Source organism: Schistocerca cancellata, chromosome 6 (assembly GCF_023864275.1).
Source record: "Schistocerca cancellata isolate TAMUIC-IGC-003103 chromosome 6, iqSchCanc2.1, whole genome shotgun sequence".
Taxonomy (NCBI): domain Eukaryota; kingdom Metazoa; phylum Arthropoda; class Insecta; order Orthoptera; family Acrididae; genus Schistocerca; species Schistocerca cancellata.
The window spans coordinates 92,457,618-92,601,796 of NC_064631.1; the positions used below are offsets into that span (position 1 = coordinate 92,457,618).

The following is a 144,179-nucleotide window of genomic DNA, read 5'->3' on the forward strand; positions in this document are numbered from 1 at the left end:
CAACTACTATAGTTGTGGAGATTGCACGCTAAAGAGTTTCTTGCTGTCCAGCTGCGCTTCACTTCACTTCAAATACTCTTTGAATCACAATTACATTTATGGTATTTACATATATTACTGAGCTTCTCAGCATAAGCAAAAAAAAGGCAGGGAGGCACATATAACATTAGAAATTATTGATCGAAGTAATATAGTTAAGAAATATTAATGCAAATGGAATAACACATATTATGACATAACGTTTCATAATTGTGAGATTACAAAAATTCTATATTATGGTCGTAGTAGGGAAGACCATGTTATTATGTAAATTATGAACAGTAAAGTCAGCCCATTAATAACATAAAGATGATTCGGTATCCAGCATTATTTATTAACTGATTAATTTTAAACCTGGAGTTGCACAGCTAGTGGCGAGTGTATGTCGTATTTATGATAAAGTGGTGAGCGACACCAGGCAAGTATAAATAGCTGTTATAATTATATATTACAGATGTTACATGAATTGTTGTACGAAAGGTGCTATGTTTGTTCTTTATTTCATGCTCTACGATTAAGTCCAGGGAAGCTGTTCCTGTGCTGTTCTGATGATGTGGTAATGGGGTATACAAGGTGCTGTTGGAGTCCAACCATTGGCTAGTGGGCGGCAGTCAGCCTGGAAGACATTGTCAAGACTCAGTTTGATTATTAAAATGTCTTTTTAAATAAATGAAATAACGGAATTGTAACCCATTATTGTATCTGTTGGCTAATGGTAAACATTAAAAAGTTATGTTCTACCAGATAACTGTCTAAGTGATTTATTTCATGTGAGAATTCCTTAGACATTATGATATTTTGGATAGGAGAGATACAGAATACGAGGATATTTAATTTTGAGGGTTTCTAGTTGCAGGAAGATTCGCTAAGCATCTGTAATGGAAATTCTCATAGCTCATATGGAATATTAAGGAAACTAAATGGAATTTTAATGACAATAAATGTTATTACACATGGTGTGTGCTCAGAAGTGAAAATAATATCTCTGGCGGTGTAAGTGGGAAGACATGATTAAATACTTAACATGGGAGTATGCAATCATGTACAGAACTTTAAAAGAAGTTTCCTGAATTGCAGAGCCTCATTCAGCCATAAGTAATGGTGAATTGATAGTAAATTGGAACCAGAGAACTATTTTACAGCAGTTATGAATTCAGTGCACTTGAGTTATGCCGAGTGATCATAACTGACTTATTAAATTAGGCTTTGACAAAGAACTTAGATGACCAAATTGTACCTGCTTCATGTTTGCTGTTATCTTTCAAGACCACTGTAACAAACATTGAGGTGATATTTTAGCACACATTGTCCTAATTCTTAGTGAGAGTGCTATCTGAAGTGAATGCAGTGAGCTCATTGAGTGACCATAGATATTTAACCCATATTAATGAAGTTCAGATAGTGATATCAAATTGTAGGTAGATATTTATATGCTTGCAGACACAGAAAATGCTTACCAGAAGAAACTTTCATTCTAAATGTACATGAGAGAAGACCATTGTCTATGGTCCATGGAAAAGACAGTGTCACCAGACATTAGGTAATTGTATAAATTTTGATTGACTGATACTTCATTTGCTTCATAAAATTGCAAACTTTTTTTAACGTTGTACCTCCAAAATTACCTCTGGGTCTCCTGCTTGTTGAAAAGAATCTGGCATTGAAGAATAGTATTAAACTAATGAAAGTTTTTAACCTTATGAAGATTGATGCATGTTTGTCTAGTTTTTGGTTAGACTACGATTTGTACAGTATCTGTGGTGACACATGTTCACAACAGGAATTACATACACAAGAAATAAATGTCCTTATCCATCAAATAATTTGTCGCAGGCAGCATATAGTTGACATTAGGAGAAATGTAACAGTACACATATCAAAACATACTGTAACAAAACTCGCTAAATTACGCATGTTAAGGACTTTTGGGGTAATTCATATGGGTTTAGAAAGACAAAATGTTAAAATACACGCCATTTCAGTACTCACCATACATATAAAATCATACTTCACATTGTTTTCTTGTCATTATAACTGTGCACTTACCATACAACATAAAAGATCATTTACTGTAATGGTAATGGGATTATTTTTAGCAAGCTTTCGCAGACATCTCACTTATATGTTAAAGAAAATGTGGGAATTTTTCCTAAACGCACATAAAAGAAAGTGCTACAGTTATTAAGTAGATTGTAATTTATTTTTTACAACCATAATTTTCAGAAATTAATCCTTTTGAGTGAACTATTGACACACCACTCACATAAGATTTTAATACTTCGTTGTTTCCATTGATGTAGGGACTGTGAATGCTTCTTGTTTTAGTTTTTGCAGTATGTAGATCACAACTGTGGCTGTTTCCTTACATATCAGCTACTATTTCAAGCCTTTATAACACTCGTTTGTGTTTTCCCATATACAAGGTACTTCTTGTGCACAGTACAGTTGTTGCTAACAACAACTTACGAGACTTTTTAGGTACTTCAAAACACACTCAGCAAAATTACTAACACGAACACCAAAATACTGCTTCGGAATCGTCTAGTCAGGCCAAAATTCTCTTCAGTTCTTTCCAATAATTTGTCAATGATTAAATTAATTTTTTTTTTACTATTTCAAGGTTACCTGCTTCTGGATACATATCCTTATATTTACAGAACTATTACTTTGCTCTGTTCTTCTTTTAGCGGTTGCTATACTCGTTTCATTTAACATACCACAAGACTAGCAAACCTCACTACACTTCCAACGACTCTAACGTGAATGTACATTTCGCTGATTTCGAAGCCATTTACACTTCACAACATAACAAACTGCGCAAAATTAAGAGTTTAACATATAAACTGATATATGACAAAGATATAGAATATTGATTAAAGACTATACAGACTAAACAGTATGCTCAATACAGATTTCAATAGATCTGCCAATATGCTGCACAACTTTCGGTCTTATTTACAGAGAGGCAATAATATCGTGCAATATGAACTATTGCACAATATTATTGACAGTCTAGGGACCGCTTAAGCTGTCTTTCATGTGACATCATGAATGTCAGGCAAACAAGAGACCCAACGCCTGGCCACCACTCTTCAGTCCAGAATGCAACGACGGATACCTTTTCAATTCTCACTCTGTGACAACAATCAGTGGACCTACCTCAAGAATTCATGGGCCTAATCACCATGATAAATCGTCTTAGACGAAACTGGCAGCAAACCAGTCACCTGTTGTATAAACTGCACATTAACATGCTACAGGGAATTAAATGCTAGAAGATACAAACATTTAGGAACACACAATGGGACTAAACACTTGCTGAGCTGGATACCACATGAGCAGGTGTGTGGAATCTAGCTCGACACTTCACTATGGAGTGGCACTGTATACCCTCTCTACAATACCTGATATACTTGCGTATTTTACTGAGGAGAAGACAGAACTTATGGGCAGGACACTAGCAACGTCTTTCACGCCGAATCTGGCTGTTTGATCCGGTATTCACACTTGTAACAGACCAGGAGGACATTTGACTTGTAGCCCAACCCGTGCGCAACGATATCAGACGTGCTAGCAGCCTTGAAATCAAATGGGCTATGAACAACACTTCAGACAGGAAATTTGCTGGTCCTGATTGCATTCAAAACTGGTGCTCAAAGAGTTCACGGATAAAGCCATTGAATCACGAATGTCACCAACATTGTTTGTCTCTTGGTCAGATGATGGTTGTCATCTATGCAAATGACAGCGCCATCTTAGCGCCAGATTGGAAGCCATCAAACATTACCTCATGACTACAGTCAGCCTTGGTTAGAGAAATGAGTTGTCAAGGAAAAGGTCGACAAGTGCGATACAGTTTCTGCAGAACAAAGCATTACGAATCGTTAGCAGTGCTCCAACATACAAATGCACTACAGACTTACGCAATCAATTCCGCCTCGAGATTCTAAGAATATTCAAAAGACTCGCCACAGGACTATACAAGAACCGAGACACTCGAACAACCGCATCACTCTAAATCAGGTGGAAGCATGATCGCCCAAAAGCATGTTTCCTTCGCGATGATTAACCACCTACAGTAGGCTTAAATTAAGCTCACAAACAACGCAATATAGGCAAATCAATGGACTTCCAGCTGCGCTGATACAGCTTACTAACCGACAAAAACATGGTAGCGGAAAACACGAAACACAAACGAATCACAAACAATTCTACACAACGAATGACAGATTGCATAACCAAATTGGCCTCTCTGATGAAGTCTTTGGCATGTTACAGCTACGCTGACGCTGCAGCTGGCCCAGGAGATATCGTCAATGTCCAACTACTACGATAACACCCCTCTACCTAATATTTCCTAACACCCACACATGAAATATCGCTACTGCCACAAATCTGCCAACAGCCCTACTACCCATCCCAACTGTCGCAGGCTGTCTTTCCCACGCTGCTTGCCGTGAGTCTTTTTTGCCTTTCTGTCCTTAAAAAGTACTACCCTGCAATTGCCTTTCTGTCTGCTATCTCCTCGATGGGATCGTATTAGTGGGTGATCGCACCCAGATGTACGGACAGTATCACATTCCTGCATCCTGTGACTCCTTGATTAGCTTACTAACTCATTTTTTTCGTAGATGTGGCAGTAGAACTTTTTGCATTGGTCACCAAGTGAGTGCGGGCGCTAAAAAAATATAAAACTTTTCGCAGCTGCCAGCAATATCTGCGTGTAAAGGTGTATAACAACATCTTTGATGCTCGTGGTCTGTAAACAAATGCGGAGAGTTGAAATTGCATGTGATGTTTTGATCCGTGTTGGAAGTCAGAATAGAGTCAAGATTGTTTGATGATATAGCGCAGTAAGATTTGATGCAGTTATGGTGCTGTCATGTAGTGTACGGCTGCGACCGGTGTTGTCGGTACGTGTCATGCCAGGGGAATTCCAAATGTAGTAAAATCAATCTTTTAAGTGCAACGTACTTGTGATTTCAGGCTGCTGTTGGCCGAGCTGTCAGACTCGCACCGCAACATCAAATTACAACATTGCAGATCAGATGGAAGTCGTACACACCCATGAACACTGTAATAATGTTCGTGCCTCAACAAGAGGTAAGACCATTAATTGCGAATCCAGTTTTTGAATTGTGGTTCCTTCTTTATGTTCTTACGTGGTGCCTCTGTCTCTCATTTCACCAAATATCTAACAAACTTTTCATGTATTTCTCCAGTTGCATGCCCAGCAAAGTCGATCTATGATATAGAAATGTTTCGGAGAAGGCATGCAGCATGCATTGATGAGTTACAGGTGTATCGCCATACTATAACTTTGTGTAACGCGGCTGACTTGGGTATGATTTTCTTATGAAGTAGTCTGCACAATTCGGTCGTGAAATCAGGGTTTGGAACACACAGTGTACACAAATTTATACTACATAAAAACATCTCTCGGTGGATATTAACGAGTGATGTTTTGACTGGCAGACATTAATGTAGAGCGCTCGGAAATATCTCAAGATGAGAACGTTCTTTATATTTCAACAGTGTTGTTACGTATAATTTATGATAGCACACATAGATATGTTTGCTGTACTGGAAAGTACGGAGGTTTTCTCTGTGTCCTAGTTCCAGCAGCATATTCATATAAACTGAAATGAGTGTATGTACGCTACCTGATCATAGCCTTAGAGATACACCTATGTAATGTGGAGTTTACCGATAGATGTCATGAGAGGCAAACCTGCCAATATATAAGGAGATGGAGAGTATTGTGTTGTCATGAGAAAAGCAGTAACAGTGTAGTGGAACAGTCAGAAGAGCTCATTGACATGGACTATTCAATGTATGTCACCTGAGTAACAAATCAGTTAAGGACATTTCAACCCTTTGAAAGTTGTCCAAGTCGACTTGTTGGTGATGTGACTGTGAAGTGGAAACATGAGGGAACAGCAGCAGCTAAACAAATAGCAGGCAGAACTATTGTAAAAAATCACAAAAATCAGGAAGGATTCACTTATGAGTTCTAAAGTGGTGCTGGCACTACAGTTGGCACAATTGCTGTGTGTAGGAAGTTAAAAAGAAGGGGATACAATGGTAGAGCAGCTATTCATAAGCCACTAATTTCTATCACCAGTGCCAGGCGACACTTGATGTTTTGTAAAAAGGGATGCCACTGGATGGTGAATGACTGGATATGAGTGGTTTGCAGTGATGAGTCAGGTATACCTTGTGGCAGTTTAGTGGGAGTGTTTTGGTTTGGTGAATGCCTTGATAAACATGTATGGCTACATGTAATGCCAACAGTGAAGTGTAGAGGAGATGATGTTAAGGTAAGGGGTGGTGCTCATTATTCGGGTGTAGTCCCTCTTTGTGCTTAAGAAAACACTAAATGTGGAAGGACAGGAACACATTTAACAGCAATGTGTACTGTTACACTAGAGCAGGGGTGCTGAATCGCTTTAGACTTGAAATCTACTACAAGTAATTTGGTCCGTTTACAGGTCTACTGGCTTCAAAACTCATAAAGGCTTAAGCATATAACAACACTGTAGCCAAAATTAACCATTTTAGTTACACAAAACACATAATTGACAATTTTCCAACTATTTAAACTTGTACACATACTACTAAATTTTCTAGATATTACACATCTGAAAAAAATTAAAATGTATGTCGTAAATCTTGAAAACAGTGTTGTGATATACTTGGCTTTGCATATCATTGGCAAGTTTATTAGAATCTGGTGAATAATTTGTCAGAGCCAACCTTACACAGTCCGAAAGAAGAGGATGTCAGTCAGTTTAATTCCATAGTTACAGTTTACTATGTTCATCATTGAAAACACTGCCTTACATAGACAAATTGATCCAAAAAATAATAAAACATAGAATACCATTTTTACAATGTGAGAGTATCTTTTTACTCTCACCAGTTTCTCAAAGTTATCTTCATTGTATTCTGAATGTATGAAAATGTCATTCTGAAATCATGTTATTTCCCCCTTCCAAGTTCAGTCACACTGGGGGGGGGGGGAAGGAATACTAATTTTACTTACAATATCATCCGCATCCCTTTTTGGAAAGGTTGCGCTATGGAAGCTAGAACAGGTTCCATTGCATTGAAATCTGAAAATTGGTTTTCAGGCTCTGTCCTCAGTGCTGTCAGGTTGTCCATATAATTCTTTGCAGCTTCTTGATCCAATGAAGGTTTGTGACTGTTTTTGAGAAAAGCATTTCACATTTAATTTCTATAACAAAGCAGGAGGAATGACTGTTGGTTGTGAAATGCAGATGGAGGAAAAAAGAGGTGGAATCAATGTTGTCATATCTACCGCCTACAAATGCTGTGCGAACACTCATTGTCAACAAACTGGTATTTTACTAAGCAGTTCATTTAAACAGATTTTGGACAAAGGTTTTGAATGATTGGCTCTTAATGCCATGGCAGTTGACTGGTCAATTGTGATCAATGGGTCGAGCACCCTAGCAGTAGAGGAACAGTTGAGAGAGATTGATTCTTTGTATCAGCATATAAATGCACCGTGTCATAAAGCAGCATCTTTGTGACACTGGTTTGTGGACAATAACATTCCTAAAATGCTCTGATCTCCCGAGAGTCCCAACCTGAGCTGAGTGGAATACTTTTGGGATGAATCACAACATCGAGTTTGCTCCAGACCCCATCGTCCTACATCATTACCCTCTCTGGATTCAACTCTTGAGAAAGGAAGGGTTGCCATTCCTCCAGAGACATTCAGACACCCCTTTGAAAGTGTCCTCCATATAGTTCAAGCCATCATAAAGCTGAAGGGTGGACATGTCCCATATGTACTAATGGGTGTCCCAGTACTTTTGAACAGATGGTGTATGAGTTTCTGGCAGTCATTTTTTGTTCAGAAGTATCTTTTTAATTCTCTAATGATCTTCTTCAGTAACGACAAAACGTTCTGAACAGAACTAGTTGCCCCACGAGTTGATAATATGTGATATAATTCTGTAAAAAGTGTAAAATAAATTATTACAACATACACTTCATGCACTCACTTCCTTACAAACCATTTCAAATAAATTGCTTAATACGACTTGCCACTAGGCAATGGCCTCCATACCTGGGAGAAAGGGCAGGCACAACCCCTCCTCCCTCCCCCATTTCCGCCCCCTCCGAGGGTTTTTTAAGTCTCCTTTTGTATTCCAAAATGTTAAAAATACTCTATACATCCGGGTCTTGCTCACCCCCCCCCCCCCCCCCTCCCCCAGCGTACCATATGGACACCCTTGCTACTAGGTATTAGATTTCACATCTTGTCCACATGGTAACTTAGCTTCTAAATATACACCCAAAGGAAGTTGTGTTTTTAAACTAAAATCTGTGTATTGTGTTTTATTTCATTCAAGCAAAAAATCTGTTTCCTCTATACCAGTAATATGCTTACAGTGGTGGATTAAAGAACTGTTATGGGGGGGACTGGGTGCCTTGGAGAGAAAGAGAACCTGGGGTGTCGCCAGAAAACAAAGGAAAAAAGGTCTTTCAAATGTAGTATTTCAAGCTTTTTGAGACTTAAAAAACATATCAAAGACTGGGAAAGATGTGCTTTATTTTGGGGATACATACGTGTAAAATTTTTTCAAACGTTGGGCATCAAAGTCGTTACATAGGTATTTACATTTACATAATTGTTAACAGGAAAGTATCAAGTTACGTTAGCATTTTGTAAACACAAATACTTCACTTTAAATCAATATTAGTAAAGCCGTAAATAAATCCATAATTCTTTTTACGTTTTCAATTTTTAAACTGTTCAGGGTGATACTCATTCTGAAATAAATAATAGTATGAGCAATAGTCATTACAAACTTATATAAGAGATATAAAACAATAATTTTGAATATAATATGATATATTTCTGTGTAGTGAGAGGTTTAAATTTTGGTAGAAGTTACGTTAACAATTTTTGTATTACCTCTCCATTTGTAAAGTACATATTTGATCCGTTTTATGCATATTAGCAGGTGGTTTATTGTTCTTACAGTTCTTACGAAAGCGCAAAATCTAATATAGTTTTGTAATTATTAATTACTCTATCTTTTCTCATCAGGTGGCTTGACAACATCTAGACCTCAGAAAGCATACATCTTCTCCTCTTTCCACCCTTTGCAATAAATCTGTCTATGTCTAGAATGAAATTTTCACTCTACAGTGGAGTGTGCGCTGATATGAAACTTCCTGGCAGATTGAAACTGTGTGCTGGACCGAGACTCGAACTTGGGACGTTTGCCTTTCGCGGCAAGTGCTCTACCAACTGAGATACCCACGCACGACTCACGCCCCTTCCTCACAGCACACTTGCCCGCGAAAGGCAAAGGTCCCGAGTTCGAGTCTCGGTCCGGCACACAATTTTAATCTGCCAGGAAGTTTCATATCGGCGCACACTCTGCTGTAGAGTGAAAATTTCATTCTAGAAACAACCCCCAGGTTGTGGCTAAGCCATGTCTCCGCAATATCCTTTCTTCCAGGAGTGCTAGTGCTGCAAGGTTCGCAGGAGAGCTTCTGTGAAGTTTGGAAGATAGGAGACGAGGTACAGGCGGAATTAAAGCTTTGAGGATGGGGCATGAGTCGTGCTTGGGTAGCTCAGTTGGTAGAGCACTTGCCCGCGAAAGGCAAAGGTCCTGAGTTCAAGTCTCGGTCCGGTACACAGTTTTAATCTGCCACGAAGTTTCAAATCTGTCTATGATTTTTTTCTTTGTTAATAACAATGTCCCTATGTATGTACAGTAAAGCAAGCCCAGTTAAGCGGTTTTGCCCGCAACGATTTCTTAACCAAGTCTTAATCAATTTCAGTGTAGAGAAAGATCTTTTGGTTGTTGAAGTTGAGACAGGAAGACAAGAATGGATCAACATTGAAGATGTGATCAAGGGGAAAATGTCTGTAGTACAAAACTGCAAACTCTCAACTGCAGAGCTTGGTAGAAGTGTTTTCTTTGCATCTTCCCTTTTCCATTTTGTCACCCACAACTTGACTTCTGCGCCTGAAATTAGAGATGCAGTCACTTTCAACCTTTCCAAACAGTTTATAATATTTTCTAGCCACTGTTTCGGTATCACTAATCACCGACTCCATGGACCTTGTCGACAAAGAACAGACTTTTGGTAGAACCGTGTTCAGGTTGAAGAGAATTAGAACGTTTTTAGAGAATCTGCTTTCAAGATCGTTGCTAATTGTGTCGAGAATGGTGATGAAGACATTAACCCTAAAATAACTTTCTGGACTCGATGGAGCAGCATTAGATCTGTTAATTTGGCAAGATGTACGTCTGGATGTTTGGATGGTGTTTCCAACAATATCTGCGATTCTCTTGGCTTCATCATAAAGGAGACTGAACTCTGCAACTGCATTATCTCGCTTTGTTTTTAAGACTGGTAAAGTGTCGTTTACGGTATCAGCTGCTTCTGTAACATCAATAGTTTCTTTTTGGAAAAATCTACTGAGAGGTAATGTTTGACAGAGCACATGAGCAAGGCATACTAGAGTTAAGTTAAATTCTCCATTACTGAGGCGCTGATAACCTCGTTGTTGTGCACCCTAAAACACTAATCATCATCATCATCTACTCATCATTCATTACTGATAGCATATAAAAGCATTGTAGCTGTTACACTAGAAGTATCACTTGAAAAATGTGACCGTTGTGACATTTCCTCAAGGCGCTACGAGATTTTTTCAATTTTTTTAAGAAACAACACTACAGATAACTGCCTTCCTAACCATCTTGCTTCACACATGCTTGTATACTTAACGAGTACAGCATTTCTTTTTGGATAGGCTGTAAAAAATGAAACAGCCACCTTAACGATACCTATTGAGTTTCTCACTTGTTGCACACCAGAACACATAGAAATAGATAAATTCAAAGAATGGTTGAAACTTGGGGCTCTTTCAGCTGTAATACATTCTTTCTTTATTGTGGCAACTGCTCCAACAATCTCGGAACTCGTGACAGAGCAGCCATCGGTTGCAATACCAGTACATTTACCAAGATCGAGAGTAAGGTGTCTCGTAGTGTTTATCAAAGTTTTACCTAAATATATTCCAGTCATTCTGGTATCTTTATGCTCTTCATCTGCTCTACCACTGTTACATTTATTCGAGAAGTGTCTTCAAAAGACTCAAGTTGATCATTTTCATCGTCAGATGTTGAAGAGAAATCTTCGTTTTTATTACTTTTGAATCCAGCTTTGAAGTTTTATTTCCACAGATTTGTCTGTGGCTCCCGTGGATTGATGAAACCTATGAAATCTTCTCTGATCACATCTTTATAAACATTTCTTTAAAAAATTGACATCTGAGTTTTTTCTTTGATTCTGTTTGCTACCTGAAAAATAATTTCTTCACCACAGCATTCAATCAACTCATTTTGAACAGTTTTACTTAAAAATGTGCATCTTTTATTACCAGAGCAATACTGTGCTTCTAATTCAATTTCCCCACGTTCTTTGGTGCGAAATTTCATCAACTCTTTAAAGTTGTCTTTATTCGATAGTTCGGAATCATTAGAAAAAACAGAGCCACCATCTCGATGTCTTCTAAAAGGCGTGTTCTGCCTTCCAAGAAATATGACGTTTTGCAAAGGAAATGACAACAGTTTTTATTTTTTTTCCATTCTCTTTAGTCGCTAGGTGTCAACTTGATTTTCAACCGATTTATTTGGATTGTGGTAAGAAACCAAAAAGTCATTGGCACGTCCTAAAGCTTGCTGATGATATACTGCTCTACTTTGGTTTTCCAGGTCACCATCTTTACATAATAACTTATCAAATTTTGTCAGAGGTGCAGCCACTAATGTGTTTAACTTCATTCCCACATGATACCCACCCTTAAGAGTAGGTACAAAGAAACGACACACTTTGCAAAATAGACCTTCTTTGGATGGAGACAAAACTAATCGTGCTTTATATTTATCTAAGTGCTCACTTTTCAGAAACCTTCTTTCAGTCTTCCCACCCTTATTATGAGTGGAATGTGGGTAACTGTATTCAGCAGGAGGTTCCCAGTGGATTTATAGTATGGTGGCAAGCGCACTATCAGGTGGTTTAGTCCCAATATGTCGACCGATGTCATTTTCGTAATGTACCTCTGAAACGGAAGTGTTATCTGCAGGTAATGAAGTTGAAGCGCAGCTCATCTCATCACCTGGATCATTCAAAGTGGCAAGCATTGGCGGTGCTGAGTCCTCAATCTCATCATGCTCATCTGAATAGATTGCACCAATGTCATAAACGATATGTGTTTAACCCTCCTGCCTCGCAAACGTACACGGCTGCTCACACTGCTAATAGACTTTTAGCCTAAAGGCACATCAGAGACTTAATACTATCTACATCTACATCCGTACTCTGCGAGTCACCGTGTGGTGTGTGGCAGAGGGTACTCTGGGGTACCGTACGTTAAGGTTTCTTCCTATTCCATTCCCAGATGGAAAGAATGACCATTTAAATGCCTCTGTGTGAGCTCTTAGTCTCTTACTTACCTAATTTTGTCTTTGCAAGATAGATATGTAGGGGGATGGAGAATATGCATCGCTTCTGCCGAGATTTTGCGTCTGGAATTTTTCCAGACGGTTCTGGCGTGATATAAGTCTTTCTTCGGGTGTTTGCCAATTCTGACCTCTCGACACGTCACTAACGCTCTCTCGCCAGTCAAACGAGCCTGTTACCATCCGTGCTGGCTTTCTTTGTGGTTGCTACGTGTCTCCCATTAGTTCAGCCCGATAGGAGCCTCGCACATTTGCTCCATATTACTGACCGAAATGTCTGTGGGTCTGTTCTACTTCCCTTTTTGTGTGTCAGTGTGACTTGTGCTCCTTTCCATTCACTGGGGATAACTCCTTGTTCGAGAGACTTGTGGTAAATTATGGTCAAGAAAGGGGCTAAATCAGTCACAAATTCTGTGACAGGAATTCCATCGGGCCCTGGAGCTTTGTTGTGTTTTATAGATTTAAGCTGTTTTTCGACATTATTTTAATCTAGCTCTTGCTGAGATCTTTAATTCTGTACTGCGTAATTTTATATAGAACCTAAGGTTCGTTCAGCGTACTGCAAAAGAGTACACTGGCTGGCTGGTGTCAAATGTTTGGCCAGCTTGATTGACTATAATCTACATTGCTTCTTCCACTTGCTACCTAAAGTAGCAAAATAAATATTAAAACACAGCAAGAGTATTTATCCATTAATTAAAAAGATTCTCATCAGTCGCATAAGTGGTTCCAAATTTGTGATAATTTTTTTATAGACTGTAGTGATGGAATAAAGCTTTGTGTCAGACATCACATCTGACAGAATTTACGCCATAATTTAGTAGATGTGGAAGACCCTTCTGTTTGTGAATTTCTAGTTAGTTGAGTGAAATGAGGGGGATTATTTAGAAAATTGCAAGAAGCACATCTAAGCTGTGGTAATAACTGTTGTCTTGTAGCGGAACCATTTGACATATTCGAAGGTGTATTTACCATTTTAAAAATACATACATGCTGCATATAAAAAGATACGCTTGTGTTCATTTCCATTTGACACTGACATTTCAGGTTCTACTGCATCAAAGTACCTTACCTGTTAGTAGTCAAACATTTTGGTTTTAGATCACGGTGTGCAGGAAATGAGCATGTTTTCGAAAAAAAATAAATTACCACATTTAAGTGATATATTATAATTAGGCCTAAAGGTCACACATTGGATGATTTCACATGAAAGGTGAGATTTAAACGCGTCCTGATAGGTAAATTGCCATGATACTGACAGAATGACGAAGCAAGAATCCAGTTCTGTTTCTGTGTAAATTTGCTACCATGAGTTGTTTCTTTTCGTTTGTTAATTGTACAGTTTTATTTTATAGATTAATATAGAAATCGTAGTGTATTGTATTTATATCTATCGGCAATAAAAAAGTTAAGCAGGCAGTTCTTTGCAGGGCCTGCAACTTGGCATGCAAGCACAGTGCCAGTTGTTTGCTACTTTAGGAACAACTTGCGGAAACAACAACCTTTCATAATAATACATTGTTGAGACTTCATATTCAAATATGACAATCTGATGTATCCTCAGAAACGGTCAATCTATCCGCAAATCTCAAATGAGACTGACCACTGGCAATTTTATCATCAGAATGCCCCCTCCCCCAGCTGAAAATAACTTCCGAGGCAAAGGTACTTGCCGTAGATGTCATTGATACCAAGTTTAACAGTTCATAAAAATACAAGGAAACAGAAAAGATAAGGCTATTCTTTGCAATATCGTACAATTTCCACAAAAGGCCTCCTTAAAACAAGTACTTCTGCCCATGAAAATATATTACTTATCACTGTCTCGAACATAAAATTAATTTGGTTTGATTCATTGATCACGATGATGATGGGTGGCCATAAAAATACTTTATGCCCAATAAGTAAAGTAACATACATAGAAAAACTGTCTACTTTCCAATTTAAGTAGACAGCCGCAGCATATAAAACAAGTTAACAACTGTGGAAGAAAATATACAAAATGCTTCTTCCTATAAAAATTGTAGTGTAATCTCAAATAGCTTGACTTTAAGAACTCAATTGCAAAATTAAGTAATACATATACATGAACAAGCAACTTTTGCCCATATAACACCTCACGAACCATAATCTTACGCTATAATAAACTCACCTGTTGTCTTCTGTTTTTTAGAGAAAAAAGATGTTATCTTTGAAGCTCGTTTCGTGGTACACAGATGACAGAAATGAAACAGTCTACACCAGTAAAAGGAACTGTTCTTATCTACATCTACATTTATACTCCGCAAGCCACCCAACGGTGTGTGGCGGAGGGCACTTTACATGCCACTTCAAATCGTTCCGCACGCATACTCCCAGATATTTTACAGAAGTAACTGCTACCAGTGTTTGTTCCGCTATCATATAATCATACAATAAAGGATCCTTCTTTCTATGTATTCGCAATACATTACATTTGTCTATGTTAAGGGTCAGTTGCCACTCCCTGCACCAAGTGCCTATCCGCTGCAGATCTTCCTGCATTTCGCTACAATTTTCTAATACTGCAACTTCTCTGTATACTACAGCATCATCCGCGAAAAGCCGCATGGAACTTCCGACACTATCTACTAGGTCATTTATATATATTGTGAAAAGCAATGGTCCCATAACACTCCCCCGTGGCACGCCAGAGGTTACTTTAATGTCTGTAGACGTTGATAACAACATGCTGTGTTCTGTTTACTAAAAACTCTTCAATCCAGCCACACAGCTGGTCTGATATTCCGTAGGCTCTTACTTTGTTTATCAGGCGACAGTGCGGAACTGTATCGAACGCTTTCCGGAAGTCAAGAAAAATAGCATCTACCTGGGAGCCTGTATCTAATATTTTCTGGGTCTCATGAACAAATAAAGCGAGTTGGGTTTCACACGATTGCTGTTTCCGGAATCCATGTTGATTCCTACATAGTAGATTCTGAGTTTCCAAAAACGACATGATACTCGAGCAAAACACATGTTCTAAAATTCTACAACAGATCGACGCCAGAGATATAGGTCTATAGTTTTGCGCATCTGCTCGACGACCCTTCTTGAAGACTGGGACTACCTGTGCTCTTTTCCAATCATTTGGAACCTTCTGTTCCTCTAGAGTTTTGCGGTACACGGCTGTTAGAAGGGGGGCAAGTTCTTTCACGTACTCTGTGTAGAATCGAATTGGTATCCCGTCAGGTCCAGTGGACTTTCCTCTGTTGAGTGATTCCAGTTGCTTTTCTATTCCTTGGACACTTATTTCGATGTCAGCCATTTTTTCGTTTGTGCGAGGATTTAGAGAAGGAACTGCAGTGCGGTCTTCCTCTGTGAAACAGTTTTGGAAAAAGGTGTTTAGTATTTCAGCTTTACGCTTGTCATCCTCTGTTTCAATGCCATCATCATCATCCCGGAGTGTCTGGACATGATGTTTCTAGCCACTTACTGATTTAACGTAAGACCAGAACTTCCTAGGATTTTCTGTCAAGTCGGTACCTAGTATTTTACTTTCGAATTCACTGAACGCTTCACGCATAGCCCTCCTTACGCTAACTTTGACATCGTTTAGCTTCTGTTTGTATGAGAGGTTTTGGCTGCGTTTAAACTTGGAGTGAAGCTCTCTTTGCTTTCACAGTAGTTTCCTAACTTTGTTGTTGTACCACGGTGGGTTTTTCCCGTCCCTCACAGTTTTACTCGGCACGTACCTGTCTAAAACGCATTTTACGATTGCCTTGAACTATTCAGCCCGAGATGAGATGTCTAAGAGCACAACACTGACAATAAGGGATGCACGGCAGGTAGCAACGGACGGGCTTAGTGCAGTGCACGCCGCTGGTCGGGGGTACGGAAGTCAGGAAATCTTAGCGGGCAATTCCCAGAGAAGCTGGGCAGTATAGCTGTGCTGCGGATGGCTAGGCTGTTCTGGCTGGGGGTTAGAATCCACCCATGGGCATGGATGTGGGTGTTGCCCTGCGATTCTACTTTGATTAATACAGTTGTATAGGATAAGTCACAAGCAGTACGTGGACACAAACTTTGACCTGAAATAGATCATAGAAATGATCAGAAATATAGAGATTAGAGAAAAGCAGATAAGAACAACAAACTGTTACACTCTATATCTGGCTAAAATGGGGTACCACTTGAAAGGTCAAATTTTAATTTTAAATAAAAAAAGTTCCCAGAGTGTACAGTAGGGTGAAAACATAACATGATGAAACTCTAGCTAATCCAAAAAATAAAACTTTTTTCACTTAGGTAAAGCAAAGTAAAGGGGGCACTCCCGCCCTGCCTCCTCCTTCAATCTGCCAGTGGATGCTTAGGCTATTGTATCATCATCACAGTTCGTGCTGATGGAGTTTGCTTGTGACAGTGGCTTAATGTCACAGTGAGCCTTCTTGTTGACCACTTCATTACCTGATATAACAGTTCATGTTCGTGTTGTAATATGATGAATATTTTTACCAGTCTCAGGAGTCTGTGCTGTGGTAGGAAGCTTGAGCTGCTATGTATCCTTCAGGCACTTCCTTTGGTCTCCTTGTCATACATCCCATTTACATCAACACGCACAAGTTCTTGCTTTGGCAGACATGCTAAGTGCTCAGCTACAGATGATAATGTTCTGGTGTAGTGTTGAGAAATTATTGAAAGATTTAAAGAATTAAGTGAATGTGGGCTAAAAGAATTTTGGTGCAGTTTTTTGTTAAAAATCTTCATTGAGGCAGGCATTAGGTTGACTCGAGGTATATGTGCTAATGTACTGGTTAAACCTGGCAATAAGTGGACTACTTTGTAGAAAATGTGTTACATAAACATTGTGAATGATCATCTGTTATATGTTTTTCTTCTATACTACTACTTGTTCATGACAGGATATGTTCGTTAAAGTCTAGACTGATTCAGTATTTCTGTACTGCTCATAAGTTGGCAACTAATCAATTTGTGAATCCATGGTAGTTTGATGTAACAAGTGACAGGTGAGAAAATAGACATTTCACTTCAGAGGTTGAGTGAACTGCTGCTTCATGATAGAAGAAAGTTTTACATATCAGTCATGGCTTGTCTGCCCAGAAGTTCTAAATGAAGTTAATAATGGCCATGAAAGCCTACATTGTATGATCAAAAAGACAGTGTTTTAATACTTAACTTTGAATGGAGGTTGTGAAAATAGATTGATTTCTAGCAGATCATGACGTCTGGGTTATGATGGAAGGTGTTAATTTTGTTGGGAGTTGGTGAACCCAACGAATGCATACATTAGAAAAATAAATAATAAAAAAAAACCTTACTCATGGAATGAAGGTTGCATGATAAATTGACCTGCAGCATAGCCTGAGGTCTAAGCTAAGTTGGAAGATGATAATTTTATTGGAATCTGACAAAACGAACAAATGTGACATTTTGACAAAAAATTTTAGTTACATTTGTTGAAGGGTTCATCTAGGTATTCAGAAGACAGTCGGTCATATCAAAATTAGGTATGTCTCATCCTTATAAGTTCTTATTTCAACTATATCTTACTTGCCATACATTTACTTCATTTACTATGATAAGTATTTGGTCAATTTTTGGGAGTACAGTAGCTGCTGATTTTTTCCCAAATACATAGTGGAATTTGCTTCTATGTTGATGTGAGAATGTGACAATATTCCTTTACTTTTTGCTAAGAAACATACTGTCTGCTTGCTGCTCTCTCATTGGCTGCATATAACCAGCAGTTGATATATCCCCCTTGGGCCCACCATATCTAACAGCGAGCACTGACAGTGTTGCTACATAAAACACTCAATGCAACAGTAGCCCTAATCTAGACTTGTAACATATACTTCTGTCTTCTGAATGAGAAAATTATTGTTTGTTTGCAAGACAAGCACCTCACCAAGTATTGATACTAATGTATTTGATATTGTAGGCATGGATTGTTGAAAGAATGGGGAAGTTTCATAGGATCTTGGAGCCTGGACTGAATATCTTATTACCAATTGTGGATAAAGTTAAATATGTTCAGAGTCTAAAAGAAATAGCAATTGATGTCCCCAAGCAAAGTGCAATCACTTCAGGTAAGCTACTTTCAATTGCGAATACATGACAACAGCAATGAATCTACTTTGTTATACACATTTGCATGAAGTTTTGGCATTAGAACTGCAGTTTTCTTTCACCTTTTGGTATTTGATTGTAATATGTTTGAAGTAAGAAATATTACAAATTTTGATAACTACTGTGCAGGCATTTGTTTGGCACACTTTTACCTGTTCAAATGACTATCATAGCAATAGAAATAGAAATATAATTAACTTAAGGGGTAGGACATCAAACAAGACAACTTGGGGCAGGAGGGACACCACAGGACATTTTAATTTCCACTGTCTATACTTTTACAAATAAGTTCATAAAACTTTGTCAGCATGACCAGGAAGGATTCAGGATTCACACTCATAGCAGTGGAAGTACAAAAATGTAACAAAATACTTTTTTACATGTGAAATTTCATCATTTTTCACTTACTATTGGTTGCATTTGTTGCTATAGGTACATTTTTCTTCATAAGTAAGAGCGTTTCTGTGATTAATTTTGCACAGCATACAAACCATACTTACAGGTCTATGAAACTATAGAATTTTCCAAATCTATTAAAAACTGTAGTAAAAATTGAGATAATTGACTATAAAATTTGAGTTTTTTCTAAACACGAAGTTTGAAATGTAGCAGCTCATTCATTTTTTTAATAAATTAAATAAATTCAAGATCTCATACACCTGTAAGTATGGTTTGTATGCTGTGCAAAATTCATTGAAGAATTTCTCTTACTTGAAGAAAAGTGTATCTATAGCAACAAATGCAGCCAATAGTAAGTGAAAAAATGATGAACTTTCACAAGTAAAAAAAAATTATTTTATTATGTTTTTGAACTTCCACTGCTATGAGTGTTAATCCTGAATCCTCCCTGGTCATGCTGACAAAGTTTTATGAATTTATTTGTAAAAGTATAGACAGTGGAAATTAAAATGTCCTGTGGTCCCTCTCCTGCTCTAAGTCAGCACATTTGATGTCCTACCCCCCTTAAATTAAGATGAGGCAGAATTGCTGATTCAACCTCTCCTCGTTTCTTCCCTGAGGGACATAGAAATTACGAAACTTAGATATAGTACTTTCTAATTTTAAATATTTCTGTTGGCAGTACTTGGTATTTCACCTTTTGACAGCCAGTTGCGGCAGTCCTAAGTTAATTTGTATATTTTCATATACATACTGCATATTGATCCCTCTTTGTGTGCTTCTTCCAGACAATGTGACATTAAATATTGATGGCGTGCTTTACTTAAGAATTATTGATGCCTACCTGGCAAGTTATGGTGTTGAAGATCCAGAATTTGCAATTACCCAGCTAGCTCAGACAACAATGAGGTGTGTTTGCGCCAGTTCCTGTATATTTCATGTACACATATTCATAGAACTTCTCTGTTGTAATTCTGATAGTTAACAGTTATTTACTTTCCATGACATGAACTATTTAATGATATATATTATATAATGTGGAATATATAAGATGTATTTGAAATAACATCTGCTTCCATAACCCATAAAAATTCAGTAAATTACAAATAATCTCTAGACTAAGTATTGTGTTCTTGTTGCTAAGTATCTTGCACTAATGTCTTGAAGGTCTGTTGATAATGACGATGATGATAACTCTTCTCTTCTGAGCAGGGTCCCCCCCAGGCGTTTCACCACTCTTTGGCAGGTTCGTGCTTGGCTAACACGGGGACCGAGCCTTTGTGGCATCTTTTCCCTTCTGTGCTGCATGTGTATCCTCTTGCTATTCGTTTTCCTTTTCCTCTCCCTTGGGGAACATGTCTAAGATGCTTTTGGCAATTTGTTCTGCATTTTCAGTAGCCGACATCAGAACAGTCTTACCACAGTTTTTCATTCCTTTTTTCTTTCCTCATTCACCTTTTCCTATCCTTCCTTCACTTCGGTGTTTGAGGCTCCTCTTTTTCTTCTTCTTCCTCGTGTGCTCCTGAAGGCCAGCCCATGCTTCTGACACATAATGGGTGACTGGGTAACGCGTAATTCCCAGCCCCAGGTCAACAGGTAGGGTTCACACATGCCGCCTGGTACAGGCCAGGCCCAAGGAGGGATGATTGCATGAGGGGCTACCTTCCCAAACTGCCGATTGGTCCCTCTGTCAGATGCTTGGGTGGCATGACCTGAGGTGTGAATAGTCACCTAAGGTGGGTGAGCCTCCCTCTGAGGGGGGCAGTCAAAAGGAGTACACCATCGGAGATATATGCAATCATGGGGGATTTGCTCACAATGAGCCAAACATTTTCTTCAGAGTCAATGTGTACCAAACATAAACGGAATGAATGTCCGGATTCAAAGACCCTCCCAGCTGCACCATGGTTCCTCGTAGTTTCATATACTGAAGATGGTCAGTCCTTTGCAACAGTAAATCCGTTACTTATTCAGAAAGGTGTTGATGTGATTGCTGGCCCTCTGAAATCCTGCTCTCGTTTACGCCGTTTCACTTTGCTTATTCTCAAGCACAACAACTGCTTGCTGCTTTGCTCCTTCACGGCTATCCTGTTCATGTTGAGGTCCATAGAACTCTGAGTACTTCCTGTGGTGTTATTTACACTAGGCTGCTTGATGGTCTGACTGAAGCAGAAATCCAAACGTACCTCTCTGATCATTGTGTCATTGCAGTGCATTGGGCGATGAAAAAGGTAGATGTATTCTTAGTGCCCACACACACTTTTTTTCAGCTTTTGATAGAGTGATACTTCCTTCCAGGATAAAAGCAGTTTATGAAGTTATCACAGTCCTACCGTACATTGTGAACTCGATGCACTGCTATCAGTATCAGCATTTGAACCACGCTAGAGTGCCCTGTCGACAACCGGCCAAATGTGTAACTGTGCTAGGGATGCTCACATGGACGATTTTCCGTCTCTTCCTTCCCGCTGTGTCAATTGAAATTGTGACCATCCTGCCTCCTCTTGTGATTGTCCCATGTATTTCAATGAACAGGCTGCCCAGGAGATCCGGGTAAAGGAAAAAGTGCCTTACCTGGTCGCTCACAAATTATTGTCTAGTCGCCAATCGTGCATTCTGCCATCTGGCACTTACAGAATGGTTCTTGCTACATCTTGCTCCATGAAGGACATGACCACACAAATATGTGACCTCAAATTCAGCACCATGGTTGAAAAAACACTCAGTGTCATGGTAACAGCCCCGTCTCCTCCCCCAGCTGTGCAACAAACCACCTAACTCTCGCCTCACCGGGTGAAGTCACCTGCAGGGTGGAAAGGACAAAAGGAATACTCCCATGAAGACTTCCTATGTCCCTCCAGCTAACCAACATCTGAGTCTTCCTCTGCCAGCTGGAAAGGCTCCAGGAAGTCAAACAAAGGCAATTGATCTTCTCTTTCGCGGACTTGGAGATCCTCTTCGACTGTGTCGCCATGTGATACGCTCCCCTGGCCTAGCTCTGTGTTGCCGGTGTGCACCACCAACTGTTTGGCTGTCCTGGGCTCCATAGACCAGCAGAAGGAGAACTCAGATGCCTCTGTAGATCCCAAGGAGTGAGATCCAGCTTCTGTGCCCTATAGCAGGGAGTCTTCGAAGTGTGGCACATGGCAGCCACCAAGGTACACCCCTCAATTTTTTGCCTCCTCCTCTTTCCCTGTCATGACTCTCCTCCAATGGAATGTTTGCAGCCTTTGATCCAACAAAGACGACTTATGGGTGCTCTTAGAATCACAGCATCCATTTGTTTTCTGCCTCCAGGGAACAAAATTGCATCCTCAAGACTGCTCTGAACTCTCACATTTCTTCCTGATCCACTTTGACCCCCCCCCCCCCCCCCCCCCCCCACCACCACCTGGATTTTCTACCTGGATTTTATTTACTAGTTCTTTTAACAGTTCCACTCCATGTTCCATTGTGTGGGCCAACCCCCAATGGCTCTCCGGGGCCAAGGTCCATTCCCAATTTCTAGCCTGACAGCAACAGAAGATGTCATAGGGGGATCCTGTTGCTATTTCCAACACCTTGGGCCGCCATTTTGCGGAGATTTTGAGCTTCTCTCACTATCACCCTGCCGTCCTCTATCGGAAACAAGCAGAGGAGGCTCGGATGATACCCTTCTCTTCTCAGAATAATGAGTGCTACAATACCACATTTACTATGAGGGATCTAGATCATGCTCTCACTTCATATCTTTGGCTTCCCTCTGACAACCATGCCTCCATCCTTGCTACCATCCCTATTTTCCTTTCCCTGTTGCTTCATAGCCTGGGTTGTGAGTAACTGAATCTCCTTTCCCTTCTTCCCTTTCTTTCCCCTCTCTCCTCCATGATGAAGGAACATCTGTTCCGAAAGCTAGGAATGTAATTTTTGGTTCTGTTTTATGTGTATCTATCGGCTGTACTGAGCTGAGGTAAGTACTGGCCAGCCCCTCTATCTCTTTGTTAGTATTTGTTTCACATCATTGTATGAGATTTTTCATTAATCATTTAGAAGCACTTTTTCCTTCATTTGTACAACCGCATCTGGGCAGAGGGCATATTTCCCAGAAACCACCTTCCTTCTAGTTATTGCCCCATTTCTCTCAACAGCTGTGTTTGCAAGGTGATGGTATGTAAGATTCATGCCTGGCTGATATGGTGACTCGAGTCTCCCAGTTTACTAAGCATTGCACGATGTGGATTTCAAGTGTGCCATTGTGCAGTTGACCATCTCATCGCTTTATCAACCTATGTCATGAATGGTTTTCTATGGAGGTCCCAAACTGGGTCCGTGTTTTTTGATTTGGAGAAAGCCTACGGCCGTCCTGAGCGTCATCGTCTCTGCTATTGCCATTAACCCTAGTGTGGCCTGTCTCCCGCCAAGCATCTCCAGCTCCCTTTTTGTTGATGATTTTGCCATCTATTGCAGTTCTCCACGGACTTGTCTCTTTGAGGGGCATCTTCAGCCATGTCTCGATCCTCTTTACTCATGGAGCATCTACAATGGCTTTTGTTTTTCCATTGACAAAACCATTTGTATGAATTTATGGCAGCGCAATTGGTTTCTTCCACTGTTGTTATGTCTTGGGCCTATTGCTCTTCCGTTTGTTGAAACTACGAAATTCCTGGGGCTCAGGCTCGGTAAGGAACTTTCTTGGTCCTGTCACATGTCTTATCTGGCAGCACACTATATGCGGTCCTTCATTGTCCTATTTGTTCTCAGTGGTACTTCCTGGGAGCAGATCGAACCACCCTCCTCCGTTTGTGTCGGTCCCTTGTCCGTTTGAAACTAGACTACGGGTGTTTTGTTTATGCGTCTGGATGTCCATCCCTCATACGCTGTCTCAATTCTATCCACCATCATGGCATCTGTTTGGCCACTGGCGCCTTTTACACTAGCCCGGTTGACGCTCTGTATGTAGAAGCTGCCAAACTACCACTGTCACACTGGCATGATGTTCTCCTCAACAGATATGCGTACCGTTTGTGTGCCATGCATGGCAACCCATCCTATGCTTCCTTCTTCGATGACTCCTTTGCACCAGTATGGCGCATGTACCTCTTCTCTGTTACCTCCTGGAGTTCACTTTCGCCTCTTGCACCGGCAGCTTAACTTCACCCTACCTGCAACTTTCCCAATGAGTGTGAACCCTTCACCAATTTGGCTTCATGCAGTGGCCCATGTTCACCTTGGCCTTCGTTCACTTCTAAGGACACTACTCCAGCCTCACTCTATCGCCTTCAGTTTCACGAACTTCGCACAGAACTTGGTGATAGTATCTTTGTGTACACTGATGGCTCTCGGACTGACCATGGTGTCGGGTGTGTCTTCGTCCTTGGCTTTGGCTTCCGGAACACTGATCAATATTTACAGCAGTGCTCTTTGGCCTCCACCAGTCCTTCTAGTAGATCTGAAGACACAGACTTTTTACTTGTGTCATCTGCTGCAACTTTCTCAGTGCCCTTCAGAGTTCCTGTGTGCTGTACCCTGTCCATCCCTAAGTGCAGTGGGTCCAAGAAAGCTTCCACTTGCCCACTGTTAAGGGACGTGTTGGGAAATGAGGCCGCTGACACTGCAGTCGAGGCTGCAGTCCTCCTACCTTAGACCACTAGCTCTTCCATCCCTTTGGATGATCTCTGAGTTGTTGTCTGTTGGCAGGTGATGTCACTTTGGTATTGCCACTGGTCTTCTCTTCATAGAAACAAGATCCAGGGAATTAAACCTCCCCCAGCAGCTTGGCTGACCTCATCTCAGCCCTCTTGCCAAGAGAGGTTGCATATTGGTTAATGTCTTGTCATTTTAGTCATCACTATTTGTTAAGTGGTGATCCTCCCGTCAATTTTTGCTCATTGTCATCAACCTTTGAGGGTTCGCTATTTGTTGACTGAATGCCCTTGTTTTAACTACTTATGTTCTAATGTATGTTTGCTGTTGGAGTTATCAGTTGTTTTAGCTAACGACACTCGGGCTGTCAACCTTGTTTTACTTTTTATCATTGTAGCAATATGGTGAAGGACATTTAATCTTTGGTTCAGGACCATAGTTTCTCTATGGCGTATCTTATAGACCTTTCTCCATGTCCCTGTTTTTAGCTGTCTTCTCATCTGTCGATTGGGATTAACGTGTAGTCGCTTTTAACTCCTCTCTTTGTCTTCGTGTTCTACAGTTCTGACGTGGGCGCATGTGACGCTAGTTGTTTTTGCGCCCCAAAACAAAACTGGGCAGGGTCTCAAACCTGGACTACTGTGCTCCTCTGTTTAGTGACAGATTCATTCTCCAAACAACCCTTAAATGTGGATAAGCCATTCTTTACCATATCCTTTCTCCCATAGGTGATGGTCTGGAAAGAATTCAGAAGAGGCATCATGGTGTTTGCCTTGTGTCGGAAACCACTGTGATGAATTCCAGGCTTATGAGACCAAGTCCAGTTCTTTCCCTCTGCCCTTCAGTTAATGCTCCGTTTGTAATAATTTCCCTGTTACAAGTCATTATACTGCTAAAGACAAATTCACGATACTTACTTTGAGGGGTGCGACTTGATTCATAGTAAAACACAAAAACTGGTAATAATTCTTTTCACTGAAATCCATCTCCATATCTCAGTGGTTAACATGTCTGACTGCTATGTGGAGGGTTCGGGTTCGTTTGTTGTTACTGCTAGGGGTTTTTACTTGGTGGGAGGACTATAATGCGATGCTCTCAGCCTAATGAGGCCAAATGAAAAGCTACTTGAATGTGAAGTAGCAGCTCCAACGTCAAGAAGGATGATGATGGCCAGGTGAAGAGTGTGCTGACCCCATGCCTCCCCACCACCCACCCCCCCATACTGCATCCAGATTACACCGTTGGTCGAGGATGACATGACAGTTGGTTGGTTCCAATTGGTCCGTCTGTGCCATGCCAGGATGTGGTGCTTTGCTTTTCACTAAAGAAATAACCTGTAGTTCCAAAAGCTATGTGTATCTACTTCATCTCATGTTACTGTTACACTTTGTACAATATAGATATCATTTAGTTGGAAAACGATAAGACATGATAAAATTTGCACTTGTCAGTGAACATGTGATAACATACATTAGTTTATTTGGTGGAATATCAGTATGATCATTAGACAGTATAACAAGAACTTGCTTCTCCCCTGTGAAACATGGTGCTGTCATTCTTTGCTAACTACTACTTCTTGTCTCTCTTTGTCTGCCTGTTTCTCTCTATCTTGCTCTGTTTTCAGTATTTTTTAGCTGTGCTGTTTCTTCTGGAACCATAGCCTTAATTGAAAAATTGAATATATTATGTATTAATCTTAGCTAAGTGTAAACAGGATATATAAAAGCAGCAGCTTGTAACAGTTGGTTATAAATTTTGTGCCTTAGAAGTGATGGGATGAGGAAGATGGGGAGCTCAAAGATAATAAGATGACAGAGGAAAAGACATTTGAAAGTCATACTAAAAGATGTATAATTATTATAATTTGTAAAGTTCTGGGTGGACTACAAATACTAGAAGGGGTAGAGTACTGTGTAGCTGAGGCATTTTTGAGTGATCAACAGGAATGTAAAAAAAATTGAAATCCTTGTCCAACAGTACTGACTGTGATTTTTTTCTGAGTAGTTGTGTAGCTTCTCTTCTGTCTCTGGCTTCTTTCTGTAATCTGATTTTGTTACAAGTATTTAAGTAAGGAACAGAAACTGTAGACGTCACATTGTGATATTTTTACATTTATTGGCTCAATAATTTAGTGATCATCAGCATGTATTCAACAATTTAAGCAGTAAGTATATCACAGACTGTAGCCCGTTTCATGTAAGGTGGTGCTTCCGCGCATAGAGGCAGAGCGATAGGGAGGTGTGGAGGGAATGAGGTTTGCGCGTGCATGGAAGCAGTGTGTGTTGCCGAACTGTGTTAACTAAGCTATTGTAGCCTGAAAGTTGAAGACACACAAAGTTTCAGCACGACAAGTACTTTAGATCCTGAGGAATGATAACACAAAGTTGATGATTTATTCCTTTATATTGCGATGTCAAAAAACTAGCCTTTACAGAAAGGTTGCTAGTGGCCCAACCTTGCTATTTATGGAGCCGTAATATGGGAGTGCTTCATGTAAGTTATGCACGTACATCCTGTAAAAATTTCATCAGTTTTGGAGAGGGTCAAATGGGGACTCTTAGGCCACTTGACATGGAATGACCCAGTGGCACATTATTTGCTGTACACTTTCGTTATCATGTTCTGACTGATAAATAATATGATGTTGGTTTTGGTAACATAGTCACTGCAAATAGTAAACTGTTCAGGCAAATAATGTACTACATTATGATTGCAAGTTGATAGTTAAATGCAGACTGAACTGTTGTTGTTGTTGTTGTTGTTGTTGTTGTGGTATTCAGTCCTAAGACTGGTTTGATGCAGCTCTCCATGCTACTCTATCCTGTGCAAGCTTGTTCATCTCCCAGTACCTACTGCAGCCTACATCCTTCTGAATCTGCTTAGTGTATTCATTTCTTGGTCTCCCTCTACGATTTTTACCCTCCACACTGCCCTCCGGTACTAAATTGGTGATCCCTTGATGCCTCAGAACATGTCCTTTGTCAAGTTGTGCCACAAACTCCTCTTCTCCCCAATCCTATTCAATACCTCCTCATTAGTTATGTGATCTACCCATCTAATTTTCAGTATTCTTCTGTAGCACACCACATTTCGAAAGCTTCTATTCTCTTCTTGTCTAAACTATTTACCGTCCATGTTTCACTTCCATACATGGCTACACTCCATACAAATACTTTCAGAAACGACTTGGGGGACTGATGACCTTAGCTGTTTAGTCCCCCTTAAACATCCCAACAACCACCACCACCAGAAACGACTTCCTGACACTTAAATCTATACTCAATGTTAACAAATTTCTCTTCTTCAGAAACGCTTTCCTTGCCATTGCCAGTCTACATTTTATATCCTCTCTACTTCGACCATCATCAGTTATTTTGCTCCCCAAATAGCAAAACTCCTTTACTACTTTAAGTGTCTCATTTCCTAATCTAATTCCCTCAGCATCACCCGATTTAATTCGACTACATTCCATTATCCTCGTTTTGCTTTTGTTGATGTTCATCTTATATCCTCCTTTCAAGACACTGTCCATTCCATTCAATTGCTCTTCCAAGACCTTTGCTGTCTCTGACAGAATTACAATGTCATCGGCGAACCTCAAAGTTTGTATTTTTCTCCATGGTTTTTAATACTTACTCCGAACTTTTCTTTTGTTTCCTATACTGCTTGCTCAATATACAGATTGAATAGCATCGGGGAGAGGCTACAACCCTGTCTCACTCCCTTCCCAACCACTGCTTCCCTTTCATGTCCCTCGACTCTTACAACTGCGTTTCACCTGTCTCGTACATCTTGCTCACCAGATGGTAGAGTTTTGTCAGGAATGGCTCTCCCAAGGCCGTCAGTAGTTCTAATCGAATGTTGTCTACTCCCAGGGCCTTGTTTCGACTCGGGTCTTTCAGTGCTCTGTCAAACTCTTCACGCAGTATCATATCTCCCATTTCATCTTCATCTACATACTCCTTCCACCTTTCTGCTTTCCCTTCTTTGCTTAGAACTGGGTTTCCATCTGAGCTCTTGATATTTTTTTAATTTTCTCCTTTCATCAATTAAATTCAGTATCTCTTCTGTTACCCAAGGATTTCTACTAGCCCTCGCCATTTTACCTACTTGATCCTCTGCTGCCTTCACTACTTCATCCCTCAAAGTTACCCATTCTTCTTCTACTATATTTCTTTCCCCCATTCCTGTCAATTGTTCCCTTATGGTCTCCCTGAAACTCCGTACAACCTCTGGTTTAGTCAGTTTATCCAGGTCCCATCTCCTTAAATTCCCAACTTTTTGCAGTTTCTTCAGTTTTAATCTAAAGTTCATAACCAGTAGTTTGTGGTTAGAGTCCACATCTGCCCCTGGAAATGTCTTACAATTTAAAACCTGGTTCCTAAATCTCTGTCTTACCTTTATATAATCTATCTGATACCTTCTAGTATTTCCAGGATTCTTCCATGTATACAACCTTCTTTTATGATTCTTGTACCAAATGTTAGCTATGATTAAGTTATGCTCTGTGCAAAATTCTACCAGGCGGCTTCCTCTTTCATTTCTTAGCCCCAATCCGTATTCACCTACTACATTTCCTTCTCTTCCTTTTCCTACTATCGAATTCTAGTCACCAATGACTATTAAATTTTTGTCTCCCTTCACTATCTGAATAATTTCTTTTATTTCATCATACATTTCATCAATTTCTTCGTTATCTGCAGAGCTAGTTGGCATATAAACGTGTACTACTGTAGTAGGTGTGGGCTTTGTGTCTATCTTAGCCACAATAATGCGTTCACTATGCTGTTTGTAGTAGCTTACCCACACTCCTATTTTTTTTTATTCATTATCAAACCTACTCCTGAATTGCCCCTATCTGATTTTGTATTTATAACCCTGTATTCACCTGACCAGAAGTCTTGTTCCTCCTGCCACCGAACTTCAGTAATTCCCACTATATCTAACTTTAACCTATCCATTTCCCTTTTTAAATTTTCTAACCTACCTGCCCGGTTAAGGGATCTGACATTCCATGCTCCAATCCGTAGAACGCCAGTTTTCTTTCTCCTGATAATGACATCCTCTTGAGTAGTTCCCGCCCGGAGATCCAAATGGGGGACTATTTTACTTCCAGAATATTTTACCCAAGAGGACGCCATCATCATTTAACCATACAGTAAAGCTGCATGCCCTCAGGAAAAATTACGGCTGTAGTTTCCCCCTTGCTTTCAGCCGTTCGCAGTACCAGCACAGCAAGGCCATTTTGGTTAGTGTTACAGGGCCAGATCAGTCAATCATCCAGACTGTTGCCCCTGCAACTACTGAAAAGGCTGCTGCCCCTCTTCAGGAACCACACGCTTGTCTGGCCTCTCAACAGATACTCCTCCATTGTGGTTGCATCTATGGTATGGCTATCTGTATTGTTGAGGCACGCAAGCCTCCCCACCAACGGCAAGGTCCATGGAACTGATAGCAACACGAGAATGTTGACAAATTGACTGTACATTATAGTGTCATATTGATGTTAACAATGTGGGTATTGGGTGCTAACTGATTTCAATACCAATTACATTTCAATTCAAACTTGTGCATGATTCACAAGGAAATCTGCATTTCAACAGCCAACCCGGACTGACTGAAGCATTGTCCTGCAAACTTGCTTATAAATGTGTGTGAGAATAAAACTGATAATTGGTATTTACATTTTAGTGGAGACAAAAGCAGAGGAAAGAATATATTATAACAAGCAAAAGAGCAAGCATCTTTAACTGTGACCTGCATTATAAGAAAAAAGATAAAAGTGTAACCACTATTTGATGTAAATGATTTATAGTTCCCCGTGGATTCACAGAGCCCACCAAAAGTTGCTGAAAATGTAATTTTCTAAATCTAAAACTAGCATATCAACAACTTCTTCTAATAGAAGTAGATGTTTTTGGATTCAGAAAAACATCATCTACAGGGCCATTGTACTGAAATGTGGAAGTAGCCTTTACTTAAGGTTTGAACATTCTGCAACCCGAGAAGTTTAATTACAAATGACCTGTGATGTAAAGATTTTGGAAGAATGATGGCTTTCAAATGACCTATACCAGCTTATAGCGTGACTCCGTGGTCTAGGGGTAGCGTCTTTGATTCATAACCAAAACGTCTTTGGTCCCGGGTTCGATCCCCGCCACTGCCTAAATTTTGATAAATAATCAGCAATGGCGGCCGAAGACTTCCGGCATAAGAAGTCAGCCTCATTCTGCCAACGGTCTTGTCATAGAGGGCGGAGGAGCGGATAGAGGTTCAGGGCACTTTCTTGTCCTAGGGGCAGGAAATTGCCCCTAAAGGCGGAAGAATCAGCAATGATCCATGACATGAGGATGCAGAAGGTAATGGAAACCACTGCATTAAAGACACGTAACGTGTATCCACAGAACATGTGGCCTGTAATTGAAGAAGTGTCATGATGATCTCTCCATTGGCAAAAGATTCCGGAATAGTCCCCCATTCGGATCTCCGGGAGGGGACTGCCAAGGGGGAGGTTACCATGAGAAAAAGATTGAATAATCAACGAAAGGATAACATTCTACGAGTCGGGACGTGGAATGTCAGAAGCTTTAACGTGGTAGGGAAACTAGAAAATCTGAAAAGGGAAATGCAAAGGCTCAATCTACACTCCTGGAAATTGAAATAAGAACACCGTGAATTCATTGTCCCAGGAAGGGGAAACTTTATTGACACATTCCTGGGGTCAGATACATCACATGATCACACTGACAGAACCACAGGCACATAGACACAGGCAACAGAGCATGCACAATGTCGGCACTAGTACAGTGTATATCCACCTTTCGCAGCAATGCAGGCTGCTATTCTCCCATGGAGACGATCGTAGAGATGCTGGATGTAGTCCTGTGGAACGGCTTGCCATGCCATTTCCACCTGGCGCCTCAGTTGGACCAGCGTTCGTGCTGGACGTGCAGACCGCGTGAGACGACGCTTCATCCAGTCCCAAACACGCTCAATGGGGCACAGATCCGGAGATCTTGCTGGCCAGGGTAGTTGACTTACACCTTCTAGAGCACGTTGGGTGGCACGGGATACATGCGGACGTGCATTGTCCTGTTGGAACAGCAAGTTCCCTTGCCGGTCTAGGAATGGTAGAAAGATGGGTTCGATGACGGTTTGGATGTACCGTGCACTATTCAGTGTCCCCTCGACGATCACCAGTGGTGTACGGCCAGTGTAGGAGATCGCTCCCCACACCATGATGCCGGGTGTTGGCCCTGTGTGCCTCGGTCGTATGCAGTCCTGATTGTGGCGCTCACCTGCACGGCGCCAAACACGCATACGACCATCATTGGCACCAAGGCAGAAGCGACTCTCATCGCTGAAGACGACACGTCTCCATTCGTCCCTCCATTCACGCCTGTCGCGACACCACTGGAGGCGGGCTGCACGATGTTGGGGCGTGAGCGGAAGACGGCCTAACGGTGTGCGGGACCGTAGCCCAGCTTCATGGAGACGGTTGCGAATGGTCCTCGCCGATACCCCAGGAGCAACAGTGTCCCTAATTTGCTGGGAAGTGGCAGTGCGGTCCCCTACGGCACTGCGTAGGATCCTATGGTCTTGGCGTGCATCCGTGCGTCGCTGCGGTCCGGTCCCAGGTCGATGGGCACGTGCACCTTCCGCCGACCACTGGCGACAACATCGATGTACTGTGGAGACCTCATGCCCCACGTGTTGAGCAATTCGGCGGTACGTCCACCCGGCCTCCCGCATGCCCACTATACGCCTTCGCTCAAAGTCCGTCAACTGCACATACGGTTCACGTCCACGCTGTCGCGGCATGTAACCAGTGTTAAAGACTGCGATGGAGCTCCGTATGCCACGGCAAACTGGCTGACACTGACGGCGGCGGTGCACAAATGCTGCGCAGCTAGCGCCATTCAACGGCCAACACCGCGGTTCCTGGTGTGTCCGCTGTGCCGTGCGTGTGATCATTGCTTGTACAGCCCTCTCGCAGTGTCCGGAGCAAGTATGGTGGGTCTGACACACCGGTGTCAATGTGTTCTTTTTTCCATTTCCAGGAGTGTAGATATAGTACGGGTCAGTGAAGTGAAGTGGAAGGAAGACAAGGATTTCTGGTCAGATGAGTATCGGGTAATATCAACAGCAGCAGAAAATGGTATAACAGGTGTAGGATTCGTTATGAATAGTAAGGTAGGGCAGAGGGTGTGTTACTGTGAACAGTTCATTGACCGGGTTGTTCTAATCAGAATCAACAGCAGACCAACACCGACAACGATAGTTCAGGTATACATGCCGATGTCGCAAGCTGAAGATGAACAGATAGAGAAAGTGTATGAGGATATTGAAAGGGTAATGCAGTATGTAAAGGGGGACGAAAATCTAATAGTCATGGGCGACTGGAATGCAGTTGTAGGGGAAGGAGTAGAAGAAAAGGTTACAAGAGAATATGGGCTTGGGACAAGGAATGAAAGAGGAGAAAGACTAATTGAGTTCTGTAACAAGTTTCAGCTGGTAATAGCGAATACCCTGTTCAAGAGTCACAAGAGGAGGAGATATACTTGGAAAAGGCTGGGAGATACGGGAAGATTTCAATTAGATTACATCATGGTCAGACAGAGATTCCGAAATCAGATACTGGATTGTAAGGCGTACCCAGGAGCAGATATAGACTCAGATTACAATATAGTAGTGATGAAGAGTAGGCTGAAGTTCAAGACATTAGTCAGGAAGAATCAATACGCAAAGAAGTGGGATACGGAAGTACTAAGGAATGACGAGATACATTTGAAGTTCTCTAACGGTATAGATACAGCAATAAGGAATAGCGCTGTAGGCAGTACAGTTGAAGAGGAATGGACATCTCTAAAAAGGGCCATCACAGAAGTTGGGAAGGAAAACATAGGTACAAAGAAGGTAGCTGCGAAGAAACCATGGGTAACAGAAGAAATACTTCAGTTGATTGATGAAAGGAGGAAGTACAAACATGTTCCGGGAAAATCAGGAATACAGAAATACAAGTCGCTGAGGAATGAAATAAATAGGAAGTGCAGGGAAGCTAAGACGAAATGGCTGCAGGAAAAATGTGAAGACATCGAAAAAGATATGATTGTCGGAAGGACAGACTCAGCATACAGCAAAGTCAAGACAACCTTCGGTGACATTAAAAGCAACGGTGGTAACATTAAGAGTGCAATGGGAATTCCACTGTTAAATGCAGAGGAGAGAGCAGATGGGTGGAAAGAATACATTGAAAGCCTCTATGAGGGCGAAGATTTGTCTGATGTGATAGAAGAAGAAACAGGAGTCGATTTAGAAGAGATAGGGGATCGAGTATTAGAATCGGAATTTAAAAGAGCTTTGGAGGACTTACGGTCAAATAAGGCAGAAGGGATAGATAACATTCCATCAGAATTTCTAAAATCATTGGGGGAAGTGGCAACAAAACAACTGTTCACGTTGGTGTGTAGAATATGAGTCTGGCGATATACCATCTGACTTTCGGAAAAGCATCATCCACACAATTCCGAAGACAGCAAGAGCTGACAAGTGCGAGAATTATCACACAATCAGCTTAACAGCTCATGCATCGAAGCTGCTTACAAGAACAATATACAGAAGAATGGAAAAGAAAATTGAGAATGCGCTAGGTGATGATCAGTTTGGCTTTAGGAAAAGTAAAAGGACGAGAGAGGCAATTCTGGAGTTACGGCTAGTAATGGAAGCAAGGCTAAAGAAAAATCAAGACACTTTCATAGGATTTGTCGACCTGGAAAAAGCGTTCGACAATATAAAATGGTGCAAGCTGTTAGAGATTCTGAAAAAAAGTAGGGATAAGCTATAGGGAGAGACGGGTCATATACAATATGTACAACAATCAAGAGGGAATAATAAGAGTGAACGATCAAGAACGAAGTGCTCGTATTAAGAAGGGTGTAAGACAAGGGTGTAGCCTTTCGCCCCTACTCTTCAATCTGTACATCGAGGAAGCAATGATGGAAATAAAAGAAAGGTTCAGGAGTGGAATTAAAATACAATGACATTGCTATCCTGAGTGAAAGTGAAGAAGAATTAAATGATCTGCTGAACGGAATGAACAGTCTAATGAGTACACAGTATGGTTTGAGAGTAAATCGGAGAAAGACGAAGGTAATGAGAAGTAGTAGAAATGAGAACAGCGAGAAAGTTAACATCAGGATTGATGGTCACGAAGTCAATGAAGTTAAGGAATTCTGCTACCTAGGCAATAAAATAACCAATGACGGATGGAGCAAGGAGGACATCAAAAGCAGATTCGCTATGGCAAAAAAGGCATTTCTGACCAAGAGAAGTCTACTAATATCAAATACCGGCCTTAATTTGAGGAAGAAATTTCTGAGGATGTACGTCTGGAGTACAGCATTGTATGGTAGTGAAACATGGACTGTGGGAAAACCGGAACGGAAGAGAATCAAAGCATTTGAGATGTGGTGCTATAGACGAATGTTGAAAATTAGGTGGACTGATAAGGTAAGGAATGAGGAGGTTCTACGCAGAATCGAAGAGGAAAGGAATATGTGGAAAACACTGATAAGGAGAAGGAACAGGATGATAGGACATCTGCTAAGACATGAGTGAAAGACTTCCATGGTACTAGAGGGAGCTGTAGAGGGCAAAAACTGTAGAGGAAGACAGAGATTGGAATACGTCAAGCAAATAATTGAGGACGTAGGTTGCAAGTGCTACTCTGAGATGAAGAGGTTAGCACAGGAAAGGAATTCGTGGTGGGCCGCATCAAACCAGTCAGTAGACTGATGACAAAAAACAGCTTATAAACAGTCAGTTTCTCTCCCTAGAACTTTCAACTCGGTGTGTCCCTTACTAATCATAAATATGAATATTTATTTATAAGTCTTATTTCCAGGTAAACTAGTTAGACAATTGTAATCAGTAATTGGGACATTACACTGTGAGTCATGAAGTTTTAAGAATTACTGCTTGTATAAGAATTTAGCTATTTTGCATAAATGTAAGTATCTGTGTTCTCTGCAAAATGATGTTACATAAAGAAGGAAAAAAAATGTTAATTTCGGGAGTGTTACTAGAACAAGTAGGAAGCTTCCACCTTCCTCTGTTCCACTTGCCAAGATTTTGGTGCTGGAATCAATGGACTAAAATGTGTCTTCGCACTTTGGCCCACCCAGGGTGATGGATTATGTAGGCTACAATTGGTGAGAGAATCAAGAACAATGAGGGGAAAGGGATGTGCAGAAGGGTATCTGACAGGTAGAAAGATTAAGCAGCAAGAGAACAGGATAGGAATAAGTGTGCCTGACCAGTCGCAGGTAGGGGAAGTTTCATGTAGCGCATGCACGTGATGCAGTGACAGCTGAAGTAGGTTGAAGGGGGAGCACTGACCATTTATTCAGCAGCAACAAACACAGTATAATTGCTAACTAAAGCACACAAGAACTAATGAATAATTATTGGAATTGAACAGGCTTTGTTAAATCAATGAGAACCAATAAAAAGGTATTTTTGATATGTGTACAAGTACATAAGTTTTTTTCAACCTCTTTCGGCTGAAGAGAAACACACACAGTTCGTTGACATCAGTTTGCTTAAGATTGTACCTTAGTGCTCCATAACTGTTGCATGTATGTGTAGGAATATAATTAGTGTACTGCACTGATTACGGAAAACTACCAGTAATATGTGATTTGTGGTCAAATAAATTAAATAATGGCATGCATTTCACCACAGAAATTCTCTCATGTCATTTCCAAATTACAAATCATGTTATAAAATTATGAGGAGGGAGAGCGGCTGGCTAGTACTTACCTTCATGGTGCAAAATTTCAGTTCTGCCATAGACATATTAAAAGTAGACAAGACCTTTCCTAGCTTTTTAATCAATTTGTACCAACTACTAGAGATACACTAAGTCAGAAAACACATCATATTTCTTCTCTTATCTCAACACCTAATAAGTTTATTATTTCCAGTGACTGGGCCACTCACTTTAAAACTGCAAATTGCCAGACTATACAGCACTGGACTTTACACACATCTATCTCCCTGAGTCCAGAAGCCCTATTACATCCTGATTGTAAATTTTGAGGTCTATGGGAGATGGAGTAACATCCCTTTCTACCTTTGTTTCTTTAGCCAGCAGCTCTTGCTCTTGTTCATCACTTAAGGCCTTTTTGTTGAATCAGACATATTTGGCATGTCTGTCCCTCCAATGAGGTTGCAGGACAAGGCACATTTGAAACAATATCCACTTTTCCCATTCATTGCTCTGATTATGGTCTAGCCTGTGCTTTCTTATATTTCTGTCATCAAGACTTCCACAGTTATATTGACAGTATTCATATTATTCATATCCTGATATGTCAGGTATGTACCTGCCACATCTCCAGTCTCTGTTTTGCCAGTAATTTACAGGCATTTGTCTATTATCATCCAGTCCATAATATTCCTCTCTGTCTGATCTGTCTTTACTGTTGTGCTTTCTTGTTTTAGAGTGAAAAGAAATATTAGAGGCACCCATACCATATTCCTGTAATTGGTCAAGAAACTTCCTTGCTTGCTAAGCTGCTTTGATGATGGCTCCGATCAGTCTCTCTTTTATACAGAGTACAGCAAAACATCATCCCTAATTTAAAGTTTAAATATAAAACAGATGGACCAAAATAAAGAAACAATATCAAAATGAATGATAGCTATAGTGTAGAAATTTTTCATTTTTTTAAGCAATGTGTCAACCATATGGTGTCCTTGACTATCAGTCATTGTTGAATGCGACTTCAGAAATTCTGCATTACTCTAATGGCCATTTCTTGAGGAACAAGACCAATTCCTTCTTGCATTATATTTCTTAGGTCTCAACCAGAAGTTGCTCCTATGGAAGAAAATTGCAGGTTGTAAGCTCCAGTAGTTGTGTTGGTCAGTGGACGTCACCATGTGAAGAAATTAGGCATCCAGAAAACATGTCTCAGTACTTGGAGAGAACTCTGAGCTGTGAGAGTGGTGGCTCCTCCTGCTGGAACCATGACATTAAGTCTTCGTGCAAAAAATGTGTTGATCATGTGAGTGTATGGTTTACTGTTACAGTAGCACCATCCTCTTCAAAAAACAAAGGACTAATTTTCCCAACTCTTCCAATCGTGCAGCAGGTGCAATCCTTATGTTGTGGTTTTCCCTGAAATTCATGAGAGGACCCTGTCCACTGCAGTATTGGAAATTGTCATGATTAACAGGTCCCGATAAGTGAAAGTGTGCTTCATCACTGTAAAGGACCACAGCATCTTCAGGAACTTTTCAAGGATGTTTGCACATGGCCTCATGTAATATCGTAATCATATTCAAACAATTGTACAAATGATGATATAAGTCTTGTTACAAAATTCAGTGTACGCACTGGTCAGATAACTCAAGAGCTCTAGCATGTTTTCGAGCAGATCTCTTTGGAGAATGCCTTTGTGCATCAATGTCTTCTGGAGTTTGAACAATGTGTGGCTTTTTACCATCTCACCACTTGCTTTAAGGTTTGACACCTAGAAGCCAACGGTCTTCCTATCTGAAACTATCTCCTAAGGGGAAATATGGAAGTCTCCAGAAAGTGCGCTACGCAGTGACAACAGAATAACCATTTACCAGAAACAATTCCATAGCATAAGCACATTCTTCACCTGTCCATGGAATCACTTGAATTCATTGCAGATCATGATTTGCACTATGTGAATGTTAGTTCAGTATAGTCAGTATCCTATTAAATCCTTGTTATTGTTTTGACATCACTGTATCAACCGGTTATTACAGCAATGCATATAAACAAAACTTTCCACTCCATAGACATCATTCATGTTAATACACTTTCTTTATTTTATCCGTCTGTTGTTTATTTGAACTCTAAATTAGGGAGGATGTTTTGTACACACTGTTCATATGGTGGCAAGTAGTTTATTGCCCATAATACTAAAATACATTCTTCAAAGGAGGTGTTAAGGTATTGATTTCATTCAAGCTCTCCCCCTAGGAATTTCTTACACATGCCATCTTGTGCTTGGTTATATGGCCATTTACTGACTGAACTTACTATAGCTTGGACCAGTACTTATATAGAAAGACTGTTTTGAAATTTGTGTACATTGTCTATTATTTTTAGCCCCTCTCCCAAGCCTGCAGCTTCATCTTCCAAGAATGTGGCACATATGTGATTTTTTTGTGACTCTGGCCAGCTGTCCAAAACACCTAGAAATACTACTGGGTGTAATTTTCTTTTCTTCTTCTTCTTCTTCTTCTTCTTCTTCTTCTTCCTTTTTTTAAATATCAATGTAATTTTGCTGAGGAACCGCACTTGTGGGTCCAGCTGCATTATTTTGTTTACTTCTGTGTGCTCAATTATCTTGTTCCTGATTACAAATTGTGTCTTTGGATTGGAATTTCAAGCTTTTTGCTGCTTGCTTGGTACTTTTCTGTTCCATAATGATTACTCTCTTCTTCTGTTTCATGAGCTTAGATTTCGTGTTATCTTCCAGTTCTTGGTGTCTTCTGTCTTGTTCTTTGTTTAAATTTTGGTCCACCACCTCCTGTCTCTGCCGCCTACCTCATCAGGATTTTTCTTTGCTTTGCTTTATTTCCTGAATACTTACTTCGTACTTTCCAACTACTTCCTTCTGGCTTTCTTTTAGCTCATTAATGTTTTTCTTGTGACCTTGTTTTAATCTTTCGTGGCTTTGTTTTATTTCATTAACGCTTTTCTCCCGACTCACCGACACCTCATCAGTTGCCTCTTCCTTTATTTGCTTTTTCCTTTTGACCTTGTTTGTGCTGTCATACTACAATTTCTTGCTTTGAAAATGTCTATCAAACTCGTATCCATTTTATTATCAATTGAAAACTCTGTCTGGCTTTTCTGGTTTCATTTCTGAGTTGAGTTTATGTATTGGAATTTATAAGTTATTGACTGCTTCTCCCTGTCCTGTCATGATTATTTCATGTTAATTGAGCTACAATAGTCACAATATTTTAACCCTGTAACACTGTTTAGGTAAAATTTCAGTACACACAAATCACTGACCTATATATTTTTCTACACTTTTCACTGTAACCATCCTGGAATTCCTACTGCAGCCACACAGAGCAAACCATACTTGAAAATGTGGTTGATGGTTATTAACAATTACTTATTTTTGGCTCTGAAAATTCAGCTAGCTGTTTGACACTAGTGTCAGTGTCGTCGTAACTGCTGTCTGCGTCACTTCTGCTGTGCAGCGAGCTACGTTAATTTACGTATTAACTGTATTTTTCTTACTTGTCACTTCTTCTTCCGCGTGTTTTTGCTTTTAGGAAGCTTTAGTTGTTGAGTGCTAGCAATAGTGTTCCATAGATTTTGTGTTTGTTTTGAATACAGTCAGAGAGAGTCCCTTTAGTCAACCATAGTGCCAGTAGTGCTAGTGTTTGTTTTCAATACAGTCCTGAGACAGGTAGTGCTATTTTCATTGTTTTCTACAAGACGTATCTAGTAACCACAGTTTAGTCAACTATCAGCTGCCTTTAGTGAATTAGCAGTCTAGTTAAAAGTTGATTAACTCTACAGTAAATTGATTTCTTAGGATGGATAGGATGTGTGACTGCTGTGTACGGACACAGGAGAAGCTGGCCACTGTTCGCGAACAGCTGAACGTGTTGATGGCCGCGGTCAGCCGTCTTCAGGCTGCTGCCTCAGAGTGTAGCAGCAGTGGGGAGTCTGGTGCGTCACATGGTACACCCCAGATGTTACATGCTTCACCCACTGTCCCTGCTGTCGAGACATCTTCGCGGGTACCGGGCACGGTTGGGCCACCCTCTCCACAAGGGGAGTGGCGGGTACAGCGGTGTTCGCAGCGCACGAGGTGGAGGGTCAATGTGGAAGCTGGCCGTGTGGCATCGCCCGCTCTGCCTGTGAGTGGACATGTGGCCGCTCCTTCAGCAAGGTCCGAGCAGGCACACGGGGAGAGGGGTTTATTAGTTATTGGGAACTCCAACGTTAGGCGGGTGATGGAGCCCCTTAGGGAAATAGCAGAAAGGTCGGGGAAGAAGGCCAGTGTTCGCTCTGTCTGCTTGCCGAGGGGTCTTATCTGAGATGTAGAGGAGGCCCTGCCGGCGCCAATAGAGAGCACTGGGTGCACCCGACTGCAAATTTTTGCTCGTGTCGGCACCAATGACTCCTGCCGTCTGGGTTCTGAGGTCATCTTCAGTTCGTACAGGCGGTTGGCGGAGTTGGTGAAGGCGGAAAGCCTCCCTCGCGGGGTGGAAACTGAGCTAACTATTTGTAGTATTGTTCCCAGAACCGATCGTGGTCCTCTGGTTTTGAGCCGAGTAGAAGGCTTAAACCAGAGGCTCAGACGATTCTGCGGAGATCTGGGGTGCAAATTTCTCGACCTCCGCTGTTGGGTGGAGTCCCCCTGAATAGGTCAGGCGTGCACTACACGCAGGAAGCGGCTACAAGGGTAGCGGAGTACGTGTGGAGTGCACATGTGGGATTTTTAGGTTAGAGAATTCCCTCCCTAGGCCCGACAAGACGCCTCCTGAGATGCGGCAAGGTAGGAGTAGGCAAAATGCAACAGGGAATAACAATATTAATGTGCTAATAGTAAACTGCAGGAGCGTCTATAGAAAGGTCCCGGAACTGCTCTCATTAATAAATGGTCACAATGCCCACATAGTACTAGGGACAGAAGGTTGGCTGAAACCAGACGTAAACAGTAATGAAATCCTAAACTCAGATTGGAATGTATACCACAGAGACATCTGGACAGTGAAGGGGGAGGCATGTTTATAGCGATGAGAAGTGCAATAGTACCGAAGGAAATTGACGGAGATCCGAAATGTGAAATAATTTGGGTGAAGGTCACAGTTAAAGCAGGCTCAGACATGGTAATTGGATGTATCTATAGGCCCCCTGGCTCAGCAGTTGTTGTGGCTGAGCACCTGAAAGATAATTTGGAAAATATTTCGAGTAGATTTCCCCACCATGTTATAGTTCTGGGTGGAGATTTTAATTTGCCGGATATAGACTGGCAGGCTCAAACGTTCATAACGGGTGGCAGGGACAAAGAATCCAGTGAAACTTTTTTAAGTGCTTTATCTGAAAACTACTTTGAGTAGTTAAACAGAGAACTGACTCGTGGCGATAACATAGTAGACTTTCTGGTGACAAACAGACCCAAATTATTTGAAACAGTTAACGCAGAACAGGGAATCAGCGATCATAAAGCGGTTACTGGATCGATGATTTCAGCCGTAAATAGAAATATTAAAAAAGGTAGGAAGATTTTTCTGTTTAGCAAAAGTGATAAAAAGCAGATTTCAGAGTACCTGACGGCTCAACACAAAAGTGTTGTCTCAAGTACAGATAGTGTTGAGGATCAGTGGACAAAGTTCAAAACCATCGTACAATATGCGTTAGATGAGTATGTGCCAAGCAAGATCATAAGAGATGGAAAAGAGCCACCGTGGTACAAGAACCGAGTTAGAAAACTGCTGCGGAAGTAAAGGGAACTTCACAGCAAACATAAACATAGCCAAAGCCTTGCAGACAAACAAAAATTACGTGTAGCGAAATGTAGTGTGAGGAGGGCTGTGCGAGTGGCGTTCAATGAATTCGAAAGTAAAGTTCTATGTACTGACTTGGCAGAAAATCCTAAGAAATTTTGGTCTTACGTCAAAGCGGTAGGAGGATCAAAACTAAATGTCCAGACACTCAGAAACAGAGGATGACAGACTAAAGGCCGAAATACTAAATGTCTTTTTCCAAAGCTGTTCCACAGCACTGTAGTTCCTTCTCTCCATTGTCGCACAGATGAGAAAATGGTAGATATCGAAATAGACAACAGAGGGATAGAGAAACAATTAAAATCGCTCAAAAGAGGAAAGGCTGCTGGACCTGATGGGATACCAGTTCGATTTTACACAGAGTACGTGAAGGAACTTGCCCCCCTTCTTGCAGCCGTGTACCGTAGGTCTCTAGAAGAGCGTAGCGTTCCAGAGGATTGGAAAAGGGCACGGGTCATCCCCGTTTTCAAGAAGGGATGTCGAACAGATGACCAGAACTATAGACCTATGTCTCTAACGTCGATCAGTTGTTGAATTTTGGAACACGTATTATGTTAGAGTATAATGACATTTCTGGAGACTAGAAATCTACTCTGTAGGATTCAGCATGGGTTTCGAAAAAGACGGTCGTGTGAAACCCATCTCGCGCTATTCGTCCACGAGACTCAGAGGGCCATAGACACGGGTTCACAGGTAGATGCCGTGTTTCTTGACTTCCGCAAGGCGTTCAATGCAGTTCCCCCAGTCTTTTAAAGAACAAAGTAAGAGCCCGTGGACTATCAGACCAATTGTGTGTTTGGATTGAAGAGTTCCTAGATAACAGAACGCAGCATGTCATTCTCAATGGAGAGAAGTCTTCCGAAGTAAGAGTAATTTCAGGTGTGCCACAGGTGAGTGTCGTAGGACCGTTGCTATTCACAATATACATAAATGACCTTGTGGATGACATCGGAAGTTCACTGAGGCTTTTTGCGGATGATGCTGTGGTATATCGAGAGGTTGTAACAATGGAAAATTGTACTGAAATGCAGGAGGATCTGCAGCGAATTGACGCATGGTGCAGGGAATGGCAATTGAATCTCAATGTAGACAAGTGTAATGTGCTGCGAATACATAGAAAGAAAGAAAGATCCCTTATCATTTAGCTACAATATAGCAGGTCAGCAACTGGAAGCAGTTAATGCCATAAATTATCTGGGAGTACGCATTAGGAGTGATTTAAAATGGAATGATCACATGAAGTTGATCGTTGGTAAAGCAGATGCCAGACTGAGATTCATTGGAAGAATCCTAAGGAAATGCAATCCGAAAACAAAGGAAGTAGGTTACAGTACGCTTGTTCGCCCGCTACTTGAATACTGCTCAGCAGTGTGGGATCTGTACCAGATAGGGTTGATAGAAGAGATAGAGAAGATCCAACAGAGAGCAGCACGCTTTGTTACAGGATCATTTAGTAATTGTGAAAGCATTACGGAGATGATAGATAAACTCCAGTGGAAGACTCTGCTGGAGAGACGCTCAGTAGCTCGGTACGGACTTTTGTTGAAGTTTCGAGAACATACCCTCACCGAAGAGTCAAGCAGTATATTGCTCCCTCCTACGTATATCTCGCGAAGAGACCATGAGGATAAAATCAGAGAGATTAGAGCCCACACAGAGGCATACCTACAATCCTTCTTTCCATGAACAATACGAGACTGGAATAGAAGGGAGAACCGATAGAGGTACTCAAGGTGCCCTCCGCCACACACCGTCAGGTGGCTTGCGGAGTATGGATGTAGATGTAGATGTATTTGATGAAATGTGTTGTGATGGTTAAATCCTTGGGAAACTGCTTCTTCTTGTCACCGGATCGATGCACATAATCAATCCATGTGCTGTTGATAACTGTTGCAGTTCCTATCATTGCCACTATTGTTGACTGACTCAAAATTTATTATTCTTTTTTCTTCACTGAAGGTTAAAGTCATGGCATTGTAAGCCACGTGTAAGCCTCCTATCCATTTTTACTATTATGGTTTGTTAATATTCAGGTATATGACTTAGTCACGAATAATGGGTTCCCTACTGCAGGTCACATTTTTTACTAATAGTGACCATGTGGCTTAAAAAATATGTTCACAGTTAGATTTCCTATTTTAAACCTTACATTAGCAATTATGGGAAAAAGTGATATTAGAACACTTTTTACATTGAATTTCACCATTGTTTTAGTTCATTTTCATATAGTAATGTGACGTCACACACACAAAATCTATATGACGCAACTCTATCTGTAGATACAAGTCTGTGTTAGTAGGCTTCCTATAAATGGTTTCTCCCAATGAACCATCTACAATTCTCCTGACCAACACAACAAGGAAGGGAAGACCCCCATCATTTTCCACCCCCATAGTGAAACAAAAGTATTTGACTAAAGTGAATTCAGGTCTTCTAAAAAGTCATTCAGATTCTCGCTCTCGTGATGCCATACAACGAAAGTGTCATCTGGGTATCTGAAAAAAACTCACAGGTTTCAAAGCCACTGACTCCAGGGCATGGTCCTCAAAGTCTTCCATAAACAAATAGACAACAATACATGAGAACAGACTTCTCATCACAACTCTATCTGTCTACTTGCAGTATTGGTCATTGTATAAAAAGCAAGTGGGAGTCAACACATGTTTAAAAAGATTCATTAATTCAGCAATAAATCTTACCTCAGTCTACTGTAACGAATCAGACAGAGGAATGTTAGTGAATAGAGATACCACATCAACACTTACTAGAATATCAGAGGCATTCAACCATCTAAGATCAGGATCATTTTAGTTTCCGTAAAGGATGATCTTGGTTTGCATAAGATCCCCGTCTTCATACGGTCTTTCCTGTCTCAGTTGGTGACATGCTGTCTGATCAATTTCAGCAGAAGACTGTTCCTCAGGGCAGTGTTTTGAGTGTTACCCTCTTTGCCATAGCCGTCAACAGTATCACATCTATGGTAAGGAGTCCTGTACAGTGCTCCTTATTTGTAGATGATTTTGCTATATTCTGTTCCTCCTTCAGTGCTGCAACGCCGAGCCGTCAGTTGCAACTTACAGTGCGGAGGTTAGAGGAGTGGGCTGAAAAGATGGGATTCCCGTTTTCTGCAGATAATTGTGTGTGTGTGTGTGTGTGTGTGTTTGTGTGTGTTTGTTCATTTTAATCATTCTCATTGCTTTTTTAATTTTCCTGCTCTAAATATGGGGGACACCACCCTACATTTTAGAGACACAGTGTGGTTTCTGGGCCTCGTTTTTGACTCCCGATTGTCGTGGTTACCATACCTGAGAGACCTGAAAGCCAGAACCCTGAAGGCACTGTACATCATAAAGTGCCTTAGCCACAGGTCTTGGGGAGCAGATAGGGTGCATCTCCTTCAGTTTTATCAGACTTTTGTGTGTTTGCGGCTGGACTATGGTTGCATGGTGTGGGGTCAGCGAGGTCCTCTTACTTGTGGATCATTGGCGCCGTCCATCATTAGGGGATTCGGCTGGCCATGGGTGCATATCGGACCAGTCCCATACCTAGTATCTGTGCAGAGATGGGGGAACCGCCACTTACCACCTGGTGCCAGCTCCTCGTCGTGCGTCAAACATGTAAGTTCCTTGGCAACTCCAACTTCACCTGCACACCATACTGTTGCTAATTCACTTCTGAAATGCCTGTTTTCCAGCTGTCCACGAGCCATGATGCCATTTGAGATCCGCATGCAGCATGTGCTGGGGTGTCTCTGTGTGGAGCCAGTATGACCCCAAATCCAGGATTTTATCCATCTGCCGCCCTGATTACTGGAGAGACCCAGAGTGTTTTTAGATTTGGTGTGGTACAGGAGAGATAGCACTCCTGATTCCATTTTTAATGCTGTTCTTACAGATGGATCTAAACAGGGGGCTCTGTTGGTTGCTCTGTCGTTTTCGCGGATTGTGTCATCAAGGCTTCCAGAAATTACCATCTTCAATGCAGAATGAGATGCAATCCTGCGAGCACTGGAGAAAATGAGTCGTTCTCCTGGCGTTAGAGTTCTTGTCTGCTCAGTTTCTCCAAGCACCCTTTACTCTCTTCAACATTTGTACCCAGCAGATACAGTAACAGTAACCCAGAATATCCAGGATGCCCTCCTACAACTACGATGACTGGGGAAGGAGTTGTCTTTCTGCTGGGTACCTGGGCACACTGGAATTGCGAGGAATGAAAGGGCGGATCGAGCAGCCAAGGAGGCATGTCGTGATCCTCTGGTATTTTACTGTGCATGTCATCAAGCCCACAACTCAGCTGTGGAGTACTTCCTTCCAGCCATGTTGGTGAGATGTGGTCCTTCTGACTCGTCTTTGCATAGGCAACAGCCCTACAGCACATGGATTATTACTCCGCCAAGAGGACCCTCCAATGTTTGGTGCTTGTGGCGTACAGATCACGATGTGCCACATTTTATTGGACTGCATTTTATTTGCTGACCAGCAGACTGCAGCGGATTTGCTGTCTATTTTATGTAATGATTAGAATATAATAGAGGGAAACATTCTACGTGGGAAAAATATATCTAAAAACAAAGATGATGTGACTTACCAAAAGAAAGTGCTGGCAGGTCGATAGACACACAAACAAACACAAACATACACACAAAATTCAAACTTTCGCAACCAACGGTTGCTTCGTCAGGAAAGAGGGAAGGAGAGGGAAAGACGAAAGGATGTGGGTTTTAAGGGAGAGGGTAAGGGGTCATTCCAATCCCGGGAGCGGAAAGTCTTACCTTAGGGGGAAAAAAGGACAGGTATACACTCGCGCGCGCACACACACACATATCCATCCGCACATACACAGACACAAGCAGACATTTGTAAAGGCTGCTTACAAATGTCTGCTTGTGTCTGTGTATGTGCGGATGGATGTGTGTGTGTGTGTGTGTGTGTGTGTGTGTGTGTGTGTGTGTGTGTGTGTGCGTGTGCGTGCGTGCGCGCGCGAGTGTATACCTGTCCTTTTTTCCCCCTAAGGTAAGTCTTTCCGCTCCCGGGATTGGAATGACCCCTTACACTCTCCCTTAAAACCCACATCCTTTCGTCTTTCCCTCTCCTTCCCTCTTTCCTGACGAAGCAACCGTTGGTTGCGAAAGCTTGAATTTTGTGTGTATTTTTGTGATTGTTTGTGTGTCTATCGACCTGCCAGCACTTTCGTTTGGTAAGTCACATCATCTTTGTTTTTATGTAATGATTAAATGAATGTGGTTAGGGTTTTAAAGTTTTGTGAATTGTCCGACAGTTTTAACAAGATTTTAGGGAGATGTTCATAATGTGCAAAGGGCGGCTGGCTCACCTTAGTTTTTTTTAAGTAGTCAGCCAGTCACATTTCCCTGTTCTTTTCTTTTAGTTTTTCTGTGTTTTGTTTTCTCTGTGTTTTAATTCCTTCATTAGCTCTCTTCCCTCCTGATTAGTTTTAGTGCATGTGATGCAGAGTGACTGTGTGGTCATTTAGAGTACATGCGTGTACAGCAGTTTTAGTTCATCTTCACATTCATTTGTTTTCATAAATGTAAGGGCACTGATGACCTTGCCATTGGGCACCTTGTCAGATCCAAACACACAGTCAGATCTATGTCAAATATTTCTTTGCCTAAAAGTGGAATGACATCTGGTGTGCTGCTGCTCACAGTAGCAAACTCCACACAATCAAGGAGTCTACTGCAGTTTGGCGATCTTCCTTCTCCTCCTCTCAAAAGGAGTCCACTGTTTTATGGCATCTATGCATTGGTCATACCAGGTTCGCCCATTGTTTCCTCCTGTGCAACAAACCACCCCCACAATGTGGTTGTGGAGCCAGAGTGACGGTATCCCACATATTGGTGGAATGTTGCCTTCTTTTGGCCCTTCATGCTAAATATAGTCTTCCAGATTCCTTAACATTAACAGACAGTTCATGGAGGGTTGAACTGGTCCTCAGTTTCCTCGGTGAAAGTGGTTTTTGTTTCCTGATGTAAAGTTTTGCTTTACTCCTGGAGCAGGGGCAGTGTGGTTGTGGTTGGGACCCCTCGTCATGTCTTCTTGGTCTGAGACTCCATGACAACTACTCCACGGAAAGAGTGCTCTTTCATTTCCAGTTTTTAGATTTGGTCTCACCTTTCATGCCTTTTACTGTGTGTGTTTTAACTTCATTATTTCATAATTTGAAGCTCCTGACTGGATCTGTCCACTTTTAGCAGACCCCCATTCTTCCGTGAGTAAATTCGGAGTCGTGGGACTGATGACATCACCGTTTGGTCCCATAAACCCTCTCAATTAATCAATCTCACCCATTGGTTATTAATTTCACTATCAATAACTTTTGACATTGGTCATCTTTGTTTGCGATGGCGGTCATCTTTGTTTGCGATGGCACTAATGTGTGTGTGTGTGTGTGTGTGTGTGTGTGTGTGTGTGTGTGTGTGTGTGTGTGTGTGCGCGCACTATCTATCCAACATTTATGTGAAAACAGAAGTTTTAAATTGCCTTGCAAAGCACTTACTTTCTGTAGTTTAGCCTTGTAAATGGCAGGGTGTGCCCGTGTCAAAGTATGGGTAATTGTTGTTGATGTCACATGGCTGCATTCCCTTAAGTTGAACAATGTGTAAACAGATTTTTTATTGACAGTAAAGGGTCCAAACATGCCGTGTACTGAGGGATGTAAATAGTTTCCAGCCTTGAACCCTGGAGCAGACCTCCGTTTGCCATACATAACAAGCTTGATTTCAATAGCTGCTTCGCAACCTGGACTTTCTGTATCCTCCCCTCCACCTTTTCTGAACTGTGCAGATGGGAGTTATACTTACAACACATTCTCCTCTTCCCAAATTATCCCAGCCTGAACCTACGATAACCTACTGTCCCCACACCTTCCACCCCACAGTTTTCACCCACTCTGTCCTATCACCTACAACCCGCTCACATGCACTCATTCTCGTTGTGTGCTGCTCTCTGCCAATGCAACCACCCTCATTTGCCATACAATTAACATAGCCACCTAAGATCCTTTAATACACCTTAACAGTTATCTTTTTTTTAAATCAAGGCTATAAGACTTACTGGAAATTGTAATATGACCATCCAAATCAATGAATAAGACAAACCACACTTCATATTGCGAAGAATACAGTTTAGATGTGAATTTCACTTTATTTTCTCTTTGATACAGAACAGTTAGACTTGCGTGATCACATTAGTTGGTAATTTTTAAATTGAATTCTTCTTGTTGGCTGCCCCTATGTCCGAATGGTTCATGTCACTGCCTTTGGTGTGGAATGACCTGCGTTTGATTCCTGGTACCTTCTCAGATTTTTCTTAAGTAGAGAGTCTGCAATCATTCCATTCCTGTCGCAATAGTTACCCTCTTTAATATCCACCATTACTTAGCAGATGAAATTTTTCCAAGATCTCAGTATGCTGTGATCGTACTCTGTGTAGTACCTCTAATTAGTATTAGTACACTTGTAATTGTTGTTACACACTGTAATTAAGTGTGCCAAAAATTTTCTGTTATTGGAAGTTTGTAAGGCTTACTGTGATTAGACAAATCATATTGGTCACACACTCAGGTAGCTTAGAAATAGTCTGGAGCTTTTATAGTACAAAGGAAAAATGGCAGATAATGTCTTCATATCACAGATAAAGCAGGAAAGCAGCTGTGGATATGTGGTTCCTGTATCAGGCCATTCATATTAATTCATAGCAGCCAACTATTACAGATTGTGTTAAAGATTTTTCACCTTAATTACGGAGTTACGGGAAGCTACAAAAAATAATGGAAATAGACATTTTACAGTCAGTTGTTAAAAAAAAGAAAAAAGTAGTGTTTACATTTTTCTAATCGCATGCTAGTGAAATGTTTTATAGGTTGTAATGATTTCCTTCCTGAATACACAGGAAACCTGTCTACGAATGTTTTGACCACCACGACTTGTTAAAGCCATGTTTAGACTTAGTTTGAAACATGTTTTGCAACATTGTCCTCAGGTAGTACTGGATTACTGATATTCACAACATATGGTCAACATCTTGAAAGTGTTCCATGGCGTGTCGGTACAGATCAAAGGAACATTGTTTCTGGCATGCTACCACTAAGTACAATAGTGTTTGTTTTTGCTCTGTCTGTAGCAGTGTGGGTTATCTTTACGTGTGTTCCTTTATGAAGTGGAGTGGACATGAAACAAAATTTATGAACTTGTCATGCTCTGTGAGGCAGGGAGTGCTTCTGGAATTTTTGAAGTCGTAGGTATAAAAATATTAAACAGAAGCATCTCTCCCTTTACAACGCTGCTTTGCAACAACAGCGGTGTTGTACGTAAAAATATTTACTCCTTTCTCCACAATGCAACAACAACAACGACAACAGGATGCATTATCTGATTCTGGAAGAATTTGTTGTCAGGAAGTTACATGAGCTGCCACCATACAAAAGGGTTGTGACAAAAAAGATGTATGATGCTTTCTATGAGGCAAAAATGGATGTGTGTAGTAGGCAGCACTCAGTAGTAGATGTTGTTGTGACGGGGGGATCATCAGCTGGAGATTCCCTGTCACATTCATTGGAAGTGTGAGTGGTATTGAGGCTGGAGTAGTATTCTTTATTGAAGATATTAATTTGGATTGATTTTAATAAGAAAATAAAAATAAATATGTGCTCAGTTAAATATATCTTATATTTAGGGCTGAAAATGTCTGAAACATAGTGTTTGAAAGCTAAATAAGAGTTCTAATTTTTAAAATTTTCTGGGGGGGGGGGGGGGGGGGGAGAGGGGGGAGGTGGGGCACAGATCTCCTTCCATATTTACCATGTGATTACCGAAAGCCTCTTTTCAAGATTTCAGCTGTGTTAATTTTTCACTGAAGCTGATAGTTCCCTGTCAACAAGCCATGTCTGCAGAGGAATTGGAGAAACATATAAGCAGACTAAATATTTAATTTGTATCAAACATGAGACACCACAAGGAGGAGAATGTAAAAAGAGCTTTTCCTTTTCTCTGTTTCCCCCACATGTTAAATTACACCTGCTATTAATTACTTTAATGTATACCTAGTGAAGTGTCTAATGGTCACTAATGCTCATTTCATCATCATCGTCAGCAGCAGCAGCAGCATCAGCAGCTATTTGTATTGACTTCTGGAATCAGACTTCCTCTTGCCCACCTTAAATTAGAGTGTTGTCAGTCTCTTTCATCTCTTGATATCCAGCCATGACCTTCCTTGATCCATCTACCACCCATTTGCTCGACTACACATCCTTCACAGGTCCATTCCATCTTCATTACTGTCGAAATTAAGCCTTACACTCCAGATTGTTCCCTGATTTGTTTGTTTTTCCTGCCAGTTATGATAATTACCATCAAGAATATTTCCATTGCTTGTGAAAAACTCTGAATTTATGAATGGTTTTCATATCAAAATTCAGTCTCACTGTAATAAACCAAAATTAGCAATACACATTAACTGTAAGCTTTCCTTTCTGGACCCACAGAATGTATCTTGAAAACTCTATAAAGCTTATGAAAACCATACCAGACCATGTTTACACCTCTGTGTCTTCCTTTAGCTGTGCATCAGGATATTGTAAACTGCCCGAAATTCAAAACTTTCCTTAAATGTTCCAGACCTCATGCCAGCCTGCGTGAGCTTAACGCGTGCCTTTCGGCTACCAATCATAGTGGCTTGGCTGTCTTGCCAAGTCACAACATAAACAACTCATCATAATGATACAAAATCATTACAGTAATGATAATCTGTAAATAAATGCTCGAAACATAACGCTTTATTACACTATGCACATAAAATGAATGAAATTTCTTCACATAACACAGTATAAAACAGAATTCAGCAGGATTTCAAATTGTCAAGGGTGATCCTCTGTATATCCTAATTTGTATTGGGAATATTGTAGCATATTGGTAAGCTGCGGTGAAAAGAATTGATTATGCACTAGTGACTGCAGCTTAAATATATTGTTTCTCAACTGGAGATTGACATCAAAATCATTCAACAGAGCTAGATCTGAATATTTTCTCACAAAGTTCTTCCAACAACGAAAGCCACGTATATCTGGGTCATACCATGTCAACTCACCTAAACTTCCTTGCTTGACCATTGCAGATTTCATTGAAAGTTTATGTGGACATATGCACATGTCCCCAATGTACATTGGTAAAGTTTAACGTTCATCAAAGTGAAACTGGCTGAGGTATTGTCATTTTTTGACTCCATGTGTGATTTTGCACAAAGAGAGTGTCAATTTCTGATGATGTTGAGCTGTTAAACCTTGGACAGTAGTTTTGTGACAGAAATTAAATTTGGCCATCTTGTACAACTTCATGTGTTCTCTTATAAACAGTAATGAAAATAATTTTATTATTGATATTCAGTGAGAAATTTTTGGGCAAAATCGCCTGAAAATTTTGATGCCTAAGAAAGTTTCAAAGAGAGACAGGAACTGTTGATGACATGCCTCACTCAGGCCACCGAAGGGCTACTACTGCAGCGGATGACCGCTACTTACGGATTATGGCTTGGTGTAACCCTGACAGCAATGCCACCATGTTGAATAATGCTTTTCATGCAGCCACAGGACACTGTGTCAAGACTCAAAGTGTGCGCAATAGGCTGCATGATGCGCAACATCGTTCCCGACATCCACGGCAAGGTCCATCTTTGCAAACACGACACCATGCAGCACAGTACAGATGGGCCCAACAACATGCCGAATGGACACTCAGGATTGGCATCACATTCTCTTCACCGATGAGTGTTGCACATGCCTTCAACCAGACAATTGTTGGAGACATGTTTGGAGGTAACCCAGTCAGGCTGAATGGCCTGGACACACTGTCCAGTGAGTGCAGCAGGGTGGAGGTTCCCTGCTGTTTTGGGGTGGCATTATGTGGGGCCGACATATGCCGCTGGTGGTCATGGATGGTGCCGTAATGGCTGTATGATACGTGAATGCCATCCTCCGACCAGTAGTGCAACATTATTGGCAGCATATTGGTGAGGCATTTGTCTTCACGGATGACAATTCATGTCCCCATCGTGCACATCTTCTGAATGACTTCCTTCAGGATAATGACATTGCTCAACTAGAGTGGTCAGCATGTTCTCCAGACATGAACCCTATCGCAAATGCTTGGGGTAGATTGAAAAGGACTGTTTATGTACGATGTGACCCACCAATCACTCTGAGGGAGCTACGCCAAATCACCGCTGAGGAGTGGGACAATCTGGACCAACAGTGCTGTGATGAACTTGTGGATAGTATGCCATGACAAATATAGGCATGCATCAATGCAAGAGGACGTGCTACTAGGTATTAGAGGTATCAGTGTGTAAAGCAATCTGGACCACCATCTCTGAATGTCTCGCTGTATGGTGGCACAACATGCAATGTGTGGTTTTCATGAGCAGTAAAAAGGGCGGAAATGATGTTTATGTTGATCTCCATTCCAATTTTCTGTACATCTTCTGGAACTCTCAGAACTGAGGTGATGCGAAACTTTTTTTGATGTGTGTGTTTTACCATTACATGTCAGGCATGACTCATCCCAGTCAGCGCTCATTTCCATTCAGGTTCATACCGGCACTTGATGTACCGCTGTCGTACATCTATGTATTGAGAATCGAAATGATATGAAAATAGCTCTCATTTTATACTTCTGGTTTTATTTTCATTTCATTTGATAACTAAACTAGGTTTTCAAACAAGATTCACAGGTCTTTTGAGAGAACTGAAGATACCCTAGATCATGGTAACAGAGAAAAATAGCAAAACAAATCCTGTTGCTTTAATTCGCTCATAGCTTATTATGGACTTTGCTGCTCACTATGAATATAACAAACATTCCCCATGTGCTTTATGTATTTGTACCTCAGTACTTATTATTGTCTGTGTCCTATGTGAGATTCATGTGTTATCTTCATTAGCTGTGTGGGTAACATTTCTGCATCGTGATACAATTAATAATAATGCTTCAGTGGAAATACGTCGCCTACTAATCCCTAAATGCGTGGTCGACTCTCACATCGCCTATTACCTTCCTATTCCCTGTCACCATATACAAGTGGTAGACTTCTGTGGTTGATCCAAAACTGTTTCAACATCATTTTAACTGAATACAGTTTTAACTTTGGCTTCTTATATCTCATTGAGTCACGATAGATATGAAACTTTCACAACTATTTAGCAAGATACAGGTAAGGCTTTCCAATATGAAATATCATTCACTTACTGCTTCCAAAATTTCTACAAAATCAGTTCAAATTTGATTTCCATAAAAATTACAAAAATAGATCACATTCAAGTTTATTTTAGGAAATTTGTTTTCCAAAATTGTTTTCAAACTAATCATAGTTAGAAAGAGCATGTAGAAAATAACATTAGATTTTCCAATGTGTGCTAACAATACCTGAAAATGGCAGACATATTTGAGGGAATGTGCCATGACAACAGGATACATTGCAATAATCTGTTGTCCATATTTCGTTGCATGTGGTATCTATTTTTAAATTGACAAGTAATGTCTCGCTATATTGTGATGCCCCATGATGACATTGTCACTACCCATTCAAGAACATGAACTGGCAACCCCATAGGGGTCATGCAAATATATCTGGTAGTGGGTTTCTTCATCCAGTTTCCCAAGCCAGTAATCTGGTTTCTTAATTTAAGCTACAAAGATACATATTAAAATTATTAATTTGTTTTCAAGATGCTGCTCAGTGGTTTTATTGGGCAGAGTTGCAACCTGTAATACATCCCTTCATAGCTCATTATGTCAACAAGAGAATGTTGCAAACTGTTCATTGTTGCACTATTTGATTTGATTTGTTGGTGGCCTTTGTAGGCTAATATGAGTAGCCAGTCACTTGGTTGTGCCACCAAACCCATCACATGGAGAGTTTCTGTGGCTGGCGACAAAAATGTTCCATTCTGTATTAGTGTTGAAATTATTGTGGCTACACAGATTGACAGAATTCATACAATTTTTATATTGTGCACCTGAGATGTTGCTGAAATAATATAATTTAGGGATTTTTGTTTGAGTCAATAAAAGTCAGTCAATTTTTGAATAAACACATGTACAGATAATGTATCATTTTGCAAGTGATTGAAATAATGCAACAATGAACAGTTTGCAACATGCCTTGTTTACATAATAAGCTACGAAGGGATGTATTGTAGGTTGCGAATTTTCCTAATGGGACCCCTGAGCAGCATCTTAAAAACAAACTAATAATTCTTAATATATCTTTGGACCTCCCCCCCCCCCCCCCCAAGAACCATGGACCTTACCATTGGTAGGGAGGCTTGCATGCCTCAGTGATACAGATAGCCGTACCGTAGGTGCAACCACAATGGAGGGGTATCTGTTGAGAGGCCAGACAAACGTGTGGTTCCTGAAGAAGGGCAGCAGCCTTTTCAGTAGTTGCAGGGGCAACAGTCTGGATGATTGACTGATCTGGCCTTGTAACACTAACCAAAATGGCCTTGCTGTGCTGGTACTGCGAACGGCTGAAAGCAAGGGGAAACTACGGCCGTAATTTTTCCCGAGGGCATAAAGCTTTACTGTATGGTTAAATGGTGATAGCGTCCTCTTGGGTAAAATATTCCGGAGGTAAAATAGTCCCACATTTGGATCTCCAGGCGAGGGCTACTCAGGAGGACGTCGTTATCAGGAGAAAGAAAACTGGCATTCTACGGATTGGAGCGTGGAATGTCAGATCCCTTAATCGGGCAGGTAGGTTAGAAAATTTAAAAAGGGAAATGGATAGGTTAAAGTTAGATATAGTGGGAATTACAAAAGTTCGGTGGCAGGAGGGACAAGACTTTTGGTCAGGCAAATACAGAGTTATAAATACAAAATCAAATAGGGGTAGTGCAGGAGTTGGTTTAATAATGAATAAAAAAACAGGAGTGCGGGTAAGCTACTACAAACAGCATAGTGAATGCCTTATCGTGGCCAAGATAGACATGAAGCCCACGCCTACTACAGTAGTACAAGTTTATATGCCAACTAGCTCTGCAGATGAAGAAGAAATTGAAGAAATGTATGATGAAATAAAAGAAATTATTCGGATAGTGAAGGGAGACGAAAATTTAATAGTCATTGGTGACTGAAATTCAGTAGTAGGAAAAGGGAGAGAAGGAAATGTAGTAGGTGAATACGGATTGGGGCTAAGAAATGAAAGAGGAAGTCGCTTGGTAGAATTTTGCACAGGGCATAACTTAATCATCACTAACACTTGGTTCAACAATCATAAAAGAAGGTTGTATACATGGAAGAAGCCTGGAAATACTGACAGGTTTCAGATAGATTATATAATGGTAAGACAGAGATTTAGGAACCAGGTTTTAAATTGTAAGATGTTTCCAGGAGCAGATGTGGACTCAGACCACAATCTATTGGTTATGAACTGTAGATTAAAACTGAAGAAACTGCAAAAAGTTGGGAATTTAAGGAGATGGGAACTGGATAAACTGACTAAACCAGAGGTTGTACAGAGTTTCAGGGAGAGCATAAGGGAACAATTGGCAGGAATGGGGGAAAGAAATACAGTAGAAGAAGAATGGATAGCTTTGAGAGATGAAGTAGTGAAGGCAGCAGAGGATGAAGTAGGTAAAAAGACGAGGGCTAGTAGAAATCCTTGGGTAACAGAAGAAATATTGAATTTAATTGATGAAAGGAGAAAATATAAAAATACAGTAAATGAAGCAGGCAAAAAGGAATACAAACGTCTCAAAAATGAGATCGACAGGAAGTGCAAAATGGCTAAGCAGGCATGGCTAGAGGACAAATGTAAGGATGTAGAGGCTTATCTCACTAGGGGTAAGATAGATACTGCCTACAGGAAAATTAAAGAGACCTTTGGAGAAAAGAGAACCACTTGCATGAACATCAAGAGCTCAGATGGAAACCCAGTTCTAAGCAAAGAAGGGAAAGCAGAAACGTGGAAGGAGTATATAGAAGGTCTATAGAAGGGCAATGTACTTGAGGACAATGGTCTGGAAATGGAAGAGGATGTAGATTAAGATGAAATGGGAGATATGATACTGCGTGAAGAGTTTGACAGAGCACTGAAAGACCTGAGTCGAAACAAGGCCCCGGGAGTAGACAACATTCGATTAGAACTACTGATGGCCTTGGGAGAGCCATTCCTGACAAAACTCTACCATCTGGTGAGCAAGATGTGTGAGACAGGTGAAATACCCTCAGACTTCAAGAGGAATATATTAATTCCAATCCCAAAGAAAGCAGGTGCTGACAGATGTGAAAATTACCGAACAATCAGTTTAATAAGTCACGGATGCAAAATACTAACGCGAATTCTTTACAGACGAATGGAAAAACTAGTAGAAGCTGACCTCGGGGAAGATCAGTTTGGATTCCGTAGAAATATTGGAACATGTGAGGCAATACTGACCCTACGACTTATCTTAGAAACTAGATTAAGGCAAGGCAAACCTACATTTCTAGCATTTGTAGACTTAGAGAAAGCTGTTGACAATGTTGAATGGAATACTCTCTTTCAAATTCTGAAGGTGGCAAGGGTAAAATACAGGGAGCGAAAGGCTATTTACAATTTGTACAGAAACCAGATGGCAGTTATAAGAATCGAGGGGCATGAAAGGGAAGCAGTGGTTGGGAAGAGAGTGAGACAGGGTTGTAGCCTCTCCCCGATGTTATTCAATCTGTATATTGAGCAAGCAGTGAAGGAAACAAAAGAAAAATTTGGAGTAGGTATTAAAATCCATTGAGAAGAAAGAAAAACTTTGAGGTTTGCCGATGACATTGTAATTCTGTCAGAAAGAGCAAAGGACTTGGAAGAGCAGTTGAACGGAATGGATAGTATCTTGAAAGGAGGGTATAAGATGAACATCAACAAAAGCAAAACAAGGATAATGGAATGTAGTCGAATTAAGTCGGGTGATGCTGAGGGAATTAGATTAGGAAATGAGACACGTAAAGTAGTAAAGGAGTTTTGCTATTTGGGGAGCAAAATAACTGATGATGGTCGAAGTAGAGAGGATATAAAATGTAGACTTGCAATGGCAAGGAAAGCGTTTCTGAAGAAGAGAAATTTGTTAACGTCGAGTATAAATTTAAGTGTCAGGAAGTCATTTCTGAAAGTATTTGTATGGAGTGTAGCCATGTATGGAAGTGAAACATGGACAATAAATAGTTTGGACAAGAAGAGAATAGAAGCTTTTGAAATGTGGTGCTACAGAAGAATGCTGAAGATTAGATAGGTAGATCATATAACTAATCAGGAGGTATTGAATAGGATTGGGGAGAAGAGGAAATTGTGGCATAACTTGACTAGCTGAAGGGATCGGTTGGTAGGACATGTTCTGAAGCATCAAGGGATCACCAATTTAGTGTTGGAGGGCAGCGTGGAGGGTAAAAATTGTAGAGGGAGACCAAGGGATGAATACGCTAAACAGATACAGACGGATGTAGGTTGCAGTAGGTACTGGGAGATGAAGAAGTTTGCACAGGATGGAGTAGCATGGAGAGCTGCATCAAACCAGTCTTAGGACTGAAGACCACAACATTAACATATCTTTCGAATCTATATTGAGAAACCAGATCACAGGCTTGGAAACCTGGATGAAGAAACCCACCATCAGCTATATTTGGAGTTGCCAGTTCATGTTCTTGAACAAGTTGTGACGATGTCACTGTGGGCCAACACAACATAACGAGATATTACTTGTCAGTTTAAACAAACATGGACAACAGGTTTCTGAAAAGTAGCCTTTTGTCATGATACATTCCCTCAAACAAGTCTGCCGTTTTCAGCTATTGTTAGCACACCTACTGGAAAATCGAATGCTATTTTCTGGATTTTTGAAAACGTGTGCTTTCTAACTGTGATTAGTCTGAAATAATTTATGGAAAATAAATTTCCTAAAAACAAAGAGGTGTCAAGGTGCTTTGTTATCACTGTCATACCTTTAGTCCATGAGATATAAGAAACAACACTTTGAAACTCTTTCAGAGGCCAATTTTTTTTGGGGGATTTTTGCCTAAAATTTTCTGGCTGAATGTCATTCATAAAATTATTTTCATTATTATTCATAAGAGAACGCATAAAATTGTATAAGAGGGCCAAATTGCATTTCTTTCAATGGCATACCGTCTGAGGTATAACAGTTGAAAGTTGCCAGTAATTGATGCTCGCCCTGCCCAAAGTTGCACATGGAGTCAAACAAATAAGTATATCTTGGCCAGTATTGCTTTGAAAAACATTAAACTGTACCATTGTTCATCAGAAACATGTACGAACATTCACATAAAATTTCATCGAAATCCATGATAGTCAAGCAAGAAAATATTCCAAAATTAAGTGGTCTAATGTGGAATGACTCCTCCCTGACTGTACCTGTGCCATTGAATCCTTTGGAATTACCAAACGAAAAAGTTCCTTAACCTCAGGTACGCAGCTCTTATGGTTCTTTCACATTAACAGCCTTATCAGCCTTATGAATCTAGTAATAATACAGATTCCTCCCTCACTAAGAAAGAAAAGGTCTTTCAAATAACTTTTGACGTGATCGGATGTTTGTGTACCAGATTTTGATGCTGCCACAATGACATTTAGTACTTGAAAAAGAGATTCTCAAATTCTCATTCCAGACTCACTATTAGTTTCTTTTGAAACTATGAGTAGGTGGGTGGCCAGTGTGAAAAAAACCATGTTGACCCTCATACCCAATGAAAAGAAAGTTGTTCATCCCATGATCCCAAAGGACTTGATGGCACAGGTGCAGACATGGTACATATAAGCTTTTTGATGTTGCAAGAACCTTGTGAGAAGATTTTCAGATCTAGTTCTGTTGAAAGATTCTGATGTTGATCTTCATTTGAAAAACAGTATAATCAAGCTGCAGTCACTAGTGCATAATTAATTCTTTTTGCCACAGCTTACCAGTGTACTGAAATACGCGTGATACAAATCAGGATATTTAGAGGATGACGTACAATGGTTTGAAATTCTGCTGAATTTTGTTTTATATTTGTTTTCCCTGTCATGTACATTATGTCAAGAAATCTTACTCATTTTATGTGCAAGATGTATATAAACATTATGTTTTAAGCATTTATTTACAGATTATCTTTATTGTAATGATTTTGTATCATAATAATGAGCTGCTTATTATTTCCAATTAACAAAATAAACTTATTTGAAACAGTAAACTAAAAAAAAAAGAAAAGAAAAAAGAATGTAAAAATAACAATTTATAACATAAAACAAATGGAACTTATATAAATAATTGATGTTTATATATTTTAATTAGGTATGTTGAAAATACTCCAACAGCACATTGCATGAAGCATATTTTCCAAAAATAGTATTTCAGAAAGCAGCTTTATTACACTTGGACGTATGTAGCTTCAAAGCTTCTTTTTGTAACAAAAGCTTTCATTTTTCAAAATTATTTGATGGTGGTGGGGTATTTTGCAAAATTTCAAATTATTACATAATCTGAGTATACAGTTTTCAAGAGTGTTAATTACATCTCAACTTTTATGTGAGAAACATTTTTCATATTTAGTATTTTGAAGATATTCCCTCCAAACCTAATATGCCAAATTATTTTTTGGGGTATATTTTACTCCTTAAATGTGAAACTGAACACAAACAAAAAAATATGTATTGCATTATTTTGTCCCCTCTACACACCCACCAAGTTTCATCAAGATCATTTGACACTTGGGAATGTTCCCTTGTCAGCAGGACAAAATGGTAACCTGATCATTTTGGGAACAAACTTGGTCACGTGACTAGGTGCAGCCATGTCCAGTTTAAAGAAGTGCCCATTCTCATCTCGCAGTGTGAATACGAAAAGTAGTGCTTAGGATATGAATACCTTCACAAGAAGCAGCAACAACTTGCTGTTAAAGACATTAATTTTACTGGCAGTGAGAATGAGAAAGGTTTGATACTGCCAAACTGAGAGATAGGGCGACAGCAGGTGCAAGCAAATGTTGACAAGCAAAAGTTAAGTTAGCCAGCGGTGTGCAAAAATCAGAGGGGGACAATGCTTAGTGGATGTGGATTCTAGTATCTGCCTCAAAACAGAATAGATAAAATGTACACAATAAATATTTCCTTGATGGTAGAGGTAAATGTGTTATTAGACAGAAATTTCTGTGGTATTATGAAAAATACAAGCAAATACCATCGTGGCAAAAACTTCACAGCTTTTGTCACATAGAACTGGACTTCAAGGCTAAGACAAAAACTCTGAGAAAAACTGTTCCATCTTTGGGATTTGAACGTAATTATGAAGAGAATATACTGTATACGTTCAATTTTTTGCAGAAAATGAAGCATCAGAATAACAACACTTAGTAGTTTTATTTAGTAAAATTATGGATTCATACACTTTACGAATAAATGTTGTAGAGTGGCAGTGTATGAAGATTATCATCAAACAACAGTGCCAGAAAATGTATCATTGTGGTGAATGCTGAGTTTAATTTTGTATTTGCTTCTTCACTAAGGCTGTAACAGGAAAATGTTAGAATTTTATGTTGAAATTGACAGAGAAAAATTAAAAATCAACAGAGTCAAGGAAATTCACACTTTGTCATTAATTAAGGAACACCAACCTTCTTCTCTTCATTCTGTTCACAAGGTTTTCTAAGAAAATGATTCCCTTCATACTGCTTCCATACTATCCACACACAAATCCTATAGAACTGGTGTGGAATTTGTGAAGAATAAGAACTGGATTCATATAACATCAAGCATCTAGCATTCTGACTTAAAAAAATAACAGCTGGTATTTCTGCTGCTAATAAATAAACATTGTCACCCTGCCCGGTGCAAGTCTTATGGCATAATGCTACTTCTCTTACTTGTTATCAGTTTTGCAACATTCATATTTAAGCAGCTTCCCAGTTGGCCTCATAAGCCAAAAATGCTAACCACTAGATGATGTGGTTCATTTGTGTTTGCTGCTGTGACATTAGAAGACTTGAAAGGCCATGCGTCTTACCAAAAAAGTGTGTGATGACTACTTGAGGAGGGATACTTTGACAGATGAGGAAAGTGAAAATGCTATAAAATCAGTCAGCATAGATCCGTACAAAGAGAGAATCATGTGCCACTGAAACAGTAGATGACTAATCAACAGGCAAAGCTATGGAAAATAACGCTGGGAAGGTAGTTTTATGGATACTGCCAGCAAAGGGTCATGAGCAGCCAAGATGAAATGTGCTGTATGTTCTGTTTTTGTTCTTGTTCTAAATAGGTACTTCATTTAGCGGTGCATACAGACGTGTAGCATATGACAGCACATTACGCGTAAGAGTTCTAGAGTGTACACTAGTATTACCTCTCCTCTGCACTTCTCAGGTATGCCATTCTGTCCAGCTAATATGTTTCCTTTGCCAGGTAATATTTAGTTTTTGTTGTTGCTGTTGTAGAATTTGCCCGGTAATATTTAGTTTTTGTTGTTACTGTTGTAGAATTTAATATGACCCGATTTAAAAATCAGGGACTCATTATAAACAGTGCAGGAATTTATTTATTTAAAACAATGGTAGAGAGAAAAACAACAAGGCTGATACTGGAAAAAAGTGTGGGCTTCTACACTTGCAGATCATTCAAAAGGGAAAAGGAATTTCTGGAAATACATGGTTGTGCAAGAAATATTACCAGTACCATATTATTCTTTAAGCTACAACACTTTGGGTATCAGTTTTCACATTGTGTACCCAAATCCTTGAGTTCATGAAATCATGTCAAGTAATTTCAAGAGTTGCACAAAGGGTGAAATTTGTATGATTGTACTCAGAAGCGGAAAGTGTTAAAAGTGACACACACATTTTTGCCCTTGCTTCAGTGCCCTTAGCCTTATTTGTCCACAGACAACACAACAGTTGTCTCACCAATTTTAATGTAATAGGATTGTTTTTGGGAGAGTAAATAAGCAAATGTTCGTAGTATCGGCACACCAGAAAATGTTGAGGCCAAGTTAGTGAACCTTACTCTTACTCTGTCCAAGTAAATCAACAAGAAGGACCAGTGATGCATTTTGATATTTGCATCAGTCTGTGTAATGCATTTTTTATTCCAGACTTAATTAATTTGGCAAGGTATATGGAATGAAGACAGTAGGTTGCAAATGTGACTATTGAGAAACAATCTGTGTTATAGAATGAATGGTTTTTTAATTAAACTTACATTTATGTGAGAAGTGTTGTAAACAAACAGAGTATTTAGCTATGTGTCATGGAACATTTGTGAATAGCACACATGAAAAAAAATCTATGAAAATTTAGCCATACTGAGAAATAGACCTTTATTTCCCATCTCGTGCAGCCATGCTCCCATTGTAGAGACAGTGATTCATGCAAGAAAGAGCATGCCTGCTTTCTGTTGCCAGTATTTATAGTCTTGGTGTAATGTTAAGTGGTGTAGATCTTGGGATTAGCCTTTCACTAACTGTTGCGTTCTTCCATACTCTCATATAAGCAATATCTAACCTCCAAAGAAATTCTCCTACTACTGCAATTGTGGCAGTGTCAGACTTATCGTTGTACTGCAGGTGTTTCTGCTTAAACTCATATAAATATATTAGGATAGACGAGACTGTTACATACAAGAAACAGTTAGGAGAATTTTAATGTAATTTAGATGTACACTTCAGCACAGATGAAATTTCACACAGTCTTTCCATTATAGGAGCCACTAATCCATAAAGCCACTAATCCACTATGCCAGATCTAATCCACAATGCCAGATTATCAGTGTAAATAACTCTGTTATACTCAGGAAAATATCTGAATTGAAAAAGCATTTAAGAGAGAGAGAAGTTCACTTACTACAGTGTGTAGTATGTTAAAACAGAACTATATGATGGGAATGCACACAGTATCTGCCATGCTTGTGTCAAAAGCAGAGAAAATAGATCAAATTTTAAATATGCTCAGGAGATAAAAAGACAAAGAGAGAACAGGTGTTGTTAACTAGCCATGAGAGTTGTAGAGATTTGTTGCAAGAGGCTTACCAGGTTATCAACAGCACATAAGTGGTTGGCTGCCCATAGTGTCAACATCAGGCTTGTATGATCTCAAGTCTGGTACCCACAAATACCAATTCTCATTGCATGACATAATTAATGGCAATGGAGGTCAGAGCACACTGTTATCTAACATGGTGGCAGACTACTGCAACAATGTTCATCTTGACAAAGAGCAAATAAGCTATGAACAAAGAAAAAAAAAGGGCTACAACTGAGCAACAAATGAGTTGAGTGAGGAGGTGTGTGGTATCTCTGGCCATTTTATAACCTGGGTAGTATCTTCCACAGCTAAAAACATAGCCTTCATTGGCAACCAAGTAGGGAAACTGCACTGGTGAACTTCTGTCACATCTTTATGGCAGGGGTGAGGACTGGTTTAGCTCTTGGGTTGCTGTCCAAGTGGTGCCAGCAAGAGGACAAGTAGGAAACCATTTTCTTCCACAACCAAATGGACCATTAACAAACAGAGAAAGCTTTATCTAATGTTCAACATTGTATGGGTATTTTTGTAAATATGCTTTTTGGTATTTGTGTAATTATTATGATGTCACTGACATAGTCCAATACTTTCACAACACATTGTAAATTTCAGAATTTCAACAATACGCTGAAAAGGATAGGTTGCCCCCCCCTGCGGGTCCGGGGATTAGAATAGGCCCGAGGTATTCCTGCCTGTCGTAAGAGGCGACTAAAAGGAGTCCATCCCCCTCACGGGGGTAGTTAGCGCCTGCGTCCGGAGACGGACGGTTCCACGACCTATAATTGTGGTCTTTTTGGTTTTTCACTTCTCGTTTCTTCCTTCCTTTTGTTGGTTCCTTTCTTTGCTCTTCTCCACCTCACTGTCTTCCTTACTCTTTCCCTTGACTTCTCCTTGCCTTCTCATTGCCTTCTTCTCCTTGCCTTCTCATTGCCTTCTTCTCATTGCCTTCTCATTGCCTTCTTCTCATTGCCTTCTTCTCCTTGCCTTCTCCTTGCCTTCTCATTGCCTTCTTCTCCTTGCCTTCTCTGGTCTCCGCCTCGGCGTTTGAGACAGTCTGTCCTCTTTCTCCCTCTCTCTCTTCTTTTTCCTCTTCTTCCTTCCTCCCTGTGCGTGCCTGAAGGCCGACCCACGCGTTCGCACGCGTAGCCGGTGACGGGGTAACGCGTAATTCCCCGCCCTGGGTAGACATGTAAGGCACGCGCGTACCCCCTGATAAAGGCCAGGCCCGGGGAGGGGTGATTGCCTGAGCTGATACCTTCTGACCATGCCGATTGGTCCCTCCGTCTGTTTCTCGGGAGGTGTGACCTGAGGTGTAAACATTCACCTAAGGCGGGAGTGCCCTCTGAGAGGATCCCCACAAGGAAGGAGCGCGCCATCGGAGACGCTGGCAATCATGGGGGATTCCTCCGCAATGGATTCTACTCCATCTCTCTCGACTTCTGCCCAAAAACGGAAACGTGACCAGCCACCAGTGACAAAAGTACTACCGGCTGCCCCACAGTTCCTCGTCGTTTCTCGATCTGAGGATGGAAAGGATTTTTCCTCTGTCAACCCTTTCGTTATCCAGAAGGGCGTAGATGCCATAGCTGGATCTGTCAAATCTTGTACCAGGTTGCGTAACGGTACCTTATTACTAGAAACTGAGAGTGCCTTTCAGGCACAAAAACTGCTTCGGGCCACACTCCTGTACACGTTCCCTGTCCGGGTGGAGGCCCACCGAACTTTGAATTCGTCTCGTGGTGTAGTCTATACTAGCTCCCTCGACGGATTGACTGACGAGGAGATTCAATCTTTCCTCGCTGAGCAGGGTGTGACGGCTGTCCATAGGGTCATGAAAAAGGTCAACAATGACCTTGTACCGACCCGGACACTTTTCTTGACCTTCGATAGTGTTAAGCTGCCATCGCGCATCAAGGCGGGCTACGAGGTTATTTCTGTTCGCCCCTATGTCCCGACACCTACGTGCTGCTACCAGTGTCAGCGTTTCAATCACACTCGACAGTCTTGTTCCAATGCGGCTAAATGTGTCACTTGTGGCAGGGATGCCCATGAGGGTGACTGTCCACCTCCGTCTCCTCGTTGTGTGAAATGTCAGGGTGACCATGCCGCATCCTCCCGCGACTGTCCTGTCTATAAGGAAGAACGCTGTATCCAAGAAATTCGGGTCAAAGAGAAAGTGTCCACCTCGGCTGCTTGCAAGCTATTGGCTAGTAGGAAGCCTGCGCTGCTCCCAGCGGGGAAATACAGTACTGTCCTCGCCTCTCCTTGGACTACCAGGGAGGTAGCAACCCAGACATGCGATCTGACCTTCAGCACCACGGTTGTCCGTTCGGCCAGTGCTAAGATCGCGCGGTCGACGTCTCCTCTTCCTCCCATCACCCCACAGACACCAGCCCCTTCATCAGCTTCTGCTAAGACGAAGACCCCGAAGTCAGATGCACGGGCCTTCAAGAAGGAACCATCCCGTGCAGACTTCCTACGTACCTCGACCTCCCAGCCTTCGACCGGTACTTCCACCAAACGTCCTTCCAAAAAGGCTCATAGGAAGCACAGTTCTCCTTCTCCGCCACGGCGCATTTCTTCTCCTGCGCCACCCAGCGGTTGCCGCCCCAGGCCGTCATCCGTTTCGCCTGGCCGCACCGCTGGTAGCCGTACATCTGGCCGTTCCCCGGCGGAGGAAGCTCCCCCTCCCGGCCATCCTCCTGAGATGGCCAATGAACCTATAGACCCAATGGACGATGACTGTCCACCTGCTGATAGCGGCGGCAGTGCTTGCTCGAAGCCAGGCCCTCAGCGGCCTTCGAGGTGACCCCTTCTTTCACCTTCCTTTTCTTACGATGGCACTTATTCACTGGAATATTCGCAGCATTCGCTCCAACCGAGAGGACTTGAAGTTGCTGCTCCGCTTGCACCGTCCGCTCGTCGTAGCCCTCCAGGAAACGAAGCTACGCCCATGCGATCAAATTGCCTTGGCACACTACACCTCTGTGTGTTTTGACCTACCCCTGTGGTAGGTATCGCAGCTCATGGAGGGGTTATGTTGCTGGTCCGGGATGATATTTACTACGATCCCATCACGTTGCACACCGGCCTGCAGGCAGTTGCCATCCGCATTACTCTCCCCACTTTTACGTTTTCCTTTTGTACCGTTTACCTTCCATCGTCATCTGCCGTTACCAGGGCTGACATGATGCAACTTATTGCTCAGCTACCTGCACCATTTTTGTTATCTGGAGACTTCAATGCCCACCATCCCCTTTGGGGCTCTCCAGCATCCTGCCCGAGGGGCTCCTTGTTAGCAGACCTTTTCAACCAGCTCAATCTTGTCTGCCTCAATACTGGCGCCCCTTTCTTTCGGACACATCTCACACCTATTCCCATTTAGACCTCTCTATATGTACTCCCCAGCTTGCACGCCGGTTTGAGTGGTATGCACTTTCTGATACATATTCGAGCGACCACTTCCCGTGTGTTATCCATCTCCTGCAGCATACCCCCTCTCCGTGCTCCTCTAGTTGGACCATCTCCAAGGCAGACTGGGGGCTCTTCTCTTCCAGGGCGACCTTTCAGGATCAAACCTTCACAAGCTGCGATCGTCAGGTCGCACACCTCACGGAAGTCATTCTCGCTGCTGCTGAATATTCCATCCCTCACCCTACTTCTTCTCCACGTCGCGTACCGGTCCCCTGGTGGACCGCGGCATGTAGAGACGCTTTACGTGCTCGTCGACGTGCTTTACGCATATTTAAACGCCACCCTACAGTGGCGAATTGTATCAATTATAAACGATTACGTGCTCAGTGTCGTCATATTATCAAAGAAAGCAAGAAAGCCAGCTGGGCTGCTTTCACAAGCACCTTCAACAGTTTTACTCCTTCTTCTGTTGTCTGGGGTAGCCTGCGCCGGCTATCTGGCACTAAGGTCCACTCACCAGTTTCTGGCTTGAAGGTCGCGAATGACGTCCTTGTGGCCCCTGAGGCTGTCTCCAATGCCTTCGGCCGCTTTTTCGCAGAGGTTTCGAGCTCCGCTCATTACCACCCTGCCTTCCTCCCCCGCAAACAGGCAGAGGAGGCTAGGCCACCTAACTTCCGCTCCTCGAATTGTGAAAGTTATAATGCCCCATTCATCATGCGGGAACTCGAAAACGCCCTTGGCCGATCACGGTCCTCCGCTCCAGGGCCTGATTCTATTCATATTCAGATGCTGAAGAACCTTTCTCTTGCGGGTAAAGGTTTTCTTCTTCGGACATACAATCGCATCTGGATTGAGGGACATGTTCCCGCATGCTGGCGCGAGTCTATTGTTGTCCCGATTCCTAAGCCGGGGAAGGACAAGCACTTGCCTTCCAGTTATCGACCTATCTCGCTTACCAGCTGTGTCTGTAAAGTGATGGAGCGAATGGCTAACTCTCGATTGGTTTGGCTGCTCGAGTCTCGACGCCTACTTACCAATGTACAATGTGGATTTCGTAGGCGCCGCTCTGCTGTTGACCATCTGGTTACCTTGTCGACCTTCATTATGAATAACTTCTTGCGGAAGCGCCCGACCGTGGCTGTGTTCTTTGATTTGGAGAAGGCTTACGACACCTGTTGGAGGGCGGGCATTCTCCGCACCATGCATACATGGGGCCTTCGCGGTCGCCTCCCTCTTTTTATTCATTCCTTTTTAATGGATCGACAGTTCAGGGTACGTGTGGGTTCTGTCCTGTCTGACACCTTTCGCCAGGAGAATGGGGTGCCACAGGGCTCAGTTTTGAGCGTCGCTCTCTTCGCCATCGCGATCAATCCAATAATGGATTGCCTCCCAGCTGATGTATCAGGCTCCCTTTTTGTGGACGATTTTACCATCTATTGCAGCGTGCAGAGTACACGTGTCCTGGAGCGCTGTCTTCAGCGTTCTCTTGACCGTCTTTACTCCTGGAGTGTCGCCAATGGCTTCCGTTTTTCTGCCGAGAAGACGGTCTGTATTAACTTCTGGCGCTACAAAGAGTTTCTCCCACCGTCCTTACGACTCGGTCCCGTTGCTCTCCCAATCGTGGAGACAACCAAATTTTTAGGCCTTACATTTGACAGGAAACTTAGCTGGTCTCCACATGTGTCATATTTGGTCGCCCGTTGTACCCGTTCTTTAAATGTCCTCCGTGTTCTCAGTGGTATGTCGTGGGGAGCGGATCGAACCGTCCTACTTCGTCTATATCGGTCGATCGTCCGTTCCAAGCTGGATTATGGGAGCTTCGTATACTCCTCTGCACGGCCATCCATCTTACGCCGCCTCAACTCCATACAACATCGGGGTTTACGACTTGCGATCGGAGCATTTTATACTAGTCCCGTAGAGAGTCTTCATGCTGACGCTGGCGAATTGCCACTCACCTACCGGCGCGATATACTGCTTTGTCGGTATGCCTGTCGGCTACTGTCAATGCCCGACCATCCGTCTTATCGTTCCTTTTTTGACGACTCTCTCGACCGTCAATACGGGTTGTATGTCTCTGCTCTGCTACCCCCTGGAGTTCGCTTTCGTCGCCTCCTTCAACACCTTAATTTTTCACTCCCTGCAACCTTTCGAGTGGGCGAGAGTCACACGCCACCTTGGCTCCAGGCTCAGGTCCGCGTTCACCTTGACCTCAGCTCGCTCCCAAAAGAGGTTACCCCCGGTTCGGTCTACCACTCCCGTTTTTTGGAACTTCGTTCGAAGTTCATCAACATGACTTTCATTTATACAGATGGCTCTAAGACCAATGACGGGGTCAGGTGTTCCTTTATTGTCGGGGCACAAAGTTTCAAATACCGGCTCCATGGCCATTGTTCGGTCTTCCCAGCTGAGCTCTTTGCCCTCTACCAGGCTGTTCTTTACATCTGCCGCCACCGACATTCTGCTTATGTCATCTGCTCCGATTCCCAGAGCGCCATCCAGAGCCTCAGTGATCCGTACCCGGTTCACCCTTTCGTACACCGGATCCAACGCTCTCTTCAGCAGCTGGTGGACGTCGGTTCTCCGGTTAGCTTTATGTGGGTTCCTGGCCATGTCGGTATCCCTGGGAACGAAGCTGCAGATGCCGCTGCCAAGGCTGCGGTCCTCCAGCCTCGGACAGCTTCTTGTTGTGTCCCTTCATCCGATTTTAGCAGGGTCATTTGTCGGCGCATTTTATCGCTGTGGCATGCCGATTGGGCTGCACTTACAGACAACAAGCTTCGGGCCTTAAAACCTCTTCCCGTGGCTTGGACGTCCTCCTCACGCCCTTCTCGGGGGGAGGAGGTAGTTTTGGCCCGGTTAAGAATTGGACACTGCCGGTTCAGCCATCGCCATCTGCTGACGGCTGCACCGGCGCCGTTCTGCCCATGTGGGCACTTGCTGACGGTTCGACACATTTTAATGTCCTGTCCAGATTTTAACACACTGCGCCTAGATCTTAACCTGCCAAGTACTTTCGATGCCATTTTAGCGGATGACCCACGAGCAGCTGCTCGTGTTCTTCGTTTTATCAATTTGACAAACCTCTCTAAGGACATTTGATGATGCTGTTTTTTAATCCTATGCCTGTCAGTCTGTCTTTTATCGTGTTTTCCCTTTTAGTTGTTGTTGTCAACTTGTGCCTCGCGGTGCATTCTTAGAGTAGTCAGGGCGCTAATGACCATTGAAGTTGTGCGCCCTAAAACCACAAAAAAAAAAGGATAGGTTGCTACACCGTAAAGATGACATTTTGAGTTGCAGGCAGGCACAACGAAAAGACTGGGAGCACACTGCCAGAGCGATCACATCAAAGAAGTCCAACATGCTTCCAACTCCTGCTTAAATCCTGAGGCTGTTCTTAGAACTTCTTCCCTGAATCCATTTCTGCCCTCACTCCTATGAAACAATTCGCACCCACTTTCTACATGTTCCCTGAAATCGACAAACCCAACACTTCTGGATGCCCCATTGTAGCTTATTAGTGTGCTCATATTGGAAGAATTTCAGACTTCATTGAGCAACACCTTCAACCAATTGCCCAAAATCTAGCCTCCCACATCAAATATACCAAACACTTCCTTCACTGACTCTCCACCGTCTCCACCCCTTTACCCCCTGGATCTCTACTCATCAGTGTTGACATCCCTTCCCTATACACCAACATCCCTCATACCAATGGTCTTGCTGCTATTGAATATCACCTCTCCCAACATCCCCCAAACTCAAAATCCACTATCTCACCCCACGTTCACCTTACTAACTCCATCCTAATGTGCAACTACTTTTCCTGAAAGGGAAGGTATACAAATAAACCTGTGCCACAGCCATTAACACACTGCTATATCATCCTCTGGGGCACCTGTTCTGGGCCATCTAAAGGAAACCTTACTAGCTTCCAAAACTACCCAACCCCAAACTCCTGGTATGGTTCAGGTTCGTTGATGATATCTTAATGTACTGAACTAAGGGTCACGTCAATATATACTCATTCCTTCACTACCTCAACACTTCGATTCCCATCCACCTCTCCTGGGCCTCCTTGAACCAGTGTAGGATGTTGACCTCCTCCTGTCCTATGGTCCCATCCACACCATTGTCCACATACACCCACCAACCACCAACAGTACCTGCATTACAACAGCTGCCATCCCTTCCAAACCAAAATGTCCATCCCATACAGCCTGACCACTTGGGGACAGTGTATGTTTTATGACAAGAACGCCTCTGCCCAGCATACCAAAGTTCTCATAAAGACCTTCACAGACAGGCACTATCCCTTGATCTATTCCGCAAACAGATTTTGCATACCATATCCCCACATATCCCCAATCCTCTCACTAACTTCAAGAACCATTTACAAAGAAGTGCCCCTTTTGTCACCCAGTACCATTCCAAACTGGAACAGCTGAATCACATCCTTCATCAGGGCTTTTACTATCTATTATCGTACCCTGAAATAATGGGCATCCACACAAGATCCTTCCCACCCCTGCTTAAGTGGTGTTCTGTTACCTACCCAACCTCCACATCTTAATGGATACCTATGCCACTCCCAAACCCAACCTCTTGCCACTGGAATCATACCTCTGTGGGAGACCCAGGTGCAAAGCCTACTCAGCCCATCCACCCAGCATTCCCTATTCCAGTCCTGTTACAGGCTTATCATACTCCATCAGAGGCCAGGCCACCGGTGAAAGTGGCCATGTCATATACTAGCTCTGCTGCAATCGTTGCACAGCTTATTATAGTAGCATGATTATCAACCAGCTGTCGGCCAGGATGAATGGTTACTGTCAAACTGTGGCAAAGAGCAAAGTGAACCGCCCTGTGGCACAATATGCAGTGGAACTTAAACAAGCTTGATGTAGATGGCTGCTTCACAACCTAAGCTATTTAGATCCTCACTTCTACCACCAGCTTATTTAAACTGTGCAGATGGGAGTTGTCCTTATAACACATTCTCTACTCCTGAAATCGTACTGGACTCACCTACAGTACCCTACTGTCACCACAGTTCACCTAATAATTTCCACCCCGGCGGTGCCATCACCTCCTTCCAACTCGTGCCCCTCACCCTCATTGTGCTCTGCTTTCTGCTGATGAACCCACGAGTCTTTTCTTCTTCTCTACTCTCCTTTTCTGCTCCCCATTCCCCCTCTTCCCTCCCCCACAGCCTGTGACGCTGCGCCTGGCAGCCTTATTCAGCCACCATCTAGTCCCTGTGTCCTCCACCAAGCAGTGCTGACTTCTCTCCCCCACCCTACCCAGCTATTACTCCCTCTTCTCTGCTCCACTCCAGATTGCTGCCTCCATTTCACAAAGCACCATTACATTTTGGACGGAGTGGCCGTAGATAGCTGTCGTGTGTGTGTGTGTGTGTGTGTGTGTGCGTGTGTGTGTGCGTGTGTGTGTGTGCGTGCGTGCGTGCGGGCGCGCGCCATGTTTGTGGTCCAGACTAACTTGGAACCAATATCGTTGAAATGGCTCTACACTTGCAAACAGATAAATCAGCAGCAGCATCGATAGCAGCAAAACTGTTTGTTTGAATTTTTGGTGGTGCAGTGGGTTTCTTCCACCATCTTTACATCTTGGGTGGGTTGCTCTTTCACTAGCTGAAACTATGAAAGTCCTGTGGCTCATGCTTGATAGAAAACTTTCTTGGTCTTCCCACATGTCTTACCTGGCCACACGCTGTACCTGGGCTCTCAATGCCCTGTGTGTCCTAAGTGGTACTTCCTGGGGAGCAGATCAGACCACCCTCCTCTGTATGTACCAACCCCTTGTCTGTCCGGAACTAGGCTTTGGGTGTTTTGTTTATTCACCTGCATGTCCATTCATCTTACACTGTGTTAATACAGTCCACCGTTGTGGAATCCATTTGGCCATTGGCACCTGCTTCACTAGCCTGGTTGAGGGCCTGCCGAACTACCGCTGTCATACCGACATGATGTTCTCCTCAGCAGATATGGATGCTGTTTGTCTGCCATGCCTGGCCACCCATCTTCTACCTCCTCCTTCGATGACTCCTTTGGTCACTGGTATGGCGCGTGTCTGTCTTCTCTGTTACCTCATGGAGTTCACTTTCAGCTCTTGCAGCTTAACTTCTCACTACCTGCCACTTTCCTTCATCACCTTGGCTTCATGCGGCAGCCTGTGTTCACCTTGGCCTTCATTCGCTTCCTAAGGACACCACTCCGGCCTTGCTCTTTCACCTTCAGTTTCATGACCTCTGCACGGAACTTCACGGTAGTACCTTTGAGTACGATGATGGATCTTGGACTGACCGTAGTGTTGGGTGTGCCTTCATCATTGGCACCGACATTTTTCTGTATCGGCTTCCGGAACAGTGCTCAATATTTATAGCAGAACCCTTCAATCTCCGTCAGGCCTTCCAGTACATCCAGCAACACAGGTTTTTTAATTGTGTCATACGCTCCGATTCTCTCAGTGCCCTGCAGAGCCTCTGTGTGCTGTACACAGTCCATCTCTTTGTGCAATGGGTCCAAGAAAGCTTCCACTGGCTCACTGTTGAGGGAGCCAGTGTGATGTTCAAGTGGGTTCCAGGTCACATTGGTTTGATGGAAAATGAGGCCACTGCTGCTGCTGCCAAGGCTGCAGTCCTCCTACCTTGGACCACTAGCTCTTCCATCCTTTTGGACGATATCTGAGTTGCCGTGTGTTGGCTGGTGGTGTCACTTCGGCACTGCCTCTGGTCTTCTCTTCACAGAAACAAGATCCAGGGAATTAAACCTCTCCCAGTGGTGTGGCCAACCTCCTCTTGCCTTGAAGAGATCATTCGAACTAGGTTGCGTATTGGTCATTGTCTTGTCATTTTAGCTCTCACTATTTGTGAAGTGTTTATCCTTTGTGCACATTGTCATCAACATTTGACAGTTCTCCATTTGCTGACTAAATGCCCCTTTTTAACCATTTATGTTCTAATGTATGTTTGCTGTTGGAATCTTGGGCTGTTTTAGCAAATAACAGATGGGCTGTTAACTGCGTTTCACTTTTTATCTGTCGTAGCAATATGGCAAATGACATTTAATCTTTAGTTTGTGACTTTTGCAGTCTCTGTGGCATATTTTGTGGACCTTTCTCAATGAGAAAGTCTGTGTTCTTAGCTGGCTTTCCTTCCAATGATTGGGCTTAATGTATAGTAGCTTTTAAATTTTTACTTCTTGATGATCTAAGGTTACGACATGGGAGCTTATGACCTTAATTGTTTTTGCACCCTAAAACGACACAAAAAAGCAGCAGGAAACCCAAAAATTCAGAGTTGTGTCATTTCATTTTTGAAGCTCTATTTACTTATCTCATGAACGGCATATAGATGCTACTTCAGTAAATTTTGAGGCAAATCATCAAACAAAAAATAATATATGTATGTTTGAAGCTTGGTACCCACTAGGGGATATTGCTATGCTGTAGGAATTACTTTTGATGTGGATTATGTGCTAAATGTACCCATAACAAATATTTAAGGCATACAACAAAATTACATTTCATACACCATGCTGTAGAAAATAGAAAACTGACACAGTAAAACAGAAAAAGTCAGCCTTAAATGTGGAGTTTGGTAGAGTAAGGTGTAGGTTTGTTGCATTCATTTATTTATCCATCCACAGACACTAAATATGTCGAAACACTTGTCATACTGGAATCATGCATGTTTGTGTGTAAAATATATTGTATGAAGTATTCATATGCTGCATGAATTATTTTGATATGGATTAAATACGACAGGATTTCCCAGAAGGAAGGGTCAGTATGCAGGGATATGACAGGAACGATCTATCAGAACAGAAAAGTCTAGTAAATATAGGATCTGAAATGCCTATTTTAGAAGCTCTGACCACTTGTTGCTCTTCACAACTATAAAACACATCTCTTCTACTGAGCAAGTGTTTGTTTTTGGAGCCCATCTTTACTAGACAATTTTTTGTTGATTTGGTCCATAACACTGTCTTGCAAAATATTGAAAGCAAAGAGCTTGCAGAAGAAGAGATTTTTTTCAGAGTATTGAAGATGCATTAGTGTTTATAGCTCTTAAGGTATCTGTTTTAGAGTGCATGGTTACTAGACATTTTTAATTTGAATGGCAGTTCCTGTCATATCGCTGGATATTGACTATTCCTTTTGGGAGACACTGTATAGTGTGTGTGTGTGTGTGTGTGTGTGTGTGTGTGTAGCATACATTTTGATTTTTATAAAACTATTTGACATTTAAGTACCACAACATTTCATTTTTCCTCTAAATGCCACTCTTTTATGCACAGCTATAAAATTTGTTACTTCTCTGGGTGAGAGAGAAAGCCAACTCCTTTTTTCCCCATATACATTCTCATCAGTATTTTTTCTCATCGCTTGTGTGTCAGGCATCCATGCCATATTTCTTCTATTTAGTTTTGTCCGTCATATTCTTTACATTCCTTTTATTTTGTCTTTAGCTCTATCCACATACTTTATTTTACCTTCGTATGTCTTCTGTTTCATGTAGGCAACAACTTATGATCAATTAGTATTTTATTAAATACTCAGCATAGTTCCTAGTCTTCATCTTTAATCGCATATATAGGTTTAAACATGTCAAATGTTTGAAAAGGTGCATTACAATTATGGTTCTTTACTTGAGTTGCATGAGTAATAACAGATTTGACATTCCCTTGTACAGTTATGAGTTGCTGTACTTTCATTTCCACTGTGATCATCATCCTTAGGTTGTGTAGTATGTATATTTGTGTTTTTCTAATTACCTGACTGACAGCTATATGCCTTAAGATTTAATGTAAACATTCATAAAACCATATAATAATTTATTTGTTGTGTAAACTGGAAAATGATAAATTTAGTGATCACCAATATTTTTTTCACAGATCTGAGCTTGGAAAGATATCACTGGACAATGTTTTTATGGAAAGAGAGAATCTAAATGTGAGCATAGTTGAATCTATCAACAAAGCCAGTGAAGCTTGGGGAATAACATGCCTCAGATATGAAATCCGTAAGTAAAGCATCTAAATGACAATTTGCAGTAATGAGATTATTGTTGTGAGCTTTCATACTATGATCCAAATACACAGGTGACATCAAACTTCCTAATCGAGTGCAGGAAGCAATGCAAATGCAAGTAGAAGCTGAGAGGAAGAAAAGAGCTGCAATACTGGAATCCGAGGGAATGAGAGAAGCTGACATTAATGTTGCTGAGGGTCAAAAACGAGCAAGAATCCTGGCTTCAGGTAATATTTATTAGATAATTAGAAGAGGAGTATTATTCCACATGGGAAAAATAAATTAAAAAATATATTTAAAAAAATGCTGCGACTTACCAAATGAGAAAGCGCTGGTAGCTAGACACAATAATAAACACACAAACAAATTTCAAGCTTTCGCAACCCCCGGTTACTTCATCAGGAAAGAGGGAAGGAGAGGGAAAGACGAAAGGATGTGGGTTTTAAGGGAGAGGGTAAGGAGTCATTCCAATCCCAAGACTTACCTTAGGGGGAAAAAGGGACAGGTATACACTTGCGCACGCTCGCACGCGCTCGCGCCCTCACACACACACACACACACACACACACACACACACACACACACACACATCCATCTGCACATATACAGACACAAGCAGACATGTCTGCTTGTGTCTGTATATGTGCAGATGGATATGTGTGTGTGTGTGTGTGTGTGTGTGTGTGTGTGTGTGTGTGTGTGTGTGTATGGGCACGCGCGCGTGCGTATACCTGTCCCTTTTTCACCCTAAGGTAAGTCTTTCTGCTCCCGGGATTGGAATGACTCCTTACCCTCTCCCTTAAAACCCACATCTTTCCGTCTTTCCCTCTCCTTCCCTCTTTCCTGATGAAGCAACCGTGGGTTGTGAAAGCTTGAAATTTGTGTGTGTGTTTGTGTGTTTATTATTGTGTCTGTCTGCCAGCACTTTCGTGTGTGTATGTGTGTGTGTGTGTGTGTGTGTGTGTGTGTGTGTAGTTTCTATGGGATTGAAAATTGAGTGGTGGGTTCAAGAGAACAGTAGACAAGGCCACCTGTAAGATGCTGGATATGATAACTAATTTTTATTAGAGTGATATATTTGTTTTTTGTCTGTGTTTGTTTCTTAATTATTTTGTACTTTAATTAAACATGAATTTACAGTAGCTGAGCTAGAAATAAGTGAAACCAAAACACAAATTAGGAAACACAATTAAATCCGGAGCTTTATACTCAGAAACAGACAACTGTGTTAAAGGAAAAGTGTAATCTTTACAGGTTTTTGATGATAAGACATGAGGCAAGAGGAGGTAGTGCTGTGTTGCTTTCCTACACATTGAGTTCCTTCTGATGGTTGGTGTGCAGAATTTTTTGCTTTGCTACAGAATCTGTGCCTCTTACTTTTTGTTATAGAGTTCCCTCATTTCTTCCTCCTCTTAATAAAATATTTTTTTTACAAAAGTTGAATGGAACATACTTCTCTCTAAATTGTTCTCCTTATTTAGAGTGTGTGGTAGCTGAAATTAAAAAAACTAAATATGTACTGTTGTTTTGAACAATTCCACTGAAATTCTGTTGAATTTATTGTTTGGACTGGTCAAGGAAGTTGATGGAGTATCTGCTGAATGACAGAAAACTGAGATCAACAGTTAAGGACACTGCACTCAGCCCCATCAGAAGCTCTAGACAGGGATCACCAGCTTTTAGTAGCCAGTTTGGAAGAGAAGAAACACAAAGAGGAGGTAGGTCAACAGGAAAGAAGGCTCAGGACCTCTAAGTTGAAGGAGGGGGGAAAAAAAAGAATATGAAATAATAATTAGTAAATTAACAAGAGGTGACCACATGACAGTGGAAGAAGAGTAGGAAAGATTCAACTTAACGTTAAATAAGACAGTTGAAACAGTCTGTGGAACAACCAACAATTGTGGGAGAAAACCAAAGAAGATTCCATGGTGAAACTAAAGGGGCAAGGAAGCACCACAGCTGAAAAGTTGTGTTTTCATGAAATGGTTCCAACTGAGATCAGAGGAAGTGATGAAAAAGCAGAAAACTAAAAAGAAGCAAGCCAGAGAAATTGTAGTAGAAGAGAAAGGGAAGTCACTGAAAATGGACAAAAATAGAGGGCAGCAAAGTAAATAAAGTGCTATATAGTATGATCAGATATGAAAGGAGAAACAGCACTGAGAACAAACAATGGAAAGTCCATGTTAGGATATCAACACTATTATGAAAAAGATAGATTTCCGATCACTGTAAATCTGGATATTTAGTTGCAGATGGGCACAACAAAAAGAATATTATGCATTGAGCTTTCGGCCAAAGCATTCTTCAGAAAGCTCACATGCACATGACTGTTATCTCAGCTGCACTGGCCAGAATTCTACAATCACATGGAATGAAAGCAGCATTCTGAGTTGGATTGGGGGATACAAATGAAGGGAAAGAAGTCAGTATTGTCTGGCATTTCAGGAGCAGCATCAGGAGGCTGTGGGTGTGGGAGGGAGGGAGAGGGGAGGAATGGGGAGTGGAAAAGAAGAGGAGCAGAGAAGGGGAAAAGACCAGTGGGTGCATGGGCAGAGAGCAGAGAATAATGAGGGTAAGGAGACGTGAATTGGGAAAGGTGATAGGACAGAGGGTGCGGAAACTGTTGGGTAGAGGGTGTGGGTGTGGTAGGTTACTGTATTTGAGGCTGGGATAATTTCAGGAGTGGAGAGTGTGTTGTAAGGATAACTACCATCTGCAAAACTCTGAAAAGTTGGTGGTGGAGGGGAGGATCCGGATGGCCTGGGTTGTGAAGCAGCCATTGAAATCAGACATGTTAAGTTCAACTGCATGTTGTACCATTGTGCAATGGGTGGCCACAATTTGACAGTAGCCATTCGTCCTGGTGGACAGCTGGTTGGTAGTCACGCCAGTATAGTAAGCTGTGCAACAATTGCAGGAGAAATGGATTATGGCATGGCTGCTTTCACAGGTGGTCTGGCCTCTTATGAGGTATGATGAGCCTGTGACAGGGTTTGAATAGGAATTGCTGGGTGGGTAGTTTGGCAGGCCCTCCACCCAGGTCTTCCACATGAATATGATCTCTGTATAAGTTGTTGGGATTGGAGATGGTATATGGATGGACTGAGATGATGTGGCAGTTGGGTGGGTGACAGAACACCACTTTAGGAGGGCTGGGAAGATTCTTGGGTAGGATTTCCTGTTCAGAGCATGATGATAGGTAATCAAAGCACTGATGGAGGATTTGGTTTAGTTTTAGGTAATCAAAGCACTGATGAAGGATGTGTATCAGTTTTTCCGTTCTGGAGTGGTATTGGGTGATGAAGAGGGCTTTCCTTTGTAACTGGTTCTTGACGATAGTGGGAGGATTGGGGGTGTGCAGGGATATGACATGGAATACTTGTTTGCAGACTGGGTCAGCAGGATTGTGCATGTCTGTGAAGGTCTTCATAAGAACTTCAAACATAATTAGGCAAGGGAGTTCTTGTCACTGCAAATATGCTGTCCCTGTATGGCCAGACTGTATAGGAGGGATTTTTTGGTGTGGAAGGGATGGCAGCTGTTGAAATGTAGGTGCTGTTATTGGTTGGTGGGTCTAATGTGGACAGAGATGTTGATGGAGCCATCTGAGAGGAGGAGATCAGTGTCCAGGAAAGGGGTACACTGGATTGAGGTGGTCAGGTGAAGTGGATGAGCGATGAGGCATTGAGGTTGTGAAGGAATGAGAATAGGGTATCTCAGCCCTGAGTCCAGGTCATGAATATATATCAATGAATCTGAACCAGACTGAGCATTTGGGGTTTCCAGAGATTCCTATAGATGGCTCATGAGCAGGTGCGATGGAGCATGCCGTAGGATGTTGCCATGTGGGTGCCCTTGGCTGTGTAGTGGATTTGTTTGTATATCTTCACTTCAAAGGAGAAGAAGTGATGTGTTAGGTTGAAGTTAGTAAGCTGTATGAGGAGTGAGGTGGTGGGTTTGGAGTCTGAGAGACATTGAAGGAGGTAGTATATAATATCTGAAAGACCACGAGTATGAGGGATGTTGGTGTATAGGGAAGTGGTGTCAGTTGTGATGAGTAGGAATCCAAGAGGTAAATGGGTGGCGATGGTGGAGAGATGGAAGTTTTTGCTATCTTTGATGTGGGAGGTTAGATTTTGGGTAATTGGTTGAAGGTGTTGCTTAATGAGGACTGAAATTCTTTCAGAGGGAACACAGTAAGCAGCTGTGATGTGGTGTCCAGAATTGTTGCATTTTTGGATTTTGGGGAGCATGTAGAAGGCGGATGTGCAGTGTGTCGTTGAGCATAAGGAGGGAAATGGATTCAGGGAGAGGTTCTGCAAAGGGCGAAAGGATTTAAGCAAGGATTGGAGGTTATGTTGGACTTTTGGGATGGGATCACTCTGGCAGAGTTTATAGTTGGATGACTTAGACCTTTACCAGATGCCTTCTGCCAGACAGTCGCTGTGATTTCTAATGACAGTGGTACAACATTTGCCTATAGGTCGAGTGATCATTTGGAAAAAACACATCTTACAGACAGCTACTATTGTCACAGTTTGCACGAGCTATTATTGAAGTTTAACACTGTTGGTGAGAATAATTAAAAGTTCAGTCAGTCATTAAAAAACAGTCCCTGTACATTGAAGCGTATGGCTGTCCTTTCTCCTGCTGAAAGACGTATTCGTAACATGGGATCTGGGGAAGGATGCTGAGGCCAAGCTGGACGTGAATTCCTGGAAGGCTACCAGGGGCTGATTATGTGGGAGGGTCATGATTGGATGGTAGTATGAACTGGAAAATGGAGGGTTCAGTGTTGGGGCTATTGGTGGCAAAGAAGTGTTTCCATTGCTGGGATTAGGAAAACAGTAGTAGTACTTTGTACTTTGACAAGTCCGGCATTATTAAGTTTGGATGTAGGGCTGAAGATTGTAGTGTAACCACTACCAGTACACACATGCATTTGGTAGCTGCACCCCATCAAATCTGGCCAAAATGTGGGTGTCAAAAGTAGACTGTTGTCAATGGTGTGGTCTAGATTGTTGAATGAACTAACGTTTATGTCCAGATGAATCTCATCTATTTTAATTTGTGCAGAGACAAACAGCTAGCCACATACTTCACTTTATGTCCTATAATGTGATTGTCTGGGTGCAGTAACCTAACACTGAAGTGACACTAAAGTTAATGTATGGCAGACAACTGTTTAACACAATCACAGCATTATATTCATAGTACACTGTTTTTCATATCTAACAGTCAAACCGGAAAAAAATGTGGTGCACACAGTGACTATCATTTGGAAAAAAACACATCTTACAGACAGCTACTATTTTCACAGTTTGCACGAGCTATTATTGAAGTTTAACGCTGTTGGTGAGAATAATTAAAAGTTCAGTCAGTCATTAAAAAACAGTCCCTGTACATTGAAGCGAATTCCCTGAAATGAAATTTATCTAAGTCGCAGTACATTTTCTGACTTCTAAACTATACTAAATCAGCTGCAGTACATGGTATCATATATTTGAACAGATTTTGCTCATTTCATAACTTTCTGCAGATTGACTTAAAATGGCTGCCAACACCACTCTCTTAACAGCCTAAAGTGGAATGATTTTTGTGCACCCAGTCATCATCAAACTTTTTACACCTTGACAATCATTAAAACTAAAGTTAGCTGTTGTTTGCAAGATTTTCACAAATGACAATTAAGAATTTACATTTCTGAGGAATTCAATAGAAGAAGTTTCTTTCTAAAAAGAACTTTTAGACACAACAAAGATTTTCTTTAAGTAACAAAGTTTTTATTAAAGAAGCTAATTATTCTGAAACTAAATGAGTGCAAGAATTGATAACTTATTTTTGTCATTATCTATATAAATGCTATAATTATTTGTACACCTTTTTCACCTCCTCTACCAGGAAGTTAGTAATCAAGTATATGTGTACAAATGAACAATGCCAGTGAAATTAAAACTTATTGATGTTTTGTAATTAGCACAGTTTTCAGGCAGACTAGCTAACTCATTAACTCCCAGTAAGCAAAGTAATGTAATAGACACTAAAGTTAACTTGTATAAGCCCAGAGTCAGTATTTGAGATTTTAGGTACTGTGCACATGTCCTAAAAACAACACTATTGAAGATATCAGTAAATTAAAGAAAAAATAATATAAATTTGGTAGGAACAAAAACATAACAGACTGATGGGATTTTTCTGGTTTGTTACAAGGTGAGGCTGTGGATAGGACTGAAACTTCTGTGGGGCTGAAGACTGTAGTGGAAATGTTAACAACAGTGTTCTGGGATTGTTTTGGCTCTGGATTTAATGCATTGTTGGTAGGGAGTTTTGGGGCATGCCGCAATGACTAAAGTGTAGCTATGCTAGGGTGGGTGCTATGAGGGGTTCATGAGGAGGAACACTGTGAGTAGGATAGGGGTTGGATAGTGGTGATCCAAGGTGGTAGTAGGATGTCAGCAGGCTACATAACTTATGCAAGTGATGTCAGAATATGGATGAAATGAAGAAAAATTTTGTAGACCTAAATGCCAAAAAGACATCGAAGCAGAACAAGACACTGGGGAAAAAATTTGTGAAGAAGTAATGACAAAAGACCATACATGTCAGGAGGTGGAAAATGTATTAAAGAGAAGGAAAAATGGTAAAGCTCCAGACCTGTAGAGAGTGATGGTGGAAGTGATAAGAGTAAAAAGAACGTTAGGTGATCAGTGTCTGTATAGGATGATGACAGTGCTTTCAATCATCAAAAAGATCCCTGTGGCCTGGAAGAAGAGAGTAGGAAGGAGACAGTAATAAATGCCAAAATTACCACCACTGAGCAGTAACATACAAGGAGATCATTGAAACGCAAATAAGAAACACATTGCATCCTGACTCTAGACAGAAGTAATATGATATCAGGCTAGAAATGTTAACTGTGCACTGTAGCCATTAGGCTATTACATAAGAATGACTTTCTCAGACAGAGAGAAGGTATTTGACAGCACATATGGCAACAAAATGTGAAAGAGACATAGGTAATTGGGGAAACAATTGTTGGAGTTAAAAATGTGAGTGATGACTATGCTAGCTGTGTGAATGTAGGACTGGACGGAACTGCATGTTTTGAACTGGAAAATGCCTCAACACAAAGAAGGGTGAAAAAATGAGTGACAGTGAAAGTTTGAGTCAGATCTGGAGCCATGCTTAGATAGCCTAATGACAGAGGTGACCGGTTTGCTTACAAGTCTGACACAAATTTTCAACAGTAATGACACAGTGCAGGTTTAGCATTTATAGCTAGATTTTATTGAGCTCATTTTGTATCATTGCATCTTCATTTTTCAATGGATGTAATTGAATTGACTTACCGTTTGTTTATTCATATAAATTTCCCAGATTTTGGACCAGCTCTTTGTTAGTTCACACACTAGATGATATATTACTATTCACACCTGTGGATTGGACTGCGCAACTCTTGCTAATTTGACAAATGCACAAAGTATACTGGGACTGATTTTTGTTTTCAGTCCTTTTCTTGTATTTGTTCATTTTCAGTGTCTAATGACTTACTCAGGCTTCTGTGGTGCTGATAGTCATAAGCCACAGAAGAGAAACATGTTTGATATGGCATCTGACAAATCACCATCCCAGGTATTTTTTCAAATGTTTTATGTTGTAGATGAACATTGTAGTTAACTTTAATAGGCCTAAGAAAGAGAGGGAATACCTTTGGATTCAGTCTCTTTCTCTCAGTATGTGTCCATAGAATGTACTTCACAATCACACTAACCATGCAGGTATACCATTGCATGAAATGTTTTAAGTGTTGGCATATGTGAGACTTGATAATGGAAGGTGGCATATGTGAGACTTGATAATGAAAGGTATTTGTCCCACATCTCACTTCAGGAAGAACAGAATGTACTTCAACAGATGTAACAGGTAAGGAAAGAAACAGGATTTGACTGGATACCATATTGTGACATCCACTAATCGAATTCATTAATACAATATTTGGCATGGATTGTAGGTGGGAACAGTGATTTAGTATGTGATTTGCTTAGATACTGTGTTCTCATTGTGCAGATATGTAGCAGTCTTTCAGTTTGAGAATAAGCAATTTGTATTGAGAGTTGACAAGTGGCATCATCATCATCATATGTGTCTGTGTATGTGTGGATGGATATGTGTGTGTGTGCGAGTGTAAACCTGTCCTTTTTCCCCCTAAGGTAAGTCTTTCCGCTCCCGGGATTGGAATGACTCCTTACCCTCTCCCTTAAAACCCAATCCTTTTGTCTTTCCTTCTCCTTCCCTCTTTCCTGACGAGGCAACCGTTGGTTGCGAAAGCTAGAGTTTTGTGTGTATGTTTGTGTTTATTTGTGTGTCTATCGACCTGCCAGCGCTTTTGTTGGGTAAGTCTCATCATCTTTCTTTTTTTATATATATATATATATATATATATATATATATATATATATATATATATATATACACACACATTAAAACAAAGATGATGTGACTTACCAAATGAAAGTGCTGGCAGGTCGACAGACACACAAACGAACACAAACATACACACAAAATTCAAGCTTTCGCAACAAACTGTTGCCTCATCAGGAAAGAGGGAAGGAGAGGGAAAGACGAAAAGATGTGGGTTTTAAGGGAGAGGGTAAGGAGTCATTCCAGTCCCGGGAGCGGAAAGACTTACCTTATGGGGAAAAAAGGACGGGTATACACTCGCACACACACACATATCCATCCACACATATACAGACACAAGCAGACATATTTAAAGACAAAGAGTTTGGGCAGAGATGTCAGTCGAGGCAGAAGTGCAGAGGCAAAGATGTTGTTGAATAACAGGTGAGGTATGAGTGGCGGCAACTTGAAATTAGCGGAGATTGAGGCCTGGTGGATAACGGGAAGAGAGGATATATTGAAGAGCAAGTTCCCATCTCCGGAGTTCGGATAGGTTGGTGTTAGTAGGAAGTATCCAGATAACCCGGACTGTGTAACACTGCGCCAAGATGTGCTGGTCGTGCACCAAGGCATGTTTAGCCACAGGGTGATCCTCATTACCAACCTTCACCTTCCCCTTTTACCGTAATCTACTATACAATTTTATCCCGCCTATATATGCTCAACAATACGTAACCCACTTCCCAACCATAATCAAAAAATTTTATTTTCCGCTTTCAACACTACCGCTGCTATAATATCCACCGTTTCTAGTTCAATAACAGCTGCTTTCACGTATTTAACAACCATTTCGGCTAGTTCTAATAACTTTAACTTTATTTCCACTTCCGTTTTTCGCACATCACTGATCATTTTAGCCGCTCCCCACAGGTTTTAACGTCATTATTTCTACAATTGTTAGCCCCATTTTCGTAATCTTTCACCACAACACCACTCCTTTAATACGTTTTTTCGAAATTTTCTCGAAATTTTCCCGAATTTCTCCGTCTCCTAACGTGATTTAGCGGCAACAGAACCACCTAACCTTTTTGCACATCGCTGTCTACCAACCCAAGTTCACCACAGGTTCAACTTAACCAACACTTTTTCGCCTTTCTTCATACCAGATCTCCAATTGCTTTCTAGTTCGCCTTCATCTCTTCCCATATATTTCTATCTTTCTTTTTCATTTCAACCTCATGTTAAACTTTCCACCTTCTAATACCATGTCACCCTCACAACACCCCCACAACGACCCCATTAAGTTTTATTTACATTCCCTCCGCAAACATGCCTTCACCCTAGCCAGATTACGCTCACATATTTTATTTTCTCAGGCTTGTCTGACATTTGGCATAACCCCCAAAGGCCTCACACTTAAAGTTCCCATCTCTGGCTGCAACCCTTCTTTCCATCAGTCCCTATACCAGTTCCAAATTGAACAATCCATTGCCCTCACCCACCTAATCCTTCACCTACACATCAACTCAGCCAATGAACACACCTGTCAACTCCTATCCTTAATAAAAGTCCTCAATCTTTCCTCTCCCACATCCACACCGGCTATTCAGAGCATCCTCCTACAGGCCAACCGCCAATTAGAACAACATGCCACCCTTCACCTCAAAAAACTATCCAATCTCCTGGTTTCCCACCTCCGGAAAGGCAACTCACTCACCCTTCACAACCTTTCCAGCAAACCTCAACCACCTCTCATTGCACACAAACTCAGTCTCTCCCGTCTACTCAATCTCCCACTTCCAGCTCCACTCCCTCCAAAACCTCAAAATTCCGATCAACACAATCTGGCACCACAACACCCTAATTCAGTAGTTAACCTTTCCTCCAAACCTCTCTCCCAATCCGAAACCTCTGTCCTATCCAAAGGCCTCACCTTCAGCCCCACTCCCAGATTCAACCAAACAGCCCTCGTCAAAGATTTACTATCCTACACTCGTACTCTCTGCTGGAAGTATCACTTTGCCACGAAGAAAAATGATCCTAATCCTACCCCTAATGATCCAACTCCCCAAGACACTATCCAAATTGAACCTTGCCTGGAACAGTTCCGTCCTCCGTCACAGCGGGACCCACCTCCTCTTCCTCAAAATCACCCTCTCCAAACCTTCCAGGAATTTCTGACTTCCAGCCTTGCCTCTCAATCCTTCTTAAAAAAACCTTAATCCTACTCCCAACATCACCACTGCTGAAGCCCAGGCTATCCGTGATCTGAAGGCTGACCGGTCCATCGTCATTCTTCCGGCGGACAAGGGTTCCACGACCGTGGTACTTGATCGTCGGGAGTATGTGGCTGAGGGACTGCGTCAGCTTTCAGACAACACCACATACAAAGTTTGCCAAGGTAATCCCATTCCTGATGTCCAGGCAGAGCTTCAAGGAATCCTCAGAACCTTAGGCCCCCTTCAAAACCTTTCACCTGACTCCATCAACCTCCTGACTCCACCAACACCCCGCACCCCTACCTTCTACCTTCTTCCTAAAATTCACAAACCCAATCATCCCGGCCGCCCCATTGTAGCTGGTTACCAAGCCCCCACAGAACGTATCTCTGCCTATGTAGATCAACACTTTCAACCCATTACATGCAGTCTCCCATCCTTCATCAAAGACACCAACCACTTTCTCGAACGCCTGGAATCCTTACCCAATCCGTTACCCCCAGAAACCATCCTTGTAACCATTGATGCCACTTCCTTATACACAAATATCCCGCACGTCCAGGGCCTCACTGCGATGGAGCACTTCCTTTCACGACGATCACCTGCCACCCTACCTAAAACCTCTTTCCTCATTACCTTAGCCAGCTTCATCCTGACCCACAACTTCTTCACTTTTGAAAACCAGACATACCAACAATTAAAGGGAACAGCCATGGGTACCAGGATGGCCCCCTCGTATGCCAACCTATTCATGGGTCGCTTAGAGGAAGCCTTCTTGGTTACCCAGGCCTGCCAACCCAAAGTTTGGTACAGATTTATTGATGACATCTTCATGATCTGGACTCACAGTGAAGAAGAACTCCAGAATTTCCTCTCCAACCTCAACTCCCTTGGTTCCATCAGATTCACCTGGTCCTACTCCAAATCCCATGCCACTTTCCTTGATGTTGACCTTCACCTGTCCAATGGCCAGCTTCACATGTCTGTCCACATCGAACCCACCAACAAGCAACAGTACCTCCATTACGACAGCTGCCACCCATTCCACATCAAACGGTCCCTTCCCTACAGCCTAGGTCTTCGTGGCAAACGAATCTGCTCCAGTCCGGAATCCCTGAAGCATTACACCAATAACCTGAAAACAGCTTTCGCATCCCGCAACTACCCTCCCAACCTGGTACAGAAGCAAATAAACAGAGCCACTTCCTCATCCTCTCAAACCCGGAACCTCCCACAGAAGAACCACAAAAGTGCCCCACTTGTGACAGGATACTTTCCGGGACTGGATCAGATTCTGAATGTGGCTCTCCAGCAGGGATACGACTTCCTCAAATCCTGCCCTGAAATGAGATCCATCCTTCATGAAATCCTCCCCACTCCACCAAGAGTGTCTTTCCGCCGTCCACCTAACCTTCGTAACCTCTTAGTACATCCCTATGAAATCCCCAAACCACCTTCCCTACCCTCTGGCTCCTACCCTTGTAACCGCCCCCAGTGTAAAACCTGTCCCATGCACCCTCCCACCACCACCTACTCCAGTCCTGTAACCCGGAAGGTGTACACGATCAAAGGCAGAGCCACGTGTGAAAGCACCCACGTGATTTACCAACTGACCTGCCTACACTGTGAAGCCTTCTATGTGGGAATGACCAGCAACAAACTGTCCATTCGCATGAATGGACACAGGCAGACAGTGTTTGTTGGTAATGAGGATCACCCTGTGGCTAAACATGCCTTGGTGCACGACCAGCACATCTTGGCGCAGTGTTACACAGTCCGGGTTATCTGGATACTTCCTACTAACACCAACCTATCCGAACTCCGGGGATGGGAACTTGCTCTTCAATATATCCTCTCTTCCCGTTATCCACCAGGCCTCAATCTCCGCTAATTTCAAGTTGCCGCCACTCATACCTCACCTGTCATTCAACAACATCTTTGCCTCTGCACTTCTGCCTCGACTGACATCTCTGCCCAAACTCTTTGTCTTTAAATATGTCTGCTTGTGTCTGTATATGTGTGGATGGATATGTGTGTGTGTGCGAGTGTATACCCGTCCTTTTTTCCCCATAAGGTAAGTCTTTCCGCTCCCGGGACTGGAATAACTCCTTACCCTCTCCCTTAAAACCGACATCTTTTCGTCTTTCCCTCTCCTTCCCTCTTTCCTGATGAGGCAACAGTTTGTTGCGAAAGCTTGAATTTTGTGTGTATGTTTGTGTTCGTTTGTGTGTCTGTCGACCTGCCAGCACTTTCATTTGGTAAGTCACATCATCTTTGTTTTAATGTATATTTTTCCTTCATGGAATGTTTCCTTCTATTATAACTATCTATCTATCTATCTATATATATATATATATATATATATATATATATATATATATATATATATATATATATATTTAAAAAAAAAGATGATGTGACTTACCAAATGAAAGCGCTGGCAGGTCGAGAGACACACAAACAAACACAAACATACACACAAAATTCAAGCTTTCGCAACCAATGGTTGCCTCGTCAGGAAAGAGGGAAGGAGAAGGAAAGACAAAAGGATATGGGTTTTAAGGGAGAGGGTAAGGAGTCATTCCAATCCCGGGAGCGGAAAGACTTACCTTAGGGGGAAAAAAGGACAGGTATACACTCCCACACACACACATATCCATCCACACATACACAGACACAAGCAGACATATATATATATGGTTGTAATAGAAGGAAACATTCCATGAAGGAAAAATATACCTAAAAACAAAGATGATGTGACTTACCAAATGAAAGTGCTGGCAGGTCGACAGACACACAAACGAACACAAACATACACACAAAATTCAAGCTTTCGCAACAAACTGTTGCCTCATCGTCTTTCCCTCTCCTTCCCTCTTTCCTGATGAGGCAACAGTTTGTTGCTACAGTTTGTTGCGAAAGCTTGAATTTTGTGTGTATGTTTGTGTTCGTTTGTGTGTCTGTCGACCTGCCAGCACTTTCATTTGGTAAGTCACATCATCTTTGTTTTTAGGTATATATATATATATATATATATATGGTTGTAATAGAAGGAAACATTCCACGATGTGACTTACCAAATGAAAGCGCTAGCAGGTCGACAGACACACAAACAAACACAAACAAACACAAACATACACACAAAATTCAAGCTTTCGCAACCAATGGTTGCCTCGTCAGGAAAGAGGGAAGGAGAAGGAAAGACAAAAGGATATGGGTTTTAAGGGAGAGGGTAAGGAGTCATTCCAATCCCGGGAGCGGAAAGACTTACCTTAGGGGGAAAAAAGGACAGGTATACACTCGCGCGCACACACACACACACATATCCATCCACACATACACAGACACAAGTAGACATTTGTAAAGGCAAAGAGTTTGGGCAGAGATGTCAGTTGGGACGGAAGTACAGAGGCAAAGATGATGTTGAAAGACAGGTGAGGTATGAGCGGCGGCAGATTGAAATTAGAAATTAGCGGAGATTGAGGCCTGGCGGATAGCGAGAAGAGAGGATATGCTGAAGGGCAAGTTCCCATCTCCGGAGTTCTGACAGGTTGGTGTTAGTGGGAAGTATCCAGATAACCCGGACGGTGTAACACTGTGCCAAGATGTGCTGGCCGTGCACCAAGGCATGTTTAGCCACAGGGTGATCCTCATTACCAACAAACACTGTCTGCCTGTGTCCATTCATGCGAATGGACAGTTTGTTGCTGGCCATTCCCACATAGAACGCTTCACAGTGTAGGCAGGTCAGTTGGTAAATCACGTGGGTGCTTTCACACGTGGCTCTGCCTTTGATCGTGTACACCTTCCGGGTTACAGGACTTGAATAGGTGGTGGTGGGAGGGTGCATGGGACAGGTTTTACACCGGGGGCGGTTACAGGGGTAGGAGCCAGAGGGTAGGGAAGGTGGTTTGGGGATTTCATAGGGATGAACTAAGAGGTTACGAAGGTTAGGTGGACGGCGGAAAGACACTCTTGGTGGAGTGGGGAGGATTTCATGAAGGATGGATCTCATTTCAGGGCAGGATTTGAGGAAGTCGTATCCCTGCTGGAGAGCCACATTCAGAATCTGATCCAGTCCCAAAAAGTATCCTGTCACAAGTGGGGCACTTTTGGGGTCCTTCTGTGGAAGGTTTCAGGTTTGAGGAGATGAGGAAGTGGCTCTGGTTATTTGCTTCTGTACCAGGTCGGGAGGGTAGTTACGGGATGCAAAAGCTGTTTTCAGGTTGTTGGTGTAATGGTTCAAGGATTCCGGACTGGAGCAGATTCGTTTGCCACGAAGACCTAGGCTGTAGGGAAGGGACCGTTTGGTGTGGAATGGGTGGCAGCTGTCATAATGGAGGTACTGTTGCTTGTTGGTGGGTTTGATGTGGACGGACGTGTGAAGCTGGCCATTGGACAGGTGGAGGTCAACGTCAAGGAAAGTGGCATGGGATTTAGAGTAGGTCCAGGTGAATCTGATGGAACCAAAGGAGTTGAGGTTGGAGAGGAAATTCTGGAGTTCTTCTTCACTGTGAGTCCAGATCATGAAAATGTCATCAATAAATCTGTACCAAACTTTGGGTTGGCAGGCCTGGGTAACCAAGAAGGCTTCCTCTAAGCGACCCATGAATAGGTTGGCGTACGAGGGGGCCATCCTGGTACCCATGGCTGTTCCCTTTAATTGTTGGTATGTCTGGCCTTCGAAAGTGAAGAAGTTGTGGATCAGGATGAAGCTGGCTAAGGTAATGAGGAAAGAGGTTTTAGGTAGGGCGGCAGGTGATCGGCGTGAAAGGAAGTGCTCCATCGCAGCGAGGCCCTGGACATGCGGAATTTTTGTGTATAAGGAAGTGACATCAATGGTTACAAGGATGGTTTCCGGGGGTAACAGACTGGGTAGGGATTCCAGGCGTTCGAGAAAGTGGTTGGTGTCTTTGATGAAGGATGGGAGACTGCATGTAATGGGTTGAAGGTGTTGATCTACGTAGGCAGAGATGCGTTCTGTGGGGGCTTGGTAACCAGCTACAATGGGACGGCCGGGATGATTGGGTTTGTGAATTATGGGAAGAAGGTAGAAGGTAGGGGTGCGGGGTGTTGGTGGGGTCAGGAGGTTGATGGAGTCAGGTGAAAGGTTTTGTAGGGGGCCTAAGGTTCTGAGGATTCCTTGAAGCTCCGCCTGGACATCAGGAATGGGATTACCATGGCAAACTTTGTAAGTAGTGTTGTCTGAAAGCTGACGCAGTCCCTCAGCCACATACTCCCGACGATCAAGTACCACAGTCGTGGAACCCTTGTCCGCCGGAAGAATGACGATGGATTGGTCAGCCTTCAGATCACGGATAGCCTGGGCTTCAGCAGTGGTGATGTTGGGAGTAGGATTAAGGTTTTTTAAGAAGGATTGAGAGGCAAGGCTGGAAGTCAGAAATTCCTGGAAGGTTAGGAGAGGGTGATTTTGAGGAAGAGGAGGTGGGTCCCGCTGTGACGGAGGACGGAACTGTTCCAGGCATGGTTCAATTTGGATAGTATCTTGGGGAGTTGGATCATTAGGAGTAGGATTAAGATAATTTTTCTTCGTGGCAAAGTGATATTTCCAGCAGAGAGCACGGGTGTAGGACAGTAAATCTTTGACAAGGGCTGTTTGGTTAAATCTGGGAGTGGGGCTGAAGGGGAGGCCTTTGGATAGGACAGAGGTTTCGGATTGGGAGAGAGGTTTGGAGGAGAGGTTAACTACTGAATTGGGGTGTTGTGGTTCCAGATTGTGTTGATTGGAATTCTGATGTTTTGGAGGGAGTGGAGCTGGAAGTGGGAGATGGAGTAGATGGGAGAGACTGGGTTTGTGTGCAAAGAGAGGAGGTTGAGGTTTGTTGGAAAGGTTGTGAAGGGTGAGTGAGTTGCCTTTCCGGAGGTGGGAAACCAGGAGATTGGATAGTTTTTTAAGGTGGAGGGTGGCATGCTGTTCTAATTTGCGGTTGGCCTGTAGGAGGATGCTCTGAACAACCGGTGTGGATGTGGGAGAGGAAAGATTGAGGACTTTTATTAGGGACAGGAGTTGATGGGTGTGTTGATTGGCTGAGTGGATGTGTAGGTGAGGGATTAGGTGGGTGAGGGCAATGGATTGTTCGGTTTGGAACTGGTATAGGGACTGATGGAAAGAAGGGTTGCAGCCAGAGATGGGAACTTTAAGTGTGAGGCCTTTGGGGGTGATGCCAAATGTCAGACAAGCCTGAGAAAATAAAATATGTGAGTGTAATCTGGCTAGGGCGAAGGCATGTTTGCGGAGGGAATGTAAATAAAACTTAATGGGGTCATTGTGGAGGTGTTGTGAGGGTGACATGGTACTAGAAGGTGGAAAGTGGAACACGAGTCTGAAATGAAAATGAAAATAAATATAAAAATATATGGGGAGAGATAAAGGTAAAACTAGAAAGCAAATGGAGATCTGGTGTGAAAAAAGGCGAAAAAGGGTTGGTTAGAGCTGGGCTATGTTGATCCTGTGGTGAACTTGTGTAGGTAGATAATGATGTGCATAAAGGTTAGGTGGTTGTGTTGCCGCCAAAACACGTTAAAGGGTGGAGAAATACGGGAAAATTTCGAAAAAACTACGTGAGGATGTATTATAAGGGTGGTTTGATGGTGGCAGATTATGGAAATGAAGCTAACAATTGTCTGATGAAGAAATAATGACGTTAAAACCTGTGGGAAGCGGCTAAAAATGATCGATGATGTGAGAAAAACGGAAATGGAAATAAAGCAAAAGATATTAAAACTAGCCGAAAAGGTTGTTTAATAGCTGAAAGGAACTGTTTGTGAACTGGAAACGGTGGATTTTATAGCAGCGGTAGTGTTGAAAGCGGAAAAAAAAATTTTTTTGGTTATGGTTGGGAAGTGGGTTACGTATTATATATATATATATATATATATATATATATATATTTTTTCCAAAACACACTCCCTGTGACATTTCTTAAAAGCACCACCACCACCACCTCCTCCTCCTCCTCCTCCTCCTCCTCCTCCTCCTCCTCCTCCTTTTTCAATCCTTTGACTCACTGAAGGCATAAAATTACGGATGATGATTATTGTTGTAGCCTTAGTGCACCAAAGAGGTTTGATGTAGTCTTCATGCTAATCTATCCTGTGCGATCCTCTTCATCTCTGCCTCCATGCCACATCAATTTGAATCTGCATACTGTATATACACCTAGCTTTCCTTCAATTGTTACCACCCCACCCTCCCACTTTCCTCCATATCAAACTGACCATTCCTTGATGTCTCAAGATGAAAAAAATTACAAGTACCTAACAGAAAAACCTCAAAAGAATTAAAAAAGCACAAGAAGATCAACTCCTTTTGCAGATCAACGAAGACTTCAACAAAAACAAGACTAGGAGCTTTTACAGAACTTTTAAACAAAAAATAACCAAGTACAGCCCACCGACACTCCAATTACAAGATAAAAATGGTAATATTGCACACAACAACAGGGATAATTGCAAAATTTTGAGGGAATATTTCAGAAACCTTCTCAACTGTAAAGAACCAATTGAAAAAATGGATTTCAGCAACTCAACTTCAACAAGTCCTAACTCAGAACCACCCACCGTCAAGGAACTACAATCAATCATTTTGAATCTCAAAAACTATAAGGCTTCGGGAGAGAACCAAATTACAGCTGAACTGTGGAAAAATGTCAATAGAAATGCCATAGAATCTCTCCAAAACATATTTGAAGAAATATGGAAAACAGAAAGAATTCCGGATGAATGGAAGATGGCCCTCATTCACCCAATTCATAAGAGGGGATCCAGAACAGACCCCAACAATTACAGAGGGATTTCGCTCCTTGACGTAACATACAAAATACTGTCTAAAGTCCTTTTGAACAGAACAGAACCCCAGCTAGACTGTCAACTTGGAGAATACCAGGCAGGCTTCAGAAAGGGAAGATCCTGCCCAGAACAAATTCTAAACCTCAAAAATCTTATGGCCTACCAAAAATCGAGAGCAAAAGCGTATGTCATCACATTCATTGACTTTCAAAAGGCGTACGACTCCATAGACAGGGAATCTCTAATCTCCATATTAAAAGAATTGAACCTAGACAATAAAACTACAAACCTAATTAGAGAAACCATCACCAACACATAATCCAAAATTAAATTTGTGGGAGAACTCTCAGACCTATTTGAGATAAAAACTGGAGTACGACAAGGTGATGGACTCTCTCCATTGTTATTTAACTGTGCCCTAGAAAAAATAGTAAGAGAATGGAACAAGAAAATCAATAGTGGAATCCGACTAGGAACAAAAAACAAAGGCATCAAGGTTAATTGCCTAGCATTTGCAGATGATATGGCCCTACTAGCTGAAACATGGGAAGAAGCCAAAGAACAGATCCTCGAATTACAGAAACAAGCAGAGAAAATAGGCCTTAAAATTTCTTTTGAAAAAACCAAAATAATCACAAATATAAAAAAGCCAATGAAATATCTTAAAGTAAGAGACCAAAAGATCGAAATTGTTAAAGAATTCAAATATCTTGGTGAATGGATTAGCTGGAACGCCCTTGAGAAAAAAGCAATAGAAGTAAGAAGAAACAAAGTTGAACTAGCCTTTCAGCTTACTAAAAATACTTATAATAAAAAGTCCCTCTCATGGAATTCAAAAATAAAACATTACAACACTGTCATTAAACCAGAAGCACTATATGCAGCTGAGACATTATCTATCACTAACCATGGCCCAATTGAAAGGCTAGAGATCAAAGAAAGAAAAATATTGAGAAAAATTTTAGGCCCCAAATTTCATAACGACAAACTAATTCATACCAAAAATGAAACACTCTACAAAACCACAGAAAAACTTTCGGATACAATGAGGAAAAGAAGAATTGAGTTTTATGGGCACATTCTCAGAATGAACCCAAATAGACTTACAAAAAGAATGTTTGACTACTTCAGGAATAAAAAATCCAAACCAAATTGGTTTATCCAAACAGAGAAAGACTTAAGAGAACTACACATCACAGAAAAAATGCTCACAGACAGGACCGCAAAAATGATAAGCAAAGACAGAAAAGAGGGATTCCAGCTCCAAAATAGAAAGAAAAGAACGATTGTCATCTCTGATGAGGAAAGAAAAGCAAGATCAGAAAGAATGAAACAGTACTGGGCGAAAAGAAAGGCACAGAACACACAGAAGTGATTGATTCAACGTACCCCAAAGTTGGGTGAAACGAAGAAGAAGAAGAAAGAGTGGCATTTGTCTAATTTGTAAGATATTACAGTGTAATAAACAAGAAAACAAACAATTTAATTGTATCAATGTGATTTTGGTTGGCATCTTTCTTCTGTATTAGGAGGACAGATCAAGAAGGACTTTTCTTCCTCCCTCCAGAAATGTTTATTTTGCCTGTTCATTATTTACATACTTGTATTTAGAGTAATAGGCTTACATCGTATCCAGTGATCCTGATTTAGATTTTTAGTTTTTCTTCAGTTCATGCAGAAGCCATGAGGGTTCCTTCAGGTAGGCCAAGGTCAATTTCCTTCACTAATGATGTTGAGATCAACTTCCTTCCTTTAAGGTTTGCTGGATTTCCCCCCAAAGAAATCACCTTCTATTTGAATGAACTTATTACAACATTTTAACAAGTTGTCAGGACTTGACAGAGATCAGACTTTCCCAGTCCTCTTAGAATTGCCTCACACTAGCGTTACTGTAGCACCAGTACTCAAATCCTTTGCTCCTCAGCCTTAGTGACAAGAACAGAGATGTATAAGAGAGAATGAAATAGAGGTCTATAAAGTGGCTATGCTACACAGGTTACATTGTGTTGTTCCCAAATGTTCCACAATTAAATTTGCAGTGTGAAGCTGTATATTGTCAAGGTGAGGTTCTCTCTTTCCTGATGAAGACAAATTGTTTCTTCGCAGTGTATCTGCTAACTGTTACCACATGAATGCACATTATTATGTTCCTGCAGTTATAGTGTGAAGGGTAAAACAATATCCTGCTAAATTATCATATACAGGCAAATAATTTGGTGTCAGTCATTTTTCATGCATGTGGAACAACTTTCAACATTTTTGGTCTATTTGAATCTGCTAAGCTCAAAATTTGTGATGACCTGTTTTCCTCCTTAATGGTAATGGTGCAGCCGTAACTCATCATTGTTGATAACTGAAAAATGCTCAATCATCCCACTCCACATGTAAGTGGAGAGGTGACGCAACTGTTGGCATGTTCCCATTCACTCTTAACTTTTATTGATTAGTTAGTAGATGTTACTTACAATGGGTATGAGACTGAGTCGTCATAAAGATGGCCATGCATGATGCTGGGGACACTGCAGTGTGCTTATTGCTAAATTGTTGTCAGTATAAGTGTAACATTTTCTAGCTATCAAGGACAACCAAAGTACCTGTATTCAAAATGATTTCTCTGACAGTATGAGTTTCTGTGACAGTATGAGGGATAGCCAGGAAATTACATAAATTAATTTTTTGTTTGTTTGCAGGTATATCTCTGCACTCTTGCTAAGCAATGAAATCCTGATGCCACATTACTGTAGCACACCACTAGATGAGCCAAAATAAGATGATGCAACCATATACATTTTAACAATGGGCCACACCATTTTGTTTTGGAATCTTTAGTGGAATGCTATGGTACTCTGGCACCAGGATTTTATTCATACCAAGACTGCAGACACAGTCCAGTAAACAAACAAAAAAAAAAAAAAAATTGCAAATATGCTTCTTGGGTTTTCCGCCAGATTGTATTGCGAAACTCGCACAATATTTCATCAATGCAACTGCTCGACATCATCAGGTGGTGGTAGCTGCTGCTGTCACTGCTGCAAGGTGTGACTGATGATAATCGTGTGGCAGTGTTGAAATTTATCATGCTGGGAGCAGACAATACGCATGTGCAGAAAGATGCTCGTAGTTGGAGGAAAGAGTTGCCTGGACACAGGACATCATATGCTTTATGAACAGATGGAAATGTTACCCCCAGCGTCATCTTTCAGGGACTGTGTTGTTAAGGAGGCCATACATATCCGTACAGCAGAAAATCTTATCAACAGGGATGCAGGTTTTCAACTAAGCGCTGCCTGGAATCCAGCACTGGCTGCCATTAAATCAAAACAGGTAAAACAAGAACTTCCAATTCATCACGTGATGCAACGCGCTACTGAGATTTAATTCAGCCTTTAACCGCTGGAGCATCTGGCAGCACAGTCTTTGCCCATAGCCCACACGTGGCTGGCCTTTCTGCGGCTCCCAGCAGGGGGCACCAGGAGCGCTGCTTTCCTCCAACTGTGAGTGTCTTCCTGTGCATGCATATTGCCTGCTCCCGGCATGATAAATTTCAATGCCGCCATATGATTATCATCATTAGCACCTTGCAGCAATGACAGCCGTAGCTACCACCACCTAATGATGTCGAGCAGTTGCATTGTTGAAATATTGTGCGAGCTACACAACTGGCGGCAAACCCAAGAAGCGTAATTGCAACAGATCTGTCGGGGAAAACATGAAAAGTCACAAACAAAAAATTGATTACATAACTTTTTTCTGAGATAATAATTGAAACTTTATGGGTACACCTTATAGAGGTCAAAGTATTAGGTACAGTTGACTAATGCTGGATAACTGTCCACCTCTGAAGTCCTTTTAACAGTTTAATACTGTAACTTCATGTTAATGTACCTTTACATATGAATGCTTTAGCTTTCTATATATTTCTGATACAGTGTGCTTTTATCTCACTTCCATTGTATGGTATATGAAAAGTAGGCAATCAGTAATGCAGAATATTGATGTGAACTCTTTTCAGATCTACATTTAACTATTCAGTCTGTCTCTCTTGTTCAATGGGCTCTAATACATGCTACTTAACACAGAATATTTGTTGCAGTACCCCCACAAGACTTGCTAGATCTGGATTACTCTCTTCCAACAAAGAATAAGGAATGTTTTTTTTATTGTGGTTGACCATGGACGAGAATAGTTGGCTGTGCAGATTATTACAGTTAATAGGGGAAGTAATTAGCATATTCTACTGAGAATGGAGCTTTGCTGCTTGTTTCCTTATTTCTTATTTTGGAGAATGGACAAACCTGTGAGCGGTGGTTGTTATGTTACTCAATGCATCAAATTTTAATCAAATGTGAGTTTTCTTCGCTCAAGAAGCTGCTCATATATTACATAGAAATCTTTACTATATATCAGTGGGACAACAAATTTAGAACTAATTGTAGTGTTGTCTATGGGTCTAGTATCAACTAGGACTTGAAAGAAGTAAATTGTGATTTTTAACAGTAAAGACCATGACCACTATTTGTGTATTCAGTGAGCAACTGTAAATATCTGTTGTTTTACTTCGTTCTTTGTCTAGTTCTTTAATTTGCTTTTAAGATGACTTGTACACAGTCCTCAGGACTTGAATGATTGAATTATTCATATAACTATTGTTAACAACAGTTTGTTATTATTTGTTGTAATTGTCATTCTTGTCTCTCAATTTATTTAAATGGTTAAAGACATCTCCATCTGCTTTCTACTCTAGAATTCACAGAAGCAGTCAGTCCCTTGTCACCTGTTGTATAGTTTATTCCCTTTCATCTTTTATATTCTATAAGGAAATTTAATAAAAATGTGGAGCTTTGTTTGTCTTTGAGTATGAGAGGGAGTATGTGATGTAACACGACTGTTTTCTTGTTACAGAGGCCGATAGACAGGAACAAATAAACAAAGCAGCTGGAGAGGCACAAGCTATGTTAGCTGTGGCAGATGCGAGGGCCAAAGGATTACAACTTGTTGCAAAATCTCTTGCTTCAAAGGTGTGTTTTCCAGATGCTTTTCGATGTGGTACAGATGTGATATATAAATTGTAAATAAACATTGAATTTCTACAGACAACTTTCTTCATTTTTGGGAAGTTTTTCTGTTCTGGTGACAAGGCTAAGATTAGCAGAATGTTAGAATTCTTTAAAAGTGTATTTGCAGATATGTTCCACCAACAACTGTGTACAAAAGTGCCATATGTGTAATGCAGGATAATTGTTACAAATCTTAAAAATTTCGAATGTAGTACACACTTGTCGTAAAGACCATGTGTAAATGCTACGAGTAAGCAACTATTTCCTTCATGAGGTATATGAATTGTATCATATTTCCCATTTTCTCTCCACCGTTCTTCATTATTACTCAATTGTTACAAGCTTAATATGACAGTTGAACTGTGAAATCTTCTCACAGTTCCCAGTATACCTCATTCCCCAGTCTTGCCCACCAGCTCACATGCCTGAAATCTCTCCATTGTAATGACTGTACTATCACTGTCCTCTTCAGAATACAAAGCTCTTCCCCCCTTAGCATCACCCTTTTGTCTCCTAATCTCCTCACTCATTTTCCATAAACGTACCGAGGATTCTCATGTAAAATGGTATACCATCTGAAATACATTTAGTAGATTCATTGGAGTAAATAATACCCAACATGTGAATGTGTACTAACATTCTGTTTGGCCCCTTCAGAAGAGAATTTCCTATGACTGAAACTTTATAAATCTGATTGGTGATCATTTTATTGGTGGGATATTCAGTGACCACAAACCTTTATGTTAGACTGATATCTTTTCGAAGGATTAAAAACTGTGAATGTTCACGCAGTCCAAATGGTCTTGCAACAAGCCAAATCCTGCTGTGTCTGGGTAAATTAACACTAGAAGGACCATACCAGTCAATCTGACAGATGAGCGTTTAACTATTTAATAAATAGTGTACGTTTTAATTTGTGGGCCTTATTTTTCATAACTTTTATTGCACCTTTGTGGTTTATAATTTCTGTAAAAGACAAACATCTACCACAAAAACTGAAAGAATTATAAACATTTTTATCTTAAAGGACTGCGGCCGGTCATTCTGACCGGTAAGATATTTTTTACGTTTCATGTCTGTAAAGGCAAAACAGTGGATTTTTTCACGTACTTAGCTCATTTTATTTCATTGTTATGATCTCTCTCTCTCTCTCTCTCTCTCTCTCTCTCTCTCTTTACACTTTACTTTATTTAGTGGAAGAGTGGACATACTTTAGTTGCTGTTCTCTGTCAATACACTGTTGTGGTCTGCAGAAGTTTAGCACTCCTCCTGATTATTATGCTGCACCAGTGTTTCCATTCAGATGAAGGATTACTGAACTACCTGAAGAAGATTCTGAAGGAGAAGATATTTTTGAATGTTATGAGTTTGATGATAAAGATGACAAAGATTTTAAAATAACACAGAATATCAATCCCACAAAAAAGAATAAGGCGAATCCTCAAAGTCAGAACATGAATATTCAGAACATGTACAACAACGTACAAATAAGTCAGTGCTTACACATTTGATTTCAGTGGCACTACAAATTCCTACTTGCAGAATGAGGAAAAAAAACCCACAAAAAATCATATCCATCTCAGCATGTGGAAGCTGGAAGTGCAGAGGCTGCATTTGACAGAACAGTGTAGACTCAAACTGCACCAGGACATGCACCTGGAAGATTACAACGTGTTGGTGGAAACTCCTGTGCCAACTTGTAACGCTAAGAAACTTATAGTCGCAGGCAGTTACTCGAGTGCATAGACAATAATATTGTATAGAACGTGAAAAAAACTTTACAGAAATTGCACCCTGAGAACTTCTCCAGGATGACAAATGGGTGCTTGATATTGCCCAGTTAGAAGCTGCCATAGCTATAATGTATGCACATGAAGTGTATGGAGGAAAAAATTTCCTCCTGAAACTTCTGTGGTCTCAAGTGTGGAGGCTAGCATTTTTTTCTCGTACTATGAGAAGAAATGAGTTTATAGACATCATGTGGTTTTTAAGATCTGATGACAAGCACACTAGCACACTCATGCCGGAAGACTCAAGACTGATGACTTCACAGCAACTATCCCAGTCAGGAATTCGTTTGAAGCTAACTGCATCCAGAACTATAAACCAGGTGCATTTATAACCGTAGATGAGCAACTCTATCCACGCAAAGCTCAGTGCCAGTAAGTACAATACACGATTAATAAACCAGATAAATTGTGTGTGAAGTTCTGGCTTGCAGCAGATGCCAGTACTAAATATATGGTGAATGGATTTCCTTACTTGGGCAAACAAAATGAAAGACCCACTAACATACCTGTGGCAGAGCATGTTGTTACATGTCTTGTGCGATCTTACACTCTTGAAAGGAAGAAATGTAACTTGTGACAATTTCATGAAAGCCAAATATCTGAAGTGGCAGAACACAACCATGGTGGGTATGCTGAAGAAAACCTGAAGAGAAGCTCCTCTATCAGCGAAGTCTACTGCCAGATCTTTGCACGATACTATTTTATACGTATCTTGTGACATAGCAATTACTTCCTATCAGGGGAAGACCAAGAAAAATGTTCTTCTATTGAGCAGAATGCACCAGTCAGTTGTAGTGGATAAATGAACAATGAAGAAACTCTCTGAAACTGTGAGCTTCCTACCGTTCCACTAAATTCGGAGTTGATATTCCGGACCAGATGTCTTGCCTGTACACTGTCAAATTTAGGTCCTGTAGATGGCCTCTGCACATTTTTTCACCGTCCTAGACCTTGCTGGAATAAATGCCTGGATCCTTTACAGTGAGACAACAGGAGAAAAAGATAGATGGCAAATGTTTCTTTTCATATTAGAAGGAGAACTCTCCTCTGTGTGTGTACAATCACGGAAAAGACTTTTTCATACATTCTTTTTGGCCACTGAAATATGTAAGGTACCGTTGCGGAAGGCCTGCCAGAGAGGAAGATGCAAAAGTTTGAACAAAACTAAAAACCTGAGTGTGTATTGCAAGAAATTCGTATGTGTTTTATGTGCTGGAAGTGTTCAGTATGTGTGTGTGCCAAAGTGTTTTGGTCAAAATGGTGGCTGCAATTGAAAAGATGTCATAGGCGGGAAAAAGTTATTTTCTCTTACGGGTGCAGCAGTTTGTGCCCATCTTTCTTCATTTTTCATACTAAATGTATGTTTATGACCTGTTTTGGGGCTTTGACTGAGCATAGAAGTCACACAGACAAAAAATGTTATTGCTTAATTATATGCTTATTTGCATTTGTAAGTTTAGTTTAAATTGATTTTGGTTTTATAATGCATTTTTTACTGTGATCTTTTTTATTTAATTAAATAGACTTTTTTGGAATTTTTTTAAGCATAATGCATTTCTACGATAAGCATAATGCTCTACTAACCTAAAAGACACCATATTGAAGTAACATAAGAAGTAAAACTGAAAACAAAGGAAAAAAACTTCAACAGTCAAAATGACCGGTAGCAGTCCTTCTAGATAGTTCACTAATGCTGGTTCTGATAGTGTTAAAGTTGGCTGGCATGGCATGGCATGGCTTGGCTGGTCTGGTCAAATTATTAGCTGGTCAAAAAACTACCATGCCAGTCCTCTGAGCCTATGCTCAGCCTTCCCCCGTGTGGAGAATTCGCTGTGCCAAGCCATGGCGTACCACCTGAGATTCTCCACACATGGTGGAAGTTGGCTCAGCATGGTGCCATTTGGCCTGCCAGATTGTTTATGTATGGCAGCATGTAGAATGCAGTGACTTAAAGTAACAATCACAGCTGCCTAACAGAGGTGTGATGTTGGTCGATAACAAAGACATTTAATATATTCTGGGTGGTATTTTACTTTAATTCTTGTATACTGAAATTCAATCCATTTTATGGTTAACATATCAGCTCCTTGTACGGAGCATCATCTTTAAAAAACAACCGCAAGCAAATGGAAACCAAATGTTAGTTAAAATAGCCAAGTGGAAGAAACGACCTGGCTGTCTTTCGGGGAACGGGGAGGGGTGGGGGGGTGGGGGGGGGGGGGAGTGCAACATGATGTTATTGGTGAACTTGTTGCTGAGAAGCTATCATCCTTGCTAGTGTCGGTTGCCCTTTACAGCCATAATATGATAAATGACACAGAGATGTAGAATCTTAACTTCTTGTCTAGGATAGTTACAGGGAAGGCAATTGGTGCTCTGTCAACCACAAATGAATAATCATTCATGGCAATATTTTACATGTGTATCAATTCACTTAAAAAATTGCAGCTTCCTGGATGGAACAATCAGTATGGAAAATAAGGGGAAGGCAAACACTCACCTATAATGAACTGATGTGCGGAGCATAGAAACACACAACAGGAAACACTAGTGACACTAGCATTTTCCAGTAAACATGCATATATTCACACACACAGGCCGTTAATTATCGATTATTGAAACCAGTTGCCTGGGCTGAAGAAGGTGGGGACAGGGTAGGTAAGGACACAAGAAGGGGGTAGTGGGAAAGAGGCAAATCTTTTGACAGGTGACACAGGGGAAGCACAAGGCGAAAGGAGTACAGAGGGCAGAAGATGAAAGAAATATAGAAAAAGGGAGAGGGGATGGCGTGGACATGGAAATTGTCTCTCCAGCAAATCCAGCAGTCTTGTAATCCTCCTGGAATGAAGCTCCGCTCACCTGTTTCCAATGCCTCATCTTCCCTTTTCTCTTCTGTCTTGTGTCCACATCACTCCTTCCCCATCCATATTGTGCACTGCCTTTTCCCACCACTATCTTTTTCCTCATGCAAGCATTCTCTCTCTCTCTCTCTCTCTCTCTCTCTCTCTCTCTCTCTCTGGGTATTCTGTCAAAAGACCTGCCTCTTTCTTGCTACCCTCTTTCCACCTCCTTCAGGCCAGATAACTGCTCTTAATTATCAGTAATCAATAATCATTTTCGCCAAGTTTGTGTGTGGTTGTGTATGCAAATGTGTGTACTTTTACCAGAAAAAGAGCAAGAGTTCAAAAGCTGGTGTGGTTAGTGTTTCCTGTTACATGTTTCTATGCTCTACACATCAGTCTACCATAGGTGAGTGATTGCCTTTCCCTTACTTTATGTATAGTTCGCTTAATAGTGTTGAATAGAGAAAAAATGTGATGAGCAGACATGTTTCACAAACATTTTTTGTTGTTTGATAAAAATTACTTGCCTATAGCATTAATGCTATATTTTTTAAAATAGTGGACTGATGTTAATATTACTTCATATATTCCTACATTCATGTAGTCTTGCAGGCAACGGAGAATCATTTGATAGATACAGGATTTATCTGACCGTAAGGAAGTGAAATAGCACTAGGAAATTTCAGTTCATTATAGGTACAGTCTAAGTACAGCCACTTGGAATCTGCCTAACTCTGTTTGGTTTTCTTTCCTTTATTTAAATGGAAATGGGAATGACAGCCAGAGTAACCGCGTCATTCGTAGGTATGCTTGTGCAGTAAAAAGCTTCACACTTCATGGCCACAGACCACTACAAAGCGGCACCAAAGAGGAGTGCAGCTGATTAATGAACATACCTCTTATTAGGAAAACTGAGAATAGGCCCAGACCTAATGGACTGCTTGTAGATAACAGCCTTTGCTGTGCAGAGAATGTGTTGACTGGAGGGGAATAACAGGGAGAAATTTGATCTGCTACTTACTGTAAAATCATATTAATTCTTTCTAAGCTTTTAAATATGTGGAACTTCTACAGGATGGTCAGAATGCAGCCACATTTAGTGTTGCTGAGCAGTATGTGGAGGCTTTCCAGAAATTGGCCAAGACAAACAACACACTAATTTTACCAAGCAACGCTGGTGATATTGCTGGTGCTGTCTCTCAGGTTAGTGAAAATAATGTACATTGTTTCATACACAATGTTTGTATTGAAAAAAGTTTTTTTTTTTTTTTTTTTTTTTTTTTGCAATGGAGAGGATCACTGCCAAGCAAGCAGTGCAGTATAAAGCTTTTGTTACTTTATCTGTGATCAGTATAAGATTCTCTTTACAAAAATATGCAAATTTAGAACTTGTTGGTGTTGCAACAAATTACATTTAATAACTTAGTATATCACAATCCCACAAGATTCTCTGTTCAGAGTTCTGTCAAAATTTATGATGCTCACATTAGTGCCATTTGATAACAAGTTGAATGGTAGAAAAAAAATGTCTCAACTCATGATTTACCTACACACCAGAGCACTTTACTAAGCATTGCCTTCCTCCACTCTATGAAGAGAAGTATCATCCGATTATATTAGAACTAACAGTTTAATGTGGACTGCAGCCATTACCTTTCCTGATAGTAATATTAAAATATTTGCTTCTTTGTTTTAGAGTTTATTTACTGAAGTTAGAAAAGAAATAAAAAGGCGTAAATCGTTTGGAATCAGATAAGGAAGCAACAGTAAGGCATTAAAGATGCAGTGAACAAAATAGATAGCTTCGGAAAATAACCTATTGGGTGCCAATAATTTTATCCTGTGTGACATGATCCTTTTATGAAATTACAATTAAATCAATTTTCAACTGTCCCCGTCGATGTATATCAATGCCCGTCGGCAGATAAAGGTATTGATTTAATTGTAATTTCATTTTAGAGAGCTGCACAGTCACCAATGGCATCTGTTCTTTCGGGGATGTCCGAAAAAACAGATGCCATCTCCATATCGTGATCCTGTTCTTGTTCTAGGATGAGTTACTTTGTCTGCTTTTTTGTATCAGGCAGTTTATTGTTTCAATGTGTTTGATTTTTATAGAGCACAAGACTGATAGTAGCAGACTGTCAGTTGCATCAGACAGTGGCTGATTTGTCTCCTTTGGCTGTCCTTTATCCTTGTAAGATTTCATCCTCACAACAGCTCTTTCCTCCCTGAGAAAGAATCTTAACAGTTCTGAAAGCCAAGATATTTTTTGCTGATTTTATGTGTACATTGGCAGATCTTGAAATTTCACCTTGTGAAGATGAGGACTGGTCAGTCATCTGTGTCCGTGTAGTTTTATGGTCGAGTAAATTTTCATTTTGATAGGAGAAACATATTATTTGATAAAATAATACAATAAGTGGCAACAATGAATACCACAGTAGGCAGTTCATTTGAAGAGGAATGGGCTTCTCTAGAAAGGGCTGTTACAGAAGTTGGACAGATACAGGTACAATAAAAATAATATGAAGAATCCTTCAGACAAAAGGAATACTCAAATTGATCAACAAACGAAGTAAGTAAAAAGCCACTCAGGAAAATAAGGGAATACAGCAGTTTAAGTCACTTAGAAATGATGTGAAGTATGAGGCAGCTAAAGTGAAATGGTTCAGGAAATAAGTGAAGAAATCGAAAAAGAAATGGTTGCCTATCAAACAGATTCAGCATTTGGGAATGTCAAAACAACCTTCAGCAAAATTAAAGGCCTAACATAAGAATGCAGGAGGAATTTCACTCTTACATGCAAGGAAAAGAGCGCATTCGAGATGTATTTGAGGGGGAAGAACTGTCTGATGTCCTGGCAGAACAAGAAATAGCAGTCAATGTGGAAGATATAGGGGATCCAGTATTAGACTAAAAGTTTAACATAGCTTTGGAAAACTTGAGATCAGATGATGCAGAAGGCATAGATAACATTCCTTAGGAATTTCAAAAATCACTGGGGGAACTGGCAACTATTGAAGTTGGTGTGTAGAATCTGAGACTAGAGGCATACCATCAGATTGTTGGAAAAATTAGCATCTTCACAATCATGAAGACAGGAAGGGCGGATAAGTACAGAAACTACCATATAATAAACTTACCAGCTTCTTACATTGAGGCTGCATACAAGAATAATATACAGAAGAATGGAACAGAAAACTGGAATATATGATAGATGACAACCATTTCGGCTTTAGTAAGGGTAGTTCTGTTGCACTTGATAATGGAAGGAAAACTTAGGAAAAGCCATGACACAATCATTTGTCAAGCCAGATAATCTAAAAGGGTGCACGATGTTAGAAATTCTCAAGAAAATAGTCGTAAGCTACAGGAAAAAGACAAGTAATACATCGTATGTACAAAAACCAGGAGGGAACAATAAGAATGAAAGACTAACGAAGAAGTCAGATTAAAAAGGGTGTAAGACAGGGATGCAGTCTTTCGCATCTACTGTTCAATCTAGAAATCAAAGAAACAATGAAAGAAATAAAAGAAAGGTTCAGGAATTGAAATAAAATTGAAAGAATATCAACCATAACTGATGACATTGCTGGGAAAAACAATAACAGAATCTGTTAAATGTCATGAACAGTCTAATAAGTGCGGACTACGGATTGATAATAAACCGAAGAAAGACTAAAGTAATGAGTAGTAGAAGGAATGAGATTAGTGCTGAAATTAACATCAAAAACAGGGACTATGAACTAGATGAAGTGAAGGAATTCTGCTGGCTTGAAAACAAAATAGCACATGATGGTCAAGCACGTAGGACATATAAAGCAAACGAGCATGTGCAAAGATGACATTTGTGACCAAATGAGGTCTACTAATGTCAAACATAGGCCGTAATTTGAAGAAGAAATTTCCAAGAATCTACGTTTGGAGCATGGCACTCTATGGAAGTAAACCATGCACTGTGAAAAACCTGGAAAAGAACAGAATTAAATGTGTTTGAGATGTGCTGCTATAAAAGTATGCTGAAAATTAAGTGGACTGATAAGAAATGAGGAGCTTTTCTACTAAATCGACAAGGAAAAGAAGATACAGAGAACATTGACAAGAAGAATTTACGGAATGGTAGGACAAATAGTAAGACATCAAGGAATAACTTCCATGGTACAAGACAGAACTGTAGGATGTAAAACAGTATGGGAAGACAGACAGTAGAATACACCCAACAAATAGTTGAGGGCATAGGGTGCAAGTGCTACTCTGAGATGAAGAGATGGGCACAAGAGAGCAAATTGTGGTGGGCCATATAAAACCACTTGGAAGAGTGATTAAAAAGGAAGGCTTGGAATTAATATTCTGGCTTGGTCTTCGGTAATCTGTGCATAGCAAAATGAAATAATACAAAAAAATTCTGTGGAGGCAAAATTTTTACGCCGTGATAACAGTATGAAGATAAAAACAAGCTTCCTAGACAATAGAACGAAGGGAACATAAAACCATCTTCTTCAAATATTCAATAACTGCATAGCAACTGGTTAAGTGCTGGATGTAAATACAAACCTTCTATCAGGTGCCAAACTGTATAACATTGAACCAATTGTTCTCAAGAGGATTCAGGAATACATTTAGATAAGAGATCTAAGAGAGGCTGTTAAAAAATCAAAAACATTTGTATTTAGATTACTTGTGTTTGCTTTTGTTAAAACTGGATTTGTGCTGTTGTAACTGAAAGCTGTATATGGATGCAAAAAGTTCTTGAACAGCTACTTTTTTAATAGATGATTTGTCGCTTACAGCAAACAGAAGTGATTCTTTGTAACTTCTTATAACCCTTAATTTACAGGCAATGGCAGTATTCCAGCATCTCACTAAGCAATCAACTTTGTCTGTGGAGCCCTGTGAAAACTCAAATGTCACTGATGACAGCAGAGGGGACTGTAGAGCAGAGTACTACAGTGACGAAGAAAGGGAACCTACAAAGACTGAGGATAAGAGATGAAGTAAATGTAAACATTAAAATTTGTAAACCACAATAAACACTTCATTTTGTATGTTGTTTATGATGTTGCTCCAGTGTTTTAATGACAGTACACCAGCCCATTGTTAATGGTGTTATCAGTGACCTTAGATTTGCTTGTACGATGGACTTATGTAGGTGTTAGATTCTTAGTTTAGCAATGTTTTAATAATACCTGATAATGTCTCTAACAATTAAAACAAGGCAGTTATTTTCTGCAGCCAGGCATCACACTTTTCATAGATTTCATTAAAAAGCTTCAGAATTTAATTCAGGGCTATTGTTGATGCTTATCAAGGAGTAAAGTTAAAGTCCCACATACTTGCCCTAGCTAGCCCAGTCAGGTCCATGGTTATGGTGTCATCAGTCATAGTATGGTGGGGCATGTGATCAGCACACCGCTCTCCCAGTTGTTGAGTTTCTTAATCTTGGAACTTCTACTACTCAGTCACGTAGCTCATCACTTGGCCTCATGAGGCTGAGTGCGTCCTATACCAGTCTTCCCACCAAGGAAAAATCCCTGATCATACTGGAAATTGAACACGGGTCTCTCACATGGCAGACGGCCACAATGAACACTTAGCTGTGCGGCTGGACTTGTCAGAGAGTGCCATTCACATAAGGAAGTAAAGGTTTCTGGAAACATGATATTGTAGTAAATGTAGCAGAAAAGGTCACACAAATACAAATTTACCCAAATTTCCATAGTTAAATAGTTCAGTGTTTTATTTAAATACAGTTCAGATTGCTTTTTCATGTGTAAAACTTTTCAACCCAGGTAAGTCTTTTTTCTAAGTGTTTGTCATTATTCCAGTCAGGCTGGCACCTGACATATATCCACATGTTGCATAAAGAACCTGCAACTCACTAAAATACTGTAAATATGGAGATTACTAGCTGTCATTGGTGCTGATAACATTTATGTAAGAAAACAATAATTTAAACATGTCTAAATAAAAATAGTTGATCACTATTTGCTGTCCAAAGTCCTTCAAGGTGCTTCTATTTTTAGCAATAATTAATTTATGATAGAACTGGTGTCAAATGCAGAAATGCCTTAAAGTGCTGGGTGAAGCAATGGTTCTATGGTAATGAACGAGTCTACATTGATGAACAGCCCACTGAGCACCCTCATACCCCTAAACTTCTCTCCTGTGGATTGGACATCAGTATGAGCTGATACTAGTCATTTGCAAGAGGAGGGAGGAGAGATGGGCATGACATTCTACCCTGGAAGCAGCAGCTAACTAAGTTATATTACTAAAAAATAAAAACAATTGCTGTGACAGGAAGAAATACCCTTCATTAAAATTTAAAATTTTCCTAAATCAGAAATTGGCAACCAGAAAAATATGATTTTGAGAAATGGATAAAAACTTGCTGTCCTAGACCAAGATGTCATAATAATAAGTGCACTCTTCATTATTTCATTACTATTTTTTAAAAAATGCAGATACTTATTTGTTATACGTTGCTCGATTGTCACAATACAGTCACAGTGGCCATAATGCTCACCATGTTATATTTTGTGAGCCACAACTGTGCCTTGGATGCTATTTTTATTTGTTTATTTTGCTTGCATTCTTGCAACATGTTCAAATATTAAATCTGCATTGATTTTATGTTGTGTTTGTTGGTGGTTTGTCATATTAATTTATCTGCAGTAGACTTCTTGTAAGTGTGAGGTAACTCCACAAATCTGAATATATTTCTTTTACAGAGCCATGATATTCATAAATTATAATTACATGCTTTTCTTTTCTCTTTGAAATATTTTCTAATTATTCTTAAGTAAGAGATGACTGACATCCAGTGATGATATGCTCAAAGTTAGGTGGTATGTGTGAATAATATTTGCATTCAGTGTATTTAACATATTTCACCTCGATGTATTTCCAATAATTTCAGGTTCAGGATTATTAGTTATTTACTAGTTTTAAAATAAAAACACAGAATTCCCTAACTTTTCCAGTAAATCTTATCCCCTCATAGTTTACTGACAGCAGGATACATAGAGTGAGTTTTCTCTGACAGTGTACAGTACGAATAGGATCAGTATGAACAGACCATTTCCACTGCCAACCAGATCTCCAGGTTCATTAAAAATTACGTGTCATTAATTTATGGCTCCATTACAATATTTTTAAATTTCATTTAACATCATGATTCTAATAAAGTGCAATGAGGCTCTTGACAGTGCAGCTCTCTTCTTCTCGCAGTCACCGGCCATTGGCTAAAATATTGTGCTGATGGGTCCTGAAAAACTTGCTTCAGTAGAGAAGTATGATGCCACATTGTAATGTTCCTGTAAGCTTCACATGAAATAAAAAAGGGCAAAAATTGTGTGAATATTGAAATAAAACTAATGTAAATACATTGAAGTATAAATTTATGTCTGTTTACGTGATGTCACTCAAGCAGGAAGGACATCAGTGTTATCATCAACTATTGTAACAGTAAAATATGTATAATGATGTAACTTCTCATTGGTTGCCCGTATTGCCTTATATGTTACTGAGTGCTCTTAAAAATCATTCTCCATTGGCTGATATGCTTTTTTTCCTCTCTTGTACCAGTCCCTTTATCTCAGAGTAGCACTTGGAACCTACCTCCTCTATTATTTGCTGGATGTGTTTCAATCCCTGTCTTTCTCTACAGTTTTTGCCCTCTACAGCTCCCTCTAGTACCATGGAAGTCATTCCCTGATGTCTTAACAGATGTCCTATCTTTGTCTGATTCCTTGTCAGTGTTTTCCACATATTCCTTTCCTCTCCGATTCTGCACAGAACCTCCTCATTCCATACGTTATGAATCCACCTAATTTTCAACATTCGCCTGTAGCTCCACCTCACAAATGCTTTGATTATCTTCTGTTCTGGTTTTCCCACAATCCATGTAATGTATTAAAGTAAGTTTTTATAGTTTACCCTAATTATGTGTCCAATTTGACCATGAGCCAATGAATTTGATAAGACTATCCTGAGAAACTACTTCCTTAAAAGTACCTTTGGCTGCATTTATCTAAATAATTAACCACAGCGAACAGCTCACATTTCAACTCTATCTTTTTCAGACATCTATGTACAAACACCATTTTCCCATTTTCAAAAGTATCAATGGTGGGGATTGCCGCATCTGTAATTTTGATGCATAGCAAATTATCTAAATTTTTACCATATGAACTTAAAAGGATGATCTGATGATCTCAGGAACCCCTGAAACTTTTTTCAGTATCGTTACCCAATATGGAGCTCCAGAGATTCAAAGTTACTGTGCTTATGTATGTAAAATATGCATGTAGTGTTTGGTCTGAAGCATAAATGTAATTTTAACTGGTGTAGTGAACACATGGAGAGATTCTGGGGCTGTCAGATGGGTTTCTGAGGTCACCAAAGTGTTTTTAGTCAGCATTTTTCTTTTATCAATAAGACTTTTTACACACTATCACTGTATAATGGGCACTTCACACGCATAAGTGCTGCCTTTACCTGGAAATTATTTGATAGTACCACCTGGCCGCGTAAGCACCTTACAAAGAATTATTTTGTCATGTGAAAATCTTTGTACTTGTAAATTGAACACTGCAGTTCTGGGTATGCTATAAGTATAGCCTAAAATATTGTCAATTTTCATTTAAAATAGTGTAAAGTGAACTTGTGACAGATGGGAGTTATGCACTCCATATAATTAGAGGAAACATATTTTATGTGGTGCGGTCACTTTATGCTGCACATTTGTTGTACCCCTGTAAAACTTCTTGTTATTGCTCCTTAGATCAGTTTGTATGTGGACAAAATGAAAGGCAAGAATTACGCTAAATCTGGAAAGACTGTAACTTCAGTAAAATACTGCTAATAACAGTTTCATTTTATAAGATGCAAACCATAAGCTAGGCATTTTCGGTGAATTGCGTTTGATCAGCGAAGTATCCAGAAAAAATGCAAAGCTGACAATTTTGTATTGACCTTATATAATACATACTTACTTATAGTTTATGTGTGTCAAAGTATATGAATGTGTCTAAATATGTAAATAAACTGTTGACTCACATATAGGATTCATTTTATATAAGCAGCACACCTGCTGTAACAGGGAAAAGAAGGGAAGCAGTGGAAAAATACTCCTGTTAGAGCTCCAAAAGAGTCTGACAGGAAAGTGGAGAACCAGTTACCTCAACCACCATTCTACCTTCCTCCCCAAAAATTTTGGCATATGATTATATTCGTGCTTTTTTATGCTAAAGGAGAGTAGCAGAGAGACAGTACCAGTGGGAGATAAAGAGAGAGGATAGATTGATGGTGGCAGAGTGAAAAAGACAGTGGAAGAGGGGGTGGATGAAGATAATAGCAATGGAAACCAAAGAAAGTGGTCACTGAGAGACAGTGACAGTAAAAGAGAAATGGATGGTGATGAGCAGTGGCAGCAAAAGAGAAAGGAGACGGAAAGGGAAAACGAGAGATGAGTGGAGATGATATGTAGGCTTGGAGGGTCTGGACTGCTGCCCCTCCCACTGGCAAACCTTAATATTTAGGTGCAGGGGAGGACACATTTAATTTTGAACACATGGGTACAGTTGGACCCCAGAATTTTTGAGCTGCAGATATGTGGTGGAGAAAATGGCAGAGAGGAAAAGAAAGACAAAAGATACAGTGTAAGTGAGGGAGCAGACAGTGGCAGTGGGATATACTGTAAATACAGGAGACTGTGACTGGTAGAGACGAGACTGTGGCGGAGGGAAGTGCCCAATTTCCTCCATCCCGTATACACACATGTTAAAGTTTGTGGGACTAGGGCGTATGAAAACTTAACTACAAGGAGAGACTAGGGAAAAGGATTTAGAATGTTCTGTGTTAAAAGTGCCCAAATATGTTCGCATGCCAAAATTTTGGTGATGTAAGTGGATTTAGGCATATGGTTTTGCATTTTTCTGTCAGTCTTTTAACGAGGAACATATTGGCCTTTTTTCCTTTTGCTGCCGCAGGAGCATTTTTCCCCTTGTTTAATCCTTTTCCTTTATTTAAAAAAAAACTTAAACATAAATGCTAAGCACTTCTGCCATGTGCATATTAATAAAATAAATAAATAAATAAATAAAGAAACTTTAACTTTTAACTACTAGCTTCCCCCTTTAGACAAAGTTCACTCGGTTAATGCCAGCCAAATTTTGGAGTGAAAATGAGATCGTACTTCTTCACTTACCATACAAATGCTGCGTATACGCAGCCTTTTTGTATTATGTCATAACAAAGAAGTCTATTTAAAACAAGTTAAAAAAAGCAAATGAACGTCAGTTTTTCCCCTCCACATTGTGATTCATGGCAATTCTTGCTGGCCATCTCTCAACATAATATTATGGGTTTCTGAGGTCACCAAAGTGTTTTTAGTTGGCATTTTTCTTTTATCAATTAGACTTTGACACACTATCCCTGTATAATGGGCACTTCACACCCATACGTGGTGCCTTGACCGGGAAATTATTTGATAGTGCCACCTGGCCACGTAAGCACCTTACAAAGAATTATTTTGTCTTGTGAAATTCTTTGTACTTGCAAATTGACCACTGCAGTTCTGGTAGCCTATACCTATTATCAAAGTTTTTTGTGTTAGGCACTGCACAAGATTTATTTCTGTGGTTCTAAATGGTTGCTACTACCACTGACAGACAGATGTCTCTGCTCCCAATCAGGGAAGTGTTATCGCATCCTGAGGTGGTAACTTGAGAATGCAGCAACTGGATGGCAATAATGGCCACATTTATAAAAATATTTTCACAGTAAATATTGTTTCATACAAGCAATAATGTGAATACAATTTCATGATGTTCCTCTTCTTTTGTAATGTTAAATGGATGTGCCTGTGAGATAATAAATGTGTGTAGCATGCATATGGTAGAAGCCGACCTTGGCGAAGATCAGTTTGGATTCCGCAGAAGTGTTGGAACACGTGAGGCAATACTGACTCTACGACTTATCTTAGAAAATAGGTTAAGGAAAGGCAAACCTACATTTCTAGCATTTGTAGACTTAGAGAAAGCTTTTGACAATGTTGACTGGAATACTCTCTTTCAAATTCTAAAGGTGGCAGGGGTAAAATACAGGGAGCGAAAGGCTATTTACAATTTGTACAGAAACCAGATGGCAGTTATAAGAGTCGAGGGGCATGAAAGGGAAGCATTGGTTGGGAAGGGAGTGAGACGGGTTGTAGCCTGTCCCCGATGTTATTCAATCTGTATATTGAGCAAGCAGTAAAGGAAACAAAAGAAAAATTCGGAGTAGGTGTTAAAGTCCATGGAGAAGAAATAAAAACATTGAGGTTCGCCGATGACATTGTAATTCTGTCAGAGACAGCAAAGGACTTGGAAGAGCAGTTGAACGGAATGGACAGGGTCATGAAAGGAGGGTATAAGATGAACATCAACAAAAGCAAAACGAGGATCATGGAATGTAGTCGAATTAAGTCGGGTGATGTTGAGGGAATTAGAGTAGGAAATGAGACACTTAAAGTAGTAAAGGAGTTTTGCTATTTCGGGAGCAAACTAACTGATGATGGTCGAAGTAGAGAGGATATAAAATGTAGACTTGCAATGGCAAGGAAAGCGTTTCTGAAGAAGAGAAACTTGTTAACATCGAGTATTGATTTAAGTGTCAGGAAGTGTAGCCATGTATGGAAATGAAACATGGACGATAAATAGTTTGGACAAGAAGAGAATAGAAGCTTTTGAAATGTGGTGCTACAGAAGAATGCTGAAGATTAGGTGGGTAGATCACATAACTAATGAGGAGGTATTGAATAGAATTGGGGAGAAGAGGAGTTTGTGGCACAATTTGACAAGAAGAAGGGACCAGTTGGTAGGACAAGTTCTGAGGCATCAAGGGATCACGAATTTATCGTTGGAGGGCAGTGTGGAGGGTAAAAATCGTAGAGGGAGGCCAAGAGATGAATACACTAAGCAGATTCAGAAGGATGTAGGTTGCAGTAAGTACTGGAAGATGAAGAAGCTTGCACAGGATAGAGTAGCATGGAGAGCTGCATCGAACCAGTCTCAGGACTGAAGACAACAACAAAAGCATGCATATAAAATTACAATGAATTTAAATGTAAAAATAACAAACTTTGTAAAAATAACAAACTTTAGCTCCAGTTTCATATTTTTATGCCAAGGTCAATGAAAAGTTACCATGAAGTAAAGAAAAATAAACGTGAAGCAAAGACTAAAATAGCCATCACCGAAAAATATTATCTAAAGCTACTTTCTACATTTACTTTGTGAAGTCTCGGAATATTATCAAGTCATATACTGCCATCAGTTGTGCATAAATTCTACTTCTGTATTTTAGTAGTAAATAATGAATGTAACATAGTATAAGTTACAGCAAAACTAAAGACATTTTCTATGATTCACATATGTGCTACTACACTCCAAACTAACTCCTATGCAACAGTTGCATCTGTTATTGGTGGGGACATCACACTGCCACATACAGATAAGTTAATTTTAATATATACTGGTATAAAAATAACTGAACTGATAATGGTGTGATCACCACCTAGTGGTGCATCAACTTTTCATCTTGGTATACTCCCTTGTAAGTACCTAAACGAGGTTACAAAAGGCCAATGATGACAGCATTTGACACCCAACAAATTGTCTATCATGCAATCACAATACTGGCTGCTAACGGTGAGCACAATAATGAGGCTATGGAACATATTTGAATTGCTTAGTTGATGAGTATCTCACAACAGTGCTAGTAGTGTTTATACAAAGCAGAGCAATGGCAATGATAAAGAAAGCAAATCTTGCAGTATATTGATGATAACAACAGTTGCCGAAGATCGTCAGAAAGGAACCCAAGGAATTTTGCAGCATGAGAAATGAGTGGCAGATGAAATACTAGCGTTTCTGAAAGATTATTCAGTGGAATATGTTGTGTCATACACACTATCCTGTGCGGATAGTGTATGTGAGGAGTACAATATGATGATGATTATAATACATGCTTAACAAGTGAAAATTATATTTAAACAGATGTTGAGCCATGTAGCTCACCATCCTTGCTGGACAAGGAGCCACAAGTCCTGTCTCCAATGAAATGTGGTAAAGGACAATTGTCCAAGGAGCAGATATTAAACATAATTATGTACATGGAAGATCATCCATAGCATAGTAAAAGAACAGTTATGAACATATTTTGAATATGTCCGCAGTAACATAACTCTGTTATGCATTAGTAAAACTATGGATAGTTGAGGGAGGACAAGGTGCACTTGTTACAAAAACCAGTGTTTTTGCATTTCAAGGAAGCTTGATACAATTTACAGGATGTGCATGATAGTGATCTACTAAATTATGCATATCAAATTGTATGCGACATAGATTATAGTGATTTCAAGGGAAGCAGTGGATTGTTGCATAATTTCAAACAGTGCTACAAAATTGGAAGACATAAGGTAATGAAATTTCAAACAAAACATCAACTTGACAATGAGCAGCAAACTGTGGAATTGGTCCAAAAATGTGTGGATGACATAAATATAGTTACCCTGTCATTCAGTAAGAAATCTGTTTTCAACTCTGACCAATTGGCATTTGAAGAGGAAATGAATATGAAAGGAAATCTAGAAATTCAAGGTAACAAGAGAGTTGTATCAAGATCAGCTAACATCAGTGTCTTAACATATTTGTATATGAGGGCTGTTCAAAAAGTAAGGTGACTTTTAAAATTGCACAGGCAATGGGCATTCGATTATCGATCCTTTTTTAAAATTTTTTTGTTATGTTGGTACACATGTCCTGAACATATGTTCACAGTTTCAAGTGTACAGCATACTTTGTTTTTGACAGATAGAAAGGTTAGATGTGTTTTAATGTGCTCCGCTATTTTTAATTAGTATAAAAAATAGAGCAAAGAATTTGTATCACATTTAATTTTGAAAAATGGAATCAAGTGCTCTAAAACACTTGAAACGTTGACAGTGGCATATGGCAAGTCTGTTCACTAAGTAAAAAAAAAAAAAAGTTTACAAGTGGTACAAGTTCTTCCAAGATGGCCGAGAAGATGCCAATGACAAACCTTGCTCTGGACACCCCAGCACATCAACAACATGATAATGTAGAAGCTGTGAAGAAAATTGTTTTGGAAAATTGTCAGATTACTGTAAGAGAAGTTGCTGAGAATGTTGGCATATCGGTCGGTACGTGTCATGCAATTTTTTTTGGATGTTTTGGGCATGAGATGTGTGTCAGCAAAGTTTGTTCCAAAACATCTCAATTTTGATCAAAAGAACCATCACATGAGCATTGCTCAGGAGCTTTTGAATGACATCAGTGATGATCCTGATTTGCTCAAAATGATCATAACTGGTGACGAAACATGGGTTTACAGTTGTGATGTCGAAAGCAAAGCCCAGTCGTCCCAATGGAAGCATCCCAGAGAGCCAAGACTGAAAAATGCATGCCAAGTTCGATCAAGTGTCAAAGTTTTGCTCACTGTTTCTCTCTCTTTTTTTTCCAATTACTGTGGCATAGTGCATCATGAATTTTTGCCTCAATGTCGTACGGTCAAATAGAAGTATTACCTTGACATTATGCGCCATTTGCGAGAAGCAGTGTGCAAAAAACACCTGGAATTGTGGAAAAACAATTCACGGCTTTTGTATCACGACAATACACCTGCTCATCCGTCATTGCTTATGAGAGATTTTTTGCCTGAAAACAAATTGACAATCATGCCTGAAGAGACCTATGAAAGGACAAAGATTTTCAATGGCTGAGGAAATAAAAACTGCATCACTGGAAGTATTCGAGGCTGTACCAAAAAGTACTTATGAGAAGTGCTTAGAGGTCTGGAAGAAGTGTTGGGACAATTGTATTGTATCTGAGGAGGTTTCTTTGAAGAGGACAACATGAATATTGATGAATAAAAAAATATTTCTTCATAAAAATATAGAGTCATCTTACTTGTTGAACACAATTCGTACAATTATGTTGAGTGCTAATCTGGATGGAAAATTGGCTGAAAAGTTATTTATTGTTCTGCGAGAAGTTGGAGGTGCTCCGGCCCCTATGATTCTTTCTCGTGCATGATGTTGCAAGGGCAGTAGGTAATATTTATGGCACAGCAAACAAGAATGGGAAAAATAGGTGTAAGAGAACAACTATAGTATGAGCCTTACTTTTGGCGAATAGTTGATCAAAATAATTGCTTTTACTTGAGTCCTGGTCTGTGTATGAAAATCATACTCCTTTACAGAAAACAATCCGTTGTGAAAAATGTGTTACATTGCAGTTCATACCACTGGTCAAATTCAGCCTCTGGATGTTTGTTTTTTCCATGCCTACAAGATATATTATTGCACTATCTGCAGCTACGCCGTAAAGGATAGCCAGTTTCATGGTAAGCTCCATGTCAAACTGTTTCACATTTGGATGCATGCCACCACATTCCATCAGTTCCCATCAACCCATTACACCAATATGATATTGTATGCTTTCTTTAAGAGTGGACACGTAGCTGAATGTCCTGCACAGTTTGTAGCTCCCAAGCAGCTCGCTTTTGATCTCAATGATATGATCTTTTGTTACCACTGTGGTGTGCCATTTTTCATTCGGTGTTCATGGTACAAGTTAATGGTTTGTTTTGAACATTTCTCAGATGTTGAATATATCCATTTTTTGAAGTGTAATATGTACATTCCATAGAAGGTTGACCTTTACAGTTTCCAGACACTCATTTTTTGTTGATCCTGATGCATATCATGAGTCATTAGCAGTTAATATTTTTCCTGTCATAACTGTTAACACAATACTTTCAAATGAGCCTCAGTAAAGACTGAATTTGCGACTTCACACTCAAGGGGTTCCTTGTAAGTGTAGTGTCATCTTCTGAGGGTCTGGTATTTGATAATGTCCCCTTGACCAGTATTATATAGTTTTATGACTTCTGCATGCGAGATGATTGCACTCGTTCAACCACTGTGTGCATTAGAAGAACAGAAAAGCAGTACTGTAAGACACTGGATTTGCATTTCTAAGGTTATGAGCTCAGATTCTCATCCACCTGTCTAGAATTCCCAAAACTGATTAAGGTGGAGGTTTTGATGGTACATACAAAAATGATATTGCTGATCTGCTTCCTCATCCTTGTTCTGGCTGACATGCTCTGTCTCTCATGACATTATCATTGGCTAGTCTTCCTTTTCCTTTTTGTATGAGATGACTTTACACAGCTTCTGTGTAAGAATCTGTCTGTCTGGAATCTTCTGACAGTAATAATTTTGTGTAGCTTAATGTCATGGTGCAAATCTTTAAATTGGACACCATTTCTGTGACCTGTGTGTCCCTAAGCCTTTCCACTAAACCTACCGGGGAAAGAGTACATACAGTTTAACATTGATTCCAAGCCATGTGTCATTCCTGCTGAATCTTCACATCATTAAGAGGTGACGGCTACAATGGAAGCAGACAGAAAATTTTCTGTGTTTCAACTGGGATTTGATGCAGAAATCTCTTGATTTCCAGACACATGCTCAAAAACTGAATTGTAGGTTACCTTACTGTTTCTTGTCCTCTGGTCAAACATTGAGAGGTGAAGACTATCAGAAAATTTATCATGTTTCAACTGGGATTTGATCCTGTGATCTCTCGGTTTCCAGGCACAACTTTACTACCATTCTGTCTTTGTGCCGGTCCAATTGTTTCAAGTAAGTTTCTGTCACATCGTCACCAAACACTGAAGTGTAGGTTTCTTTATTGTTTCTTGTCCTCTGTTCAACCATTAAGTAACCCTACAGTAAACAAGAGTACTATGCTAGAGGCTCTTTGGTATATACAGATTTCGCAGTTGTGTGAACTTTGCAGGGCATCAGAGAATATCAATACTGGGATCATAGTTAGGAAGGAATGGCTCAAGGAAAATCTCAACAGAATGCCTCTGTTCCTGAAGCATAGCCCAATACCTGTCTAAAGTGCAAAAGATACTACTAGACCTAGCAAATTGTCTGACAGTAGTGTATATGGCATTCCTCAAATATTGTGTTTCAGCTGCTTTTGTAGAAAGCTTGGCTGCTTGGTATGATGTAAGATTTCCTTGTTACACTATTTGGAAATACTGTAAACCAATAATTTTATTTCTATTAGACAGTGAGAGCTGATAGTCTGTGCTGTTTTGTCATAATATTGCAGTGAGTGATTAGCCCAGGGCTAATTTCCACCATCGTGTTTCAGGAGGGAATTCCCCATCAATGTAGTAAGGACATGTTCTAAATTTTGATGTAAAAAAAAAGGGACATACAGATTGCCTAATCATTAACAATTTGCTTTCTGTGGATTCACTCTCCTTGGAAGACTTTTTAATATTTTCACATTAGGGCAACCTTCTTAGCAGCTGTCAGAAGCAAGGCAATATATTCGTTGCAGAACCCTTACAATTGTTATGTTTATGGTACTAATGTCCACGCATGATTTTGGAAGGTTGGCAACTGAGCTGCCTTTTGAGAAGAATGAGATTTATTTCTTCTCTTGTTTCTTGTACTGTGTTGACTGTGTCAACTGTGATTTGGCTGTACTCAGTAAAAAATTGTACTTTGTAGCCTGCGTCATTTATTATTTGGATATACTTAATAAAAAATGGAAATTGCTTTCTTATAATACAAAAGCTCCAAGGCTCAGTATCATGTAAGTACTCCTTGTGTAAATTTGCAGTTGTACACTTTCCACTCAGTAAGTATCTCAGCTGTGATTATGTTTCATCACATAGCTGCAAGATATTTATAATAATATATTGAATGTTAAGTAAAAATATTGAAACTGGTTTATCATTTTTTATAAACAGGAGTCGTCTGCAGGGGAAATAACATATGTGCCCAGCTTCTTCACCACCTTCTGTAGCGCTGCCCTTGCAAATTTGCTTCTCACTGAATTCATTTGAAGAAGTTTCATGCTCCTAGGTTAACTTGACAAAAATGAAATGTTTTGGTGATTTCTGAATATCTGCGAAACAGATACAAGATATCTTTTTGTGTAGTGTATGTTTTGCTTAAGAAATTATCCCAGTTCTTTGACATCCATTGGAAGGTTGTTCATCCTTAACTAGATACAATTTAGTTTCTTAGGCATCAGATACATGATCATATCAACATTCTCATCTGCTAGCATCTATGCTCTGTAAACCTCAGTGAGATACATGACAGAGGGTTCCTCTCATTGTCCTGTTTTGTATTTGTAGTGAGCTGTTGTAAGGCTATATGAATGTGTGGTGTCTGTTCTTTCTGACATGTTGAACATGTGGAATCTGCAGCCTTGAAACATATTGTGTAAATTGAAGATGGAGGAGGGAGAAAGGGAAGGGAAGGGGAAGGGGGGAGGGGGAGGGGAAGGCGGAGGGGGAAGGGAAGGGAAGGGAAGGGAAGGGAAGAGAAGGAACTATTAATGTCAACTGCATAGGGACTTTATACAGAATCAGTGATGACGAGTGAAAATGTGTGCCAGACTGGGATTCGAACCTGGGAGCTCCTGCTTAATAGGCAGCTGCGGTAACCACTGTGTCGACAGGACACAGTCTTTATTGCAATCATGCAGACTATTTCAACACGCCTCTCAGCTGAGCACCTTCCCTTGCAACAGGTAACATTCACTCGTCGCTGCTGATTCCGCGTAAAATCCCTATGCAGTTTACATCAGTATTTCTTTCTTTTCCTTTCCCATTCCCTTTCCCTTTCCTTCCTTCCCCCCTCAGTTTACATAATATTGTAAGGCTGTTTGTAGAACATTAGTTTCCCCCAGTCTGTTTATTCAAAGATCGACTGCAGTGACCTGTGTTCTGTTTATGCTGTCATCACCAGTTGCCCATGCAGTAAGATTGCCAAGTTGTTCCATGAGTAAATGCAGTGAATTTCATAGACAGTCAATGCCAATATAACGTTCAGAAAGGAAGTTCTATCAAAGACACTTAAAAAAAAGAGAGAGAGAGATTGTAACAACAAGTAATAGTGGATTGCAATAACAAATATCACTAATTATAAGCACTGTTCTGCCCAGTATGTCATAATAACAGCTATTGAAGTTTACAATAATTTCTACAGTCAGAGCTCTTGGACATTCTGGTCATACATATATTCAATGAACAGATCTAATCTCATATGGATCAATCTGGTATTTAAACTGAAGACAACAGAAATACAAGTGAAATATTTAGAAAATTATGATTTTATTCATAGCTGTTATTTCAGCAATTGTGTTATATATTTCAGAATAAAAATCAAGTATCAGTTGCACAATTCGGAAATGTATTTCATTTTATCAGTTCCGACAGATTAATCTGTCATTTTCATAATGTCAATATTGGTTTATTAATAAGGCAAAGATCCAGCTGCTGGAGGATTGTAGAGAGCATATTTTAATCTTGAATACTATAACCTTCCTGGAGGAAAAGAACTGGCACTAAGTGAGGAAAAAAGACTCAAGGGAAACAAAGCTTGCCTTATTTTTCACACAACATACTGGAAATAGTAGATTCTATTTGATAATAGCACCCACTGTTCTGAGGTTATTCCTTGCTGCAATATACTGTATGCTATGTTGCCTTTGAGACACAGATCCTATCAAGAAGAAGAACCTTCAAGATTGTGGAATTGAGTCAACATTCTGTTGCATAACTTTCTACAACATCTCTTACCACAGAGTCATGGATACTATTGTCATAGTTAACACTCGGTAAAGACTAAGAGGCATTAAAATGTAGAGGTTCAGAATGTGAATATGAGAAATCAACTTTCTCAACCCTTTAAAAGTCCTCCCCACTGATGTTATTTAGCTCAGTGGCAAATCGAGGACATCAAACGCCTTGCACTTGAGTTTTAACCAACAAATTACACTTTTTTTTTCCTCTCTCTCTCTCTCTCTCTCTCACCAGTCTTCATGCCCATCTCAAGTATGTTTGTAATGTTGCAGGTAATGAACATACACATTTATTTTTTGTAGCACAACTTGATTGTCAAGCAATGTAGTAATTGATATAAACTGCATCTTCTGGAATTCAAATAAAATAAATAACTTACATTTACATTCAGCAATGTTAATCATCTTCTAATCGGAACACTGAAATCCCACACTCTTGAAAGACAATGCTTTTATTACAAGAAGGTATTGTATTCTTAACTGCACTGTAGTGTCACAGCTGCTTCTAATTTTAAGGAAAGGTATACAAACACATCTGTTGCACAGCCATGGGCACCTGCATGGCAAGCTCCTCTGCCAACCTGTTTATGGGCCATTTAGAGGTGAACTATCTAACCTAGCAAAATGCCAAACTGCTAGTCTCGTTCATGTTCATTGATGACATCTTCATGATGTGGACTCAAAGCCAATACACCCTCACAACCTTAGCACCTTATCTCCCATCCACTTAACCCAGTCCTCCTCAGCCCAGTGTGCCTACTACCTTCCTGGACGTTGACCACCTTCTCTACGATGGCTCTACCCACACCTCTGTCCAAATAAAACCCACCAACAGTACCTGCGTCCCTTCCACACCAAAAAATCCCTCCCATACAGCCTGGCCATCCAGTGACAGTGTATCTGCAGTGATGAGAACTCCCTTTCGGAGTAGACTGGAGGTCTCAGAAAAGTCTTCACAGACAGGCACTGTCTCCCAGGCCCAGTCCACAAACAGATGTCCTGTGCCATTTCCCTTCACATCCCTATTCCTCCTACCACCCCCAAGAACCAACGACAATGGAGTGCCTGCTTCGTCACCCAATACCACCCCAGACTGGAACAACTGAACCACATTGTTCATGAGGGTTTTCATTATCTGTCACCATGCCTTGAAATGATGGACATCCTACCCGATATCCTTCCCATCCCTCCTGAAGTGGAGTTCTGTCACCCACCCTACCTCCAAAACATCCTAGTCCATCCATATACCACTCCGTATCCCAACCCTTGTCACAAAGACCATATCCCTGTAGAAGATCCAGGTGCAAGACCTGCCCAAGCCAGTGACCCGGCACTTCCTTATCCATTCCTGTCACAAGCTTATCCTACCTCATCAGAGACTAGGCCTTCTGTAAAAGCAGCCATGCCATGTACCAGCTGTGCTGCAGTCATTGCACATTCTCGGTTCTCACCCTCTGTGTGCTGTCCCCTGCCAACACACCCACCCATCTTTCCCCTTCCCTGCCCCTCTCCTCATTCCCCCTCCCCTCCCCTTGCCACTCCACCTCTGCCTCCCAACACTGCACCTGTTGGCAGTCTTGCTCTGCGCACCCTGCCAGACAGCTCTCTTCTCTCCCCCCACCTGTACATTGCTATCTGTTCCACTTCCCCACTGCCTCCAGACTGTTGCTTTCATTCAAATGACAGTTACATTCTGGTCTGAGCCTCTGGAGATGACACTCATGTGTGAATGAATGTGTGTTTCCTTTTCTCTGGAAGACTTCAGCTGAAAGCTTTCTTCTGTTGTGCCTATCTGCAGCTTAACTTGTCATCTTTACTGTAAGTAGCAGTCTAGCTTTTCTTTATGTTGTTGGTCTCAAGTAGTTCATTGATTAGTAACTGTGTCAGTTACATTTCAATCTATCATTAATGCCCTCGCTCAACCACTGGAAAAGAGAATGAAACTGATGATCACTGAAGGGCGTCACATGTTTAATGATCCCCTGCTCTGTTGTTGCAGTTCCCTCTGCCCACTCCCAAATCCTCCCTCCACAGATAGGACAAGAACAGAACACAGTTGGAAACTATGGCAATTCCTTTCTTCACTGTTAATAGGTGAAGATCTTATTTTGCACTTGTGTTCTTAACAGAGCATTCTGTCCATAGCAGCTATACAGCCATGTGGCTATGACAAAGGGACCTGGATTGTTTGGCTCTCAGGTTAAAATTAATAGTTTTTTTCATATTTCATGAAAAAACATTCATCTAAATCTACATGGCAGGAATTCAGTGAGAGACTGTGCTGGCAAAGTTATAAGAATGTAAGAACTCTTAGAGGCAACCATGCACTGATAGCAGCATAAAACAGTGCTCACACTAGCTTTTGAACTCTTGCTGTTTTTCTACCTACACACACCCCCACACTCACACAAAGAGAAAGAGTTTGAAAGCTAGTGTGAACACTTTTCATTTACTCGTTTCTATGTTCCACACATCAGTCCACTGTAGGTTGGTGTTTGCCTGGCCCCTTATTTTATGCACTGTGCTGCATAATATTATTCATGCTTATGACGGATAAATTTAATTGAGTTAGATTAGATGAGATTAGATTAGATGAGATTAGATTAGATTAGATTAACACTTGTTCCATAGATCATGAATACAACACTTCGTAATGATGTGGAACGTGTCAGGTTAGCAAAAGTAAATTAGAAAGAAACCTGCTACTTTCAAAAAAGCAGCTACTTCCTCGGTAATACTACACTCATGGCCATAAATTAAGGATAATGCTGATATATGATGAAACAACACTCTGGTGGGCAGTTTGTGGGTTTGAATCACCTCGGGGTATGACCATGCGGTGCATCTGACCTGCAGTCATTGCACGTGGCACTGGCAGCAGTCCACATACGCAGAGGTGTGTTGGTGCATGTCAGAGTATGGTGCAGCGAGTAAGTGTGCATACGTTTTCAGACGTGCTAATGGTCACTGTGTGTTGAAAATGGCTCAATGAACACACATTGATGTTATGGGGGGTAGAATACTAGGGCGACTGGAGGCTGGTCAAACACACCAGGTCATATCACGGACCCTCCGTGTGCCACTAAGTGTGATCTCAATATTATGGCAACGATTCCAGCAGACAGGAAACATATCCAGGCACTACAGTACGGTATGTCCACAGTGCACAACACCACAAGAAGACCGATATCTCACCATGAGTGCCCGCAGAAGGCCACGGACTACTGCAGGTAGCCTTGCTTGGGACCTTACCACAGCCACTAGAACAGTTGTCTCCAGACTGAACAGAAATGGTTTATTTGCCCGGAGACCTGCAAGGTGCATTCCACTGACCCCTGGTCACAGGAGAGCCCGTAAAGCCTGGTGTCAAGAACACAGTACATGGTCATTGGAACAGTGATCCCAGCTTATGTTCACAGACGAGTCCAGGTATTGTCTGAACAGTGATTCTCACTGGGTTTTCATTTGGTGTGAACCAGGAACCAGATACCAACCCCTTAATGTCCTTGAAAGGGACCTGTATGGAGATCATGGTTTGGTGGTGTTGGGTGGGATTATGATTGGTGCACATACACCCTTGCATATCTTTGACAGAGAAACTGTAACAGGTCAGGTGTGTTGGGACATCATTTTGCACCAGTATGTCTGTCTTTTCAGGGGTGCAGTGGGTTCCACCTTCCTCCTGATAGATGATAACGCATGGCCTCACCGAGCTGCCATTGTGGAGGAGTACCTTGAAACAGAAGATATAAGGCAAAGGAGTGTCCTGCCTGTTCTCCAGACCTAAACCCCATCGAGCACGTCTGGGGTGCTCTTGGTCGACATATCACTGCACGTCTTCACACCCCTAGGACACTTCAGGAGCTCTGACAGGCACTGGTGCAAGAATGGGAGGCTATATCCCAGCAGCTGCTCGACCACCTGATCCAGACTATGCCAACCCATTGTGCAGCCTGTGTACGTATGCATGATGATCATATCCCATATTGATGTCTGGGTACAAGCACAGAAAACAGTGGCATTTTGTAGCATGTGTGTTCCAGGATGGTTTTCTTAACTTATCACCAATACCGTGGACTTACAGATCTGTGTTCTGTGTGTTCCCTATGTACCTATGCTATTAGCGTCAGTTTTGTGTAGTGCCACGTTGTGTGGCACCACATTCTGCAATTGTCCTTACCTTATGAGCATGAGTGTATATAGCTGCTGTTTAGCTGCTATTGGTAGCAATGACTGCAATGGTGTTTCTCAAGTGAGTAAGTCCTATTTACTGTAAATTACCACTTGTAATGCAGATTTACAATAAATGATGCTACTTGTCATGTAGCTAACAGAACTTTCAAAACCCTGAATGTACACAGGTACACAACAGATGGGTATCTGTTGAGAGGCCAGACAAACGTGTGGTTCCTGAAGAGGGGCAGCAGCCTTTTCAGTAGTTGCAAGGGCAACAGTCTGGATGATTGACTGATCTGGCCTTGTAACACTAACCAAAACGGCCTCGCTGTGCTGGTACTGCGAACGGCTGAAAGCAAGGGGAAACTTCGGCCATAATTCTTCCCGAGGGCATGCAGCTTTAGTGTATGGTTAAATGATAATGGCGTCCTCTTGGGTAAAATATTCTGGAGGTAAAATAGTCCCCCATTCGAATCTCCGGGCGGGGACTACTCAAGAGGATGTCGTTATCAGGAGAAAGAAAACTGGCATTCTACGGATCGGAGCGTGGAAAATCAGATCCCTTAATCGGGCAGGTAGGTTAGAAAATTTAAAAAGGGAAATGGATAGGTTAACGTTAGATATAGTGGGAATTAGTGAAGTTGGGTGGTAGGAGGAACAAGACTTCTGGTCAGGTGACTACAGGGTAATAGACACGAAATCAAATAGGGGTAATGCAGAAGTAGGTTTAATAATGAATAGGAAAATAGGAATGCGGGTAAGCTACTACAAACAGCATAGTGAATGCATTATTGTGGCCAAGATAGATACGAAGCCCACACCTAGTGAAGGAAGATGAAAATTTAATAGTCACGGGTGACTGGAATTCAAGTGTAGGAAAAGGGAGAGAAGGAAACGTAGTAGGTGAATATGGATTGGGGCTAAGAAATGAAAAAGGAAGCCGCCTGGTAGAATTTTGCACAGAGCATAACTTAATCATAGCTAACACTTGGTACAAGAATCATAAAAGAAGGTTGTATACATGGAAGAATCCTGGAAATACTAGAAGGTATCAGATAGATTATATAACGGTAAGACAGAGATTTAGGAACCGGGTTTTAAATTGTAAGACATTTCCAGGGGCAGATGTGGACTCTGACCACAAACTACTGGTTATGAACTTTAGATTAAAACTGAAGAAACTGCAAAAAGTTGGGAATTTAAGGAGATGGGGCCTGGATCAACTGAAAGAACCAGAGTTTGTACAGAGTTTTAGGGAGAGGATAAGGGAACACTGGACAGGAATGGGGAAAACAAATACAGTAGAAGAAGAATGGGTATCTTTGAGGGATGAAGTAGTGAAGGCAGCAGAGGATCAAGTGGGTAAAAAGACGAGGGCTAGTAGAAATCCTTGGGTGACAGAAGAAATACTGAATTTAATTGATGAAAGGAGGAAATATAAAAATGCAGAAAATGAAGCAGACAAAAAGGAATACAAACGTCTCAAAAATGAGATCGACAGGAAGTGCATAATGGCTAAGCAGGGATGGCTAGAGGACAAATGTAAGGATGTAGAGGCTTATCTCACTAGGGGTAAGATAGATACTGCCTACAGGAAAATTAAAAGAGACCTTTGGAGATAAGAGAACCACTTGTATGAACATCAAGAGCTCAGATGGAAACCCAGTTCTAAGCAAAGAAGGGAAAGCAGAAAGGTGGAAGGAGTATATAGAAGGTCTATAGAAGGGCAATGTACTTGAGGACAATATTATGGAAATGGAAGAGGATGTAGATGAAGATGAAATGGGAGATACGATACTGCGTGAAGAGTTTGACAGAGCACTGAAAGACCTGAGTCAAAATAAGGCCCCGGGAGTAGACAACATTCCATTGGAACTACTGACGGCCTTGGGAGAGCCAGTCCTGACAAAAAATCTACCATCTGGTGAGCAAGATGTATGAAACAGGCGAAATACCCTCAGACTTCAAGAAGAATACAATAATTCCAATCCCAAAGAAAGCAAGTGTTGACAGATGTGAAAATTACTGAACTATCAGTTTAATAAGTCACAGCTGCAAAATACTAATGCGAATTCTTTACAGACGAATGGAAAAACTAGTAGAAGCTGACCTCAGGGAAGATCAGTTTGGATTCCGTAGAAATGTTGGAACACGTGAGGCAATACTGACCCTACAACTCATCTTAGAAGCTAGATTAAGGAAGGGCAAACCTACGTTTCTAGTATTTGTAGACTTAGAGAAAGCTTTTGACAATGTTGAATGGAATACTCTCTTTCAAATTCTGAAGGTGGCAGGGGTAAAATACAGGGAGCGAAAGGCTATTTACAATTTGTACAGGAACCAGATGGCAGTTATAAGAATCGAGAGGCATGAAAGGGAAGCAGTGGTTGGGAAGGGAGTGAGACAGGGCTGTAGCCTATCCCCGATGTTATTCAATCTGTATACTGAGCAAGCAGTAAAGGAAACAAAAGAAAAAATTGGAGTAGGTATGAAAGTCCATGGAGAAGAAATAAAAACTTTGAGGTTCGCCGATGACATTGTAATTCTATCAGAGACAGCAAAGGACTTGGAAGAGCAGTTGAACAGAATGGACAGTGTCTTGAAAGGAGAATATAAGATGAACATCAACAAAAGCAAAACTAGGATAATGGAATGTAGTCGAATTAAGTTGGGTGATGTTGAGGGAATTAGATTAGGAAATGAGACACGTAAAGTAGTAAAGGAGTTTTGCTATTTGGGGAGCAAAATAACTGATGATGGTCGAAGTAGAGAGGATATAAAATGTAGACTTGCAATGGCAAGGAAAGCGTTTCTGAAGAAGAGAAATTTGTTAACATCGGGTATAAATTTAAGTGTCAGGAAGTCATTTCTGAAAGTATTTGTATGGAGTGTAGCCATGTATGGAAGTGAAACATGGACGATAAATAGTTTGGACAAGAAGAGAATAGAAGCTTTTGAAATGTGGTACTACAGAAGAATGCTGAAGATTAGATGGATAGATCATATAACTAATGAGGAAGTATTGAATAGGATTGGGGAGAAGAGAAGTTTGTGGCACAACTTGACTAGAAGAAGGGATCGGTTGGTAGGACATGTTCTGAGGCATCAAGGGATCGCCAATTTAGTATTGGAGGGCAGCGTGGAGGGTAAAAATCGTAGGAGGAGACCAAGAGATGAATACACTAAGCAGATTCAGAAGGATGTAGGTTGCGGTAGGTACTGGGAGATGAAGAAGCTCGTACAGGATAGAGTAGCATGGAGAGCTGCATCAAACCAGTCTCAGGGCTGAAGACCACAACAACAAAACAAGCAAAGAAGGGGAAGATGAATGGTGAAAACAGTATATAGAGGGCCTATACAAGGGAGGTGTACTGGAGGGCAATATTATACAAACAGAAGAGGACATAAATGAATATGATATGAGAGATATGATACTGCATGAAAAATTTGACAATACACTGAAAGACGTAAGTCAAAATGAGGCCTTGGGAGGAAACAACATTCATTCTGGGAACACTCCCTTAGAACTACTAATAGCCAGGAAAAAACTCTTCCATTTGGTGAGCAAGATGTATGAGACAGGAAAACTACAATCAGACATCCAGGAAGTATATAATAATTCCAATTCCAAAGAAAGCAGGAGCTGACAGGTGTGAATATTACAGAACTATCAGTTTAATAAGTTGCGGTTGCAAAATACTAACACGAACTCTTCACAGAATAATGGAAAAACTGGTAGAAGGCAAGCTCAGGGTTGATCAGTTTGGATTCTGGAGAAATATAGGAACACATGAGGCAATAATGACCATATGACTTCTAATAGGAGGTAGGTTAAGGAAGACAAACCTATGTTTATAGCATTTGTAGACTTTGAGAAAGCTTTTGACAATGTTAACTGGAATACTCTCTGTGAAGTTCTGAGGTTAGCATTGGTAAAACAGAGGGAGCGAAAGGCTATTTACAACTTGTACAGAAACCAGATGGGTACGAAAGGGAAGCAGTGGTTGAGAAGGAAATGAGACAAGATTGTAGCCTATCCCCAATGTTATTCAATCTGTACATTGGGCAAACAGTAAAGGAAATAAAAGAAAGCTTGGGAGTATAACAGGGAGAAAAAAAAAAGTTTTGAGGTTTGCTTCTGACATTATAATTCTGTCAAGAGACAGCAAAGGACTTGGAAGAGCTGTTGAACAGAATGGACTGTGTCTTGAAAGGAGGATATAAGATAAACATCAACAAAAGCAAAACAATGATTATGGAATGTAGTCAAATTAAATCCCGTTTTGCTATTTGGGCACCAAAATAATTGATGATGGTCAGAGTAGAGAGAATATAAAATGTAGACCAGCAATCGCGAGGAAAATATTTCAGAAGAAGAGAAATTTGTTAACATTGAGATCAGATCCAATTGTCAGGAAGTATTTACTGAAAGTATCTGTATTGAGTGTATCTATATGTGGAAGTGAAACATGGACAGTAAACAATATAGACAAGAAGAGAATAAAAGCTTTTGAAATGAGGTGCTATAGAAGAATGCTGAAGATTAGATGGGCAGATCATGTGACTAATGAGGAGATACTGAATAGAATGGGGGAGCAAAGAAATTTGTGGCACGATCTGACTAGAAGAAGAGATTGTTTGATAGGACACATTCTGAGACATCAAGGGATCACCAATTTAGTACTGAAGAGAAGTGTGGGGATAAAATTCATAGGGGGAGACAAAGAGATGACTACAGTAGGCACATTCAGAAGGATTTACATTGCAGTAGTTACTTGGAGACGAAGAGGCTTGCACAGGATAGAGTAGCATGGAGAGCTGCATCAAACCAGTCTTTGGACTGAAGGCCACAATAACACTTATGCTTAACAAATTCTTTAATTACTTAAGGTATGCTGCCCCAGAACTTAATACCAGAATATTCCAGGAAGTATAAATACGCTATACATAATGTTGTCTTTACGTATGAAAGATGCTTCTAAGTGCAAAACACTGAACTGAGATTCTTGATTGCTTTGTCCATGTGTTGTCTCCCTTTTAACTTATTATCCAGCCAGACACCAAGGAAGTTTACACATTGTGTATCATTTTATGTATGACCATTAATGTCTACTTTTAGTGCTGGTTTGAAACTGCAGAGCAAACTACTATTTGCACCCTCTACTATTGTTATATGATCTTCTTTACAAATGTCCATCTTTCCCTGAAGAGCCTAAATGACAGTTATGGGCATAGGTCACAGGTGTGGGCCTAAATCATATGTGACATAATAGAATCCTGCCCTTGGCCTTAAAATTCTAAAATTCTAGCTACCTGATAATTGTCTGTGAGAGAATTCTGTACCAGATCTAATTATTATTTAACAACAAGATCTTGTTGGTCTTATTAAGACCTTCCTTTCTGCATGTAGCTTGTATCTCGTGTCCATCACTGTCAGACTGGTGCTGAATATTTTGGATTACCTGCATGGCATTGGTATCTGCGTCATGTGGAAAATGTGCTTTGTTGTGTTTCATGAATTTTGCCGTTTTTGGTGTGTTAAACGTGTGTTACAGTGTTCATCTCTGACTCAGAACTGTAAAAGATGTCACAAAACCAAGTCAAAAATTCATGCATTTCACATGTTTATTTACATATATAACCAATTTCTAGAACTTACTTTAGGCACGAATGAGATCATGTGTTCCAGATCAATTCCCTTTCAAAACTTACAGGATGACTAGATCCATACAGCATTTCATGTTGATGGTATCAAAACTCATACTTTGTTGTGATATATTATGCTGTGTGCCATGTGAACCATGTTTTGTATTGTATTACCATAATTATGTATTGGTGTATTGTACATATTCTGTGCTTTATGCAATTTGGCTGTAGTATCCTCATCCTGACAATTTTGCTCCCTAATTTCATTGTATATCTACATGAATAAAGTATATCTAAAAACAAAGATGATGAGACTTACCAAACAAAAGCACTGGCAGGTCGATAGACACACAAACAAACACAAACATACACACAAAATTCAAGCTTTCGCAACAAATGGTTGCTTCATCAGGAAAGAGGGAAGGTGAGGGAAAGACAAAAGGATGTGGGTTTTAAGGGAGAGGGTAAGGAGTCATTCCAATCCTGGGAGCGGAAAGACTTAGCTTAGGGGGAAAAAAGGACAGGTATACACTCGCACACATACACAGACACAAGCAGACATTTCAAATGTATGCTTGTGTCTGTGTATGTGCGGATGGGTGTGTGTGTGTGTGTGTGTGTGTGTGTGTGTGTGTGTGTGTGTGTGTGTGTGTGTGTGCGCGCGCGCGCGAGTGTATACCTGTCCTTTTTCCCCCTAAGGTAAGTCTTTCCGCTCCCGGGATTGGAATGACTCCTTACCCTCTCCCTCAAAACCCACATCCTTTCGTCTTTCCCTCTCCTTCCCTCTTTCCTGATGAAGCAACCGTTTGTTGCGAAAGCTTGAATTTTGTGTGTATGTTTGTGTTTGTTTCTGTGTCTATCGACCTGCCAGCGCTTTTGTTTGGTAAGTCTCATCATCTTTGATTTTAGATATATTTTTCCCACGTGGAATGTTTCCCTCTATTACATACATGAATAAAGTTATATTTTTGAGAATTTTCACAACTCTACAATGTTGTGCACAACATATTTCTACTACAAATTTCAACAGAAATATGTGGTTTCAATATTGTCACATTTGTTGACCAGTTTGTTCTAAGGAAGTGTATGATCCAGATGTAAATATAGCTGTTAAGAAACGAGTTTTGTTGGTTGATAGTGTGGTCTGTTCATACTATAACTGTCATATTGTGTTACATTTAGTTTTCCCTTTGAACGGCAGTGTATACTTTCTGCATCTGTTGCAAATTCTTACTATTATGCGAGTTTATTAGTGAGCGTACACCCCCCCCCCCCCCCCCCCACCCCTCTGCTCACCAAAAATCTCTAAAATTCAAAGTTTCAAGTAGATCTAGAGAATCAGTGAATTTTAACTCAGGTTCTTCTCTTTTCATAACAGCAATCACTTTGTTGGGTGTTAATCACTTCAGTTCATAACACTTTGAGTGCCATGTCCGTAATATTATGTTGTCTTCAATGTTGGAAAGAATGCCATACCTGTAATATTATCTTAGTGAGGAGTGCCATGTCAGTAATATAATGAGTGTGACAGTCCTCACTAATATGTTGTGCTCCTAATATTATGGGTATGTCACTCAAGAGTGTTAAAGGGATTTGTGTTCCTGGTAGCATAAAAGATACAGACATTAATTACATTAAAGTAAAGTATCTTGTTTACTGTTCAGTAAAACATTGCATCAAATAAAATGGTGCTGTACTGTGAATGCAGTACTCAGACACAGGATGAACTATTCACTGTTTGTAAGCAGATGAAAAATATCCTAACTGTTGTCAAGCAACTGGAAGCTGCTGGAAGGGTTATCAAGAGAAACATAGCAAAGATATCCAAGGTACCTGAAGTTCTGTCCTCTTGTGTGCATACTGTGTGCTCTACAAGAGGTAGAGAGTCTTATCACCTCTTGTCAGCTTGACTATGACTGGTATGTCAGTGGTAGGAACCAGAGAGAATTCTGTGTATTACACTCACTTGCTAACCAGTAAGCCTGTGGCACTGGCATCCACTGAAACTGAAACTGAGCCAGTGACACACACACATGAACTGTTGGGGAGAACCTGCTGTACTAAAAAAAAAGTAAGGCTCTGTTAATCATCAGCTGTTCAAATGTACACACAGAGTGCACCATGTGAGGGATTGTGCAACATATTGAAGAGGTTGTTGTGGCAACCATTGAGGGAACAGGGTGCAACCAACAGCAGATTGTAGCACATTTTGCAACTACTGATGTCTGTTGTCTGGGTTCTAAGCCCTACTTGGTTCATTCCACTGATTGGCAGAGAGAAGGATGAGCATGGTGCTCACAGAGTTTCAATGAAGCTCATAAGCTGCAGCATTGTCACCAGAACTGATCTGGGTCCTTTGGTTCTGAATCAAGTAGAAAGCTTGAACCACAGACTTCAAAGATTCATGGACAAGCTACACTGTGACTTCCTGGACACGTGACACAGGGTTGAGAATTGTAGAGTCTCACTAAATGGGTCAAGTATGGATTACACATCAGAGGCTGCTACCTAGGTGGCTGGCTGTGTATGAAGTGCACACCAAGGCATTTCAGTTTGTCCAGAGAAACGTTCCCTAGAAAGTAAGTGGTTAAAATTCTCATCATCAGCTATCAAATTGTTTGAAACATAGACCTAGAGTTTGAAGCAGGCCCTAAAAAGCAGTGGATTTCACACAATACTAGGTACAGAAAGGTGGCTAACCCCTAATTGATAGCACTGAAATGATGAGAAATGGAAATCACATATCTATTACAGAAGACATGAAACTCAAATCCTCTAAAAGTGAAATTCAAGCTGCATGTGAGATTCAAGCTGCGTGTGAGATTTTTTGGGCAGGCCTCAGTATAGAGGGTGGGTAAAACTTCAAATTGGGTCCTTCTATTGCTCAGCAAACTTCCCTGTAAATATAACAGAAATGTTACAGAAACTTTCAACTTGTTAATACATGTTCCTAAATCAGAATGTGATAACTGGAGAAGACTTGAATCATCCAATAAATGATTGGGGAAACAACAGTCTTGTAGCTGATGATAATGCCAAGAAATTCTGCAAAATAAAAGTAAGTGCCTTCTCTTATAACTGCTTGGAACAAATTGTTAGGTAGCTGGCTCATGTTGGATATATATTAGATACAATGGCACCATATAGGTGTGATCCCTTTTGTGCTGTCCATACTGAAATTGGTGAAAGTGACCATTAGTCAGTTGTGGCAACAATGTTAGTAAAGTTCAAAGCTAGGTAAAGATGCAACATTGTAATATCTCAAAGAGGGAGTCAAAACATTTACCTCTGGGCAACAGCATGTATAAAACTGTGAATGAATAGTTGAGTAAGCAGTGGTTAGAATAGCTCATGAATTCATGATGGGAGGGACCATTCACTTATTAGACAGTCACTGTAAGGAAACTTATAAAGACACTACAGCTTAATAGATATAAAATAAAACTTGGGACAACAGAGAGATGTTGAGTGAAATGTGTTTGGGTGCAAAAAGCAATATGTGGAGCCTTCAATGATTATGATAGCATAATCTAAGAGAAATATCTCTCACAAGATATGTAAAGACTGTCAGCGTCACCAAAGTTAATACATTTGTGGATAACAGAGGAACTAAAATTGAGGGTAACAAAGCATAAGCAGAAATGCTGAACTCTGTTCTCAAATATTCCTTTACTAAGCAAGGTAAAGAGGTAGTGGCCCAGTTTAACTCTCACATAACTACAAAAATGACTGATACTGGTATGAGTTAGTGTCAGCGGCTTTGAGAATCAGCAGAAATCAATAAAATTAAACAAGGGTTCAGGGTCCGATGGAATCCCTGTCAGATTCTATACAGAGTTTGCAACTGAGTTATCTCCCATTTTAAACATAATATACTGTTCCTCCTTCAAACAAAAAAATAACTAGAATAAAGCACAGATCAAGCCTGTCTACAAGAATGTTAGCAGATGTGAACCACAAAACTACAACCCATATCATTTACACCCATCTGCTGTAGAATACTTGAACATATTCTGAGCTCATACCCAATGAGGAATTGATAACAGAATATCTTCATCAATGCAAATCACCATGCACTTTGAAATGTTGCACTTTTCTCCCTTGACATCCTGAAAGTCATGGACTGAAGCAGTCAGGTGGATTTCTTGACTTCCAAAAATTTTTTGCTGTGGTACTACACAGAAGCACCAAAGAAACTGCTATAGGCATGCATATTCAAATACAGTGATATGTAAACAGGCAGAATATGGCACTGTGGTCGGGAGCGCCTAAATAAAACAGCAAGTGTCTGGTGCAGTTGTTAGATCGTTACTGCTGCTGCAATGGCGGGTCATCAAAATTTATGAGAGTTTTAACATTGTGTTATAGTCTGCACAGGGGGACAGCATCTTCAAGGTAGTGATAAGTGGGGACTTTCCCTCATGACCATATCACGAGTGTACTATAAATATCAGAAATCCGGTAAAACATCAAATCTCTGACATCATTGCAGCTGGAAAAAGATACTGCAAGAACGGGACCAATGACAGCTGAAGAGAATTGTTCAATGTGACAGAAGTGCAAGTCCTCCACAAATACTGAGTGGATGGACATGTACGGGTATGGAAACAACCTCGTGAATCCATGGACCCTGCATGTCAGTAAGGGACTGTTCCAGCTGGTAGAGGCTCTGTGATGGTGTGGGGCGTCTGCAGTTGGAGCGATATGGGAACCCTGATAATATGTCTAGGTATGACTCTGACAGGTGACACGTACGTAAGCATCCTGTCTGATCATGTGCATCCATTCATGTTTATTCTGCATCCCATGGTCTATTGTGCATTCCAACAGACTTGGACAATTTCAGCAGGACAATGCGACACCCCACACGTCCAGAATTGTTACAGAGTGGCTCCAGTAACACTCTTCTGAGTTTCACCATTTCTACTGGCCACCAAACTTCCAAGACATGAACATTATTGAGCATATGTGGGATGCCTTGCAACATGCTGTTCAGAAGAGGTCTCCACCCCCTTGTACTATTACGGATTTATGGAGAGCCCTGCAGGATTCATAGTGTCAGTTCCCTCCAGCACTACTTCAGACATTAGTGAGTCCATGCCACATCGTGTTGTGGCACTTTTGTGTACTCGTGGGGGCTGTACATGATATTAGGCAGGTGTACCAGTTTCTTTGGCTCTTCAGTGTATATACTGTTTGGAGATGATGCAGTTATCTACAGTGAAGTATTATCTGAAAAAACTGCACAAATATCCATTCGTATCTCGACAAGGTTTCAAACTGGTACAAAGACAAGCAACTTGCTTTAATGTTCATAAATATAAAACTTTGTGCACTTCAACAAATGCAGAAAAGTTGTATCCTGACCACAACATCAGTGAGTGACAATTAGACTCAGTCATCTCATAAATATATGAATTCCATACAGTTAAGGTGGATGTGGAATGAAATGACCCCAGAGGCTCATAAAAAAAAGGTGGGTGGGGTGGGGGCAGCAGCCAATGCAACATTGGAAAATACTGGGAAAACATAGAGTACAAAAGAGACTACTTAAAAACACCTGGGTGACTAACAGAGGGTACTGGATCTATTCAAAGAAGTACAGCACAACTGGTCACAGGTTTCTTTGAATAATGGGAAGTGTTACAGACATGCTGAACCCCTGGAAATGGCAGACAGTGGAAGACAGATGCCAGTTACAATGTTTCGAAAACCAGCAGTAAGTGAGGAATCTTTAAGTATACTTCAGCACCATACATATTGCTCCTGGAGGGGCTGTGAAGACAAGATGAGACTAATTACAGCAGACAAAGAAACATATAAGTAGTCCTTCTTCTTGTATTCCATATGCCATTGTAATTGGAAGAATCCCTGACACATTGTACAATGTTAAGTGCCCTCTGCCATGCGCTTCACAGTGATCTGCAAAGTATGAATGTAGAATTGTTAAATGAGATAAATACTCCATTGTGCAAACAGTGTTCATGTTGCAAAAGTAAACAATGAGGGGAATAGCATACAAACTGACTATATTATCTCCCCTTTGTGTCAAAGGATATTTCTTTCCAATGCAAAATCGGCTAGAGATTTTTCCTTTGAGAACAAATGTCTACAATGTAGAAGTGGAAGCAGTATAGGCTATACTTTTAATAAATCACACTGAGTAAGTGGTGTTTCCCTTGTGTCCACATAAAATTAGGAGTCTTATATTCACCTCAAAAAGACAGATCCAAAAGCTTGACACAAAATTTAAATGAGCTTTTTGTGTTGATTGTATCAGAACTTGAGTGTCATGATAAATTGTGTATTTTCATATGTTGAGTGCTGTGGAAATATATTTTGTGCTATAGCATCAGATGTAATCAACAATGATGCTTCATACAATTTTAGTAGTAGTACCCTCATTCAAAGAATCATTAGCCCCAAATTTCAGTGTATATTAATGTGAAAAACATACATTTTTGAGAATTTTTGGAAGTTACGGGTACTGTGCATAAGAACCTGGCAGCAGACCAACCAATAAAGGAAGCAGCATCGATGCTGTTGGCAAACGTGAGGATCCCCTTGACAATGATGTAGTGATCAAAGAGGGGAAAAAACGTATGCCATGCTGGATCCGCATCTAAAAAGAGATGCTCTGGCCAACCCGCCTGGACTGCTGAAATAATTTCTGGAAAAGTTGTTCAGCAGCCCTGGCAGTTGTGACCCCTCATGTTGTCGATAGAAAATCCAACATGATTTGCTGTAAGGCATCATCAATTGCAAACACTAGTGTCCTGCTGATGGAACTCAGGATCAGGCCCTATCAGTAACAGGGATATCACATCAGCATTGCCATGCTGGGCGGTTGAATGGTAATGAATGTCATAACAACAGCCACTGAGAAAGATGGCCCATCACTGTAACTGTTGGGCAGTCCTATCTAGCAGCTTGGAACGAGGGCCAAATAAGGAAACAAATGGCTTGCGGTTGATGATGAGGAGGAACCTGGACCCAGTCAGGAATATGTGAAACTTTTTGACTCTGAGCTAGTGCCTCTTTTTCCACCTATAAATAATTATTTTGCCCAGCAGAAAGCATAATCGATAGCCTGCTCAGTGCTGTCCAGTTTCCAGTGGGACAGGATGGCACTAATGTCATACTGGGATGCTTGACAAACATGGGTTAAAGGTTGACCTGGTGTAAAGGAAGTGAGGCAGTGAGCAGAGTGTAAATGCTGGTCGGAAGACTGATTAGTCTGTTGATAATCCACAGACCAGACAAAGTAAATGCTCTTCTGGTGAAGCTGGTTAAGAAACCAGCATACGTATGTGGCTTGTGGAATTAACTGTGTATAATATGAAATAACCAAAAAAGATTGGAGATCCTTCAGTTTCTTGGGCACTGATAGGCTGACGATGGCCCTGATGTGGTGGTCTGTGGGGACAAGATCATCTTTACTGAGCACATGACCCAAAAAAATGTGCCTTTGAGGAGAAAAAGCTGCACTTTTCCAGCTTGCAATGAAGGCCATTCCTCAAGAGGTATTGGAAGACCTCCTGCAGGTTTTCTAAATGCTCCTCCCGAGTACGGCTTGTGACCCAGATGTCATCAAGGTAACTGATGCAACAGGAAATGTCCTGAATCAACCTCCCAAAATACCATTGGTAACTTGCCGACGAAGATGAGATTCAAAAAGGCTAGCAATTAAACTGTTGAAACTGAAAGGGGGTGACGTGGACCAGGAAAATTCGAGGAACGGTGCCCAACTTCAACAACAGATAAGCACCGTACAACTCGATGCAAGGAAAAGTAATTGCCCCCTAACAATTTTGCCAACAGCTCTGTCTGCTGCAGAATGGGATAAAAATGCACAGCACATTTGTGCATTGACTGTCTGTTAAAATTGCCAAAAAGGCACACAGCACCATTGGGCTCCTGAATTACCCACCAAAGAGCTGGCCCACTGACTCAATGAAATAAGAGAAATGATGCCCTGATCCCGCCAACACTGCAACTCTGCCTTTAACGTGTCATGCATGATGAAGGGTGAGGGTGACAAAATCTAGGTATCACTGATGGATTAAGAGAAATGTACTCCAAAATTCTCTACCTGGTCCAAGGTACTCTCAAACAGTGGGTTGTATGACCACAGTAAGGACTCCAAATTGTGAAAAGGAATGAACTGAGACACTAAATGCTCTCTGTCAATGACCTGAAAGTCAAAAATGGAAAAAGCGTTGAGCCCAAAGACATTTTGTGCCAATGGTGAACTGATCATTAAAAATGTAAGTTGCTGTTCCACATTCTTGTAATGTACAGAGATGGAGAATTGCCGTTGCAAGAGAATGCACTGTTTACTAGAGACACAACCTGATGGGGCAGTCTCTATGTACCTAAGTTAATGAGGCTGATTGGCGCTCCGATGTCAACCTGCAATTTAACCAGCCACCCATCCACTATCAAAGTCAGCAAGTATACACCAGGGTGACATGTGCAGGGTAGCAGAGACAGCACCAAATTCACAGAAAACACTGAAGCAGCTGATGACTCACTCATGGCTCACCAACTGTCGTAAACAATTGCCAAATGTCCTATCTGACAGCAGACTCCACACATAGCCACTATATGCAGGCTGTCACAAAGAACATGCAACAAATGACAAACAGGGCAGGACTGCTGACTCATGCAACAAAGGGAAGGAGAATGATGCTAAGGACCCGCAAATCACTACAGGTAGGAAATATGACACTGGAGTGATGCGAACCTGCCGATGTCGGTGCAGGCGAATACGTGGACAGTGCTGTGATGCTGTTGCACCAGAATCATCCACGATGGCAACAGGTGGCCACTCGGTGGGAGGTGAGGCAACATAGGATATCCTGCAGGGCTCCGGGGGCTGTTGAACATGCACAATTCATTGAGCCAACTGCCACCTATCAGAAAGGGCATACCTAGCTGCCACTGTAAGTTCATGCAGATCCACAATGCAGGCAGTGTTGGTAAAAGAAGGGTTGGACAAGGTCAATGGCCTAGTTTGAACCTTGGGATCATGAGCTAAATGAACCATCATCTCCTGAATTAGTGCGTCTGCATTAAAGGTAGCACATTTGGAACACTCAAAATTACACTTCCACGAGAGTCCTTGCAAATCAGTGATTAGGCCACATATGACTGGCCATCTACTCACAATGCTAGTTAAACTGCAACAATGTCATCAACACATGAGTTTAATGGCTGAAATTCCATGTAAGCAACCAGAAAAGCTTCTTGGGCTTAGTGGAGAGCTTAAAATTTTGGACAACATATAAACCAGCAATGGTGGACAACAACAAAAAAGCCTTATCAACCAGATCAACAAAATGCCTTACCTGACTGTGCAGCAAGAATTGGTACAGATAATTCTCCCACCTTTCCATAGGCTCATCAGAATCAGCAAATGGAGTTGGGAGCACAGATGAAAACTGCCCAGTGGACAAATGGACCCTCTGTCAACAAGGCAAGGGCACAAAAGAAGCCTACATTCTGGATTATCAGCATCTGCACCTGCGTCTGATCCTGTTGCTGTTGCTGTTCCTGCCAGCATTGCGGAATTGCTGAGTCCGTGGTGGGCCAAAGTGAACACTATGAAGATGCGGAAAGAAAAAAATAAGGGTGTCACGCAGGTAAGAATGTCCTTCATTGCTATTTCAGTATCTGCAGAAGGTGTGAAAATACCACTACTCAACACTCTCATTGTAGGTACTTCATGGGCTGATGGTGGCTTTGTAAGAACTAGGGAACAGAACCA

At 41.0% G+C, this 144,179-nt stretch overlaps 1 protein-coding gene across 1 annotated transcript; it reads left to right on the plus strand.

The window, feature by feature from the left end:
• Positions 1–4,768: 4,768 nt before the first annotated feature.
• LOC126088585 (stomatin-like protein 2, mitochondrial) lies at positions 4,769–109,954 on the plus strand. The gene is made up of 9 exons (XM_049906786.1): positions 4,769–4,952; positions 5,026–5,142; positions 18,481–18,628; positions 19,856–19,976; positions 76,644–76,771; positions 76,851–77,006; positions 100,110–100,225; positions 105,972–106,100; positions 109,738–109,954. The coding sequence occupies exons 1-9, from the start codon at positions 4,911–4,913 to the stop codon at positions 109,891–109,893; spliced, it is 1,113 nt and encodes a 370-aa protein (XP_049762743.1). The 5' UTR covers positions 4,769–4,910; the 3' UTR covers positions 109,894–109,954.
• The last annotated feature ends 34,225 nt before the right edge of the window (positions 109,955–144,179 follow it).

Coding starts and splice junctions, on each gene's coding strand:
- LOC126088585 (XM_049906786.1), top strand. CDS start 4,911: ATGGTGCTGTCATGTAGTGTACGGCTGCGACCGGTGTTGTCG. Junction 76,772..76,850: donor ATGCCTCAGATATGAAATCC/GTAAGTAAAGCA, acceptor CCAAATACACAG/GTGACATCAAACTTCCTAAT. Junction 77,007..100,109: donor AGCAAGAATCCTGGCTTCAG/GTAATATTTATT, acceptor TTCTTGTTACAG/AGGCCGATAGACAGGAACAA.